The sequence below is a fragment of the Pinus tabuliformis genome, chromosome 3_1 (genome assembly GCF_031772625.1).
Source record: "Pinus tabuliformis cultivar Carrire ecotype Pingquan chromosome 3_1, CPIR1, whole genome shotgun sequence".
Taxonomy (NCBI): Eukaryota; Viridiplantae; Streptophyta; class Pinopsida; order Pinales; family Pinaceae; genus Pinus; species Pinus tabuliformis.
Genome location: NC_142301.1, coordinates 58650910 through 58795088, shown reverse-complemented (window position 1 = coordinate 58795088; position 144179 = coordinate 58650910). Strand labels below are relative to the sequence as shown.

Below are 144179 nucleotides of genomic sequence, written 5' to 3'. Positions count from 1 at the left end.
TTGGAACTCCCTATCAGACTCTAAAACTTCTTAACGTACCTTGGTATTCCCTAGTATGCCTTACCCCTACCTAACATACCTTTTCACTCTCTCCTTTTCATTCCTAAGACTTATTGACAATCCTTGGTACACCCTCATATTAATTTATTTCCATGCATTTTGACCTAGTGCTCCCTTATGTTGCCCTTGTTGAGTACACTATCATTGATGTCAAAGTAGGTGCAAGATATCATGATTAATGTATTCAATATGTTTTCGTACATGGTTTAGATGATGCATTGATGAAGCCATAGCTCTAGGGTGTTAGAAAATTATATATTACAGAGCAATGGAACACATAGAATAATGCATAAATATAAATATAGAGAGACACATATATACGTGGTTCACCCAGTTTGGGCTACGTCCACCCCGAATAGCTAGTCCTTCCTTTCTATTATCCAGCAAAATGAAGAGACACAACCTACAACAAATCCACTGTAATATCCTTTGTTTTCTCTCATAGTCTCACCTTTCTGTTTTTCGCTCAGAGAATAAACGTTTATTACACAACCTCAATACAATGCTCTCATACAAAGAGAGGGGTTGCCTTCTAGGGAAAAAACCCTAAACTAAACATAAGTTCTACCGTCAAATCATTCGCCTAGTGAACGGCCTAGATTGACTAGAAATTACTATAGTTTTACAAGGAAATTTTACATCTGTTTTTAGCTTCGGGGGAACTGCCCCCGAAACCCCTGCCGGGGGACCACTAGCCCTCGGACCCCCCAGCCGGGGGTGATCAGCCCCCCCGAACCCCCAGGGGGGGTGGGAGGGGACAAGTCCCCCCCCACACCCCCCTGCGTGGAGAGGTGTACAAACTTCCTGGGTATACATCTAGCTGAAACAAAGACCTCTAAATAATCATGCTCCACACTCAACATAGGGTTTGGATCTCTTGGAATATGTGCATACCCCACACTTGGCTTGCACTTATTGATCATGTTCATCATTATTCTTGGCATGGTACCCCTCTAGGTTGATAACCTTCATCATGTCGATTATGTTGATATGTGGAGAACATTGACAACCCTCACCATTAGACAAATATGCTAGATTAAACTTGAAGCCACCTACTTCTGGTCAAAATCTCCAAAAGGGTGATAATGTGGCATTGCATAATTGCATTGGTTTTGGATCACACCTAGAATGAAAATGAACTTCATTCAAGGGTTAAATAAAATAATTTGAAGGGATGAATGGTTATTCTTACTATGGAGGTAAAAGGAAATTTTATTTAAGTCATCACAGTAAAACATCTTAAAAATGAATTTGTTTCAAATGGTCCAAAATTTGAGGGAGCACTTTGGCTCCAAAACATTCGGAAATTTAAAATTAATATTGTGGCTTCCCCCAAAAACATTATAGTCAGCCTCCCTCTTAGAGTCTTCTTGATCACTATAAAAGAAGATCAATTTCTCCTCAATTGGTAAGCAATTGTGACATGCCTAATATTTTGATATTGTTTTTGTGGCCCTCTGGAGTATTGATGATTTTTAGGAGGTCAAAATTCTTGTGAACTTTCTTCTATGACTATGGTTTCTTTTGGACTAGTTATTTGATGTTTGTCACAAATTTGGGAATGGATGCTAAAGAATATGGCTCCTTTCTAGTCCATTCCTGAGATATACTTTTGCTAATAGAGTTTGGACCTATTTAGTACCTGCATAACACCTATCGCCTAGAAAGGAGTTGTATTGCATGCCTCTAAGGTAGGATACATCTGTGAGCTAGCATTAGAAGGATTTGGAGACTATTTAGGGTTTGTGGTCTTTTTTTTTATTGGTTATGGAATTCATTGGGCTTTTTTTACAAAGAATGAATGATCAAGTCTAGCAACTATCCTAAAGAAGTCAACACCTTCTCTTCCTATAACTTTTGGCCCTCCTTAAGGGAAGATATCTAAGAAACTTGCGGAAACACTTGAGATGCAAATATTTTAAGTATTTTACTATCTTTGTTTATTTTAAAAGGGATTTCATTTGGATCCGAACCACTATGGCCATTCGATCATATTTTTTTGTAAGGTAATAGCAAAGAACACTTATTATTAGAACATTAAGGAGCAAGTTTGTCCTTACACAAAGATTGAAATGAACCATTTTTTGAGAATTAATCTAAGGCATAAATCAAGATTAATATGAGCCATATTCTCTCTATTGAAAAAGAAAATTTTCTGTAGGAACTTCAATGCTAATTGTGGAGTTTCGAAGCATAATTTTTTCATTCATGTAGACTAGCTTAAAATAGGCCTCATGTTCTATTTGCATAGGTTTTGAAGATCACCTAAGATGTTGGTTTACAATCACAAATATTCTCCATTCTCTTGTGACTTGATTGCAAAGAAAATTTCGCATAGTGAGCATTTGTGGACTAGTGGAGGGTTCTATCTAAACAAAATTTTGGAAATATTCTAGCCCTAGGGAAGGAAGACCTATGCATCTTCAATATGATATTTTGTGAAGTGTTTAAGGCATCCAAATATTAACCGAGCTCCTCAAGTAAATTTCTTATGGAATATGGTAAGGGAACTCAAGTTGTAGTACATTTCTGTGACCAATTCAGTCTTGACACTTGCAATCAAATTTACATACTATGCTAAAGGATTTTAAATGTGACACTCAAATAAACACTATGTATGATTTTTTGAAATAGGGTATTTTGTTTGGAGCTAAAGTGCTTGAAACCTTTTACTACCTAAGGAATTAATCCCAACTTAAGGCACAACAAGTATTTCTATAAAGGGTATTATGATAAATATATCCTTCTTTTGAAACCACAGGTTGTTGGAAACTTGTAGAATGAGGCGCATAACTTGGCTCTAACCAGCGGGCACATTTATTTTGATATTGCATCAATACATGGCAAGGTCTCTGAGCACAAATATTAGGTTGTTTATCCTAAGTTGAAAGCACAAATTTTGGTCGTATACCTTGATATGAATTTGAGGCCAATTCAATGGTGTCAAAAAATTGCAAAACCTATACATGTCTAGGGAACTCATTACTATTTTAGAATTGATATTTGAGACGCAATTTTCTTCCATGTTGGTAGAAATTATTTGACATCACTTCACATGATTCTTGTTCTGAGATACTTATTATGATGAGGAGCTCCTGCAGTTGAGGATCCACTGCAATTTTATGACCTAGACAATGATTTCGTTCAAGAAGTAAAGTTTGGTTGCAATCTCTTGAAGTATATTGTTGAAATCTTAAACAATGGTAAAGGTTACATATTAAATGTATTTCTATTTGAAGGATGTTTTTTCCTATTTGTCTATTCTGTTATCACCTAAAAATTTCAAAACATCATTGTGTCAACTATGCTTTTGGTCATGATTTCAAGAAGGTCTAAAGGTCATTTTAGTCTTGATAATGGGTAGGTGATAGGGTAAGAGTCTCATTTTCATATCCAAATAAAGTTAAATAAGCCTTGTTCCATGTCCTAGAAGTCTCACATGCTGTTTATAACCCATATATTTAACCATTTTGAAATCTGTGCTACGAAACTACTGAAGGTGAAATTTTAGCTATTTTTTTTGTTTTTAGAAGTCAACTTCCAAGGGGGTTCCTAAGCCATCTAAAACTCATTTTTGAAAACTGAAAGAGGTTTTTCTTCCTAACATAATTAACTAGAACAAACTCTATCAATGTCTTTAAATTCATTATGAGGTGGGAGATATTGATGACCCAACTTGCAGTACAAAATTGTTGAAAGGCATTGAGAGAAAAACTTTGTTTTCTGGTTTTAGTAGTTTACTTCATGATCAGTTTCTGCCCAAATGAAAAATTATTTTGGAATTTTGAAAGACAATTCTCTTCATAAAATATCGAACTATAATACGCTCTCTCACTATCCTCAGAAGGGTTACCAGTTGAGAGAAACAAGGCTTTCTTTGAAGCCATATTTTCAGAAATCAGAATTTTCTAGTTTTACACATGTTATTCAAAGACAATTTTTGGACAGTTAGGTCACGGATCAGCAGGGTTGGTAACAATGTTGGAGGCATCATAAAGGTCTAAGACATGGATTAGCAGCTGTCAAAAAATGTATTTAAGTCTTATATAAGGTTGTTGAAACATGTGTTAGGAGTTTCACTCCTATTTGTATTAAGACTCCTAAAAGACAATTAGTTGTCAACTTATAATTAAGAGTTTGTTTTATGAATAGATAGGTGTCAATGTTAGGAATTCGAATTCTCCTAAGGAGCGATCATATAATCCAAGGTTTTAAAGACTCTATATGAAGCATGAGGTCGAATTCCTCATGGTTGGTAATTTCATTATCAAAAGAATTTTGTGTTATTGTAAGAAACTGTGGTTTTTCAATCTTAATAAAGAGATCAGTTTGACTACTCAAGATTCACAAGGGGTTTATGTGTTTGATGTTCTTATGGCCTTTTTCAATTACTTATTTGCAGTGGTATGAGCTTTTGATACTTAGAATTCACTGGAAAATTCTCTAACTTCCTTCAGATGCTTGTAAACTGTGTTGATTCACTGTGAAGACACCCTGTGTGGACAGACAGGGTGTCTTCAAGTACTCCTCTTACATCTACCATCTTTTCATGTATTATCAGTCCCAGGTTTTTCCATGCTACATCAAAAAGCTGGATTATAGAGGGGAAAGAAGATCTGTCATCTTCTGGACATCTGTTTATCACCTGGTCCAAAATTCACCCTATTCCTATTGTGAGTTTATTGACCAGTTTGTATACCCTGTCTCCTGCTTGTTGATGAGGGCTCCTCCTCCCAGAATATCAACTGAAATACAAAAAGCTTTGCAGCTTTCCAAGAAGTCCAAAATAGGTGATTGGTACCTATATGAGGATCATACAGTCATCAGAGTGTATGGCTGTGAGCTTTGTCCATTCAGGCTCCCAAAATATGTGCCTATGAGGATATTTGCCCTTGAGTATTATAGGCAGCTGATTCAGTCTGACCTTACCCACTTCCACAGCTCCAAAAAGAAAGCCCACCTCAAGTTCAAACATCAGCTGGGCCCTTTCATCATGAATAAAAAGGAAGGTTGGGAAGAGGCTGACCAGATCCTCAAAGACAAATACCAGCTGTCATATAGTTTTCGGTGGGTCCCTTATGACCCTGAAGGCTTCATTTCTACTAGGAGAGTCAAGTACAGGCTAGTAGGCATTAAGCATTGCAGTTATCCCCACATTGAAAAATATGCCAACCAGCAGGAATGGCTACAGGATTCTATATTTGACAAATTAACTGAAGAAGAAATGATGATAAAGAATGTCAAGGAATTAGAAAAGACTCTTGATCTAGACTCTGTGCAGCAGGTACCCTTCAAACGGCCTCATTCAACAGGAGAAGGGACCTCGACCTCAAGGACTGCACCAGCCACACAAGCATCTTCTACAGCAGCACCAGACTTAGACAAAAGAAAAGGAATAATGGGTGCTGAAGAGGAAGCAGTGAAAGAGAAGGCTGCCCCTTCAACTGAGCAGCAAACTGAACAGCAAAATGAGCTGCAGAGGGAGGAGCAAACAGAACAGCAGCAAGAGCAAACTCCTCCTCCACAAACTGAGCCACTAATAGCACCAATTTTGCAGACCCCAGCACATGAGGAGAGGGGTACTAAAAGAGACAGAGAAGAGTCCACTCCTATTAGTGGATCCTCCCATCAGCCAGAGGCCAAAAGGCAAAGGGCTGACTCCCCAAAAGTTGAAGACATCACTGAGGAATTCCTTGACAGTTCAAGGAAAGACAGGGAAGCAAGCTAGCACACAGGTACCAGCTCATTCCAACAGGTGCAAGGCTTGCAACTTGGTTTGGAGGTGTCATCCTCTTCTCAGCAAAGCAAGAAGCCTAAAAGCACTAAGGCTTCTTTTAAGAAAATCAAGGCAGAGAATGATGTGCTAAGAGCGGAGGTGTACAAACAATTTATGAATGCTACACCAGCCCAGCAAGAAAGATTAATGTCTGTATATGACATTAAAGAAGAAAAAATGATATTAAGTCATTTCAGGCCTACAATACCGTAGCCGAGTTCAGCTGCAGATTTTGTGAAGACAAGGGTGGAGGTAAGGGCAAAGGACATCTACCCCATGGACCAAATTGAATTCCACAAACAGACTGGAGAAATGGTCTATGCCACCTTGGTGGAGAAGGCAACCATGGCCCATGAACTGAAGGAGTCACTCAAAAATACCAACACTCAGTTGGATTTTGAGAGGATGTCCTCCCTGGCCAAAGATAACAGAATAAAATCTTTGGAGGACATTATCATAGACCTAGGACATGATCCTAAGGATACCAAGGGTGTAAGGGCCCTTATGAAGAAAAAGGAGGATGACCTCAATGCACTAAAGAAGAGGTTGAAGCTGTAGCCCACAGAACACCCTCAGATAGCAGAGCTGCAAAAGGAAAAGAAGGTTGATGAACAACTGGACCTCATCATGCAGCTGAATCAGAAGGTCCTCGATCTGGAGAAAGAGCTAGAAGGAGCACTACAAGACAAACAGGGAGAATCCACATCCCAAGCTCCTCCAACAACTTCAACAACAGCAACAACTACAGGGGCAGCAGTGGCCCCCACATCAAAAGTAGCAGGAACAACAACGGCCCCAGATGCCAGTGCAAGCATAGAAGAATTAACTAATGCCATCAAGGAAATGGAGCTCCAGGCAAATGAGATAAAGAAGGCCAAGGAAAAATTGGCAGAACTGGATGCCAAGTATGACAAATCAAAGGTAACTGTAGCAGAACAGGGCAGAGAAATAAAAGCCCTAAAGGACAAAATAAAGGCCCTGGAGAAGGAGCTAAACCTGGAAAGTGCAATGGCTGACATAAAAAGAATTTTATGGGGTAAGATTGGCCATACTATCACCAAACAATGGAAATCCATCAAAACAATCCATGAGCAAATGGATTTGATTGGCCAAGCACAGACAGAAATCCAGAGGGCCAAAATAGTGCTGGGAAACAGACCTGAGCAAGCAAACAGACTGATAGATTTTTTGAACGGGCAAGACAGAGAGGAGCTGGCAGCCATTGGCATCAACAACAGAACAGAGGCCATCCTCACAGCTAAAAAGGTGCTAACTCTCAGAAATTATGTGCAAACTGTGGAGAGAAAATGCTATGAAATACAGGCTGAGGTGGAGGAGTATAAACTTAAAATAGGAATGCTGCAAGCAAGGGGACTGCCCAGCCTACTAAGCAGCATAGGGAGATTGATCACCAGAGATCAATTTACCAACAGGATGGCTACTTATATTGAAAATCAGATCACTGCATCTGGCAGTACTTCTGAGCAAACAGGGCCACCAACAGGACAGAGCTTGTACACTAAACTTGAAGGCCTATTCTTCATTGAAAATGAGGCAAACCATCTGTTTGAAACTCCTCCTAACTTTTGGCGGTATACAGAGGCCGATGAGACCTTAATAAAAATACGGAGACATCAAATGCCTAAGGAGGATTGGTGGCAGGCAATGCTCCAGATTTTGCCACGATAGCTTCAGTCATTCGGCCACTGCCAGCTCCAGGTCACTAGAAGACAAACAGCAGAAAAGGGTTAGCATTTAAAAAGCAGCTAAAAAGTGACTCATCACATAGACGATGACAGCTAGCCAAGTTTTGAACAGCGCATCTCCAACCGACTCTAACAGCCATAAAGTCCAAAATATCTTCTGACTATTTTGACAGCGGAAGCATTAAGGAATTACTGCAGCATTCACTCCTTCAGCTACTGCATTCCAGAGATTAGCATATCATAAATGAGATATTAACTCATTCGTTGATATTTTTGATGTAAAATTTTGTATATAAACTCCCCTGAGTAACTCATAAGGGGTTGGTAATTTTCTCTATGAGACAAATGTATTTGACACTTTCAGAATTATCTAATACAAAGGGCTGGAGGAGCTCAGTGATTTCTTGAAACATCTGATGTCATATTGATGCCATGCGTACTGGTGCAGAATTCCTTTGCAGTCTGATGGAATAATAAGTCTTTCTTAAGCTCTGTTTTGTCTTCTTATGTTTATCAATACACACTCATGTTTTACTGAACTAGCAGTATAGTAAAAGAATAGTGCTGGACATGTTTTGGTGACACCTAGTGCTCAATCTCTGCTGTTGTATATGTTTTCTTCAGAATTAGCCATTAACATGAATTCTTAATTGCTCATGTTTCGCTGATTCCATAAATATGAATGTTATTTAGAAATTCTTTACTGCTTCTAGATTTACATTCTCACTGTTTTCTCCATGATCATTTAAGTGAAAGATTCTTAATTGCCTTTCCTTACCTGAAACACATCACATCTAATTACAGTATCACACCATTATTTCTCAGACACTAAATTGGCTCTGCAGCATTACCACTGTATCAAAGCAGCATATCAAAGAACTAAAGGACCACTGACTCCATTGCCCAATGGACTAGAACACTCTGGACAATGCATAAGTATCTTGACTAAAATTATCATCCAACAAAGACCTTCAACAAACCTGAACTCATAGCTAGCCTAAAATCATTTCAAAACAGAGACAAATTATAAAGAGAGAGCCCTCTCTGATTACAGTGTGGCTAGGCACTGTAATCCAAAGATTGGTTAGTGGTTACCCCGGTCGTATTCCCTTGGGAGTCAAAGGGAACAACCTAGGTGTTAACATAATTGGCAACTCCACTGGGGACTTCTTAGGATTTTCCAATTTCTATACATCCCTCAAAGCCTGAAATCAAGCCTGAAACATGTCAGGAGGCCTTCAAAACTGTTTCTGTGTCACATTGACAGTTTTAGAGAAGAGCTCTTTCAGTGAATCTTAATCTCAGCTTTGAAATATATATAGCCATTCCAAAATCTTTATCCAGCCCTTGCAAATATAAAAACTTCCTATAAAATCCAAAAACGATTAGAAGCTGGCTCCCAAGAAAAATCCACGGCACACTAGGGCAAATCCTGACCCTAATCCACCCATCATTGCTGATAATCCAAATACCATCCCTAGAAACATTAGGAGGCAGCAAAGGCAGGAGCAGCCTGCTGATCTAACCTCAGATTCAGATCATCCCAGCCTTATCTCTACCCCATGCAAGGTCCTTTTCCGGTCTACCCCTAATTCCCCTAGTTCACCATCCACATCTCAAAGTCCTCCCCTCACATCTTCATCCACTGCACATATCCCCTTGACCAACACTCTAGGTTCACCCCTACATATTACCCCAGTGATACCCACTGTTCCTATTATCCCAGCTACCCCTGTTAATCCTCTAAACCCTGTGAATATGGCTAACAGATATGCACCTTTGCAGATACCAGCTAATGCTGCAGCTCTACCTCAAGATTACCAAACCAAAATCTCATATTTTGACTCCAATGACCCTCTGACGGCTGTCCAGCATGCTAAGAGGATGCAAGACCATTTTGAGACCTATGAAATAGATGATGACAGTGTCAGAATGAGGATGTTTGTTCAAAGCCTGACTCGGGATGTAAGAACTTGGTTTAGATCCCTGAATGCAAATTCCATCACAACTCCTGATGAACTGTATCAAGCCTTTACCAGCAGATGGGAGAAGAAGAAGGATCCTCTGCACATACTGGGGGAATATGACACCATCAAAAGAGGTCCCCAAGAGACTGTTTTGGAGTATTGTGCAAGATTCAACAATGTATATAACGCGATTCCACAAAATTTAAGACCTCCTCCTGATTTAGCCTTGTACAAGTTCCCTGATGGTTTTGACCCTGACATGGCCTATCAGTTGAAGGAAAGAGACCCTCAATCCCTTGCAGAGGCCCAAAGGGTTGCTGTTACAGTGGAAGCCAACCTAATTGCCAAAAGAAACAGGGCAAGGTTGGAAAAGAGGACTGCTTACAAGGAGGAACCCTTTGCCTTTGATCAAAAGCTAGATGCAATTCTCACTGGAATGAAAAGATTGGGCGATAGAGTGGAATCGGTTGAGAGAAAATCATCATGGGAAGAACCACAAAACAATCCTCCTAGGAATCCAAATTTTACGAGAACTCAAAACCCAGGCATTGGCAAACCCAGTGCTGATCAAGACATAAGACCCCCTTTCCAAGAAAATTATGCAGAAACTTCCACATCAACAGAGCCCAATGAAGATCCTGAGATTAATTTAATGGGTCGAGATGGTGAAAGTCAAGTTTTCTTAACACAAGAAGATCATGAGGATGATGAAACCAAACTGTTCCAAACTAAATCAGGTGAATCCTTTGACTTTAAGCAAGGCTATGACACTGCTGTTTATGAGGTCCATAAACAATACAAACTAAGGAGCAGAACTGTGAATATAAACCAGCCTGAAAAGACGAAGGATAATCAGCAGCCCAAAAAAGCCATAATCACAGAAACTAATGATAAAACAAATTTACCTATAGAAGAAGTGATTATTGAAGAGATCACTGAACCACTGTCCTCAAAACAGCAGCCTGCGGCCACTTCACCTTCTCAGCCTAATTTGAATGATACTCCCCAAGAGATGAGTAAAAGAGGCAAGTCCCAAAGTCAAGATAAAAATCAGGAAGAAGATTTAATGAACAAGGAAAGGACTGTTATCCATAACCCCAAGACCCAATCTGAAAAACCTTTTGATCTAGAAACAGAAATTGGCAAACTAAAGATAGCTATTCCTCTCTCAGAACTAGCCAAGCATGACATCTATAAACTACAGATCAAGAAGTCCCTTCAACTCACTAGCAACAAAGATGATGTCAATGTGCTGGATGACACCCCAGAACTATTGTTTGGCCCTGAAGTGGATGGAAAAACGGTAGTCACAGGGGTATTACCTTTCTATGTCAGTTTACATATTCATGATAAAATATTACATAATGTAATGTTTGACTCAGGTGCCTCTCACAATCTTATGCCAAAAGCAGTCATGGAGAGATTGAATCTAGACATAACAAGACCATACAAGGACCTGTTTTCCTTTGACTCCAGCCAAGTCAAGTGTCTAGGTCTCATAAAAGATTTATGTGTGTCTCTGGTTCAATACCCAAACAAGACAATCCTAATGGATGTGGTAGTTGCTGATATTCCACCTAAGTATGGGATGCTGTTATCAAGATCTTGGGGAGCTAAACTCCAAGGTTCCCTACAATTAGACATGTCATATGCCACCATCTCTGTTTTTGGGCAACCAAAAAGACTGTACAGAGAAACACTCATGAAATATATGGTCAGCAGTGAAGAAAAGCCTCAAAACTTTCCCATATATGTTGTCCATTCAGACATAGACTCATACATCCTCTTCAATGACAGCACAACTCCCTCAAAAGGTGAGGTGGAAACCAAGACACTCATACAGGAGGAAGACTCAAATGAAAGAATTACCACCCATGAAACAACAGTCAATCAAACACTAGATACTGCTGCCGTTCTAAATATCAAGCATACCCAATCAAATGATGAAACTGTCCTAGAAGACAAGCTAGATGAAAAACCACAACTTCTACTCACATTGCCAGCCCATGAACAGATCATTAAATCTCCTTCCCAACAGGATATTCTATGGTTCCTTGAATTTGATGGCTCAGTCAACAAGTTAGGGGCAGGAGCTGGAGTTTGGGTACACAACAAAGAAAATAGTCATGCGGAAGGCAGAGCCTATAGATTGAACTTCAGATGTACTAATAACATGGCAGAGTATGAAGCTCTTTTACTAGGCCTCAAGTTAGTAAAGTTCTTACAATCTGCCAGGGTTTCAATCATGGGTGATTCAGATTTAGTTATTCAACAAGTGAAGGGAAACTTTGTCACCAATGACAAAAGACTAAGGACTTAGAGGTCTGCTGTTGCAGAGGTACTAAACTTTTTCTCTGAATTCCAAATCACTAAAATTCCTAGAACCCACAATTTACATGCTCATAGTTTATCCACCTTTGCAAGTACCTACAAGCTGCCTTTTGAGCCCCATCATTGTTTTACAGCTGAGGTAAAACACAGACCCTCCATTCCAAACAATGTTAATGATTGGCAAATCTTTGAGGATGCCAAGCAAATAAACCAGTTTTTAACTCTGCAACAAGAATTTGCAGGATTAAATATTGACACTGAGACAACAAGTCAATCACAAATACTTGATACAACAAGTCCATCACAAATACAGTTTCAACAGATTACTCACCCAATATCACCTAGAACAGCAAAACAAATGCTAAATCCAACTATTTTCAATAAGGACAACATTCAGCAAATTCAATCAACCAATTGTGAGGAAGTGGCCAATGCTGAAACTAAAATCATAGAGTTGAAAGACAATTTTCTACCAACAGGCCTAACCCCACTAGAAGACATCTTTGACTCAAATGATATTCCCAGAAAACCAAAAATGCAGCCCTTAAATGCAGCCATTGAAGAATGCAACATAGGTACAATTGACAAACCCAAAATAATTAAATTGTCTGCTTCTTTACCTCCTGACCAAAAGCCTAAATACATTGACCTCTTTAAAGAGTTCCAGGATGTCTTTGCATGGAGTTATGAGGACCTAAAGTCCTATGACACCTCTGTTATCCAGCATACAATCCCTCTCAAACCTGATCAAAAGCCCTTTAAACAAAAATTGAGGAGAATCAATCCTATGCTTCTCCCAGCAATGGAACAAGAAGTACAGAAAATGTTTAAGGCATGCATCATAGCACCAATCAGATTCTCTGAATGGATCTCCAACTTAGTCCCTACAAGGAAGAAGACTGGTGAAATTAGGTTGTGTGTGGACTTAAGAAATCTGAACCAAGTATCCCTCAAAGACAACTATCCATTACCCAAGATGGATCACATTCTCCAAAGAGTGGTAGGGGCCTCAAGGATCTCATTACTGGATGGGTTTTCAGGCTTCAATCAAATCCTGGTACACCCTGATGACCAAGACAAAACTGCATTTACAACCCCATGGGGAACTTTCAAATATGTAAAGATGCCTTTTGGATTGAAAAATGCAGGGGCAAAATTTCAAAGAGCAATGGATATTGCTTTTTCCAAGGAGATTCATGACTTTTTAGTCATTTACCTAGATGACCTTACACCTTTCTCAAAATCAGACCAGGAACATATAAAACATTTGAGACAGATCTTCCTAAAATGTAGAAAATATGGAATTTCCTTGAATCCCAAGAAATCCCTGTTTGGTTTAGAGGAAGGTAAGCTATTGGGCCACATCATTTCTAAAGATGGCATTAGAATTGACCCAGATAGGATACAGGCTATCCTACAAATGCCCCACCCAAGAAATGTCAAAGAGTTGCAAGGATTCTTGGGAAAAATCAATTTCTTGAGAAGGTTTATCCCAAACTTAGCAGAACTAATCAGATTATTAAATAATATGCTAAAGAAGGATTCAAAAGTCAAGTGGACTGTTGAAGCCAATCAAGCCTTTGAAAGTATAAAACTGGCCCTTACCCAAACACCAGTGCTGACCAATCCTCAATTTGACAGAGAATTTATCATTTTCTCTTTTTCCTCCCAGCATACTATTGTTGCTGTTTTATTGCAAAAAGATGACCAAGGAAATGAGAAGCCAATTGCTTTCTTTAGCAAAGCTCTTAGAGATGCACCTTTAAAGTATCAAATCATGGAAAAGCAAGCTTATGCTTTGGTCAAAGCCATTAAAGACTTTAGGATTTACATCCTATACTCCCATGTTATAGCTTATGTACCAAGTCCTATTGTCAAAGACATTCTCACCCAAGAAAATTTAGAGGGCAGAAGAGGAAAGTGGATTGCCAACATCTTGGAATTTGACATTGAGATAAAACCTACAAAACTAATAAAAGGGCAAGGTTTGGCCAAACTAATGACAGAAGCAAATTTCCAAGCCTTAGACATCAACTAGCTGGACAGTGAACCGGAGCTAGCGACTCCAACGATCAATGTAGCCTTTGAACAATCCCCTTGGTACTCTGATATATGTTATGTATTGCAAAACCTGTGTGCTCCCCCAGGATTGTCCAGAACTAAATGTAGGTTCCTAAAAATGAAAGCTTCTAAATTTTGTGTTATGGATGGAAATTTATTGTGGAAAAACCATGAAGGAATATTGCTAAACTGCCTAATTGAGAATGAAACTGACAATGTCATAAAGGAATTTCATGCAGGTGACTGTGGTGGACACTTGTACTAGAAGTCCACTGTGGATAAAATACTAAGGGCTGGGTACTATTGGCCCACCATGTTCTCTGATGTCAAGAAATTCACCACCTCATGTCATAAATGTCAAGTGTTTGAGGGAAAGAGACAATTGCTGCCACTCCCCTTAAGGCCTATTGCAACAGAGAGACCTTTTCAACAATGGGGCTTGGATTTCATTGGGGAAATTCATCCCTCATCTTCAGGCCAACATAGATGGATCTTAACAGCCACTGACTACTTCACTAAGTGGATTGAAGCTGTTCCATGCAGACAAGCAAATGATTCCACCATCATTCAGTTTTTGGAGAACAACATATTGGCTAGATTTGGCTGTCCTGACAAAATAATAACAGACAATGCTGCTGCTTTCAGATCCAAGAAAATGGTGAACTTCTGCCATAAATTTCACATCACCTTGGGGCATTCTACTGCATACTATCCCCAAGGAAATGGCCTTGCTGAGTCATCAAATAAAAGTCTGGTAAACATCATAAAGAAAGTGCTAGAAGAGAACAAAAAGAACTGGCATAAGAAGCTTGTGAATGCCCTATGGGCAGATAGACTAACAACCAAAAGGTCAATTGGGACCAGCCCATATGAGTTGGTTTATGGATTAGAGGCCAAATTTCCTTCATCACTAGGAGTGCCTGTTATGAAACTTCTTCAAGAAAGCCAAGCTGAACCAAATGATATGCAAAGAAGAATCAATCAAATCATCTATTTACAGCAAACTAGAGACCAAGTTTTCAGCAGAGTTCAAGTTCTACAAGAAAAATTAAAGAAGGCTTTTGATAGAAGAACTAAGGCAGAAGATTTCAGCATGGGAGACAAAGCCCTCGAGTGGGATGCAAGAAGAGAGGATAAAGGAAAACATGGAAAATTTGATTCTCTTTGGAGAGGACCATATGCTATCCAAGCAGTGCAAGGAAACAATACTTATTTCCTTAAAAGTCTAAATGAAACTGACTTGGATGAAGGTCCTGTGAATGGCAGGATGCTGAAGCACTATTTTGACTACCATCCATAAGTACAGCCTGAGTTTCCATTGTACATATCCAAATGTATATATTATTTTCTGTCGACATGTAAAAATGCAATTTCTCAAATTTTTCTTAAACTGCCAGCAAAAGGTGAATAGAATCAGAGGTCTACCAAGAAGAGAAGCACACAATTTTGGCATTTCAAAGCAGCAAACTTCAAGATTGGCAAGAGCAGTCAAGGAGCAAGGCAATCTGACCTGCTGTTCTTAGTCTTTCAAATGAAACACCATCCCCATGTGGAGCCACTGTTAGCTACCTATACCAATAGGTTTCATATTTCATGATTGGCACTGAAAAGGTCCAAATATGCTCTGCTTTGATGATGCAAAGATCACATATTTCCATAAGAATACAATCTGTGCTTATAGCTTGGTATGGACTCAAATTTTGATGGATGGTACAACAGTCTAAACTGGATCATGTCATGTTTTAAATTTTCAGTTGTAGAATAGAGAAAGGAGTCTGTCCAAACTGTTTAATCTTGGCAGACAAGTAGTTCAGGTAGAGAAGAAAAGGCTCCCAACAGCTTAATCTGGGACCTTGGAAGAAATAAGGGTAGAAGTAGATAGAAAAACAAAAGAAAAAGCCAAAGAAAAGAAAAGGCAAGTAAGGGTCTGCAAGCCTAAGTGCACCCTCCAAGAAGAAACAAAAAATGCTAGGCAAAGTAGTGGGGTAAGTAGATGGGGTAGCAGAAGTGGTATTCATTTCAGATTTAACCTTGATGGTCAAAACGAGAAAAGAGAAACAAAGAAGCATGTCTAACTTCCCAATTACCCCTTTTTCCCACTCATTACTAACATCCCCTCATCAGTTGAGATACATGGAAAAATTTATGGTTTCATGGTGGTTCTTGTTCACTTAAAAGCCACATTTCTTGTCTAAAAATTCTTTTCATTTTGATCTACTCCCTGAACTAAGTAAGTTTCAAGTAAACTTAGTGATTTCTCCCCTTCATTCACATATTCCCCCATATTAACTCTGACTCTATTATCTAAATCCCCTATAGTCCCCTTTCCCTACTATAATAACACTATGGTGTATAAATCCCAGCATTATCTAAATATCCTCCCTAGGCACTATAGCCAAATTAGTGGTTTAGGGAGACTGTGGTCCAACTGGGACTATGGTTAACCCTGTGATGGGATTGCTTTAACCTTTGATTGGAGTAATAACCTTTCCCCTAGAACCCCCTCTCCTCTGGTTAAACCCACTCTCTGACCCCTTTTTCCTTGTAAAACCCTTGAAAAACCCAAAAAACCCCAAAAACTCACGAAAACCCACAATCCTAAAGTTTTCCACCCAAAATATTTAAATTGAATATTTTAATGGGCCGGCGGGACCCCCCCAACCTGCGCGATCTGTCGGAAGGCCCGCCAGCCGTCGATCCTCTGCCACCCACGATCCAACGGTGGGCGGGCATTTACAGATCTCGATCTGCCGCCCTTTAGCGTCCGGGGAACAGCGGTATTAGGGCCCGTACCCAAGACGCGTGTCAAGCGCTGGGGTTGTTCGGAGCCCCCCTCCCCGATACCGCTTATCACCAAAGGCGGTGCGGGGAGACCGCTTACCGCCTCCCCGTTACCACCCATCCGGCGCACGTCACCCTCACGCCATCCTGACGTCATATCCCTTCCGCCCGCCCCCGCGCCCCGTGGCCCTCCACGCTGCCCTGCCGCCACATCCGCCTGCCACCTCGTCCAGGCACGCTGGCCTCCAGCTCAGCGTCCACGTCACCCGTTCCCGGGCTCGCCATGACATCATGCTGACGTCATCGGCGGAAAGGCGCCAATGACTTATTTTTGCCAAATTGGTCGTTATAAACGCCCAAAATAGCCGTTTCGTGTCATTTTCAAAGCAAATTGCAAAGAACTCTTGTCGCTGCCTCACCACCAACTCACTTCCGGACCTCCAAATTCGAAATTTCGACCGTGCCAACTCATCAAATCAGCTACCACAAAGCCTTCACGGTCCGGCCCGCAGGCTTGTCGAGCGTTTATCCAGGTATTCACCGCAAATCTCATATTTTTCCCCATGCATGCCATTTCTCTGCTAATTCACCATTGAACACTTGTCAAAATCCTACATTCAACTCTGTCTGCTTCCTGAGAGTCAACTAAAGTAACCTACATCGCCTCTGCATTATATTTCGGCATTGAAACAGTCGACCCACGCACCTAGAACCATAAAATTGTCCTCAAGGTGCTCGGCATTGTTCCCTTTTGCCGAGTACAGGCCAGCTGCAAATTAACCAAGATAAATTCTGCACACCCTCTGCAAAGCATTCCTAACAATTCACAACCCTTGTGAATTTACTAAAACCTGCAGAAACAAGCCGGCCTCTTTCACTGTGAAGAAGAGTTCAATCATTGACAACATTGAGGCTATCACTGAACTCTGAGGAGCATTGCAAACCACTGCAATTACATTATTCACAATCAGATTATACAATGGCTGCCCCTGCACCCACAACTCTCAATGTTACTCCTTTAAATGCCCCAAACAAAGATCTAGAGGCCTTGCCTCTTGTTGACAGGGACTCCCTTATTGAAGACTTTGTGGGTAACAGGGACTTCATGCAAACCTTCAGGCAGTTGAGAGAAGACTATTTGAATGGCAGGGACACCTATGGGATATGGGAGTCAAACCTACCATACTACTGCCTCCCCTCTGTCAATGTTTTCCCTCAGATTGTGCGCCTATGTGCTGAAAACTATGATGTACAGCAGAGAGCCATTAAGTCTCCATCTGGGAGCATCCTCTTTCACATCAATCCTGAATCCATTAATAAAATGCTCCACTTTGACCAGACTGAGCTGCTATTTCCCTTTTCCATGAATTATCTGCTGGATGCTGCTGCCAAAATGACTAGTGAGGAGATTCAGAATGTCACCAGGACATTCATGAAACCTGAGTGCCAGCCTGCAGGGCCACCTCCCTATCTGGATGTCTCCTTTATAGAAACAGGCAGACTACTACTAGATATGATCTCTTATGTGCTGGGGTATAGAACCAGTGAGCATGTGGATGGAACAATGCTGGTTTTGTTATCTGTTTATAGTCCAGGCTAGCCCCCTGCCCGCAAGTTTAACTTTGCTAAGTTCATAGCTAACAAAATTCATGATCAGTTGAGCAAAGTGGACAGACAGGGTGTCTTCAAGTACTCCTCTTACATCTACCATCTTTTCATGTATTATCAGTCCCAGGTTTTTCCATGCTACATCAAAAAGCTGGATTATAGAGGGGAAAGAAGATCTGTCATCTTCTGGACATCTGTTTATCACCTGGTCCAAAATTCACCCTATTCCTATTGTGAGTTTATTGACCAGTTTGTATACCCTGTCTCCTGCTTGTTGATGAGGGCTCCTCCTCCCAGAATATCAACTGAAATACAGAAAGCTTTGCAGCTTTCCAAGAAGTCCAAAATAGGTGATTGGTACCTATATGAGGATCATACAGTCATCAGAGTGTATGGCTGTGAGCTTTGTCCATTCAGGCTCCCAAAATATGTGCCTATGAGGATATTTGCCCTTGAGTATTATAGGCAGTTAATTCAGTCTGACCTTACCCACTTCCACAGCTCCAAAAAGAAAGCCCACCTCAAGTTCAAATATCAGCTGGGCCCTTTCATCATGAATAAAAAGGAAGGTTGGGAAGAGGCTGACCAGATCCTCAAAGACAAATACCAGCTGTCATATAGTTTTCGGTGGGTCCCTTATGACCCTGAAGGCTTCATTTCTACTAGGAGAGTCAAGTACAGGCTAGTAGGCATTAAGCATTGCAGTTATCCCCACATTGAAAAATATGCCAACCAGCAGGAATGGCTACAGGATTCTATAGTTGACAAATTAACTGAAGAAGAAATGATGATAAAGAATGTCAAGGAATTAGAAAAGACTCTTGACCTAGACTCTGTGCAGCAGGTACCCTTCAAACGGCCTCATTCAGCAGGAGAAGGGACCTCGACCTCAAGGACTGCACCAGCCACACAAGCATCTTCTACAGCAGCACCAGGCTTAGACAAAGGAAAAGGAATAATGGGTGCTGAAGAGGAAGCAGTGAAAGAGAAGGCTGCCCCTTCAACTGAGCAGCAAACTGAACAGCAAAATGAGCTGCAGAGGGAGGAGCAAACAGAACAGCACCAAGAGCAAACTCCTCCTCCACAAACTGAGCCACTAATAGCACCAATTTTGCAGACCCCAGCACATGAGGAGAGGGGTACTAAAAGAGACAGAGAAGAGTCCACTCCTATTAGTGGATCCTCCCATCAGCCAGAGGCCAAAAGGCAAAGGGCTGACTCCCCAGAAGTTGAAGACATCACTGAGGAATTCCTTGACAGTTCAAGGAAAGACAGGGAAGCAAGCCAGCACACAGGTACCAGCTCATTCCAACAGGAGCAAGGCTTGCAACTTGGTTTGGAGGTGTCATCCTCTTCTCAGCAAAGCAAGAAGCCTAAAAGCACTAAGGCTTCTTTTAAGAAAATCAAGGCAGAGAATGATGTGCTAAGAGCGGAGGTGTACAAACAATTTATGAATGCTACACCAGCCCAGCAAGAAAGATTAATGTCTGTATATGACATTAAAGAAGAAAAAATGATATTAATTCATTTCAGGCCTACAGTACCGCAGCCGAGTTCAGCTGCAGATTTTGTGAAGACAAGGGTGGAGGTAAGGGCAAAGGACATCCACCCCATGGACCAAATTGAACTCCACAAACAGACTGGAGAAATGGTCTATGCCACCTTGGTGGAGAAGGCAACCATGGCCCATGAACTGAAGGAGTCACTCAAAAATACCAACACTCAGTTGGATTTTGAGAGGATGTCCTCCCTGGCCAAAGATAACAGAATAAAATCTTTGGAGGACATTATCATAGACCTAGGACATGATCCTAAGGATCCCAAGGGTGTAAGGGCCCTTATGAAGAAAAAGGAGGATGACCTCAATGCACTAAAGAAGAGGTTGAAGCTGCAGCCCACAAAACACCCTCAGACAGCAGAGCTGCAAAAGGAAAAGCAGGTTGATGAACAACTGGACCTCATCATGCAGCTGAATCCGAAGGTCCTCGATCTAGAGAAAGAGATAGAAGGAGCACTACAAGACAAACAGGGAGAATCCACATCCCAAGCTCCTCCAACAACTTCAACAACAACAACAACTACAGGGGCAGCAGTGGCCCCCACATCAAAAGCAGCAGGAAAAACAACGGCCCCAGATGCCAGTGCAAGCATAGAAGAATTAATTAATGCCATCAAGGAAATGGAGCTCCAGGCAAATGAGATAAAGAAGGCCAAGGAAAAATTGGCAGAACTGGATGCCAAGTATGACAAATCAAAGGTAACTGTAGCAGAACAGGGCAGAGAAATAAAAGCCCTAAAGGACAAAATAAAGGCCCTGGAGAAGGAGCTAAACCTGGAAAGTGCAATGGTCGACATAAAAAGAATTTTATGGGGTAAGATTGGCCATACTATCACCAAACAATGGAAATCCATCAAAACAATCCATGAGCAAATGGATTTGATTGGCCAAGCACAGACAAAAATCCAGAGGGCCAAAACAGTGCTGGGAAACAGACCTGAGCAAGCAAACAGACTGATAGATTTTTTGAACGGGCAAGACAGAGAGGAGCTGGCAGCCATTGGCATCAACAACAGAACAGAGGCCATCCTCACAGCTAAAAAGGTGCTAACTCTCAGAAATTATGTGCAAACTGTGGAGAGAAAATGCTATGAAATACAGGCTGAGGTGGAGGAGTATAAACTTAAAATAGGAATGCTGCAAGCAAGGGGACTGCCCAGCCTACTAAGCAGCACAGGGAGATTGATCACCAGAGATCAATTTACCAACAGGATGGCTACTTATATTGAAAATCAGATCACTGCATCTGGCAGTACTTCTGAGCAAACAGGGCCACCAACAGGACAGAGCTTGTACACTAAACTTGAAGGCCTATTCTTCATTGAAAATGAGGCAAACCATCTGTTTGAAACTCCTCCTAACTTTTGGCGGTATACAGAGGCTGATGAGACCTTAATAAAAATACAGAGACATCAAATGCCTAAGGAGGATTGGTGGCATGGAATGCTCCAGATTTTGCCACGATAGCTTCAGTCATTCAACCACTGCCAGCTCCAGGTCACTAGAAGACAAACATCAAAAAAGGGTTAGCATTTAAAAGCAGCTAAAAAGTGACTCATCACATAGACGATGACAGCTAGCCAAGTTTTGAACAGCGCATCTCCAACCAACTCTAACAGCCATAAAGTCCAAAATATCTTCTGACTATTTTGACAGCTGAAGCATTAAGGAATTACTGCAGCATTCACTCCTTCAGCTATTGCATTCCGGAGATTAGCATATCATAAATGAGATATTAACTCATTCGTTGATATTTTTGATGTAAAATTTTGTATATAAACTCCCCTGAGTAACTCATAAGTGGTTGGTAATTTTCTCTATGAGACAAATGTATTTGACACTTTCAGACATATCTAATACAAAGGGCTGGAGGAGCTCAGTGATTTCCTGAAACATCTAATGTCATATTGATGCCATGCGTACTGGTGCAGAATTCCTTTGCGGTCTGATGGAATAATAAGTCTTTCTTAAGCTCTGTTTTGTCTTCTTATGTTTATCAATACACACTCATGTTTTACTGAACTAGCAGTATAGTAAAAGAATAGTATTGGACATGTTTTGGTGACACCTAGTGCTCAATCTCTACTGTTGTATATGTTTTCTTCAGAATTAGCCATTAACATGAATTCTTAATTGCTCGTGTTTCGCTGATTCCATAAATATGAATGTTATTTAGAAATTCTTTACTGCTTCTAGATTTACGTTCTCACTGTTTTCTCCATGATCATTTAAGTGAAAGATTCTTAATTGCCTTTCCTTACCTGAAACACATCACATCTAATTACAGTATCACACCATTATTTCTCAGACACTAGATTGGCTCTGCAGCATTACCACTGTATCAAAGCAGCATATCAAAGAACTAAAGGACCACTGACTCCATTGCCCAATGGACTAGAACACTCTGGACAATGCATAAGTATCTTGACTAAAATTATCATCCAACAAAGACCTTCAACAAACCTGAACTCATAGCTAGCCTAAAATCATTTCAAAACAGAGACAAATTATAAAGAGAGAGCCGTCTCTGATTACAGTGTGGCTAGGCACTGTAATCCAAAGATTGGTTAGTGGTTACCCCGGCCGTATTCCCTTGGGAGTCAAAGGGAACAACCTGGGTGTTAACAGGAACTTTGGATTTTTCTTTTCTGCTTCCTTTTCAAACTCTCTTAACATGAAAAGGATGTCGAATTTCCCCTCCGTCAGACTCTTAAAACTTAAATAATGCAAGACATGCCACCATGACGAGACTGAGTTTCTCCTTCTTAGGGCTTGTAAAAATTACTAGGATGGATTCATCCAAAGGATGAACTTATATGGAAATAATTTCTATCCCATTTAATCTTGTGATTAAAAATAATGGGGTACTCACTAGGAATTATGGGGGGCAAGTGAAAGTGTTCATCTCTTGTATTTTGTAAATGCAACATGTCGCTCTTGAAGATGACACTCATCCGTTGCTCATGTTAGGTTTGGGACATCCTCATTTAGTCACTTGCCTTTTGGGGTTTGGGAAATCCATTTTGCCTCTCATGTGATTATACCAGTTTGTCATCAAGACCTTTGATCCTATGTTGTTTCAAATGTTTCCAAACTCAAGAGTCGTGTCACCGATATGCTCAAGAGAAGTCCTATCTGTAGTTCATTACCACATATACACTATCTTACTTTTTGTTATAGTCCTGGATAACACTTATCTACTCTTCCAAATCTTTTCTTTCATGTCGATGATGTGGGATTCATTATGACCCTCCTTCAATGGATCACTTCCTATCAACTCCAGCGCATTATCTAGAAAGATGATCTAGAAACTCCCTTCCAATACCTTAGAGCTTGCATGCATCAATGGAAAATTCTTCACATTTGATGACATGTGTTATCACAAAACCAGTACTAGGGACTGCAACCAAGCAAGGTCTCATGTAACTGTTTCAGACCATACTTTAGATTAGGAATGGTCTAAATCTTAGCATGTCTGAAAACATATAGGGCGCAACATCAGGTGTTATAAGAATGCTTCAGGGGTCCTTTAATAGACTACTCAACAATGTCACCAAGCTCAGCTATGCTCAAAACAATGTCTTCAACACCTCTTTGAATGTTCAAGAACTGCTTCTCAGTGGTGACTTCAAATCTGCTATTAATCTGTGATCTGTACTTCTACAAGAGGAAATCTGGTTTATAAATTCAAGGCTCCGGCTGAGTTACTTAAAGAATGCTTTTGTCTTATGTCGTGTTTTCAAGAAGAGTGGACGTATGGATGCATATTTTGAAGAAGAAAGAATGCTGGGGGAAATGTTGTCTGTGGCCTCACAGGACTATATTAATTCTAAACATATCATACTTCCCTTGGAGATAGCCGTGCTGATATTTTGAATGGAGGTTATATAAAGGTCAAGAATCTAATACCTTCCATAGGGGAGCTGGAGAATCATGATTCTTGTTTATGGGAGGTCCCTAATCCATCGTTTGATCTTGAGGGAACTGGAATCCAGATATGCTCTCGTAGTTCAGTTTTGGAGAATCATAAGCAAGGATTTTCATTTGAGGGTACAGCTGCAAGAGGAGTTTGTATGCAACTACACAAAACCAAGATCCTCGAAAAGGAATATGATGAGAAAGGCGATGTAAGGAATGCAGTTGAAGCCGCTTCGATGTTTGCTGGTTTTAAGATTGTCCCGAAATTAACTTTGACATGCGAAATCTGGGTAAAACAGAGACTGCATTTATTTCAAGTAATGGACCTGTTGATGTCATTAATGTAATGGTGGTTTTGTTTCTTTCTGGAATAAGTGTGAGCAGATTCATGAATCTTGTTTTGACATGCATTTTAGTAATGTAAATGACGGGGGTTTATCAGCAATGTTTGAACGCCAGAGCAGAGAAGTAGTTAATCATGTTCAAGTTATTGTGGCGCCGTTATAGCTGCCAGATGTTCAAAGGTTGCCACGCGCCAAATTGCGCATGCATACATTGAATTATCCCTATCTATTGCATAACTAATCTATTAATTACATAATGGCTAAACTGAAATCACAAATGGTTTTCATTTAATCAAAATCCTAAATCTTTGCTCCTTGTCGCATGATGCTTTTCTGGCTTTTGACACATGTCCTTTGGCTGTTTAGGTTGAAGTATCCTTGAAGGAAAGTACATAGAACGAACTAGCTTTGCATTCTAGTTACGTGTATGCTTATTAATTGATCAAGAGGAATGCTCTGTTTTCACGGTCTTTGTCTCCCACATTTTCCCAAAGTATAGCAGCATGTTCTCAAATCTTTTAATCACCCCATGCATGGAATGCTGCCATGTTTTAGATGTGCTGTAAGTAATATTAATAGACAGGTGCTTCTCTTCCTTAACTCCCGCTCACAGTATCACACTAGCTGCGCTGCACTTTAAACTCATCACCTACAGCAGTTTCGTATCGCGCTACGAAACTGCTGTGTGATTTAAAAAATACACTCTTCCTCTCTGGTTTTCTAAATAATCATCAGTGTTCATGACTTAAGCACTTGATTGTTTTGAAAAGGTTTGCTTGCAACCAATATTTTTCCTGAGGAAAAACTTGTCTCCTCTGTTAAAAGACTCTTGGAATCTCCCACATCATCCATGTAAGGTAATTTACTGCGTACTGGACCATCCACAAAAGGTGAATAATAATGTCTTGATCCTTCTGTTGGTATAGAACAAAGCCTTCGCATATGAGTTCAATTCCCCATAAGAACTGTTAGAACATTCTTAAAAGGTGCGCGTTAACCTCTTGAAGCATCAATCTATTATAGAGGGCTGTGTCCTTTCTCAAAAATTCCATTCTCTAATGTCAAATATAGATGGAAAGAGACTGTTGGAAAATTTCAACATTGAATGCTTAGACTACCAATGAATGTGACATTGGGAGCTCAAACCTTCCTTGAATGGGCCTTTTGGTCATCTAAAATCAACTGTGGCCACACAATAGAAACCTCTGGGATCACCATGAAATCTGCTCATCAACTTATTTCAAAAAGTTCATGCTTCCTTTTTTCCTTCCTCTACAACCTTAACTCCATCTCTATTGATGGCTTCCTTTAGATATGCTTATTGATGTGTTGCTTTCAGCAGATGAGTTTATAACAAGTCTCGGTTTGTGCTTTGACTTTGTCAAGTGAAGCTTTCTTACAGGATATAGTAACTGAAAGTTGGGAGGTTTCATTTTGAGAAACTTCTCCAGTTTCCAAATCTTGAAAAGAGGCAAGCTTCCATGATCACTCTTTCTTCATCATCTATAGAAATTGAAACTCGAGCAAATCTAGCCAAAGTACAATCAGGAACTCGGTTGCCTGTGAGAAATGCTGCTACAGTATTACTACAATTTCTGTCAAGGATGGTAGCACGCTACGAAACCACTCAAACAGGTAGCGCTGCGAAACTGCTAAAAAGAATTCTGGCGCTGCGAAACTGCTAAAAAGAATTCTGGCGCTGCGAAAATACCCTGACTTTAAGCCAAGCTAAAAAAATTTTTTACTACAGCATTTTCAGTGATAACAGTGGCTCCACTTGGGATAGTGTGCCCCTGTGGTGCACTAAGAACATGCAGCTCCAGTGCCTTATCCATTTGTGACAAACAAAAATTTGCTTGACAAGCATGACTGTAGGAGAAAGAAACTACTGCTACTGAAAAATAAATGCTCAGCCAACCTTGAGCTTATTTGCAATCTACCTACCTACCTACCCTAACAATTCAAACTCTTCAGCTCAATCAATATGAAACTTCCAATGCAGCCAATTATTTGCTTTATCTGACATTTGACTTCTTTGCCTGTCCCGGAGTTCAGCGCCAATGTGATAGTGAGATGACAGCTGCCACTGAAACTGTCTCTGATCTTCATAGGTAAACTGAAACACCGGAGAGTAAAACTCCTCCATGTAATCAGCTACAGGATCCCAGAACACATGATCAGCTTGTCCTTCCACGACACTTTCCAGCTGTGCAAACTGATCTTCAACCAAAGTGTTCAGTTCCTCAAACGTAAAAGAGAGGGGAACCAGCATAGTCTCCTTGCGCTCAGCCATAAAATATTTCTGAGAATAATGATCATGATCATGAAAATTATATTCCTGAATTTGTCCTTCTAAACCTTCAATTTCTTTCTCAATGTCTTTGGAAAATTCATCAAAAAATTTCATCTTATCCTCTGACTTGCAGTCAAAAGATTCCAGATATGAGGACAGGGACAAAGAAAAAGATTCATTTGTTTCTTCTTTATTATGATCATCATTCCACTGTTTAAAACCTTCAACTGAAGGAGATTTTACTTCCACCTCTGGCCTATCTATCCATTAAATGAGCCATCAGCGCTCTTAAGCATCCTAAATCAGCATCCATTGCACCTGTAGCTCAGCCATATCAGATTAATTGAAGGAGGACAGCTGTCAAAGCTTTCAAGAAAGCATCAAGTCTACGAGGAGAAAAGAATTATTGTTTTAGTTTGATTAGGACTTTATGTAATTATAGTTTAGCATGTTTGTAATTAATGCAGTTAGTTAAAGGCATGTAGGAGTAGTTAATAGGAGATTCAAACTCATTCTAGAGAGAGAAATGTATTCCTATATATGGTGAAAATTAGAATGTAATGGGGGTTGGACTGTATATACAAAAACAGAGTTTTTTAGAGCTTATGAAAAGACTGTTACAGTAATGGCAAACAGGGTTTTTTCTTCCCAAGATTCTCAATGCATCTTTTTGTTCAAATGTGATGGTGGTTTTGTTTCTTAATGTTCTTTTTACAGCCTTGTTATGGCACAATCCCTCAGAATTCATATTATATGCTCTGACTTCCTGTGTGCTTGACAAGCTGTGGGTTTTGGTGAAGCATGTTAGAACATCACTCAGAATTCATTTTTTAATGCTCTGACTTCCTGTATGTTCAGCAGGCTTTGATTTAGGTAAATTATGTTTGAACATCTGATGATGCAAAGAGCCTTGGCTTCCATGAGATGACTGTGATTTGGTTTATTAACTGTGAGAGACTCCATAGCCCAATGAAGACCAATTTGATGTATGTCCAGCCAGCTATATTTTTATAAATGTGTGAAGAGTTAGCCCTCTAGTGTTTGAAGGATTTTGTCAAGAGTCATGAGAGAGCCCTCTCTGATTAGGAAGGCTAATTCCTAATCTAAAGTATGGTCTGAAACAGTTACATGAGACCTTGCTTGGTTGCAGTCCCTAGTACTGGTTTTGTGACAAATTGTGACAACATCATTTTCAGTGATAACAGTGGCTCCACTAGGGATAGTGTGCCCTTGTGGTGCGCTAAGAACACGCAGCTCCAGTGCCTTACCCATTTGTAACAAACAGAAATTTGCTTGACAAGCCTGACTGTAGGAGAAAGAAACTAATGCTACTGAAAAATAAATGCTCAGCCAACCTTGAGCTTATTTGCAATTTACCTACCTACCTACGCTAACCATTTAAACTTTCCTCAACTCAATCAATATGAAACTTCCAATGCAGCCAGTCATTTGCTTTATCTGACATTTGACTTCTTTGCCTGTCCCGAAGTTCAGCGCCAATGTGATAGTGAGATGACAGCTGCCACTGAAAATGTCTTTGACTGCATCGGATTTCAGAGCCAATGTGATAATGTAATGACCGCTGCCACTGAAACTGTCTCTGATCTTCATAGGTAAGCTGAAACACTGGAGAATAAAACTCTTCCATGTAATCAGCTATAGGATCCCAAAACACATGATCAGCTTGTCCTTCCACGACACTTTCCAGCTGTGCAAACTGATCTTCAACCACAGTGTTCAGTTCCTCAAACGTAAAAGAGAGGGGAACCAGCATAGTCTCCTTGCGCTCAGCCATAAAATATTTCTGAGAATAATGATCATGATCATGAAAATTATATTCCTGAATTTGTCCTTCTAAACCTTCAATTTCTTTCTCAATGTCTTTGGAAAATTCATCAAAAAATTTCATCTTATCCTCAGACTTGCAGTCAAAAGATTCCAGATATGAGGACAGGGACAAAGAAAAAGACTCATTTGTTTCTTCTTTATTATGATCATCATTCCACTGTTTAAAACCTTCAACTGAAGGAGATTTTACTTCCACCTCTGGCCTATCTATCCATTCCTCCAAGAACAAAAGCCAAAAGTCTGGCAATGACTTAATGGACTTGGTAGGCAAGCATTCAACCCACTGTTTGCATTTCCCTTGGAAAGAATCATAAAATAACCTTATGCAAATATCTTCATGTTTAATTCTAAGAACCTCAGCAAAATGACAAAAATCTGAGATATGATCCAAGGTTAAACTCAAATCTTCTCCGTTAAATTTTGGACCATTCTTTAGAAAATAAACATCCTTGGGAAAATGGTTTGGGAAACCATGTAGTCCTGAGAAATCTATGCATGCATACCTTGAACAAATAATGGCAGCTTCTGGGTCTTTCATAGCTCCAGTGGAATCACCATGAATGTATAAACCTTGAATTCTTCAACAATGGAGTCGCCAAGGTAGTTTTGCAGCCTTGAAAATCATTTGAACTCCTGCTACCTTCAGAAGTTCAATCTTAAGCTCCCGGCAGACGCACCAAAATGTTATCACAAAACCAGTACTAGGGACTGCAACCAAGCAAGGTCTCATGTAACTGTTTCAGACCATACTTTAGATTAGGAATTAGCCTTCCTAATCAGAGAGGGCTCTCTCACGACTCTTGACAAAATCCTTCAAACACTAGAGGGCTAACTCTTCACACATTTATAAAAATATAGCTGGCTGGACATACATCAAATTGGTCTTCATTGGGCTATGGAGTCTCTCACAGTTAATAAACCAAATCACAGTCATCTCATGGAAGCCAAGGCTCTTTGCATCATCAGATGTTCAAACATAATTTACCTAAATCAAAGCCTGCTGAACATACAGGAAGTCAGAGCATTAAAAAATGAATTCTGAGTGATGTTCTAACATGCTTCACCAAAACCCACAGCTTGTCAAGCACACAGGAAGTCAGAGCATATAATATGAATTCTGAGGGATTGTGCCATAACAAGGCTGTAAAAAGAACATTAAGAAACTAAACCACCATCACATTTGAACAAAAAGATGCATTGAGAATCTTGGGAAGAAAAAACCCTGTTTGCCATTACTGTAACAGTCTTTTCATAAGCTCTAAAAAACTCTGTTTTTGTATATACAGTCCAACCCCCATTACATTCTAATTTTCACCATATATAGGAATACATTTCTCTCTCTAGAATGAGTTCGAATCTCCTATTAACTACTCCTACATGCCTTTAACTAACTGCATTAATTACAAACATGCTAAACTATAATTACATAAAGTCCTAATCAAACTAAAACAATAATTCTTTTCTCCTCGTAGACTTGATGCTTTCTTGAAAGCTTTGACAGCTGTCCTCCTTCAATTAATCTGATATGGCTGAGCTACAGGTGCAATGGATGCTGATTTAGGATGCTTAAGAGCGCTGATGGCTCATTTAATGACCAGAAGGTGTGCTCCTATTTATCGGTTTCTGTCTCCCAACATTCTCCTAAAATATAGCAGTCTGCTCCCAAATCCTTTAATAACCCCAAGTATGGAGTGATGCCAGGTTTCTAATGTGCTGTAGGTGGTCTTTGATAGACATCTGTTTCTTTTCCTCAAACCCCCGCTCACCGTGTCACACTAGCTGCCCTGCGCTTTAAATCATCACCTACAGCAGTTTCGTAGCGTGCTACGAAACTGCTGTAGATAACCTCTATTTGTTCCGTAGCAAATAAATCTTGAGTTGGTAAATGATCTGCTTGAGAATCTGTGTTTTCTCTGGTTACTTTGACTATGATTTGAGTCACTATGAGCTCCTTTATTGTTTTGATGCTGTGGTGCAACTTCAAATCGGATCTCTGCAACCTGAGAAGTTGACTGAACCAATAACACTGTATTAACATTATTGCAACCAGGGGCCATCTTCAAAATGTCAAATACTCCAGCTAATGCTGTTGGAATGATCACAAATAAATTAAGCATTCACAAGAAAATTATGAAGCATTCTGTTCTAAGCTATCAACCCTGGTGATCTTATAAGAACCATCCAATATCTAGTCAAATTATTTTAGCATAAATCTTTGGAGTCCGAGTGCACAAAATGATATTGAATGCTGCTCACAACCGTGCATCAAACATCCAAGTTGCATCTAGTTAGAAACTAGAGTGTTAAAACTGGAAGGGTGGTTCTGAAAAATCTCAGTTTCGTTTCACAGATATGAAACATGTATGAAGTTCAGCTACCCAATTTTACACTTTTTATCTAGCAGACTATCCCCTCTCTGGCTGGCAATTGGGATTCTGTTGAAACTAAAACCCATTGAGCTTCGATCCCTCCTATCCTTCAAAATGTTGTATCGTTCAGCAAATTTTCATCTTCCTCACAAACAATTCTTCTATCTCTGCCATAGTATAACGATACAGAAGACACTGCTGACCTGGGTTGCATTTCACAAAGTCATTCTTGTATGTTGTAGACAGACAAAAGCACCTGGTGTTAACTGCACACAACAATAGAAAGATGTAAAAATATCAACATATAATACATTCTGGATCCTCCTCAGTACCGCCAACATGTTCAGGATACTTTTAAATTCACATCTTCTGCGCAATTCAATCTACAATTGAAACCCTTGCTGTTGTAATTTGAACTCTGAGATATACTCTGAACCTTCTCCTTCCGGGCACTATTATGCAAATCTGACATTGATGCTCTCTGCGTGCCTCAGGCAACGCAAAAACACAATAACAGAAACCGAAACATGATAATGGAAACAGAAATCTTCATATCCCCCGTTGTTTTCGAATCACGCATAAATACTAGCCCTTGAATGTCTTCTTTCACTCCATCAGCTATTAAAATCTACTTTATAATCTCCCTTTCCAGTTGTCGTTGTGATTCTGGTGATTTTGCTAATGTATATGGCCATCTGAAGCGCCACATCTCAATCCGGGTGTCAATAATAGTGGCGACCTTGTGGCAATCAAACCCTCATAAAAGCCACTTGACATTTGGCGGTTAATCACTACATTTCGATAAAGAAAATTCTAAGACTGAAATTGTCAAACAGTTAATGCGCATTCCCCATGGCAATATAGAGCATCCAACAGCACCTCATGATCAAATGCGCCGCCTTCTAAGAGACCACAAATTCTGTATTTTTGAATATCGACAATAATGCCAAACTGGATTTGATTCGGGCTCCAACCTTAATAACCGTCTTATGGTGCTCTCGACCTCCCTCATTCACCGGTACCATGATATGCTCCATTCCATCACCAGTGAAAAATAATCCACCAGGTCCAATCTGAAGTGCTCGCACTTCATTTCTTGAGAATACTCTACCTCGTTCATGAAACGATGGCAAGTCATAAAGGCGCACACTCTTATCATTGCATGAACAAAGCAAAATAGGTTTGGCTTGTTCATCATTCATCATGCACAGCGCAAGAACACCATGTTCTTCAATACGAGTGTAAATCTCTTCAAGAGCTATAGTTGATGTAGCAGCCCAAACCTTCACTGTGCCATCCAAAGAACACGACAAGAGAAATTGGTCCCAACAAAGAAGAGACATTACAACTGATGTGTGATTTCTCAAGGTTTGGATACATTGAAAAGTTTCCAGGTCCCAAACTTTTATTGTGCGGTCCATAGAGGCAGAGTAAAGTTTGTCTTTCTGTGAGACTAATGAGACAACAGGCAACATATGCCCTGTGAGGGAAGTTGCAGGGTCAAATGTATTGGTTGTAGGATTAAACTTCCATGCTAAAATGGTGCCATCATGTGTTCCAGCCAAAATCATTTGATCAGCGATCGCCAGAGCATGCACTTGTCCATTAGGGCTGTCTAATAATAGCTCTGTCAAGTTGACGGTATTCAAAGCCTTGACAGCATTACGAAGGCCGACAAAAAGCCACGGACCTTCACTTAGAAGGCATCCAACTCCACTGTCGTCGCCTAAGGGGATATTTGTTCCCTGTCCTGTATGGCAGTCCCAGGCTATAAGCTTATTATGTCGGCCAACAGAATAGAGTTTGGCAGAGCCTAAATGCGAAAGAAAAGCAATTCCTCGAATAGGCTTGTTATCGTGGCCAACCAGCTTAGTCATGAAAGTGACATCGGAACCTCCAATAAAATGGGAGTGCAGATATCTGCAGTCGTCTTTTGCATACTTGCAATTGCCTGCAAGCCAATAACGGCATGCTTTATCCTTTTTGTTACAGGTGCACAAAGAAATCAATAGTCCACTTCAAATATCAGTTCGAGCCACATAAAGACAAGACTATCATATAAAGAAAAACAGATTCACATTGCATCCTTGGAGTGTCTGGCATAGCATCAACCTGTGTGTGAATTGTGTCCTCCTCAGCTAACACACTTTAAAAGTTTGAACTAGTGTCATCCAGAAATATGTCTAACCATTCCTTAAATGGCGCACTATCTCCAGTTGTATCAATTAAAATCTTAGATGAAATTTTGATAATAAATGTAAATTTGCATCAATCCCCTCCACTGGCTTTGACTGATCTTCTGATTGCACTTCAATGTCACCAGAGTAACCAGGGGAGGGATTCTTCTTTGTAGGAGATAAATCACCCATGAGCCAGAATTCAGAGATAACTCCATTAATGTACTTGATGCCAATCCCACAATAGCTGCATCATCATAGGGTGCCTCCTTGGACACACTGTCACTGCTCTCATCAACATTCCTGGAGGGAAACAAAACTCTATACAATAGGCATGCTAGGATTTGGACCTTCACTTAGAACTCGAACCAATTCCCAATTTCGTAGCACGCTACGAAACCACGCAAACAGGCAGCGCTGCGAAACTGCTAAAATAATTCAGGCGCTGCGAAAACACCCAATCTTTAAGCTAATCTAGAAAAATTGTGACAACATCATTTTCAGTGATAACAACATGTTTACATCATCAAACTTCGATTAGTTGATTCCACACAGGTTCAACTTCAGCTTCATTATTCACATTCATGGATTGTGGTTATTTTACCTTGAGAGCCATTGTCATTATTGGTGCTTTCTCTCATGCATGTTAGCGGTTTACATAAATGACAGGTAATCAGGTGGTTTTCTATCATGTTCAACTTCGACACATCTATTCACATGTTAGAATTCGTACATTGACTGGGCCGAGATGCAATGTAACACCCTAGATTCTGTTTGGTAAAATCCAGGTTGCATGGAGTTATGAGTTATTCATGATTGTAGACATGTTTCCTCTGGACGGATGGTTGTGACCATACCGTGGCTCCATATTCATGATTCTTTCTATTTGGATGGTTGTGACCATATTGTGGATCCATAAAATTATCCCTTCTATTCATATGGTTTCATCAATACCGTGGATTCATGTATTATTAGATTCCTATTCATGTATCATTAGGCATGATCATCAAAGATGTCAGAGATGTATTTGTATATGTATAAGCTTGATTTTCAGGTCTCTTGACATTGTTGTTATAGTCCTTGCACTCAATTCTAAAGCATCGCATCCATCACTCCCTGGTATGCCTTCATGCTTTAGGGGGTATTTGTTACACAATATTTTGGAACACCTACTTGTCACTTCATGTTCCATATCCTGAAGTGCCAAAACATTGACAATTGTGTAGCATATCCATCATGATATACATACCAAACCCTCCCTAAAGAATCAAAGGAAAACTACCCTGAGTCAATTCTGAAGAAGGTTAACTAAGAACCTAATTTGTAGGGCCAACACGTTCTGCTACAATACCTACCCATGCTTATGGTAGGTTGCACTATTCTACCATAACATTGGCAACATGGGTTTTGATATGAAAACCCGTGCTGAACCTCTTCTGGCAGGTTTTCCCATACTAGAGGAGAAAATTCATGCACTATGTTGGACACCAAATATGCCTATCTTTTCCTTACATTTTCACCTATCCTTTTATCCTTTTCACACCAATGATATGCATTAATTGTGATAAAATTACAAGGTAAACAACCCCTCTAACGTCTCTTGGAATATTTAATTAATGAAGTAAGGTCACAGGGTTTTGCCTATGCAAACTACTAAACTTTGCTATTTCCGCAAATTTTGGTGAACAATTATCATATTCATAACTCGTAGCAGTAGTCCCACATTTACAATAGCTGTCTGACATTGCTGCAATAGCATAACCAACTCCCAGCTGCTCACAAGCTTATTTCAGATCTTTATTGTTCTCTCTCTCAGAAATTAGTTGTTGTTCTAACAGTTGTATATTTTTGGACATTAGTTTCCAGACTTGGGGGAATATGTCTTTCCCATGCATTTGTATAAAAGGGGTTTCATTCATGTGCAAAGGGTTAGCCATGAAGAGACAAACAATGTAACAGTTCTTCATATATTAATTGAATGCGAGCAAGTTTGTTGTTATTCTCTTAGTTGTGAGTTAACGCAGCCCTGATCAGAGTGTTGGGACTGCTCTCTTGCTCAAGTGCTACGTATTTTATTTATGTGTGTTGTTTCTTTTGTTGTGTGCTAATTTCTTATTGTTGTTACAACCCTTTAATAAATTGTTTTGAATTCCTTTTTAAGTTCTGCGATTTATTTCTAATTATTGTTACAGTGATGCTTTAATTCTTTAGTTGTGAATCATTGGTTTATGATAGATTGTAACCTTGCCCCTGCATATACCTTGCGCATTACCTTGAAAAATGTACGCACCCGAATTAATAAATTAATGTGGAAATGGGTGGAATAGCTTATTCACACTCGAACACCAACATTTTGGCATTGTTTTCTTGTTTAATTCTCTATAATCTACACATATCTACCATTTACTATTTTTCTTGGGAACAATCACCAACGGGGAAACCCATTGGCTGTCTGAGATGGGGTAAATAAATCCTACATCCAACAACTTTTGAAGTTCTTCCTTGACAATTATTTTCAAAGTGGGATTCGTTCTCCTCTAGGGTTGTCTCATAGGATGACAATCCTCTTCGATATATATATGATGGGTACATAGATTGGCAAGAATCCCCTTCATGTCTGTATAGTCCTAGGTGAAGGCTTCTTTGTGATTTTAGAGAACATCTAGAAGTTGTTTTGATTGGGATTCTGACAGATTTGGGTTAATATTCAGGGTATTTCCTGGCTCTATCTCTAAAGAAATGCTATCGTGGGAGACAATTGTAGTTAGTTCTTCAAATTCATCTGATGTTTCAATACTTTCCTATGTTTCACAGCTCAAGACAGATTCTAGAATTCGCTGGTTTGAATCTAAAATGGAATAGGGGTCGTTAATGAATATAGTAATTATATCATCCTTAGTTTCTATTTTCAGCTGAAGGACCTACCCAATAGTAAGAACTAGTCTTAATTCTTCATCTTCAGACTTAGACTCTTCCTTTGGTATAGGTTTCTTATGACAAGATGGTTTCACCGACGGGCTAGGTTCTAAAATAGGGTATAACACAAGGTTTTTAGTGAACAGCCCATTTGAGATAACCATATTTCCAAAACGACACCCAATGTAAGTGTCTGTGGTTTCCAACCACGGTCTTCCTAGAATCAAGGGGTGGCCACCAACTGGGGACTGTGTTTGTAGCACTAGGAAATCCACAAGATAATGCCATGAATCAACTAAGATTGTAATGTCTTCTAACTTTCCTACTGGTTTGACTATAGATCTATCTACTAATTCCAACATAGTAGGTGTTTGTTTTATGTTTCGAAGAGCCAATGTATGCATGGCCTCAGAAGTGATGGCATTTATAGCAACACACAAATATACCACTACATTCGAAATTTCCACTACATTAATTTGTACAGTTAGAATTGGGTTCCTTGGATCCCCATATTTCACAGGCATAGCCTTTCCCAGCATAAAATCAGATAACTTTCCTGTCACGTGAATGGTGAGTGGGTCTCTTGATTTCTTTCTAGGTTTTTTAGCATAATATTGCCTAAGACTTTTTGCATATATAGGTACATCCCTCATAGCTTGTAACAGGGGAATATTGACAAATATATTTTGTAACTCCCCTTGAGGGATTTGTTTACTCAAGGCCAACCTTTCAGGATAGGGTGGGTCAGCCCGGTGTTTGGTTGTTAATATCTTGGTTTGATTTCTCTTCAATTTTTTCTGGTTTTTTAACCTCACTGCCAACTTGTTCAATAATAATAGGTGAGGGATGAGCATCTACTACCCACTCGGATCTCAAGTATGTCTCATAAAGTTTTGCGGTAGAGATACTGTAGGAAGGTAGGTTGAGGGTGTCAACTTACTGAGCCCATTTATTATCAGGATTCAGATTGGGTTGGATAGGAAGTTGAGGGCGAATAGGCAGATTACCAGGAAGTATGTTAGAGGGCAACTAAAGTTGTTGTTGTGGTATCGATCGGGGAAAGTGTCTTGGAGGAGAGGGTCCACATGAGTTCAGGGCCCATGAAGAATTTAAACTAGTTTGAGAAGCCCACTATTGCCAGGGTGGGAGCTAATATTGAGGCCACATAGGTGAATAAGGCATGGACTAAGGACCCATATTAAAATTGTTAAAATACTGGGATGGACCCTAAAACATACCTTTATTTATGATTGGTGATTGAGGTTGCCATGGATATTTGGATCCCATGAAGTATAGTTGATCCACCTCTTCGCTTGTCCTTTGAAAGACCGCCTTCAATCCTGGCAAGGAGGGGCATGAACTTGTTGCATGACTTAGTGTGCAAATTGCACATTCTTCCATGAAGTTCAATGGACATTCTCTAGGTGGATGTTTCTTTCTACACTTTGGGCAAAGTATAGCCATAGTATTTTCCAATTCCATCTGTTTATGTTTTACTTGTAGTGTGTTCATCTGTACAGACATGGTACTCAAGATATTAGTCCTTAAGTTATCCAACAAGTTTCCAATTTCTGCTTTCTTGTCACCTCCACCAGATACTTTTGCTGATTGAATTCCTTGTTTATTCCTTGCAGCTCCCCTTGAGCATTGGATTCAGAGTGAATAGGTGGTATTGATGTCCTATATTGATATATCTCCCTTTCCTACCATGTTTAACAGTTCCAGAGAGTCTTCTCGAAAAGCCCGGAGAAGGATAATTTTTAAAATGTCCTTATCCAGGTTAGAATGACTTGACCTTTGTAATGTGTACTTAAAACATTCCACATAATCCTCCATATTCTCGTCTTCCTTCTGCATGAACTTAAAAAGTTATTCCTTAATATCCCGAGAATTGAAGTAATCTTGATACTTCCCCAGAAAAGCGATTTTCATTGCATCCCATGTGGAGATAGACTTTCCTCCTAGACCCATAAAGCATCACAGGGTTGTCCCTTTTAATGTAGCAGGGAAGATTTTCAGTTTCTGTTCATCGATTATGTAGTCATATCTACGAAACACAATATCAAATTCAAAAAGGAATGTGTTGGGGTCTTCAGAAGTCAGCTCATCAAATCTAGGTAAAGTTGTCGAAGGAATGGGCTTCGTTGATGCACCTGTCCTAAGATCCCCAATTGGGAAGTCAATAGTAGAGGTTGGGGGTGCCAAAAATATCCTCCAATAATCATTAGGAATTTTAGCAGGTTCTGCTAGGAATGATGGATGAGGTCTTGTTACAGACATTTTGTGCCTTACAGCATTGAGCATGAAATGTCCATAATCTAAGGGATCCAAAGTCCCTAAACATGTTGTTCCTACCCCTAGAGGAACAAGGCTAACAAACCACAGCAATTCACAGAAGTTCTCCACCAGAAACTGCTAAAAAACAAGTCAATTCAGGATCATTTCAGTGGCTCCACTAGCTGTTTGCGCTGAATGTCAAAGCCAACACTGGCTACCTGCGCTGAATGTCAAAGGCAACATTGGCTACCTGCACTAAGCGAGATTGGACATGCGGCAAGTTCATTTCTCAAGGTGTCAAAACCCAGGAAGCTTCCGAAATGACACTTGCCTCAGGGAATTCGACTGGTGATGAGTAAGAGGTTCCAAATCTCCAAGTGGAATCAAGAACTGACAGAGGGAGAGGACACTAGTCAGATCTCAAGCTGACTCATCCTCTCTCCAAACATCTATATATGGATCTCTCCTCCATGAGATCTGGGGGCTGGAATTTTGTTATTGCAAAGAATTGTTGTTGGTTTGAGATTGGAATCATTGGGTGCTTAATGCTTTGAAGGGGGTGAAGATAGGAATTCCATTTGCTGGGAAGGAGATGCTAGATTGGAGCCCTCTGGGTTGTATCTCTTCCTGAACCTTGTTATTCATCAATAAAGCTATCTTGGTTTCTCCTATATACTGATGTATCTTTGATGTATGATTGCATTAGTATGTTTAGTTTATTTCTAATCCTGAACTAGTTATGAATATGAATCCATGTCTTGTGTAGTGTTCTCTTCTTGTGATCTCACAGAAACCTCTTGAAGCTGGGTGAGCGAGAAGACAAGTAGCTGGGAACTCACAAAGAGAAGAGAAACCGGATCGAGGGACAAACGAAAGACACCGGTTAGTCCATCCATCTCTCTTCATTCTTAATTCATAAAGGAAGAATACTAGAATAGCTGTCTCTGTTTGTTGCTAAGGCACTGTCACACCTTAGGTGGATAGGATCGTCCTGCATAGGCATTTTTCCCCACAACGAATTGGCGACTCCACTGGGGAGATCTGTTTATTCATTTTATTTGTGTTTCTATCATTGTTTGTTTCATAGACTCGACAACAACAATCGAACTGCATCTGTTATTCTCAGATGCAAAGTAGACAGTTGCTGCTTTGATCCAATCATTGGACTTGTCTATGATCTGAACAATGGACTCACAAATGATTTGATGATCCTTTGCGATAGATCTTAGTACTCCCTCAAAGCATCCCTTTGATTGTACCTTGCTTGTTGCTTTTATTTGGCCTAAAACTGTAGATTAAATAGCAATCTGTGACCCAGAACCAGTGAGAAACTCTCGTTTCTCCTTCAGCGCGACCCCTGTGAAGAGGTTCTGCATTTCAACGCAGGTCCCGTGAAGGCTACCTGCGTTGAATGTCAAAACCCCTGTGTTGAGGTTGCGCTGAACCAGTTAGGCCTTGTGCAGCTGGGGTTCTCTGCTCTGTTTTGCCTTGTTTTGATCTCTGATTTTTGCAGCCTGTAACCAGCATAGGTACCAATCTGATAACTCCTTTTTTCTGCTTAAATTCCGCCTCCTTTTGTACAAAAAGACTGTGAGTGTTTTTATGTGTTTGTGGCATCATTCGCAGTTTTCCTTTGCATGAGTGAAATAATCATCCTGTAGCCCTCGATTCAGATCTGTTGATTGTGATCTTAGGAGAGAGTTCATTGGCTGTTTACAGTTGATTATACATTTGCTTTTGCTTATTGGTTTGAGTTTTGTCTCTTTTAAGTGTCGAAACAAGTGTTCATTTCGGAAATCGTTAAGTGTTGTAATCTCTTCTACCCTCTCTGATTTCGAAAAAGTAAACTTGTTTGTATTTGTCATTTAAAAGCAAATTCAAAGTTGTACAAAAAGCTTTCTTTGTAGGCATCAATACTAAGAAAGCGGAAAACAAACACCTGCATTGTGCATTTGCATCTTGATAGTTTGCATGTTTGATTTAGGAAAAGTGCATTAGAGTGTGCTGATTGCTCTTTGAGAAAAGATGGTGTCTTTCTTTTCCCTTTGTAGCTAGGATTTTCATAAGTTGAAAAGATATAAAGCTTGCTTATCATCTTTAGACTGCATTTAGGAATTGTATCATACATCTCGTGGTGAACCTGAAAAGGCAAACTTCTAAAAAGATCAACCTAAAATAAATTGAATGAACTTAACAACGCTTTGCAACATAATGCACAACATAGAGGTCTAGGCTAGAGACGTGTTCTGGCGTCATAAAGCCTGGTGACTGTCGATCTCGTTGATGGTGGGTGATTCCTCCTGAGGGACGATAGCGCCAGTATGGATTGTGCTCCCATGTACCATCGCGTATATATTGGGAGACCCCTATAGGCATAAAACCTTTATCCTTAGGAAACCGTGTCGGCCGCCCTACTGATTGCAATGCACTGAACACAGCATTCAGGAAGATCGACCGCCTGTACCCTAAAAAGTATTCTACGGTTTTGCAAAAAGTTTGGCACACCCTTTGCCTAGAACTCCAGAGCAGTTCCTTTTGACCTTTTTCAGACTCTATAACGGAAAAAGTCCATCCGAGCATTTGTCACTTCGGGCTCGTTAAAACATCGAAGGGGACTAGAGTCATCTTTAGCTTTTTCTCGACTCTTTAAAACTGAAAAAGCAAGTTGTGTCTAAAGCGTCATTAAAATTTATTTTAAACGGAATAATCATCACCATTCCCTCGTTGATCTTTGAAGTTAGTCTCTTTTCATCGTAAGTTCTTGTAGAATTGCTAGAAATTTTTTTGGATAGACTAAATATGTCTGAACAACCGTCGACATCCAGGACTGTGTCATCCGACGCAGCAGCGGCAGAGCCTCCTGCTGCTACTCCAACGATGTTCGCTGGTATACCATCTATCCCGGCAAATTGTCAACAACAAGCTGGAGTCCAACCAGAGACTGTTTCTACGACATGGTTAGTTCCTATTTCTTCATCTGGATTATCATCTGGTATTTCTTATGTTGAAACTCAACAAATTGGTCCAATATGTCTTCAAAGGCCAATCTACCCTTTAAGTACTGGATTGCCACCATATGGAGGGCAGTATGCCTTTTCATTGTTCCCTCCCGGAGAACAACCATATGGGAGTTTACAACAAAGTTCAGGTCAAACTGGAATTACATCCAGCGGTTGGGTACCAATACTGCCTCAGCAACCAAGGGTTGTATATTCAATGCAACCAGTCCATCCTGTGTCGGATATTCCCACTATACCTGCTATGGTGACTGCGTCACAAGTACAAGCGCTACCTGTTGTATGTCAACCCCAACAGCCTCAGGTTGCAATACAACAGCCTCTTGTCTCAACGACTCAATCACGACCTCAGGTTGGTGCCTCCTTATCTGGAGCGACTCAGGCTCAAACAAGTACTATGACTCCTCATCTTGGTCAATCATCCAGTATTGGACAACAGCAAATGGTCCAACAACCAGGGCTGGTTCAATCTCAACAACCACCATTCCAGCAATCATATCAAGGACCTGAGCAACAAGTCTTTGTAAGTAATGGGCAACCATATTATAGTGGTTATGCCCATCAACCTTGTCAAAGCTGCCAGCATTATGCTGGTATGCAAAGACCCACCGCTCAGGCAATTCCATCTTATCCTAGGTATGCTGCGCCTAACCTGAATCAACAGTTGCCCTTTGTAGCAACTCTAGAATTACCAGATCTAAACCGGCTGACGAATGATCCAATTGCTTATGCCCCTTGGTGGCCAGTGATTCCGCATAAACTTTCGTCAGATATTCCTAAATTTAATGGAAATCCAGGTGAAGATCCATCGAATCACGTGATGACATTTCATCTATGGTGTTCATCAAACACCCTAAACGATGATTCGATAATACTTCGCCTCTTTCAGAGGACGTTAACGGGTCCAGCGGCAAAATGGTATATTAAATTACCTAGAGCTTCGTTCGACAACTTCAGTACCTTAGCCACAACCTTCTTAACCCATTTTCAATTACCAATACGGTATGAAACGGGAACGGAAATCCTTACCAACTTCAAACAGACAACGGCCACTCACATATCTGATCATATACATGAGTGGCAACGTCGTCGCAGGATGGTAAAAACGTATGTTCCCGATCAGCTATTAGCTGAATGGTTTATCAAGTCATTACTTCCTACCATCATGGAAGATGTGGCAAAAGGGGGAGTCGTAACGGAAGAGCAAGTTATCGCTCGTGCGCAATATCTGGACTTGGTCTATACCCAGTCTGGCACGCTCTACGATAAAATACCTGACGCCCCTAGACCGGAATTCTCAATTCCTCCTCCTCCTAAATCAAACAATGACTCTCACGCCGGCGATGGCGTGATTGGCACGACAAACGCGAAATCGACAAAGGCTACTTCCAAGAAAGCCCGTAAGATTTCAAATCAAAATGAAAAAGACGAACTTCTTGCCTCGGAAGTAAATGCCGCGTCGATTGACAAGGGAAAACAACTGAAACAACCAGGGGGCAAGAAGAAAAAGAAAGGGAGAAAAAGGAAACCCCCTGCGGGGTGTCATATATGCGATGAGGATCATTGGACGAGAGATTGTCCACATATACCTGAAGTTAAGAAACTCTTTAAGAGTTCAAAAACCTCAGCAGTATTGACTGATCCGTTTCCAAACCCGGGAACCAAACTAGTTGCTAATCAAAATGCTTCCCGATCCCAAGTGCTTATGTTGTCTGTCTCAAAGCAGCAAAATGATGCTTTGACAAGGAATAAAGATTACGGGAATCCACAACTGTCGAATAACAAGGCTAATGAACAACCTAGTAGTTCGACGATAACTTTGACCGAAGTTGTGCCACCCATCATTCCTGAACCAATGATAAAGTCGCCAAAGGGAGTAGTACACAAATCGACATTTAATCCTCATGCCAAAGTAGCACAGAATTATAATATAGTAGAGGACCTGGCCCAATCGCTGTCCGCTATGTCGACACTTGAGGTACCGCAAAATTGCCCCTCCCAAGAGCAAGCTTTATTATCAGCAATAGGTGGGATTGGCCCAATGGATTCCAATCTTGTGGCCTTTGATCATAAAGGATATGACCCTCAGTTACCAGCTCAACTAGCTTTCCTTATTCAAGTGAAAGCCCTCAACAAAACTGTTCATCGAACAATTATTGATGAGGGGGCATCTACATGTATTATGTCGATGAGTTGCTGGAAGAATTTAGGCTCACCACCCTTGTCGAGATCATCAACGATGTTAAAAGCATTTGATGGACGATCATACACTCCATACGGGATTTTAAGTAACTTGCAAGTTGAACTAGGGGGCAAAACAGTAGGAATTGATGTTGAAGTAATTGATGGAAACCTCGATTACAACATCCTACTGGGAAGGCCCTGGATATATGCCATGGCCGCAGTTGTGTTGACCTACTTCAGGAAGATTGCATTTCCCTTTCAAGGAGGAATTACAGTCGTCGACCAACAAACTTTCCTCCCCGAGAGTTCACAAGTTACGGGAAGCATTCCAATGATCCATGGAAGCAATCATTCGCTTCAAAATATTGGAGTAAGTCTCCTAAAATACCCTGCCTTAATGGGTACTTTTGCCCTACCGCCTGCAAGTAATCTGGCGGAAGTGGCCACAGTGGAAACCTACAATATGAAATCTTCTATATCTAATGGATTCAAAAGATTCCTAAACATTTTTTCAGCGTGGATCATCGCCCTAATAGAAATACTGTAAATACAATGGGCTCCGAGGACGGTTCTAATCTCGTGTCAACCTCGTTAAAAAATGAAACAAGGAGTCATGAGGATAGTTCTTTTACTGTGTCAACCTCATTAAAAAATGAAACAATCCCCTTTCCAAATCTCAAAGGTAAACCTTTGCTCCAACCACCAAGTTGAATGAAATGAAGCTTGGGGGGCATGCAACTCGATTTGCATTGTTATGCTGGGGGCATGCAAACATAAGATCGAGCAGTTTTAGCACACAGTTCATGCTCGTTAAAAAATAAACGCAAGATCCAAGCAGTTTTAGCGCATAGTTCATGCTCGTTAAAAAATAAACGTAAGATCGAGCAAATGTTTCCACCCGCGTTTAAGCTCGTTAAAAAATGAACTATCCCGGTAAATAACCACAGTGAATGTAATATCATCAGCCATTAAAGCCTTGGTCGTGTTTGCACCGTCACCTCCACTTTTCCATTGGCCGATCGTTCACCTCCATATGTTTGTTTACCCATTTTGAGGAACTGCTGCGAAGAGTGATTTCACCTAGCCATCCTTGTGACACTGCAGTGATTGGAAAATTCCAACCTGTACCTGGAATCAGCTGCTAACCCCGTTTATCACTCATTCCTCAAAAGACGAGTCTTCTTTAAGCTCTTTTCATCTGACTCGTAAAATATGAAAAGATTGCCGAGTCCTTGGCCTTCCAGCTCGTTAAAGGGACAGGAAATGCTATCCCTCCTCTAGATTTTAATCTTTTTGGACCTGAGGGATTATTGCACAAAAAGATCGAGCGCTTGTTTTATTCGGCTCGTTAAAACTATCGAAAACTCATCCCTTCTGTATTCTTTTATACTTTTTCAGACTTAAGGGATTAGATGACGAAAAAGGACTTTTGGAGTTAACTTTATGTACCTTTTCAGACTCTCTAAAAATGAAAAGGACCGAGTTATCCTTGTCATTAGACTCGTTAAAATCATTAAATAGCGACAAACTTGTCTTTAGACGAGAACGAGTTTCACTATCGCTAGGCTCGTTAAAACATAGCGATGGGCTTGCCCGAAGGGCAGGTTATAGAACAAGCATATGTTATCCTCCTCAAGCTTGACAAAAATAAAGAGGTACTGGTCAGCAATGATTGGGGAAAAATTGGGAGAAACTAAAGAAAACTTTGATGGTAGCAAGTCGCTCTTGAACATGACACTTTTCCTCTGTACCACAATCGGGTTAGGTTGTTTCATTCACCGGTCACATCCATGGTCTCGCCATACCATCCATATTTGGGGTAATGCTACCGATCCATCGCATCAGTGTCACCATATGTTCAAGAGAAGTCGTTCAGAAAAGTCAACCGTGTCCCATCCACTGCCATACATTATCCTTCATCCTTTCATGACCGCCACCCTAAATCATATGTCACAGATCGTTTTCACCTCCATCAAAATCATTGGATCCATTCCGTGTCATTGATGTGGGATTCATTAAGGCCCTCCTTTGATGGATCGCTTCTTTTCGACATCAGCTCATTATCCAAGAAGTTGATCTAGGAACAACCCCTTCAGTACTTTGAAGCTTGCATGCCTCAATGGCAAGTTTCTCACTTCTGGCGACAGGTATACATCAATGACCTTCGACCGAAAGATTTTGCGTGGTGTTCGACGCCAAGTCCTTTATTCACACCACGTGAATTGTACTGCAGTACCTTGAGGGTCATTATCATTATCGGTGATTCCGATCGCGCTTGTTAACGGTTTACCTCATTGACCGGTAATCAAGCGATGTCTTTCCATGTTCGACTTCAGAACATTTCTCACATGGATCGACTTGTACTTAGAGTGAAGATCGAACGAGTTTGAAGACCCCGGATCTAGTTTCATCCATCCGGGCTGCGATATATATTTAGGAAAGATAAAGACATTGACATGTACATCATTGCAGCAGATAATCATCCTACCCAAAGGATGATAATTTCATCAAAATTATCAGTCTACCATCAGACGATTGTCTGTTATATGTACAGAAAAATGAATTTATAAAGCTGAGCATGGGAATGCCCGCCTCAGCTAGATCATGAAAGCAGTATGAAAAATAATGTATTGTATTGTAACTTATTACAGGTCTCCTCCCAGCATTGGATGAACTTCGGATCCCCCTGATAAAGCATTTCACCCGATAAACGGCCTCATACTTTAGGGGGCAACTGTTACAGACATTTTTGTGCCTTACAGCATTGAGCATGAAATGTCCATAATCTAAGGGATCTAAAGTCCCTAAACATGTTGTTCCTACCCCTAGAGGAACAAGGCTAACAAACCACAGCAATTCACAGAAGTTCTCCACCAGAAACTGCTAAAAGACAAGTCAATTCAGGATCATTTCAGTGGCTCCACTAGCTGTTTGCGTTGAATGTCAAAGCCAACACTGGCTACCTGCGCTGAATGTCAAAGGCAACACTGGCTACCTGCGCTGAGCGAGATTGGACATGTGGAAAGTTCATTTCTCAAGGTGTCAAAACCCAGGAAGCTTCCAAAATGACACTTGCCTCAGGGAATTCGACTGGTGATGAGTAAGAGGTTCCAAATCTCCAAGTGGAAGCAAGAACCTCCAAGTGGAATCAAGAACTGACAGAGGGAGAGGACACTAGTCAGATCTCAAGCTGACTCATCCTCTCTCCAAACATCTATATATGGATCTCTCCTCCATGAGATCTGGGGGCTGGAATTTTGTTATTGCAAAGAATTGCTGTTGGTTTGAGATTGGAATCATTGGGTGCTTAATGCTTTGAAGGGGGTGAAGATAGGAATTCCATTTGCTGGGAAGGAGATGCTGGATTGGAGCCCTCTGGGTTGTATCTCTTCCTGAACCTTGTTATTCATCAATAAAGCTATCTTGGTTTGTCCTATATACTGATGTATCTTTGATGTATGATTGCATTAGTATGTTTAGTTTATTTCTAATCCTGAACTAGTTATGAATATGAATCCATGTCTTGTGTAGTGTTCTCTTCTTGTGATCTCATAGAAACCTCTTGAAGCTGGGCGAGCGAGAAGACAAGTAGCTGGGAACTCACAAAGAGAAGAGAAACCGGATCGAGGGACAAACGGAAGACACCGGTTAGTCCATCCATCTCTCTTCATTCTTAATTCATAAAGGAAGAATACTAGAATAACTGTCTCTGTTTGTTGCTAAGGCACTGTCACACCTTAGGTGGATAGGATCGTCCTGCATAGGCATTTTTCCCCACAACAGGTCTTATCACGGAAGTTTGAGTTGCCTTAACAACACTTCCCCTATCCCGTAGTGATATGAATACCCTTACAACTCCTTCCTCCTTGCCACAATGGCTTAATTCCCAAGATATTTTTCTTACAACTTCTTCTTCCCTACTGGAATGGGTTGGTTCCTTAGATCTTCTGCTTACAACTTCTTCTTCCTCTATTACCAGCAGTGGTACTCCATCACGTACACTGTTGCATACTTCTTCTGCTACTAGAAGGGTTTGCTATGTTAAATCCATAGGAGATATTGTAGATAAAACTGCCGCTTCAATAGATTGTCCCTCTGATTTATTTGAGACCTTGCCCTCTGTTGTGCCCTACAACAACCCCCCATTTCATATCATTCTTATTTTTCAAAAATTAACATATGGAATGGGTCCCTTTTAAAATTTTGGCATCAATGCTTGCATGTTCAAAAAAGGCCGCATAATCAAATGAGCTTTCATGTATTTAAGCCTTTTTGGGACATTAATGTTTCAAATAATAAACAATCTTTTATTATTGCGATAAAGCGATCGCAAGATCGCATATCGCAACAACATGAGAGATGCATTCAAATGGCATTTTGGTTTCCGCCGATGCGATATCGCTATCGGCGATCGGCAATGTTACATACACACCAAGTAAAGGCACATAACTCATGCCCTGACGTGACGCTATATCGACGATAAGCTATCGGCGATACCCCATGTGAAACCGCTTTGTGATTTAAATCACGACCCGATGCGATATCACTATCGGCCGTCGCGCATTTCGGTAAGGCACTCGGTTCCTACCCCCAATGCGATGCGATATCGCAATCGGTAACCCCAAACCATTGTATATGCACCTACTTCTGTTTCCATGCACTAGCCCGATGCGATATCGCTTATCGGCTATCAGCACGGTCTTTTGGTAATAATTGTGCAGCACCTATTCCCCGAAGCGATGCGATATCGCTCATCGGTGGTCGGCAGTCTTAAAAGCCATCACTTAAAAGCTTTAATTTTATATTCATATCCGGTTGACAAAGCATGAATCCCAAAATGCCGTTAATACAAGGGATAAGGTAATGCGTGTGTATTTAAAAGATTTTGCCCCTTCGATTAATGAACACCTGCGTTTAACCGCCAGAATATCTGTTGCACGCTTAAGTGAGTCATTCACCTGGATAACGGTGTAATCATCACATTTAATGGGTAGTAGGCCTCAAATCACCATTAATGCATCTGCAATATACTCTTAGCGATTGGATCCGCAGCCACTTTTGAAAATTAATCTTGGCACGCTTCAAATGATATATCTATCCCACCGTGAAGCGTCATTGTTATTGTGTTATTACGATTTCTCTTGCAGTTGTGTATAATTTGTCTTTCGAAAGAAGCTTAACCATGATGGGGAAAAGATCCAAGAGGGCTACGGGCTCTACTGTTACACCTGTAGCAGGTCAAGCTGCTGCAAATAGCAAGAAAGGCCTCGTTTCAGACACTACATGCACTAGTCTTAACAAGACTACATGGCAGGGCATATAATCTATTAGAGGCCGAACAACCACAAGTTTCAGTAACAGTAGCTACTGCGGACCCACTCAAAAAGTCCGACGCAACTCTCAAAGAGTTGGCCGATTCCTTTCTTCATAGAATAGCTGCCAGAGAGCAAGTCCTTCCCTACACTGATGTAGTGTGATGGGCAATTGAGGAAATTCCAATCATTGACAGAACGTTCCACACAAGAGATGGACGGATTTTCGGGTCGTTCAAGCCAGAGCACCTAAGGGAAATGTATCATTTGCCTGAGCCAGAGAAAATCTACAACAAAGACTTCGTGGAGAAGTTTGCAGCTGAAAATGATGTACCATCTGAGCCCATTCAGGATTGGAGGCAGAACCCGTCCAAACACAAGCACGAAAGCTCGGGTAAGTACTCTGTCGATTCCTTGGCTTCTCCCTATTGCTATGCGGGAATTATGATGTGTAGGCTATGGGGATTACATGATTCTGCCAATTTCGATATAGAAATGGTTCCCCTAATGGAAGCAACTGTTAATAGTTTTATCATGGATTGGGCCACCATTCTTTCTGATAAATTGACTGTAGCTGTTCGGGATTTTAGAGCTAAATCTGTAGTCACCGAAAGGAAAATCCCCCCATTTTATTATAGCGCCTACATTATGGACACATTGTGTTTTAACTCTGAGTTTCCCATCCTCGGTTGGAGATGGACCACCCAAGACCCTTTGCCCATTCATTTGTATCATCGGAAATTATGGAAGTCCTCTTACAAGGACCATTTGTATCAAATTTGCAATGGTTTTATGGTTCCCATTCATTATTCCATTTTTGATTGGCCTATTCCCAAAATATCCTATCTCGCTTCCTTCGACTTACCAGCTATAGCAGGATGGTTTGGAGAAGAGCACTTTACCTATATTAGGGTTTATGGAAGCCAAGGCAAACCGCATGTTCTCCCTCTATATGTTCCAGACAAACTGTTAGCCCGAGAGATATCCTACCAAATTATGGCTGAGAGTGTAACCCAAACACTCAAGAAAGAGAAGAAGAGGGGCTGGCCCTCTTTTCCCTTGAGGATGGGTGTTTTTACTCTGCATAATCTTCAGCATGCAGAAAAGGAGGCTATAAAGATGCAAGCTTTATCCCTGCCCACTTTGCCAGCCAGACTCTATGATCCACATAAAACTGCTTACAATGCCCTAGAACAGGCCAAACTGACTAAGATTGACCATCAAGAGGATGAGTTTGATGACCTGTTCAGAGCTGCCGATTCAATAAGCCAAACCAAGCAGCTTGCCAAGATGAGATACAATGATGAGAATTTAACTAAATTCAATAAACTTAGAGAGCAGAGGTTGCAAACTCTGCCTCTGTATTTATTGACGTTAACCTCAGCATCCTCCTCAAGCGAGCCCGGTCAGAAACAGATAAGCCAACCTCCTGTTATAAATAAAGAACAAAATAAACAACAGGAGGAAAGGCAAGAGAAGCAGTAGGCAGAGAAGCAGAGAAAGGAGCAAATGGATAAGCAGCAGAAAGAGCAGAAGGAACAAGAACAGAGAAAGCAGAAGCAGATGGAGGAACAGCGGAAGAAGGAAGAAGAAGAAAAACAAAGGAAAGAACTGACAAATAGGCAGAAAAAGGAATTAATGGATAAGCAGCAGAAAGAGCAGAAGGAACAAGAACAGAGAAAGCAGAAGCAGATGGAGGAACAGCGGAAGAAGGAAGAAGAAGAAAAACAAAGGAAAGAACTGGCAGATAGGCAGAAAAAGGAATTAATGGATAAGCAGCAGAAAGAGCAGAAGGAACAAGAACAGAGAAAGCAGAAGCAGATGGAGGAACAGCGGAAGAAGGAAGAAGAAGAAAAACAAAGGAAAGAACTGGCAGATAGGCAGAAAAAGGAATTAGCGGATAAGCAAAGAAGAGAGCAAGAAGAGAAACAGAGAAAGGAGTTAGAAGAACAGCAGTAGAAAGAGTTGGAGGAGCAAAAGAGGTTGGAACAAGAAAAGGAGAAGAGTAAATCCCAGACCTCCATAGATCCTGAATTGCTGAAACAATGGAATCAATTCGATTCCATTATCAGTGGAAAGGAAGGCTCCAAAGACGCACCAGACACCACTTCTTCTCAGGATCTAAGCGGAACCAGCGGCCCACCCATTTCAAAGGATCTCGAGGTAATCACCAAAGACCCTTCCAATCAGATTGTACTCCAGGTGGAAGATATTCCTCCCATGGACGTTTTCTATAGCCCGAGGCTCAAAGCAATTGTTAAGCGCTCAAGGAAGAGACGAAGGCTTGATCAACCTTCCATCTTTCCTGAGCAGACAGTCACAGGGAATGTAGTCTGGAAGGAAGAATTGGACCCCTCTGATGATCTAACCAAGCTATCGCAGTATGCAGGAGCTTATTCTGCAACAACTATTGATAAAGCATCGGAGGTAAGTCTTTTGTTAAAAACTAAGGACCAATTAATTTGTACATTGCAAGAAGAAGTAGCCGAAGCACGAAATAAGACAGCACAGGTAGAAGAGCAGTTGCTGGCGCAACAGCAAGCAAACAATGCATTAACCCAGCAACTGCAGACTGAAAAACAGAGGATTGATCAGAGTGCAATCCAGAAGCAGAAAGAATTAACGGAGGCATTGGCACAATTGAAAGCAGCAAACGAGCTAATGACGAAGTCAAAGGATGAGCAAATTTCTCAACTATTAGCACAGCTTGAAGATATCAAGGGCACTAGGAAAGTCGAGGATTTCAGAGCAGAGGCAGCTCAAATAAATAATGCATTAATCTCTCAGGTTAGACTCTTGTGCCAACAATTAACTGAGGCTGAGCCATTATGTGAAGTATCTACAACAGTATGTCAGCAAATTGAAAAAGCCAGAAATGAGCTAGATCAGACCGAAGAAACCATAACTTCATATCTTGATTGGCAAGATACTGATATGGGGAAAGAAGCAAAATTTCCTAGGATCTATGAGCCATTCAAAGACATACTCTTCACGGAATGGAACACTCAGATGATGAAAGCGGAAAGGGCAGCTTCAAGGTGTAAAATGATTGCCAACAATATGATTGATTTGGTCAACAATACACTCTATTGGGCCAACATGATCTCTCAGTGTACACCTGGAAGCATAACCACGGCGAACATAATTGAACAAACAAGTTATCATGGACTGGAGGAAAAGAGAAAGTTAATCGCTGGAGTAAATACTTTAACCTCCGACGCATATTGGCACTTTCTAATCAAGCCGCACACTCAAAGGTCGGCTCTTAAGTGTTTAACAGATGCTCTCAAGTGCCTAATCCCCGACATTCAGGATGCCACATATGATGCCCAGCTCACGTCGCGTCTCAACACTCCACCGGAAGTAAAGCCAATGCTTGCGATATGTCAGTTGAGGTTTAAAGGCAAAGAGCCCACCGAATGAAGCATTGCTGCCGACTGCCAGATCACTAAGAAAGATGGAGAAACATTTATTGATGCCAATTTCATAGTTGTTCAGTTTTTCTTAGATATTTAGATTAGATTAGTATTTATAGACCCTTTCATTGTTTTGGAAAGGGTCGTAAAATTTTGTAATAGACTTAAAGGCTGAAGTTTGCACTATTGTGCTTCAGTCTATATTCTTTTGTGAAACTCGACCAATAGTCCTTAATTTAACGAGAAGGTTGTTTTATGCATTTGTGCACTATTGTCTCTTGTTTGGAATGCTTTCTGGTTTGAAGGAAGGACTGCGACATAGCGATTTATATAATGGATTGTTGAGCAGCTTACATGGTACTTTTATCTGCATCTGTCATCTTTCCTTTCATATGAATTGTTGTGTTATTATCTTTTGCTATTATTGAATACATGTATGCGCTGTAACAGCAAATCTTCATTTCATTCCACTATTGGATGTTTTGTGATATGCCTTTCTTTTAATCATGCATGTAGTAATGATATGAATGACAATGTGTAGTAATTCGCTATTATCGCTTTGCATAACTAATTATGCAGAGCAATCTTAAATGGTTTAAACGTCTATGCTTTAGTGTTAGAGTCATCTATATGCCTGCCTTAAAGCACAGATTATCAAATGCTACGCTTTGAAAGATCGATAAGTCCCGGGATTAGATTATAGTTAATATATATATTTCGCTGATAGTTTTAGCTGTTCACTTATCACTATCATACCTCATAAGCTACTCGTCCATCCCACTTTTATCTATTATTGGGAAACTGGTCCCATTATCCCCAGTCGGAGCCACTATTCCAAATGGAAAAGGAGCTGCTTTCAAGGTCCGGACCGGGTGGTTTCCCCTTTGTTGTGGCAGCGATTTTCGAGGCCTCAACACCCTCATAGAAGCATGAGAAGATGCCTCTGATTTAGCTCTTGTGATGATTTTTTGGATGTAAGTGTTCCTTCCCAAATCATGTCCTCCTTTCTTCAAGGCTTTTCCTCTACCCATTTTATTCGAATCTTTGTTCATGAAAATTGGTAAGAGAGAAACATCTAAATTAAATCACTATGCTCAAGACCTCGAGCAGGGTGTCAAAAGACTATTCCCTCCCTAAGATGAGAGGTTGGGTTTTAACAGACAAGAAAAGAAAATCACTGAAAGGAAATCTAAGGCTCAGGACCTAAAGCAGGGTTTCAAAAGATCATTCCCTCCCCAGGACGAGAGATTGGGTTTTAACAACTCAGGAAAACTCAGAACAAACAATCAAAACAAAGCAAATCTGCCCAAAAATGATAAAAGGCAACAATAATCAAAATACTAACGTTAGGACTTAGAGTAGGGTAGCACTTCCCTCCCTAAGATGAGAGATTGATCCTTTGGTCAATGCATATCATGTCTTGCACCTTGTGAGCCTTCCCTGACAATGGCATCAAAATGTTGGTGTCCGAGTGTGAATAAACTATTCCACCCCTTTCCACATTAATTTATCAATCCGGGTGCATACATTTTCCAAGGTAACATGCAGGGTATATGCAGGGGCAAGGCTGCAATCTATCATAAACCAAGGATTCATAGCTAAAGAATTAAAGCATCATTGTAACAGTAATTAGAAATAAATCATAGAACTTAAAACAACATTCACAACAATTAATGAAAGGGTTGTAACAATAATAAGAAATTAGCACACAATAAAAGAAACAACACACAAAAAAATATGTAGCACTTGATCAGGAGAGCAGGCCCAACTCTCTCATCAGGGCTGCATTAACTCACATCTAAGAAAAGTACAACAAACTTCATCACATTCAATTAATATATGAAGAACTGTTACAGTGTTTGTCTCTGCATGGCTAACCCTTTGCACAGGAATGAAACCCCTTTTATACAAATACATGGGAAAGACATATTCCCCCAAATCTGGCAACTAATGCCCAAAAATATACAATTGTTATAACAACAACTAATTGCCGAGAGAGAGAGAGAACAATAGAGATCCGAAATAAGCCTGTAAGCAGCTTGGAGTTGGTTATGTTGTTGCAGAATTTCCGAACAGTTGCTGTAAATGTGGGACTATTGTTGCGAGCTATGAATGTGATACATGTTCATAGAAATCTGTGGAAATAAAAAAGTTTAGTAGTTCACATAGGCAAAACCCCGTGACCTTCATTAATTAAATATTCCAAGAGACGTTATAGGGGAGGTTTACCTTGTATGTTTATCACAATTAATGCATATCATTGGTGCAGAAAGGATGAAAGGATAGGTGAAAATGTAAGGAAAAGATAGGAATATTTGGTGCCCAACACACTAGAACCTTAGATAACAATGATTTGGATATTGGTTGTTGTTGATATGGTTGGGCACTCCCATTTGGAGCTATTGATCTTATGATATTGGTCCTTTCCCCTTGATATGTGGACATTCCTCCCTATTTTCTGAATCCCTAACTCCCTCTCACTTCCTATAAATCAACTACCTTCCATCCCCAAATGGTTGGATATTGATTGTTGCATTCTTATATTGAGATTATGCTTACATGTTTCCCATCCTAACTTGGAGAAGGAGTGTTTGAAGAGTCTTTTCTTGGAATTGGACATCCACCAAAAGGAGGTCTCCAACATCAAGGTATAGGTTGTATGCTTCCCCTTTTTAGCTTATTAATATATACATCTAATGTTCACTTCCCATAATTGTGTAGATGTTTATGCTTTTAGCTTAATACTCCTTGATCTATTAAGTGGTTTATGTTTGATGTATGCCATATATGCTCTTGTATATTGCATAGCTCTTTGATCTTCACTGAAGGTACTTAGATGTGAAGAAGAAGTAAGCAGTGAGACATGGATAAAAAGAATAAAAGTTGTGTTCAAAATGATTGAGTGATTAGCATTAGAGCGAGGTAGATTTCTCCTTCTCTCTACATTTGTTAAATGTAAACTAGGAAAGTGTATTTTGTTTTGTTTAGCTTGTTGCTAGACCCACTCATTGGGCTAAAGGGATCACCTCTTTCTATAGAGGGTATTTACCTTCACAATAGTGGGATGGGTCGTTTTATGCCCTTGACGCTTCTGAAAATGATATCCTCTCTCCATATGTGACAAACGCAAACAAGATGTTGAGAACTCAAAATGGGAGCTCAAAGAAAAAAGATGATAATGGTGATGATGATTATGATCATGGTCAAGAATAGGTAAAAAATTGTCATATTTATAAGAAAGTATGGAGTTAATCTCGAAAATGGAGAATAATAAAATAATATTAACCAAATCAATATCTAACCACTTCGAATACTTTATTATATTTATTGGATAGGGAAAATATATTTAAAATGGTTAAATATCTTTATTTATGAATAATTAACAAATAAAATAATTTATTAATTATTTTGCAAGAATTAGGAAATGTGTGAAATCAAAATAATTATTAAATAATGATTTGACAATTATTCTAATAACAAAAATAAGGAAAATTAAATAAATAATGATTTATTTAATTATTGCTAAGGGGTTTAGTCAAATGTGACAAGCAATAATTATTTATATAGTGATTTCATAATTATTCCGAGAGAAAATTAAATAAATAATGGTTTATCTAATTATTCTCATGGGTTTTTTTAATTTAAATCATAAAATAATTTCATAAAGGTGGTTTACTAAATTATTTTCCACACTGAAAGTGATTTTACAAACTCTGCATGGTGTATTTCGATCCATCTCGTTAGAAATGGCTAGGTCACCATTTTTTGGTGATTGTTTCGGGTAGAATGAACCTAGGGTCTTGGGTTGAGAACCCTAACAAAGAGAACGGTATACATAACAAAGAGACAAAAAACAAGAATTCCTAATACTTAAACTACTGAAGTAGGAAGAATAGGTATTACCCAGAGGTCATATGTTTGAGTTCATTCTCGTATGGTCCAAACCCTCTGCCTCTTCCAATGCCTTAGTACCTAGAACTCATTCAAGCAAAGCATATATAACAACAGTAATAGAAAGAATGTTCATGATATAGGTGTTAGATCATATAAGCATGTAAGTAAATCAACAGTAACGTAAGATTTTATAAGAAAATCATAACATAAATTAATGCATAAAGACCATAATCATCAAGAACAAGACAAAATCTCTTTATTAATGTAAGCTAAATAAAATATGAAAGAACTACAACCCGAGTCATCCATCGACTCCAAGTGAAACCTACTCAAGATCTGTCCTACCCAGGCCTCAACAATCCTCCTCCATAAGTATGCACAAGGATGTCATAAAAAGATGATGGACATATCAAAAAGGAAATAGAGGTTTCCTACAACTTGAGAGTGAAGAAGGCACACGTATTTTTGTAGACTTGATCATGGATGTAATCAACTATAATATTAATATCTAATCCTTCCTCCCTTAGGCCTTCCCATGGAGGTTTATTTATACCTCTCTAAATTAATTTTTTTAGTTGGGAAACAGTTGGGCCACGACCTATAATAGGTGGATAACAGGTCATACCTATAAACCCCACCTGAATTAGGGGATATTATATATTTTTTAATGTTTTAACACATATACATGGTTTAGGTATATACTAACCCACGTGTACATGTGATTTTTATAGGGTAAAATAGCGTATGGGATTTAAAACATTGTTTTTTAGAATTTGGACCGAGTTTGGTAGGGAAGCATTTCCCTAGGCCATATCACAGACCATCAAATATACCAAGTGTGGTAAATGGTGCTATAATAGATGCCCCCTAATATATGAGGTCAAAAGGGGTATATGATGGCTAAAATTTATTAAGTGTATAGAAGGAATCATGCTAGGAGCTCAAAGAAGTTCACCAGATTTCAATCTGCCAAGGCAGTGGAAGAGATCAGAAAGAAAGATGTTGTTTGAAGCAGGCATACCCTTGCTCAGAGATAACGAATTATGTCCGCATATCAAATACAAAATCTGATCCAATATGTATACAATTATAGAAGAACTGAAAATACATAGAGGATCATCTAATTGTATCCATAGAAGTATATGTCACAATATCACATATAAAGAACTAATCAATGATGCTGAAGTAGAAATTTGATCACTGAAGTAATAAAGATGATCCAAAAAGTACCAACTCAAATGGTGGAGCAACTGGTACTACATGCAACTCGAGTGCCAACATATAGGATGTTGTTGTGATGAACTGCAACATATAAGGTAGCTGGTGTAAACTAGCAGAAACAGGAGGAACTGGCAAGTGAAACAACAAATGTTGATCCAAACCTGAGGCCTTCACTAACCACCGTGGTAAAATTATACACAATTGGAATAAATGATCTAAATTCAACCATGTGAGAAATCGTTTGATTATTGGTCATTGATGTTTATTATTAACAAACATGAGACTACTTACCAATAATGATGATAGCAACCAAGGTACCGAGCACAATCTAACAAGTGAGAATAAATGATTTGAAGTTGAACACTTGGAAGTGAAGGAGTCTGCCACTGAGGGCTGCAAACCCTAAGGTACTACCAATGGACTCTAAACCTTGCTCCCAGAAAAATGAGTTGAAGTTGATGAGAAAATATCTACTGGAAGGAAGGCATTAAAGCATCCTTCATCAATCTAGCATGAGTGTAATGTAGGCAATAATGTGGAAGGAATTAGATGAAGTAAAATGTAGTAACCAAACTAAATTAACACATTTCTAGCATACACAAGGTGTGGCTAGTGCACGAGAGAAACACTCTGAACGAACCAATAATGAAAGTTGACAAAGAGGTGAGGAATCCACCAATAGGGTCAAATGGAAAACAAGTTATTGCATGAATCCTAATGTGTGATAATGAAAGATGACATCGAACACAATGGAAACCACCTAGTCAAAGAACCATGATAGTAATCGATGTTGAGCAAAAGGTAACCTATCAATGATAGAAATAGGGTCAGGGTGCCACTCTAGGTCTTTTCTTAGAGCAATTTGTCATAATCGATAAGAGCAAGACCAGCCAATAAGAAGTCAATGGAGACTTTCTCAAACTAGCACGAGTAAAGGACCAAATAGTTGATGTGATAATGAACATGACTCTGACAACAAGGGATGGCCGACTGAAATTAAGTCAAGAGACACCACAAAAAGGCTGACTCAGGTTTACTTCCCTTGAACAAAAGTACAACTCAAATGTGACAATATGGTAGCATATTATGACTTTGTATAAGTTTGTCATGCAAGAGGTACAAACAAACTCTCCATATGATTCGAAGAGATAAAAAAACTGGAGGCATACTGACTCAATAACAAGGTTAAGGATCTCCTAAGTTAAACTAAATACCATCCCAATGGAGGAAAGACTTAATTTTTAGTGCTTAGTTCAAGGGCAACACAACTGACTCTAGTTTCCATCAATCATGGAAGTAATGTCCCGTTCCTGCTCTTTTTGGAATATTTTTTTTTGTCTTTCTCATATTTAGAAATCATGAAGAAGAATAAAAGAATGCCTATGGTACAATGGAAAGAATGAATGCCCAAATACAAATGCACTAGTTCTTGGGAGCGGAACATGCCTATTCTCATTGCAAGGTGATGAAACTGGTCAATGACACTCAAAGGAATGGTATTTCCATGGGCAAAAGGTGTCAAGTTGCAAAAGCTAAGTGATTTCAAGGTTGATTTTGTAGAAAGACATGGTCAAAAGGTGGCTTATACATGAGTCCAAGTGAAGCTAGATTAAGGCAAAAACATACAAATAGTCAACATGCAATGCAATAGTACAACTCAACATGTGGACACCTCTAGGGTATAAATCCAAAAAAATAGTGAAGAAGTAAGAGAATGAAGCTTCAACACATAAGTTATAGTGAGACTGAAAGAGGACTCCCGAGCTTATGCAATATAGCAACATGGGAAACATAACCTAGCAAGAATCTAACTAGGATGCCCATGTAAAGCTTGGCTCTATCATCGCGTAATGATTTTATAAGTCAGTGAGTGCAAATGGTTTAAGAACCAAGACATGATGGGGTCAACCCTATGGCCAAGATATCACAGTATGGAGGCTAGTATGCAAAATGCAAGAAAAATGATATTCCCTAACCTATATTCTAGTGAAAAAACGATACCTACCATGATGGGTCTATGGTCATGGAATCGAAGCAATCTCTCAAAATCTCCAAAGTATCCTGAAAAATGACCCATCCTAACACTCTAAGCCAGAAAGGTCATAAATCTCATGAAGTTTTGAAAAGAAAAAATGAACTTTAGAAGAAGTGATTTTCACATGTCAACCTATATAAATACCTTTTGACATAAAAATTTTCATTTATATTGTGAACAAGTGAGAGAAGGATCTCCAAAGAAAAAACTAAAGCAATCTCAATCCATCAAATTCGTTTGTTAATTCACCCTTTTAACCATCCACATAACCCTCTAAATGATTTTTTGATCACTTTTACTCCTTTCAAAATGTTTTCCTTGAAAATTTCACCGTAGAAAGTTGGTTTAAAAATTATTATTTGCATGCACATGGGTTGGACACGTCCGACTCGCATATAGAAAGGCCCTACATGCAACTGTGTATATACCAAACTTGCGTGTGTGAAATTTTAAAATTTAAAACACAATTGTTAATGATCCAAAACACTTGTTTTTCAGAATGTTGAATACATGGAGAGAGAGGGAACATAGTGTAATTGATATTGAAGTAATGAATGAGAAATTGGCATTAGATTCCTTGAAATGATGTGGTTTACTGAAATTTTTGAAAATCCCGAATATGAAGGAAAACTCCAGATTGCTTGAGATGTTGATCCATTACTAGGAACTAGAAGAAGATTCTTTTATTATTGACCAAATGCCTCTAAGGATAGAAATGGAGGATATCTATTTCATCACTGGTCTTTCTTGAAGAAGAGAGAAGGTAAAATCAATAGGAAGAACAAGAGGGAGCCTTAGTGTAGACAACTATGTACACATCTACTGCTGAGGAAACAAAGAGAAGATTGGAACCCAGATTCCAATCAAACATGTCGAGAACTTAGCTTTGAAAATTATTCTCTTCACCATTACCAGAGTGAATGGTTCAGCCTCTCTACACCAGGCTTCTCAAGTTTCAATGATTTTAGTTGTAGAGTGCCTCACTATAAATTTTGATTCATCCACACCCCTCTTGGCCAACATGAAGAAACAACTTAGATCGATCCGAAAAGGTCAGATAAAGAACTTTGGATATGGAACCATCTTGTGATCCTTTTTCTTTGAGAGAGTACCAGGGCTTCGACCCAAAGTATTTCTCACCATCAACAACCCAAGAGATCCTTGAATGGGAAGATGGGCTAATTTGATGAAAATATTAGGGGGCAGTGAGGTCCCCAGAAACACTTTTGATGACGATTTCTTCTCCTGGTGGGAACAACAACTCATAGAAGTGGATGACTACCCCTATGACAACATGGATTTTAGAGGAGATCCAGATCTATTGTTGCCTTCGGATGCAACATTGGGAGCCATAGGTACAAATGTTTTTTAATTTTTTAGATTTTTAGATTCTTTTTTAGATTTTAAGTATAAATAAACTGAAAATATTTTTTTTGAGCCAAATACTTACAAAATTATTTTGATCATGACACAGATGTGGGACCGATAAGACTGGAGGGTCTACTAAGACACATGTGTTGTGGAAGAGACGGAGAGCGAGTTGCAACAGAGACTAAGAGGACCCTCCATGCTGTCCATAGAAACTTGGTGAGAATGACTCACGAGGTACCTATGATAGCTATAGAATACCTTCCAGATGAGATGTAGAGGTGTGGGGTAGGAGTGCCACACAATTGGGTGTCATTATTCCAATGGGTGGTGTTAGTGTCAGTATTTCCAGCCTTCCTCCAGTGATCAAATATTCTCTTACAAAGTGGTCTCAGAGTGTCAAGGTCAAATTTTGTCATTTCAGTGAGTCTTCAAGAAAAATTTGGTCATTAGGCATTAGGTCTAGGGTTTGTTTTCACTCTTTTCAAAGTTGTCCAAATGGCAGTCCATGTCATCATTCAGCTGAGTGTATCATCATTCAGAGGTTTTTCATCATCAAGTCAAGTTCAATAGGGTCATTTTACAGCTTATCCATGCTTCAGTTGTGCCTTGGTAAGGTCCATTCCCCTCTCCTAGGGTTTTGGAGACAATTTCTCCTGGACGATCAAATCATCGGAAAAATTTGTATCCAGATGTTCATACACCTTCCCCTATCCTTCATGTACCTTATTAAACACTTCCCATCCCTTAGATCCGCCAAATTCCTCATTTTCGCACAAACCCTAGTTTCTTGCTACAACTTGGCAATTTTCTATGTTGGGCCTGTGTTTTGCCCTTTTGGACCCCTTCCCCTCACTCAATATCTGAGATTCCACTTTCCCTTGCTTCCTAACATCCCTCCCTACTCCCCAAAATTTCCCCAATAATTTACAAGCCCCTCATCCCCTTCATTTCGCTTCATTTCCATAAAATTCCTAGTTTCACACATCGGGATAAGTTTCATTCAAAAGATGTTTTAGAGCAATCAAAGATGAATTTTGGAAAACTGAGAGAGGTTTTTGTCCACACCATTCCAAATAAGAAAAACCTCCCTCAATTTTTACACGGGTGTCATGGTTTTATAGAAATGTCAAAAATACAATCGCCTCAGGAGAATTGATGCACCTCTGAAGTGACCTTGGGAAAATCTAGTTTTCTCCTAGCTTGGTTGACCAAATGACTTTCTTGATGAGTCAAATGATAACTAGACACAAAGATCTTTCCAATGAGCTATCATGAGCTCAATTCGAAGTTGATGAAGGCATTCAAAAGTTGACTGCAACAGCACTCTGCCTTGAGGCAGCCTCATTTGGCACATTTTGACCAGTCTTGGGAGATTTGCGTTTTGATAAGGAAACTGAACTCCAAATTGAAAAATTCCAGTTGTGTTAAAAATTAGACTCAAAGAACTTTCCAACGAGCTATCCTGCACCCAATTTCGACACCAGTAAGGCCTCCAAACGCCTCCTGTTAAATGCACTATGTAGCTGGGTGCACGCTACGCATCAGGGAGGGCGTGCTACGCGTCAGGGGCGTGCTACGCATCAGCGTGATTTTCTCAGTGTAATTTTGTTCAGGCGCTACGCATCAGAGGGGTGCTACACATTGGGCAAGGCGCGCTATGAGTTGGGTTTTTCGCCCAGAAACTTGCCAGCAAGCATTCAAAATCCTTTCTTAACTCAAGCAAACTACAGCACAGGTACAGGCACAGGTGCAGGATAGAGGTAAGCAATCCATGTTGGATGAGGGACCTTCAGGAGATCTGGACACGGATATTATTGATATTGATATCAGTTCTCCTACCTCGGAGCTAAAGGAGGTCATTCAACAACAAAAGGCTGAGAATCACTTGTTGCAACAGAAATTAGAAAAGGCCAATTGGACAATCAACTACTTGGAGCAGCACAACAAACATCTAGAAGATGAACACACTCTTTATGAGTTGCGGCGAATCCGAGAAGACCGAAACTTGGCCCACAAGAGACGCGGTGATTTGAAACCTATTGAGCGAGAGTCTATGCTTAGCCAAGGCAAACAGGGACAAAGATATGCTCCGCCACATGAAGAATCATTATTGGGCCCGCATGCATGTGTGCAAAGCGAAAATGAAGGTACTCAAAGGACGATTGGCCAAGGCACTAAAACGGAGGAAAAGGCCCGATCCACTTCAAATTTTGGATGAAGCCTCCTTGAAGGAGCATGGCACTCAATGATACACCCCCAGCTCAAAATTCATAAAATTTGGAGCAATTTTGGTTAATTTTGAATTTTTTTTTGCTAAAAACAGGTTTTTGCTCTCAATGCGTAGCGCGCCGCGTGCTACCCTGAAGATGGGGAGGTCCATTTCACAAAAATGATGCATTTTTGGATGTGTCATGACAAATTACACTTTCTCAGCCACTGCCAAGACATTTAATTTAGGTTTGGGCCCCCAAAAGGTCAAAAAACAAGCAAAAAATGACCTTCTGCCACTTTTTGGACACACAGGAAGCAGTCTTGGGAGATTACATTTTTGGAGGGGCAAATGGGCACCAAATTGAGAAATTCCACTTGGGATAGAGAGTAGACATCCAGAATTTCCAACAAGTCCACTTGAGCCTCATTTGGATGCTGGGAAGTGCCCCAAAAGTGGGCTCAAAGGTGCACTACGCGTTGAGAAATGGCGCGCTACGCATCAGGGAAATTTGCCAGTTTTTCATCTACAGCTCAGGACAACGCAGCTTTTGACTAGTTTTGACTTTTCATGGGATTTTTCACCCTCTTTGATGTAACTAATGTATTTTCATGATGACATGACACTTTTTTACCTATTCTAGAAGATTCATTCATAAAATAGCAAGAATTTAATGAATGAATTGGTTTCCTAGCTTATAGAGGCAAGTTGTTTTGACTGCCTAGATTGTAGTGCTTTGTTTAGAATTGGTTGAAACAACTCCTAGGATGATGAGCTCGACCCCTAGAGGCTAGGGAATGGGTTGGCATGGTCTATATTATGTATTTTCTAAATCATTTTCATGGTTGGAGAGGTTGGACTCTTGGGGGATAAGCTTAGACTGTATTACACATTGTATCTCAACAATTTTGGCAAAGGAAAGACCAGGGTTTTGCAGCACTATTTGGGATTCCTGTGGTGATTTGTGTTGATGGTGTGTTTCTCTCATGTACTTGTAAGTTTGTAATGTGTACAATTTTCCTACTCTTCTCTTCTGCAAATTAAGTAAATGAAGTGTTAAGGTAGAATTCATGGTTTCTATGCTCTGCCTTTAAGTTTGCTTAATATCTATGTTTTCATCTGTTTAAGGAGAACTCTCGATGGTTTCTTGCACTCCTTAACTCCTCACTGGTCATATCTATCCATTCACTTATTTCAAAGGCATCAAGACAATCTCCTACCTTGCCCCAAAAAGACCTCTGCAAAAACTGTGTCTCATCCCCACACCCAAAATTGTCGTGCTCAGTTTTCCAACAAAACCCTAAAAATTTAAAATCAAACTTTCCCTATCAGTTTACTAGCCTAAAATCAGTGTTCTTTATTGGTCATCTCAGCCCTTTGAAGACCTTTTGCCAAGATAGACCCGGAGAGAGCCCTCTCCTGTCCCCGTAGGGCTAGCTACGAAGCTAAGTGGTTTGATGTTGCCTTGAATTTTGTCTTTTTCAGCCTGAGGCGAAATTCAAGCGCTAACATATTGGCGACCATACTGGGGAGAACAAATGGTTTGCTTGTTGATGTCATTTGTTTTATAAGCTACCGACGGAGCCTGAAGTTATGCCAGGTAGCCTTCGAAATGCTTTTGCTTTGCATTAGCGGAAGTAGATAAACGCTGCTTCAGTCAATCTCTGGTCTAGCTTGTAATCGTGACATCTAACTTGTTAATTGCCCCAGTACATGTATCAAGTTCAAATCTGATTGTTGATGGTGGACAACGGTCAGACACTAGCAAGGCTGAAATCGTTCACCTGGTGACTCTAAATCATTTTTGAGATCAGATCCAAAGACTCCACTGGAGGATGATCCTGACCAGCAAAAACATGAAAGGACAACCTGGACAGATCAGGTATTCAAGTGGGAATTTCATCCAAGACAGTTTGTTCTTTGTTCTAAATTATTTCTTCTCTTTTCCCAAGAATGTCAAGAAGGCTTTGCAAAGTATACTATGCTTGCAAAAAGATCCTCAACCTGCAGTTGATTCTTTCCCTTTGAAGATTGTGAATACCAAAGATTTGCATACCTTTGAGCTTGATCAAGACCTTCCTTCTAAATTTTGTGATGACCATCTTCAAATTGATGAACCTCAAAAGACCAAGACCGATTCTATACCTACTATACATACCCATACACCTTGTAAAATTCCAGATCGGTATAAACTTCTTGTTTTACCTTCTGTTCTCCATCCTTTCCCCAAAAACTATGATCTATACTTGCCGAGGTTTGATGGTGAATGTAAGAATGTCAACGCTGAGCAACATGTGCAGAATTTTGAGTCTTTTCTTGACCTTTTTGAAGTTGATGAAGAGGATGTTAGTATTAGGCTTTTTGCTCTTTCTTTGCAAGCTAAAGTGAAAAATTGGTTCAAAGCCCTGCCTGATGCGAGCATCTCAGATTTCCAGCAGTTCGTCAAAGTTTTTCTCGACAGGTGGATTTCGGGCAGAACCTTTGCTTGATTGTGGAAGAGTATAACCAGCTGAAAAGATTGCCAGGGGAGACAGTACAACAGTTTTCTGCCAGATTTAACCAAGTTTATTATTCGATGCCAGTTGATATAAGGCCTACTCCTAGATCGGCTCTCTTGCACTATCCGGATGCCTTTGATCTAGATATGGAGTTTCAGCTGAGAGAAAGGGATATTGCAACACTTCACGAGATGCAAAACAGTGCAGTAAATGTAGAGGCTCATCTGCTGATCCGAAGGGCAAGGATGAAGGAAGAAGAGATGAAAAAAATAGATCCGAAAGAATCGACATCTCTAGAGGTAAAGCTTGACATTTTGGTAAGTGCAGTGGAAAAGATGATGGAGAAGGTCACCGCAAGAAATGCTTATGATGTTCAAGCTCATGGCTCGCTGATTGAAGAAGAAAAAGTTGTTGATCCAAAACATTTTGTTTCTTATCCTAGTTGTCATAGATCTGATAATGATTGTTTTCTAGATCACCTTGGAGAAGAGAGATCTGTTGATATGACCTGCATGCTTGATGATATGTTTTATACTGATGATTTGCCTCAGTTTGATCAGTATGATGATGATTATGTTCTCCAAACAAAAGCTAATCTTGCAGACAAATCAGCAACTAGTTTGTGGGAGGAAGAGGTTCACTTACAGCAGCTCGAGTACAATGATCAAATGATGCATAGCAGCTATGACAATGATGAGGAAAGTGCATCAAAGTTTGAAGTAAGTGAAGGATCTTTGCCTTTTTGTTTTGATTCGTTTCAGTTCATCAAAGATAACTACCATGCAATCAGAAATCAAATGTCAACAAGTCTTGATTTGAATCATCTTGAGAGCAATGAAAATTTTGTTCAAGATTTGCAACCCCCGAAAGCCATTGATTGTCAACTTGCAGCTGAAGACTTGGAAGTGGACACACATGATTTAATGATTCAAGGTGACTCCGTGTTGGAAATAATACTGAGAGGGGGGGTGAATCAGTATTATCAGAGTAATCAAACTTTTTCTATGCCCAGAAACATATACGCTACTTCAGTTAAGTGAACCAGCGTGTACACGCTACTGTGACGAAGTAAAACAGCGTATAAGCAGAAAACTCACAATTTAGTTAGCTTATTCTTCAATTAAGTGCATCAGGACATTATTCATCATATTAACAGTAAACATGTGCAGTATAACAGAACAGATAAAAAGCCACACACATGAACACCAAGATATAAGGTGGAAACCCAATGTGGGTGAAAACCACCTGCTGCAAGTTGTCTCTATCTTTCTTTAATATGAAACTTCAGTTTACAATCTTTTGTACTGGTGCAGCCTTATACCAGTACGCAGGCTACAACCTGCAGAAGGCTTCAACCTTCTCTCGTTCTCCAAACTTCCTTGGAAGGGAGCTCCAACCCCCTTTGCTCTTGTACTAGCCAAGATACTAGTACGTAGGTGCTGACCTACAATCTTCCTTCTTCCAGGTATCACTTTTCATACATTTTCAGACTTGGATATTCCTGAAGCACAACATTACAATCTGAAGACCACAATTCATTCAATTTCCACAACAGATCATTGAAGCATAAGACAACCAAACTTTGAATCACTGAACCACTGAACCCTGTCAATCACCAGTTACCAGAACACAGAGCAGACTACAGAACTCTGCAATAACAGTCAGACCCCACTGTAAACCCAAAATCAAGCTTCAAAAGATATACGCTACTTTAATGAGCAGAACCCGCGTGTACACGCTCTTTTACCGAAGCCAACCTGCGTACAGATCTAAAAATAAACTTTCTCAATTTGCAGCTGTACCAGATATTAGTTAGACCCAGAACGTAACATTGCGACAATATGCAGATCTAGAAATGCGCATAATCAACCATATCATGATAGTGCATTTCAAACCATTAGATCCCGATCTATCCTTAGATCTAGTCTTCCATCAACCGATGTGATCTCTCCTTGACTTAGATCAAGCAACTCAGAACCTGCATATCAGATCTCTTTCTCTCTTAGATATTCAAGCCTTGTCGAAAGATGATATTTGCCTAATGATCTTCTTCTCCTTATATAGCCTTAGGCCTTTCTCAATACCAAGAGCCAAAACCATAGTAACACAATACCATCAACTTTAAAACTAGGGATCGACACGCCCGTCGAGACATAATGGTCCGAAATCATAGGCACAACTTCCAAGGACTAACCACCATGAACCAAAGGAACCTTTCCACATACACGCGCTTTTTCTGAATCGAACTAGCGTGTACACGCGACTTGGGCTTAACGAAACGGCGTGTATGAGCTTCCTTGGCATGCTGTACTGAGATCTGTCTTCTGATTTAGTTGCCATCACCTGTACCAACCTCTGAGCACCTGTACCATCCACTGAGTGAGTTGCCATCAAGGACAACACTTGAATCATAATGCCAACAATCTCCCCCTTTGGACTTGATGGCAACCACCACACCAAGTCACTCTCCCCCTTTGACATCAAGGGCAAAGGGCTATGCTCCCCCTGAGGACATGCTGATACCTCTGCTTGGTTGTGCTGACTCGTGCTCCCCCTGACAGTAGGCCAGATCTGCAAAAGATGTTCTTCAACAAGAACCAAGACTTATATACCATAAGGGACCTTTCTATCATCAAGGACTCAATACATACAACCATAACATATCAGAAACAACCACTTTATATTACAGCATTCATCCCAGGCATAGTGGGGAAACCAACAAAGGCCGTTACATGACCTTGACACCATAAAAGAGACAAGAGAGATACATGACATAGAGACAACAGATCTAGACCAAGACTTAGGAAAGACACCAGCAGCATCTGATAAACATCTTGTTAGATCAGCAACTAGAATTTCTTTCTGAGCTCCTTCTCCTGAAACCAACAACCAAAACATCTGAATGCCAACAATGCTTTATGATACTTTTGAGCTGCTCCCCCTGAACCTGTGCCTGTTGCACTTCCTGAAACTGTGCCTGAATAATTCTGACATTCCCATTGCTGTTCAGAACTTCAGAGTTTTCCCTTGCTGTTCAGAACTTCATATACGCGTTTTATCCTGTATAAAACAGCGTATGTACGCGGATATTCTTTCTGCAACAAGCGTCCAGAATACACGCGACTTACCCCGCATGAATCTGCGTGTATACGCGCATACCCCTTCCGTAACCTGCGTATACCAACTTTTCTGTAGAACAAACAAATTTCAACAACAGGATGAAGCATCAACTACTCCCAGCTTTTGTCTGAGATATTCAAAAGTTTCCCTGGGCAGTGGTTTTGTGAGAATATCAGCAACTTGCTCCTTAGAAGGAACATACTCCAACTTGACCTTCTGCTCAAGCACTTGTTCCCGAAGAAAATGGTACTTGATTGGTATGTGCTTGGTCTTTGAGTGCATGACTGGATTCTTTGAAATGCTAATTGCACTTGTATTATCACATAAGATAGAGACAGGTGGAGTGCAAGTGATTTGAAAGTCCTGCAAGGTCTGCATCATCCAAAGAAGTTGTGTGCAACAAGATGCTGCAGCCACATATTCTGCTTCAGCTGTAGATAAGGCAATCGAACTTTGTTTCTTGCTGAACCAAGATACTAATCTGGAACCCATGAAGAAAGCACCTCCACTTGTGCTTTTCCTATCATCCACACTTCCAGCCCAATCTGCATCTGTGTAAGCATGAAGAGTGAGATCTGTATTTCTAGGATACCATAAGCCATAGTTTTGGGTCCCTTGAAGATATTTGAAGATTCTTTTGACTGCCTGAAGATGAGTTTCCTTTGGGTTGGCTTGAAATCTTCCAACCATTCCTACTGCATGTGTAATATCTGGTCGAGTACCTGCCAAATAAAGCAAACTCCCAATCATGGATCTATAAGTGGGTTGGTGAACTGCTGCTGATTCATCATTTGCACTGAGGCTGCATCCTGTAACCATGGGTGTACATACTGGTTTTGACTCTTCCATGCCATACTTCTTCAAGATCTGCTTGAGGTATTTGGTTTGAGACAAGAAGATACCTCCTTCATTTTGTTGGATTTGCAATCCAAGAAAATATGTCAATTCTCCAAGAAGTGACATTTCGAATTCTTTCTGCATAACCAAGGCAAAGTTTTGACTCATAGTCTCTTCATTGCTGCCAAAAATAATATCATCTACATAAACAACAAGAATTAGCAATTTGTTATTTTCAACTTTTATATAGAGATTGCTATCTGCTGATCCTTTTGAAAAGCCTTGTTGGTGAAGATATTTGTCCAACCGATAGTACCAAGCCCTTGGAGCTTGTTTGAGCCCATAGAGAGCCTTTTTCAATCTGCATACAAGGTTTGGATCATTCCCAAGAATGAACCCATCTGGCTGCTCAATATATACTTCTTCTTCTAAGTCTCCATTCAGGAAGGCTGATTTCACGTCCATTTGAAATACCTTGAAGTTTTGAAAGCTTGAGAGAGCAAGGAACATTCGGATGGCCTCTAGTCTTGCCACAGGAGCAAAGGTCTCTTCAAAATCTATTCCTTCTTGCTGTGCATACCCTTTACAAACAAGTCTGGCCTTGTTTCTAATTACTTCTCCATTTTCATTTAACTTATTCTTGAAGACCCATTTTGTTCCTATTACATTCTTATCTTTTGGTCTAGGAACTAATTCCCAAGTGTTGTTCCTTTCGATTTGCTCAAGTTCTTCATCCATTGCTTTGACCCAACATTCATCTTTGCATGCTTCTTTCACATTTTGTGGTTCAATGGAGGAGAGTAGAGCCAAGTAGCTTGAAGCTTCTGCAAGTGTCCTTCTTGTTTGTACTCCTGCTTCTTTCTGCCCCACAATCTGAGTTTCTGGATGATTCTTTTGGACATATCTGGATGGAGTCTTCTCTTCTATTCTTGTCTGCTCCTCTGGTTCTTCTTGAGATTCTTCTTCTTCTTGAGGTTCTTCTTCTTCATCATTTCGCCTTTGAGAGTAACCTTCATCTTCTTCATGATGAACTTGCCTAGGAATATATCCCTTCTCATCAACCACTATATCAATACTGTCAACAATTCTGCCAAGTCTTTTATTGTAGCACTTGTATGCTTTGCTATGTGGAGAATAACCAAGAAGAATGCCCTCATCTGCTCTAGGTTCAAGTTTGCCAAGTTGCTCATCAGTATTCTTAATATAACATTTGCTCCCAAAGATTTTGAAATGCTTCACGGAAGGAGTTTTACCACTCCAAAGCTCATGAGGTGTTTGAGTGCTGTTTACTCGGACATTTGTTTTGTTAAGAATGATAACAGCAGCATGTGCAGCTTCACCCCAGAAGGTTGCAGGAGTACCTGATTCATCGAGCATAGCACGAGCCATTTGTTGGATAGTTCTGTTCATTCTTTCCACAACCCCATTTTGCTGAGGAGTTCTAGCTGTAGAGAATTCTCTTCTTATCCCATGTTCATCGCAGAAATCGAAAAATTCATTTGATGTGAACTCCCCACCTCTGTCAGATCTGAGGCACTTGATTTTGTGTCCTGATTCATTTTCAGCCAATGCTTTGAAGGATTTGAATTTTTCGAATGCTTCATCTTTGTGCTTCATAAGCCCTAACCAAACAAACCTTGAGAAATCATCAATGAATAATATCAGATATTCTTCTCCTCGAGGTGTCCTTTTCCTAAATGGACCACATACATCTGTATGGACTAGCTCAAGAGGCAAGCTAGCTGATCCTTCCTTCTCTGGAAAGTTAGTTCTGGTTTGCTTTCCAAACTGACAAGATTTGCATATGGTGTTGTCTGGAATTTTGATATCTGGAAGATCGCGAACTGCCTGATATTTGCATGCTTTCCTTATTTGTGAGAAGCTTAGATGTCCCAACCTTCGATGCCATAACCAGTGCTCTTCATCCTTGCTAAGATAGCATTGTTGTTGTCCTTCTTCAAATATGTACAGATTATTTGGAGTTCTTTTGCCTTTGAGAACTGTTTTACCTGTATCAAGATCACGAACAAGACATCCATTCGATCTGAAAATAACCTCTGTTTTTTGATCACACATCTGGCTGACACTTAGAAGATTATGCTTCAATCCATCAACATACAAAACATTTCCAGCCTTGACCTTTTCTTTCAAAGGAGCAATACCTTTTCCTTTTATAGTTGCAGGAGTATCATTTCCAAAAGAAACTTTCTTTCCCTTTTCTAAAGTAGAATAAGATTCAAGTTTTTCTTTATCACCTGTCATATGTTTCGAACATCCACTGTCAATGTACCATAGATTTTCCTGTCCTTCTGCATAAAATGCTATCCCACATCTTTCTGTTTGAGGTTCCTTTATTCTCCATGTTTTGGTGCTTGTGGCTTGTTCCTTTTTCTCCTGAAACCTGCTCCTGCATTCAGAGTCTTTATGACCAAAATTATTGCAAATAGAACATTCAACTTCATTTTCAAGCACCGAAAAGTTGTTATAGGTCCTTTTTGTAATCCCTGTCATACTTCTTTGTTTTTGAGCTTCCCTAGTCATGATTGTTTTATATGCAACACATTGAGCTGCTCTGTGACCAAAGTTGTGGCAAGAAAAGCATTGTCCATTGAAGAAGCTTTTGCGGTTATTGAATCTACCAGCCAACTGATTGTAATTTCTATTTTCATCTATTCTTGAGCCAAACTGAGAAGATTTTACCTGTGGTTGGTTGTAGCTTTTGTTCATCCTTAAGGAGGATTGTCCCTGATAGTTTCTGTTTGTAACTCGTCCCTGCTTTACCTGATTATCTTCATTGTTCTTCCGCTCATTTCCTCTTGCTGCATCAAGATAACTTTTTGAGGTGGATGCTTGAGAGGTTTCTCCATTATAGCCCAAACCTGTCTTGTTTAGAGGAGACCGCTGCACACTGATAATCTCATCCAAAGTTTCAGATCCTTTGACAAATTTAAGATTAATAGCTTTTGTTTTCTCAATTTCTTTTCTGAGACCAACAATTTCACCTTCTAGTTTTTCAAGATGTTTTTCCTTTTCATCAATCTGAAATTGCAAAGTATCAATGATCACATTCTTTTCTTCTATGCCTCTCTTGAGTCTAGTGATTTCATTATAGAGATTATCCACATCTATAGCATCCTCATAATCATCATCTTCAAATGCCATTAACAGCTTATATTTATTACCTTGTTCATCTTCATCACTGTTTGATAAGCCATCACTATCTTCATGGGTGTAGTAGCTTTTCTTATTTGCACTTTGTTTCTTGTTCCATCTAGCAGGTTCTTTTCCTTTATCCTTATAAGGACATTTTGCAGCATAATGACCTACTTTCCCACAAGCAAAGCATTTGAAAGGTAGCTTACCTCTGAACCTTCCAGAACCCCTTTGAAGATTTCTGACAAAATTTGATTCTTCTTCCTCTTCTTCTGGAACATGGCTTGCTTCATAGTAATCTTCTTTTCCTGATGCCTTAAAAGCAGCTTCCCTTCTGTCAGATGGACCTCCCTTTCTCATTTCATAAGCGGTTAGAATTCCATGTAGCTGAGACATAGTGAGAACACGGAGATTTTCTTTTTCTTCTATTGCAGATACTTTAGATTCAAACTTGGGGGATAAAGATCTTAGAATCTTTTGAACTACTATAGTTTCTCTTATTTCTTCACCCAAATTTTTCATACAATTAACAATCTCATCTACCCGAAGAAAATAATTAGCCACACTTTCATCATTATACATCTTGAGAGTCTCATATTGAATCCTGAGTGTTTGAAGTTTAGCTTGCTTTACCTGTTCATCTCCTTCATAGCTAGTGATCATTTTGTCCCATATTTCTTTTGCTGATTTGAAGTGCATGACCTTCATGAATTCTGTTTGAGATATACTTCCTAATAGAGTACTGACTGCTTTTGCATTTGTTTCATATGCCTTTTTCTCAGCTGGATCTGTAGGAGTAGCTGAAGGAAAAGCATAGCCTGTTTCTACAATGTCCCAAACTTCTGTACCAAGAGATTGAAGATATGCAGTAACTCTTACCTTCCAATAATTGAAATTTGTTCCATCAAAAACCGGTGGCCTGATTGATGCTTCTTTCTCGTAGTTGCTCATGATGAATGATCTTCCTTCAAGCGATCAAGCTTCTCTGAAGGACCTGCTCCGATACCAATTGTTGGAAATAATACTGAGAGGGGGGGTGAATCAGTATTATCAGAGTAATCAAACTTTTTCTATGCCCAGAAACATATACGCTACTTCAGTTAAGTGAACCAGCGTGTACACGCTACTGTGACGAAGTAAAACAGCGTATAAGCAGAAAACTCACAATTTAGTTAGCTTATTCTTCAATTAAGTGCATCAGGACATTATTCATCATATTAACAGTAAACATGTGCAGTATAACAGAACAGATAAAAAGCCACACACATGAACACCAAGATATAAGGTGGAAACCCAATGTGGGTGAAAACCACCTGCTGCAAGTTGTCTCTATCTTTCTTTAATATGAAACTTCAGTTTACAATCTTTTGTAATGGTGCAGCCTTATACCAGTACGCAGGCTACAACCTGCAGAAGGCTTCAACCTTCTCTCGTTCTCCAAACTTCCTTGGAAGGGAGCTCCAACCCCCTTTGCTCTTGTACTAGCCAAGATACTAGTACGTAGGTGCTGACCTACAATCTTCCTTCTTCCAGGTATCACTTTTCATACATTTTCAGACTTGGATATTCCTGAAGCACAACATTACAATCTGAAGACCACAATTCATTCAATTTCCACAACAGATCATTGAAGCATAAGACAACCAAACTTTGAATCACTGAACCACTGAACCCTGTCAATCACCAGTTACCAGAACACAGAGCAGACTACAGAACTCTGCAATAACAGTCAGACCCCACTGTAAACCCAAAATCAAGCTTCAAAAGATATACGCTACTTTAATGAGCAGAACCCGCGTGTACACGCTCTTTTACCGAAGCCAACCTACGTATAGATCTAAAAATAAACTTTCTCAATTTGCAGCTGTACCAGATATTAGTTAGACCCAGAACGTAACATTGCGACAATATGCAGATCTAGAAATACGCATAATCAACCATATCATGATAGTGCATTTCAAACCATTAGATCCCGATCTATCCTTAGATCTAGTCTTCCATCAACCGATGTGATCTCTCCTTGACTTAGATCAAGCAACTCAGAACCTGCATATCAGATCTCTTTCTCTCTTAGATATTCAAGCCTTGTCGAAAGATGATATTTGCCTAATGATCTTCTTCTCCTTATATAGCCTTAGGCCTTTCTCAATACCAAGAGCCAAAACCATAGTAACACAATACCATCAACTTTAAAACTAGGGATCGACACGCCCGTCGAGACATAATGGTCCGAAATCATAGGCACGACTTCCAAGGACTAACCACCATGAACCAAAGGAACCTTTCCACATACACGCGCTTTTTCTGAATCGAACTAGCGTGTACACGCGACTTGGGCTTAACGAAACGGCGTGTATGAGCTTCCTTGGCATGCTGTACTGAGATCTGTCTTCTGATTTAGTTGCCATCACCTGTACCAACCTCTGAGCACCTGTACCATCCACTGAGTGAGTTGCCATCAAGGACAACACTTGAATCATAATGCCAACACTCCGTACCATTCTGTTTTGAATCATTTCAGTTTTTGAAGGGTAGATTGCATAGTACATCTTCAAATGAATAGCCTATAACAAATCAGCAATCTCTCAGTGTTAATGTTGAGGATGAGACAGATAACAAAATTCTTGAGTAGCCTGTAGCATCAGATTTGCAACCACCAAATGAAATTGAAGGGAAGATTACAGATGAAGCTGTGGAAGATGAAATACATGATTTGATGATGCAGGAAGATTCTATACCCTTTTGTTTCGAAGCATTTCAGTTTATAAGGCAGAATCTTCGTAAAATCTCTCAAGGAAAAGATGAACAGTTAGAAGGATGTCATACATTTTATTTGGATACATTACAGCAGCCTTTTCAAGATTTTCATGATCCAATAGCTGATGTTTTGGATGAGGTTTGCAGTCAAAGTCTTTCTCCATTGACTACATGTGAGCTTGAAACATGTGCTGATATGAATTTGATCCGGCAACCGGTTTCTTTCTCATTTTCAGCAGAGGTCTCGTCACAAGGCTTAGATCAAAGTTTGCATTCATGGTATGAGGAAACGAGAAGTAATCCATTGGATGAGCTAAGTTCCAGTGTGCTTGAATTTCAAGATCCTTATGCAGTGTTTTTGGAGGCGGATAGAGAATTCATATCATTCAACGGATCTGTTTCCAAGTTGTCATGGGAGTTGCCTTTTAGTAGTTCTCTCTTGTTGGTCATAAGTGAGCACTTGCGGAGAATTCGAACAGCAAATGGGATACTTACTTGGTTGCACTGGTTGTTTCATTTCACTTGATCAGGTGATGAATGAAACTGTTAGAGTAGGTTGTGATGAATAAGCTCCACTTTGAGCATCATTTTCAGTTGGTCGATTGTCTTTAAGTATCGAGTCAGTTTTTAGTTGAGTCATGAGTCCTTTGTGAGTCAATTTTCAGTCTTGTTGTTAAGTTAGTTTGTGTCGGTTTTCAGTCATGCATTTTAGTTTGAGTTTTTGACTCCATTGCCCAATGGATAAGGCGCTGGTCTGCTATCCCAAAGATCTGTCGTTCTTGGCACCTCCAAGGTGCTACCATCCCCATTGGAGCCAATGTTAGTGTCAGTCTTTCTAGCCTTCCTCTAGTGATCATATATGCTCTTACAAAGTGGTCTTAGAGTGTCAAGGTCAAATTTTGTCATTTCAGTGAGTTTTCAAGCAAAATTTGGTCACTAGGCATTAGGCCTAGGGTTTGTTTTCACTCTTTTCAAAGTTGTCCAAATGGCAGTCCATGTCATCATTCAGCTGAGTGTATCATCATTCAGAGGGTTGTCATCATCAAGTCAAGTTCCATAGGGTCATTTTACAGCTTATCCATGTTTCAGTTGTGCCTTGGTAAGGTCCATTCCCGTCTCCTAGGGTTTTGGAGACAATTTCTCTTGGACGGTCAAATCATCGGCAAAATTTGTATCCAGATGTTCATACACCTTCCCCTATCCTTCATGTACCTTATTAAACGCTTCCCATCCCTTAGATCCACCAAATTCCTCATTTTCGTACAAACCCTAGTTTCTTGCTACAACTTGGCAATTTTCTAGGTTGGGCATGTGTTTTTCCCTTTTGGACCCCTTCCCCTCACTCAATATCTGAGATTTCACTTTCCCCTACTTCCTAACATCCCTCCCTACTCCCGAAAATTTCCCCAAGAATTTACAAGCCCCTCATCCCCTTCATTTCGCTTCATTTCCATAAAATTCATAGTTTCACACATCGGGATAAGTTTCATTCAAAAGATGTTTCAGAGCAATCAAAGATGAATTTTGGAAAACTGAGAGAGGTTGTTGTCCACAACATGCCAAATGAGAAAAACCTTCCTCACTTTTTACACAGGTGTCATGGTTTTAGAGAAATGTCAAAAATACAATCCCCTCGGGAGAATTGATGCACCTCTAAAGTGACCTTGGGAAAATCTGGTTTTCTCCTAGCTTGGTTAGCTAAATGACTTTCTTGATGAGTTAAATGATAACTAGACACAAATATCTTTCCAATGAGCTATCATGAGCTCAATTTTCAGTTTAGGAAGGCATTCAAAAGTTGACTACAACAGCACTCTGCCTTGAGGCAGCCTCATTTGGCACATTTTTATCAGTCTTGGAAGATTTGATTTTTGATAGGGCAAATAAACTCCAAATTGAAAAATTCTAGTTGTGTTGAAAATTATACTCAAAGACCTTTCCAACGAGCTATTCTGAACCTGATTTTGATACCGGGAAGGCCTCCAAAAGCCTCCTGCAAAATGCCCTATGTAGCTGGGTGCGCGCTACGCATCAGGGAGGGCGCGCTACGTGTCAGGGGTGCGCTACGCATCAGTGCGATTTTCTCAGTGTAATTTTGTTCAGGCACTACGCGTCAGAGGGGCGCTACGTGTTGGGCAAGGCGTGCTACGCGTTGGGTTTTTCGCCCAGAAACTTGCCAGCAAGCATTCAAAATTCTTTCTTAACTCAAGCAAACTACAGCACAGGTACAGGCACAGGTACAGGATAGAGGTAAGCAATCCATGTTGGATGAGGGACCTTCAGGAGATCCGGACACGGATATTATTGATCTTGATATCAGTTCTCCTACCTCGGAGCTAAAGGAGGTCATTCAACAACAAAAGGCTAAGAATCACTTGTTGCAACAGAAATTGGAAATGGCCAATTGGACAATCAACTACTTGGAGCAGCGCAACAAACAGCTAGAAGATGAAGACACTCTTTATGAGTTGCGGCGAATCCGAGAAGACCGAAACTTGGCCCGCAAGAGACCCAGTGATTTGACACCTATTGAACGAGAGTCTATGCTTAGCCAAGGCAAACAGGGACAAAGATATGCTCCACCACATGAAGAATCATTATTGGGCCCGCATGCATGTGTGCAAAGCGAAAATGAAGGTACTCAAAGGACGATTGGCCAAGGCACTAAAACGGAGGAAAAGGCCCGATCCACTTTAGATTTTGGCTGAAGCCTCCTTGAAGGAGCATGGCGCTCAATGATACACCCCCAGCTCAAAATTCAGAAAATTTGGAGCAATTTTGGTTAATTTTGAATTTTTTTTGCTAAAAACAGGTTTTTGCTCTCAACGCGTAGAACGCAGCGCGCTACCCTGAAGATGGGGAGGTCCATTTCACAAAAACTCTGCATTTTTGGATTTTTCATGACAAATTACACTTTCTTAGCCACTGCCAAGACATTTCATTGAGGTTTGGCCCCCCAAAAGGTCAAAAAACAAGAAAAAAATGACCTTCTGCCACTTTTTGGACACACAGGAAGCAGTCTTGGGAGATTGCATTTTTGGAGGGTAAAATGGAACCAAATTGAGAGATTCCACTTGGGCTGGAGAGTAGACATCCAGACCTTTCCAACAAGCCCACTTGAGCCTCATTTGGATGCCGGGAAGTGCCCCAAAAGTGGGTTCAAAGGCGCGCTACGTGTTGAGAAATGGCGCGCTACGCATCAGGGAAATTTGCTAGTTTTTCATCTACAGCTCAGGACAACGCAACTTTTGACTAGTTTTGACTTTTCATGGGATTTTTAACCCTCTTTGATGTAACTAATGTATTTTCATGATTACATGACACTTTTTTACCTATTCTAGAAGATTCATTCATAAAATAGCAAAAAATTAATGAATGAATTGGTTTCCTAGCTTATAGAGGCAAGTTGTTTTGACTGCCTAGATTGTAGTGCTTTGTTTAGAATTGGTTGAAACAGATCCTAGGATGATGAGCTCGACCCCTAGAGGCTAGGGAATTGGTTGGCATGGTCTATATTATGTATTTTCTAAATCATTTTCATGGTTGGAGAGGTTGGACTCTTGGGGGATAAGCTTAGACTGTATTACACATTGTATCTCAGCAATTTTGGCAAAGGAAAGACCAGGGTTTTGCAGCACTATTTGGGATTCCTGTGGTGATTTGTGTTGATGGTGTGTTTCTCTCATGTACTTGTAAGTTTGTAATGTGTACCTTTTTCCTACTCTTCTCTTCTGCAAATTAAGTAGATGAAGTGTTAAGGTAGAATTCATGGTTTCTATGCTCTGCCTTTAAGTTTGCTTAATACCTATGTTTTCATCTGTTTAAGGAGAACTCTCGATGGTTTCTTGCTCTCCTTAACTCCTCACCGGTCATATCTATCCATTCACTTATTTCGAAGGCATCAAGAAAATCTCCTACCCTGCCCCAAAAAGACCTCTGCAAAAACTGTGTCTCATTCCCGCACCCAAAATTGTCGTGCTCAGTTTTCTAACAAAACCCTAAAAATTTAAAATTAAACTTTCCCTATCAGTTTACTAGCCTAAAATCAGTGTTCTTTATTGGTCATCTCAGCCCTTTGAAGAATTTTTTCCGAGATAGACCCGGAGAGAGCCCTCTCCTGTCCCCGTAGGGCTAGCTACGAGGCTAAGTGGTTTGATGTTGCCTTGAATTTTGTCGTTTTCAGCGTGAGGCCAAATTCAAGCGCTAACATATTGGCGACAATACTGGGGAGAACAAATGGTTTTCTTGTTGATGTCACTTGTTTTATAAGCTACAGACTGAGCCTGAAGTTATGCCAGGTAGCTGTTATATACCTAGGGGGGATAATATGGGATACCAAGGGAGGTACCCAAGGTAATAATGTAATAATGGGATGGGCCATAGTAATAAATAAGGTGGTTAACCCATGTCATGTAAGGGACCACAAGTAGTTAATAATAATGTAAAGGGCCCATGGTATTAGTTGATGGTATGAGGAAACCATGGTAATGATGCATGGTATTGTATGTATGAGGCCTATATAGAGGCTAGAGACTCCACATGGAGAGATATGAAGAGAAGAATTATTGTATGAACGAGCATATGGCTTGTGGAGTGTTCTCCTTCCTTAAGAAGTGAATGTATGGTGTTGCCCTACCTTAAGGGTCTTGATATCAATAAAGAATCATTTCATATTATTTCTGGGTTTATTTGCATTGTCTTATATTTTCATATCTGATCTATAATATTTTGGGTTATATCTACAACAATTGGTATTAGATCTATAACAAGTGGTATCAGAGCTACAACAATTGGTATCAGAGCACTTTCTTGGGCACTAAAGTGGAGATTTTTTTTTATTTTTTGCAGGGTTTCGGGGGGGCGACTTTGCAGGTCAGATCTGTACATTTTGGTGCAAGATATATAAAATATAATTACATATCTGGATTCTTTGTGCAAAAATAGTCGAATTCAAAAAAAAAATCAGTTGAATCGGAGTCCGGATGAAGGAGATATCACTGATCTAAAAAATCAGTGGGGTTGCAGACAATTTTCAGGGTAGCGATTTTGCGGCGCAGATCTAGACATCCTGGCACTAGATCTGCAAAATCTAATTGTAGATATGGAATCTTTGTGAAAAAAAACATGATTTCAAAAAAAAAGTCAGTCGAATCGGAATCCGGATGAGGGAGATATCGCTGAATTAAAATCAGCTCTTTTTGCAGAAATTTTGGGTGACGGCGGGAAAGTAGCAGCGCAGATCTGTAATTCCAGTGTTTGAATCAGGATTTCTATCACATGGGCAGATGCAGACTGGTTTTTCCATTTCCAAAAACAGGTTATAATAGAGATTCTGAGCAATATTGACGGATTTGTGGCCATTTCAAATTTTCGCAAAGTTTTTTCAAAACCCTCTTCATGGCTTCTAGCAAGTTTCTATATTTTACAGGAACAGATGATGGTTCTACTATTGAAGAATTTATACAAAGATACAAGTCCTCAGATGGGAAATATTGGAGGCTTCCAATAATATGTAGTATGAGAGATGAGGCTAAAAATTGGTGGTTATCACTTGACCACCAGCAATTGACCAAACTTTCAGATGCAGAATATGAAAAAGTCTTTCTGGACAAATGGTCTCGGCCTAGAAAAAAGGAGAATAAGACACATAAGGGGTTAATTGCTACGGGTGTCTCCTTATTGCAGGTTCATGGATTCATTCAAAAGGAGAAGATCGTTGTGTCTATAAATCCTAGTTGTAAACATAATTTTATCAGTGTTAATTTGGCAAAAAAATTGCAAGCCCCAGCAAAACAAATTGAACATACATAGGTTGATAATGAGGATGTTCAAGTGTACAAGGATTTGAAGATTTCTATGGATAAATATGTGTTGCATGGTGAATTTTATGCTTCAGAGATGGATAATATGGATGTTGTTTTGGGATATCCTTGGATGGAATCCGTGGGTACTATCAATATTAATGTGCAGAAGAAATTCCTGAAGCTATGGTATAAAAAGAAGAAAATTACATTACAGGATATTTCCATCCATAAACAGGTAGAGCACATGGAGGCTGAAGTAGAAGATGTTCAAGGGACTGACATATCAGATGATGAGCCTTTGATGATCGACAATCAAACACAAACAGAGGCTGCAGAAGAAAAGGTTACAGGTGATGATACATCAGAGGAGGGCTCAGTGGTTGAAGTCATATTGAAAAAGAAGACACCACAACAGGCACCACAGCAGGGTGAAGTCAAGCAAAAGCCATCGTGGGTTAAAACTTCAACATATCATCACCCACATCACCCCGCAAGACAACCATCAAGATGGAAACCAAGTAGTCACATGACGGATAGAAAGGAGAGACGATCCACCTACTACACATCAACATAGAAGAGCTGCCACGGTCAACTTCCATATCAAGCGAGCGGGGCACCAGCGAGATCGAGGGTTCACCTTTCTCTTGGATGGCTAGATGCACGTGCATGGTATCAGTGGACTACTCTTTTGAGTAGATCTTATTATTTGTGTTCTTCCCATGTTTCGGGGACGAAACATGCTTAGGGGGGTGGAATGTTATATACCTAGGGGGGATAATATGGGGTACCAAGGGAGGTACCCAAGGTAATAATGTAATAATGGGATGGGCCATAGTAATAAATAAGGTGGTTAACCCATGTCATGTAAGGGACCACAAGTAGTTAATAATAATGTAAAGGGTCCATGGTATTAGTTGATGGTATGAGGAAACCATGGTAATGATGCATGGTATTGTATGTATGAGGCCTATATAGAGGCTAGAGACTCCACATGGAGAGATATGAAGAGAAGAATTATTGTATGAACGAGCATATGGCTTGTGGAGTGCTCTCATTCCTTAAGGAGTGAATGTATGGTGTTGCACTACCTTAAGGGTCTTGATATCAATAAAGAATCATTTCATATTATTTCTGGGTTTATTTGCATTGTCTTATATTTTCATATCTGATCTATAATATTTTGGGTTATATCTACAAAAATTGGTATTAGATCTATAACAAGTGGTATCTGAGCTACAACATAGCCTTCGAAACGCTTTTGCTTTGCATTAGCGGAAGTAGATAAACGCTGCTTCAGTCAATCTCCAGTATAGCTTGTAATCGTGACATCTAACTTGTTAATTGCCCCAGTACATGTATCAAGTTCAAATCTGATTGTTGATGGTGGACAACGATCAGAAACTGGCAAGGCTGAAATTGTTCACCTGGTGACTCTAAATCATTTTCGAGATCAGATCCAAAGACTCTACTGGAGGATGATCTGTTGTGGGGAAAAATGCCTATGCAGGACGATCCTATCCACCTAAGGTGTGACAGTGCCTTAGCAACAAACAGATACAGCTACTTTGGTTTCTTCCTTTATGAAATGTGAAAGAGGGGAGATCGATAGACTTACAGTTGTCTTCCGTTTGTCCCTCGATCTAGATCCTCTTCTCTTTGGGTGTTCACAGCTACTTGCCTCCTCGCTTGCTCAAGAGAACAGCTACTTGATTCCCACGAGATCACAAGAGAACAGCTACCTGTGACAAGAGAACAACTACTTGCGACAAGAGAAGAACACAACACAAAGGCAGATATTCATATTCACAAATGATTCAGGATTAGAAGTAAATCAAATACACTAATGCAATCATACAAATACACCAGTATATAGGAGAAAACCAAGATAGCTTTATTGATTGATAACAAGGTTCAGGAAGAGATACAACCCAGAGGGCTCCAATCCAGCATCTCCTTCCCAGCAGAATGGAATTCCTTCTTCAGCTCCCTTCAAAGCATTAAGCACCCAATGTTTCCAGTCTCAAACCAACAACAATTCTTTGTAATAACAAAATTCCAGCCCCTAGATCTCATGGAGGAGAGATCTATATATAGTTATTTTGGAGAGAGGATGAGTCAGCTTGAGATCTGACTAGTGTCCTCTCCCTCTTTCAGTTCTTGAGTCCACTTGGAGGTTCTTTCTTCCACTTGGAGATTTGGAACCTCTTACTCATCACCAGTCGAATTCCCTGAGGCAAGTGTCATTTTGGAAGCTTCCTGAGCATTGACACATTGAGGAATGAGCCTGCCACTTGTCCAAACTCACTCAGCACAGGTAGCTAGTGTTGGAGTTGACATTCAACACAGGTAGCCAGTGTAGCAGTTGACATTCAGCGCAGATGCTCAGTGGAGCAGTTGACATGATCCTGAATTGACTTGTTTTTGAGTGGTTTCAGGTGGAGAACTTCTGTGAATTGCTGTGGTTAGTTAGCCTTGTTCCTCTAGGGGTAGGAACAACATGTTTAGGGACTTTGGATCCCTTAGATTATGGACATTTCATGCTCAATGCTGTAAGGCACAAAAATGTCTATAACAGTTGCCCCCTAAAGTATGAGGCCGTTTATCGGGTGAAATGCTTTATCCAGGAGGGTCCGAAGTTCATCCATTTGCTGGGAGGAGACCTGTAATAAGATACAATACAATACATTATGATTCATACTGCTTTCATGATCTAGCTGAGGCGGGCATTCCCATGCTCAGCTTTATAAATTCATTTTTGTACATAGAACAGACGATCGTCTGATGGTAGACCGATAATTTTGGTGAAATTATCATCCTTTGAGTAGGATGATCATCTGCTACAATGATGTACATGTCAAATGTCTTTATCTTTCCTGAATATATATCGTAGCCCGGATGGATGAAACTAGATCCGGGGTCTTCAAACTCGTTCGATCTTCACTCTAAGTACAAGTCGATCCATGTGAGAATTGCGCTGAAGTCGAACATGGAAAGACATCGCTTGATTACCGGTCAATGATGTAAACCGTTAACAAGCGCGAGAGGAATCACCGATAATGATAATGACCCTCAAGGTACTGCAGTACAATTCACGTGGTGTGAATAAAGGACTTGGCGTCGAACACCACGCAAAATCTTCTGGTCGAAGGTCATTGATGTATACCTGTCGCCGGAAGTGAGAAACTTGCCATTGAGGCATGCAAGCTTCAAAGTACTGAAGGGGTTGTCCCTATATCAACTTCTTGGATAATGAGCTGATGTCGACAAGAAGCGATCCGTCACAAGAGGGCCTTAATGAATCCCACATCAGTGACACAGAACGGAGCTAATGATTTTAATGGAGGTGAAAACGATCTGTGACATATGATTCAGGGTGGCGGTCATGAATGGATGAAGGATAATGTATGGTAGTGGATGGGACACGGTTGACTCTTTCAGAACGACTTCTCTTGAACATATGGCGACACTGATGCGATGGATCAGTAGCATTACCCCAAGTATGGATGGTATGGCGAGACCATGGTGATGTGACCGGTGAATGAAACAACCCAACCCGATTGTGGTACGGAGGAAAAGTGTCATGTTCAAGAGCGACTTGCTACCATCAAAGTTTTATCGATTTTCTCCCAATTTTTCCCCAGTCATTGCTGACCAGTACCTCTTTATTTTTGTCAAGCTTGAGGAGGATAACATATGCTCGTTCTATAACCTACCCTTCGGGCAAGCCCATTGCTATGTTTTAACGAGTCTAGCGATAGTGAAACTCGTTCTCGTCTAAAGACAAGTTTGCCGCTATTTAGTGGTTTAACGAGTCTAACGACAATGATAACTCGGTCCTTTTCATTTTTAGAGAGTCTGAAAAGGTACGTAAAGTTAACTCCAAAAGTCCTTTTTCGTCATCTAATCCCTTAAGTCCGAAAAAGTATAAAACAATACAGAAGGGATGAGTTTTCGATAGTTTTAACGAGCCGAACAAAACAAGCGCTCGATCTTTTTGTGCAATAATCCCTCAGGTCCAAAAAGATTAAAATCTAGAGGAGGGATAGCACTTCCGGTCGCTTTAACGAGCTGGAAGGCCAAAACTCGGCAATATTTTCATATTTTACGAGTCAGTTGAAAAGAGCTTAAAGAAGACTCGTCTTCTGAGGAACGAGTGATGAACAGGGTTAGCAGCTGATTCCAGGTACAGGTTGGAATTTTCCAATCACGGCAGTGTCACAAGGATGGCTAGGTGAAATCACTCTTCGCAGCTGTTCCTCAAAATGGGTAAACAATCATATGGAGGTAAACGATCGGCCAAATGAAAAGTGGAGGTGACGGTGCAAACACGACCAAGGCTTTTATGGCTGATAAGGTTACGTACACAATGGTTATTTTACCGGTAATGGGTTCATTTTTTAAAGAGCTTGAATGCGCCAAAACACTGCTCAAGCTTATGTTTATTTTTTAACGAGCATGAATTCCGCGTTAAAACTGCTCGGATCTTGCGTTTATTTTTTAACGAGCATGAACTTTATGCTAAAACTGCTCATTATACCAGTCATATGATAAGAGTGTCTCATTGGAGATGCTATTTTTTATGGAGCTTCATTTCACGTAAGCTTTGCCCCGGATCCTTTCGTTATGCAAGTTCGGAAGCGACTAATCCTACGAGTTTAAAGGGTTAGGGGTCCTAAAAATTTAAAAAATAAATAGCCGACCCTTGCTTACACTCCAAAAGGTTTGCATGCCCCCAGGCATAAAGTACGATTTCAAGGTTACCTCTACTTCTTCCGCCAAAACATTTGCCTTGCCGAGAGAGGCCTACCTCTTTCAGGTTACCCAAAGATTGTTTTGTTCGCGGCTACGAATAAAACACTTCTTCGGCGATGTCTACCATCGGTGAGCGACGACGACCGCCGACTCACATAACTTTGACAAAAGAATCTTATTCTAGAACAACCCCTCTTCCTCTACGGACGGGGTACGGACTAGTCATATTCTCCCGCGGAAACCTACTTTATACCCAAAGTTTCCTTGCCGAAGCAGGCCAGGATGCATGCCCCCTGGGTTCCAGTCATATCCTCCCGGATTACTCGCGCTCATCAGGAGGATGGACCGTGGGTTGAGACACTTCTTGCGTGAATAGACCATTTAGGGATGGTATATGACTATTTGCGATGCGTGATCTGGGGAATGAAAGTTGGTCCACGAGCTTGACCATTCTTCCTTCATGCGGAAAACACATTACTCTAAAGAGTGATGAGACGATGGCTCCCATGCAATATATATAGTCTCGTCCAAGGAGTAGGTTGTAATCCAAGGGTCCTTGAACGACCATCACGTTCATTTGAACGGTCTTCCCTTTCAATGTTATGGGTACATTGGGGAGGATCCCTAAAGGTCGACTGGTTCCCTTATCAAAGCCTGATAGATTTCTCATTTCAGGCAAAAGCGCAGGCGAACCAAGCGCTTTCCAAGCAATAGAGGAAAGGATACTCACAGATGCCCCTTCATCAATAACTGTGCCAGCCATTACCATTCTGTATATTTGGACAATGATTCTGAATGGTATGCTAGCTCGCAAGCGGGGTCTGCCTAGTTGGTTCCAGTCGAAGGACACAACCAGGTTGCTTGGTGGTGGGATCGAGTATACGGCCGGATATCGCTCTGTCGAACTTCCTTCCTGCGATAAAGGAATGGTGGCATTGCCCCCTTGATCATCAGAGTCAGTGTTGATGAAGAGAATTTGGACGGTGTCATCTTTATTCTCCTCTGTGATGGTGTCATTTGAAGATAGAGCCTCTGAAGGCAAAACCGGGTCAACTGCCGTTTCAACCTTTAGACTTTCGTCAGGTATGGATTCAGACGGTTCATCTTCAATGACAGGTGCTTCGGCTGACCACTTGGGCGGGTCAGCCGGGTTCTCAACTAGCGAGGGACTTGGCAAGAGTTTTTGATATCCAGGAGGAAGTTGCGCTCGTAAAATCGGGCGATCTTCCAGAACTCTTTTTGCCTCGTCTAAGAAGGGACAACGGTGGATGGCGTGATCGCCTTCACACAGTCTGCAGGGAAATTTAGCTTTCCCGCTCTGTCCTGGGGCTTCACTCCCACTAGTTGACGGTGAGCAGTCGACATGGTTATCAGAGGTCGATGCTACCGAATTGTGCAAATGGGGGGACCAGTCTCTTAGTATCCGGGGGATACAGGGACAATCTCTATGGAAGTGGTCTCCCTTGCATATGACGCATGGCGATTTAGGCCTTACGAGTGCTGTGTGTGGATTTTTGTCAGATGACATTTGTTTGCCCCCAGTCGCCTTAGGCTCCTTCTTCTTCTTTTCTTTCTTCTTCTTCTCCTTCTTCTCCTTAGGAACTCGGTTTTTTGTTCGACCAGTTCCGTCAAGCGAAGAGGAAGGAGGGGAGGAAGATGAAGTGGAAGGCTGGGAGGCAACTCTTGTCTGATCTAACTGTTGACTCGACTGTTCAGGAATGGTGGTATTCTGAATGAAATTGGTTGAAAAGAGCCAGACTTGTAGGCCAATTGTCAGTCCTGGAAGCGACAATGTGGCCATGTGGGGCGCACCAACATCTCCCCAAGGGGAGAAGGGACTAGGATTTCCACCAAGAGGACTTCCTTGGTTGGTATGCTCCATCTTTTCAACCTAAAGATCAACGCGAGAATAAAGGGTGATTTTTACGTTTAAAATAAATTGTTAACGATGCTTTAGACACAACTTGCTTTTTCACTTTTAAAGAGTCGAGAAAAAGCTAAAGATGACTCTAGTCTCCTTCGATGTTTTAACGAGCCCGAAGTGACAAATGATCGGATGGACTTTTTCTGTTATAGAGTCTGAAAAAGGCCAAAAGAAACTGCTCTGGAGATCTAGGCAGAGGGTGTGCCAAACTTTTCGCAAAACCGCAGAATACTTTTTAAGGTACGGGCGGTCGATCTTCGTGAATGCTGTGTTCACTGCATTGCGATCAGTAGGGCGGCTGACATGGCTTCCTAAGGATAAAGGATATATGCCTATAGGGGTCTCCCAATATATACGCGACGGTACGTGGGAGCACAATCCGTACTAGCGCTATCGTCCCTCAGGAGGAATCGCCCACCTTCTACGAGATCGACAGTCACTAGGCTTAACGACGCCGGAACACGTCTCTAGCCTAGACCTCTATGTTGTGCGTTATGTTGCAAAGCGTTGTTAGGTTCATTCAGTTTATTTTAAGTTGATCTTTTTAGAAGTTTTCCTTTCAGGATCACCACGAGATGTATGGTACAATTCCTAAATGCAGTCTAAGATGATAAGCAAGCTTTATTATCTTTTCAACTTTGAAAATCCTAGCTACTAAGGGAAAAGAAAGACACTATCTTTTCTCAAAGAGCAATCAGCACACTCTAATGCACTCTTTCCTAAATCAATCATGCAAACTTATCAAAATGCAAATGCACAATGCAGGTGTTTGTTTTCCGCTTTCTTAGTATAGATGCCTACAAAGAAAGCTTTTTGTACAACTTTGAATTTGCTTTTAAATGACAGATACAAACAAGTTTACTTTTTCGAAAACAACAAGGGTAGAAGAGATTACAATCACTTTGAGACTTTCGAAATGAATACTTGTTTCGACATTTAAAAGAGACAAACTCAAACCAATAAGCAAAAGCAAATGATAATCAACTATAAACAGCCAATGAACTCTCTCCTAAGATCACAATCAATCAGATCTGAATTAAAGGCTATAGGATGACTACTTTACTCATGCAAAGGAGAACTGTAAATGACGTAAAAACACATAAAAACACTCACAGTCTTTTTGTACAAAATGAGGCAGAATCTAAGCAAAGAAAAGGAGTTATCAGACTGGTACCTATGCTGGTTAAAGGCTGCAAAAATAGAGATCAAAACAGGGCAACAGACAGCAGAGAACCCCAGCTGCACAAGGCTAAACTGGTTCAGCGCAAGGCCAACACTGTGGGTTTGACATTCAGCGCAGGTAGCCTTCACGGGACCTGTGTTGAAATGCAAACTGCCTTCACAGTGTCTGCGCTGAAGGAGAAACTCTCGTTTCCCCTGGGTTCTGGGTCACAAAATGCTCAAAAATCAACTGTTTCAGGCCAAATCAGAACCACAAGCAAGGCATAATCAGAGGGATGCTTTGAGAGGGTACTAAAGACTATCACAAAGGATCATCAAATCATTTGTGAGTCCATTGTTCAGATCATAGACAAAATCCAGTGAAGGATCAAGGCAACAACAGTCTACTTTGCAGAAGCAGTTCGATTGTTGCTGTTGAGTCTATGAAGCAAACAATGATGTAAACACAAATAAAATGACTAAAGCAATGTCCCCAGCGGAGTCGCCAATTTGTTGTGGGGAAAAATGCCTATGCAGGACGATCCTATCCACGTAAGGTGTGACAGTGCCTTAGCAACAAACAGATACAGCTATTCTGGTTTCTTCCTTTATGAAATGTGAAAGAGGGGAGATCGATAGACTTACCGTTGTCTTCCGTTTGTCCCTCGATCTAGATCCTCTTCTCTTTGGGTGTTCACAGCTACTTGCCTCCTCGCTTGCTCAAGAGAACAACTACTTGATTCCCACGAGATCACAAGAGAACAGCTACCTGTGACAAGAGAACAGCTACTTGCGACAAGAGAAGAACACAACACAAAGGCAGATATTCATATTCACAAATGATTCAGGATTAGAAGTAAATCAAATACACTAATGCAATCATACAAATACACCAGTATATAGGAGAAAACCAAGATAACTTTATTGATTGATAACAAGGTTCAAGAAGAGATACAACCCAGAGGGCTCCAATCCAGCATCTCCTTCCCAGCAGAATGGAATTCCTTCTTCAGCTCCCTTCAAAGCATTAAGCACCCAATGTTTCCAGTCTCAAACCAACAGCAATTCTTTGCAATAACAAAATTCCAGCCCCTAGATCTCATGGAGGAGAGATCTATATATAGTTATTTTGGAGAGAGGATGAGTCAGCTTGAGATCTGACTAGTGTCCTCTCCCTCTCAGTTCAGTTCTTGAGCTTCCACTTGGAGATTTGGAACCTCTTACTCATCACCAGTCGAATTCCCTGAGGCAAGTGTCATTTTGGAAGCTTCCTGAGCATTGACACATTGAGGAATGAGCCTGCCACTTGTCCAAACTCGCTCAGCGCAGGTAGCTAGTGTTGGAGTTGACATTCAACGTAGGTAGCCAGTGTAGCAGTTGACATTCAACGCAGATGCTCAGTGGAGCAGTTGACATGATCCTGAATTGACTTGTTTTTGAGTGGTTTCAGGTGGAGAACTTCTGTGAATTGCTGTGGTTAGTTAGCCTTGTTCCTCTAGGGGTAGGAACAACATGTTTAGCGACTTTGGATCCCTTAGATTATGGACATTTCATGCTCAATGCTATAAGGCACAAAAATGTCTATAACATGATCCCGACCAGCAAAAACATGAAAGGACAACATGGACAGATCGGGTATTCAAGTGGGAATTGCATCCAAGACATTTTGTTCTTTGTTCTAAATTATTTCTTCTCTTTTCCCAAGAATGTCAAGAAGGCTTTGCAAAGTATACTATGCTTGCAAAAAGATCCTCAACCTGCAGTTGATTCTTTCCCTTTGAAGATTGTGAATACCAAAGATTTGCATACCTTTGAGCTTGATCAAGACCTTTCTTCTAAATTTTGTGATGACCATCTTCAAATTGATGAACCTCAAAAGACCAAGACCGATTCTATACCTGCTATACATACCCATACACCTTGTAAAATTCCATATCAGTATAAACCTCTTGTTTTACCTTCTGTTCTCCATCCTTTCGCCAAAAACTATGATCTATACTTGTCGAGGTTTGATGGTGAACGTAAGAATGTCAACGCTGAGCAACATGTGCAGAATTTTGAGTCTTTTCTTGACCTTTTTGAAGTTGATGAAGAGGATGTTAGTATTAGGCTTTTTGCTCTTTCTTTGCAACCTAAAGTGAAAAGTTGGTTCAAAGCCCTGCCTGATGCGAGCATCTCAGATTTCCAGCAGTTCGTCAAAGTTTTTCTCGACAGGTGGATGATCGGGCAGAACCTTTGCTTGATTGTGGAAGAGTATAACCAGCTGAAAAGATTGCCAGGGGAGACAGTACAACAGTTTTCAGCCAGATTTAACCATGTTTATTATTCGATGCCAGTTGATATAAGGCCTACTCCTAGATCGGCTCTGTTGCACTATCCGGGTGCCTTTGATCCAGAGATGGAGTTTCAGCTGAGAGAAAGGGATATTGCAACACTTCACGAGATGCAAAACAGTGCAGTAAATGTAGAGGCTCATCTGCTGATCCGAAGGGCAAGGATAAAGGAAGAAGAGATGAAAAACATAGATCCGAAAAAATCGACATCTCTAGAGGTAAAGCTTGACATTTTGGTAAGTGTAGTGGAAAAGATGATGGAGAAGGTCACCGCAAGAAATGCTTATGATGTTCAAGCGCATGGCTCGCTGATTGAAGAAGAACAAGTTGCTGATCCAAAACATTTTGTTTCTTATCCTAGTTGTCATAGATCTGATAATGATTGTTTTCTAGATCACCTTGGAGAAGAGAGATCTGTTGATATGACCTGCATGCTTGATGATATGTTTTATACTGATGATTTGCCTCAGTTTGATCAGTATGATGATGATTATGTTCTCCAAACAAAAGCTAATCTTACAGACAAATCAACAGCTAGTTTGTGGAAGGAAGAGGTTCACTTACAGCAGCTCGAGTACAATGATCAAATGATGCATAGTAGCTATGACAATGATGAGGAAAGTGCATCAAAGTTTGAAGTAAGTGAAGGATCTTTGCCTTTTTGTTTTGATTCGTTTCAGTTCATCAGAGATAACTACCATGCAATCAGAAATCAAATGTCAACAAGTCTTGATTTGAATCATCTTGAGAGCAATGAAAATTTTGTTCAAGATTTGCAACCCCCGAAATCCATTGATTGTCAAGTTGCAGCTGAAGACTTGGAAGTGGACACACATGATTTAATGATTCAAGGTGACTCCGTACCATTCCGTTTTGAATCATTTCAGTTTTTGAAGGGTAGATTGCATAGTACATCTTCAAATGAACAGCCTATAACAAATCAGCAATCTCTTAGTGTTAATGTTGAGGATGAGACAGATAACAAAATTCTTGAGCAGCCTGTAGCATCAGATTTGCAACCACCAAATGAAATTGAAGGGCAGATTACAGATGAAGCTGTGGAAGATGAAATACATGATTTGATGATGCAGGAAGATTCTATACCCTTTTGTTTCGAAGCATTTTAGTTTATAAGGCAGAATCTTCGTAAAATCTCTCAAGGAAAAGATGAACAGTTAGAAGGATGTCATACATTTTCAATGGATACATTACAGCAGTCTTTTCAAGTTTTTCATGATCCAATAGCTGATGTTTTGGATGAGGTTTGCATTCAAAGTCTTTCTCCATTGACTACATGTGAGCTTGAAACATGTGCTGATATGAATTTGATCTGGCAGCCAGTTTCTTTCTCATTTTCAGCAGAGGTCTCGTCACAAGGCTTAGATCAAAGTTTGCATTCATGGTATGAGGAAACGAGAAGTAATCCATTGGATGAGCTAAGTTCCAGTGTGCTTGAATTTCAAGATCCTTATGCAGTGTTTTTGGAGGCGGATAGAGAATTCATATCATTCAACGGATCTATTTCCAAGTTGTCATGGGAGTTGCCTTTCAGTAGTTCTCTCTTGTTGGTCATAAGTGAGCACTTGTGGAGAATTCGAACAATAGATGGGATACTTACTTGGTTGCACTGGTTGTTTCATTTCACTTGATCAGGTGATGAATGAAACTGTTAGAGTAGGTTGTGATGAATAAGCTCCACTTTGAGCATCATTTTCAGTTGGTCGATTGTGTTTAAGTATCGAGTCAGTTTTTAGTTGAGTCATGAGTCCTTTGTGAGTCAATTTTCAGTCTTGTTGTTAAGTTAGTTTGTGTCGGTTTTCAGTCATGCATTTTAGTTTGAGTTTTTGACTCCATTGCCAATGGATAAGGCACTGGTCTGCTATCCCAAAGATCTACCGTTCTTGGCACCTCCAAGGAGCTACCATCCCCATTGGAGCCAATGTTAGTGTCAGTCTTTCCAGCCTTCCTCCAGTGATCAAATATGCTCTTACAAAGTGGTCTCAGAGTGTCAAGGTCAAATTTTGTCATTTCTGTGAGTCTTCAAGCAAAATTTGGTCACTAGGCATTAGGTCTAGGGTTTGTTTTCACTCTTTTCAAAGTTGTCCAAATGGCAGTCCATGTCATCATTCAGTTGAGTGTATCATCATTCAGAGGGTTTTAATCATCAAGTCAAGTTCCATAGGGTCATTTTACAGCTTATCCATGCTTCAGTTGTGCCTTGGTAAGGTCCATTCCCCTCTCCTAGGGTTTTGGAGACAATTTCTCTTGGACGGTCAAATCATCAGAAAAATTTGTATCCAGATGTTCACACACCTTCCCCTATCCTTCATGTACCTTATTAAACACTTCCCATCCCTTAGATCTGCCAAATTCCTCATTTTCGCACAAACCCTAGTTTCTTGCTACAACTTGGCAATTTTCTAGGTTGGGCCTGTGTTTTTCCCTTTTGGACCCCTTCCCCTCACTCAATATATGAGATTCCACTTTCCCTTGCTTCCTAACATCCCTCCCTACTCCCCAAAATTTCCCCAATAATTTACAAGCCCCTCATCCCCTTCATTTCGCTTCATTTCCATAAAATTCCTAGTTTCACACATCGGGATAAGTTTCATTGAAAAGATGTTTTAGAGCAATCAAAGATGAATTTTGGAAAACTGAGAGAGGTTTTTGTCCACACCATTCCAAAGAAGAAAACCCTCCCTCAATTTTTACACGGGTGTCATGGTTTTAGAGAAATGTCAAAAATACAATCGCCTCGGGAGAATTGATGCACATCTGAAGTGACCTTTGGAAAATATGGTTTTCTCCTAGCTTGGTTGGCCAAATGACTTTCCTGATGAGTCCAATGATAACGAGACACAAATCTCGTTCCAATGAGCTATCATGAGCTCAATTTGGAGTTGAGAAAGGCATTCAAAAGTTGACTGCAACAGCACTCTGCCTTGAGGCAGCCTCATTTGGCACATTTTGACTAGTCTTGGGAGATTTGGTTTTTGGCAGGGCAAATGAACTCCAAATTAAAAAATTCCAGGTGTGTTGAAAATTAGACTCAAAGAGCTTTTGAACGAGCTATCCTACACCCAATTTTGACACCAAGAAGGCCTCGAAAAGCCTCCTGCAAAATGCACTATGTAGCTGGGTGCGCGCTACGCATCAGGGAGGGCGCGCTACGCGTCAGGGGCGCGCTACGCATCAGCGCGATTTTCTCAGTGTAATTTTGTTCAGGCGTTATGCATCAGAGGGGCGCTACGCATTGGGTAAGGCGCACTACGAGTTGGGTTTTTTTCCCAGAAACTTGCCAGCAAGCATTCAAAATCCTTTCTTAACTCAAGCAAACTACAGCACAGGTACAGGCACAGGTACAGGATAGAGGTAAGCAATCCATGTTGGATGAAGGACCTTCAGGAGATCCGGACACGGATATTATTGATATTGATATCAGTTCTCCTACCTCGGAGCTAAAGGAGGTCATTCAACAACAAAAGGCTGAGAATCACTTGTTGCAACAGAAATTGGAAATGGCCAATTGGACAATCAACTACTTGGAGCAGCGCAACAAACAGCTAGAAGATGAACACACTCTTTATGAGTTGCGGCGAATCCGAGAAGACCCAAACTTGGCCCGCAATAGACCCGGTGATTTGACACCTATTGAGTGAGAGTCTATGCTTAGCCAAGGCAAACAGGGACAAAGATATGCTCCGCCACATGAAGAATCATTATTGGGCCCGCATGCATGTGTGCAAAGCGAAAATGAAGGTACTCAAAGGACGATTGGCCAAGGCACTAAAATGGAGGAAAAGGCCCGATCCACTTTAGATTTTGGCTGAAGCCTCCTTGAAGGAGCATGGCGCTCAATGATACACCCCCAGCTCAAAATTCAGAAAATTTGGAGCAATTTTGGTTAATTTTGAATTTTTTTTTGCTAAAAACAGGTTTTTGCTCTCAACGCGTAGCGCGCCGCGTGCTACCCTGAAGATGGGGAGGTCCATTTCACAAAAACTCTGCATTTTTGGATTTTTCATGACAAATTACACTTGCTCAGCCACTGCCAAGACATTTCATTGAGGTTTGGGTCCCCAAAAGGTCAAAAAACAAGCAAAAAATGACCTTCTGCCACTTTTTGGACACACAGGAAGAAGTCTTGGGAGATTGCATTTTTGGAGGGGAAAATGGGCACCAAATTTAGAAATTCCACCTGGGCTGGAGAGTAGACATCCAGACCTTTCCAACAAGCCCACTTGAGACTCATTTGGATGCCGGGAAGTACCCCAAAAGTGGGCTCAAAGGCGCGCTACACATCAGGGAAATTTGCCAACTTTTCATCTACAGCTCAGGACAACGCAACTTTTGACTAGTTTTGACTTTTCATGGGATTTTTCACCCTCTTTGATGTAGCTAATGTATTTTCATGATGAAATGACACTTTTTTACCTATTCTAGAAGATTCATTCATAAAATAGCAAAAATTAAATGAATGAATTGGTTTCCTAGCTTATAGAGGCAAGTTGTTTTGACTGCCTAGATTGTAGTGCTTTGTTTAGAATTGGTTGAAACAACTCCTAGGATGATGAGCTCGACCCCTAGAGGCTAGGGAATGGGTTGGCATGGTCTATATTATGTATTTTCTAAATCATTTTCATGGTTGGAGAGGTTGGACTCTTGGGGGATAAGCTTAGACTGTATTACACATTGTATCTCAGCAATTTTGGCAAAGGAAAGACCAGGGTTTTGCAGCACTATTTGGGATTCCTGTGGTGATTTGTGTTGATGGTGTGTTTCTCTCATGTACTTGTAAGTTTGTAATGTGTACCATTTTCCTACTCTTCTCTTCTGCAAATTAAGTAAATGAAGTGTTAAGGTAGAATTCATGGTTTCTATGCTCTGCCTTTAAGTTTGCTTAATATCTATTTTTTCATCTGTTTAAGGAGAACTCTCGATGGTTTCTTGCTCTCATTAACTCCTCACCGGTCATATCTATCCATTCACTTATTTCAAAGGCATCAAGACAATCTCCTACCTCGCCCCAAAAAGACCTCTGCAAAAACTGTGTCTCATCCCCGCACCCAAAATTGTCCTGCTCAGTTTTCCAACAAAACCCTAAAAATTTAAAATCAAACTTTCCCTATCAGTTTACTAGCCTAAAATCAGTGTTCTTTATTGGTCATCTCAGGCCTTTGAAGACCTTTTTCCAAGATAGACTCGGAGAGAGCCCTCTCCTGTCCCTGTAGGGCTAGCTACGAGGCTAAGTGGTTTGATGTTGCCTTGAATTTTGTCTTTTTCAGCCTGAGACCAAATTCAAGTGCTAACAGGTGGAAAATGCCATTTTCTTCTTCAGTGCCGCTCATCCTGAGTAGGACCCATATATAGATGATGATTTTGTCCCAGTTTTGTATATTATTGTGAACACAAAACTTATATCTATGTACGGATGGTTTCACCATGATGATCATATATATACTGATGACTCTTCGATTATTTTTTATATTTAATGTGATGAATGATTTATGTGCCAATCTAATGCTTGATTAGCGATAGAATCTGCAAATGAATTTTTTGATCATGGAATATGAATAAAGGTGATATAAATAAATGATCTTTATAATAAATGCACTATTAGAAATTGGCGATATAAATAAGGATATCTCACACGATAGATGTTATTTAATTAAGATACCACCAGTTGCAAATCCAAGTATACTACTAATGAATCAATACTAAGAGATATTGCCTTAGCTAGTAAATTAATGACAATAGTATATTCGGTAACATTGTTTGAAGCAGGACTGATACATACGCCTCTTGAAACCAACAAATGTCTGAATAGATAATAAATCACCCAAGTCATGGAATCAAGGTTCCAGTTCTGTCTACTAGCACCATTGGTGAACTTTAGATATATCAAATCGTCGATCAATACCTACCAAATTAGATAAAAAATAACAACATCACTATGAAACCAATAGATAGATATGCAGAAATATAAAATATTTACAGTCAAGCAAGTGCTAGGCCGAAGCCTAAGAAAAATATGTTTTAATATAGAGACCATTTATGTGCTTTTCCAACTCATTTCCCTCAAAATAAACCAACTCATAAGCTCCCTTCTTCAAGACCTTTTTGACATTGAAGGGACCGTGCCACATAGATTTGAACTTGCCTTCCCGCAAGGCAACTTTGTCTTGGTCATAGACTAAGAGAAGGTCACCTTTAGAGAAAATCCAAGGATGGACAACCTTATAATATTGAGCTTTTACTCTCTTTTCATGAACTTCTTTGATTATGGCTTCATCTCGATGCTCCTCATCGAGATGTTCCAAATGAACGAGGCATTCTTTGATACTAGATGTATCTAGAAGAAGGTCAACAGCTAGTCTAAGGGAAGGAATTTCACATTCCATAGGGAAAAATGATTCCAGCCCATAAACTAGTTGAAAGGGAGTAAAATCTATAGCAGTCTTGACTGAAATTTGTTATGCCCAAAGCATTGGATATAACATAATGTGCCAATTGGATCGATCTTTGTTAATCATCCTTTGCAAGATGATTTCTAGGGATTTATTCATGGCTTCAACTTGCCCATTGTCCCGAGCATAATAGGGAGATGAATTCTCCTACCGGAAACCCAACTTAAGAGCCAATTCATACATCATTTGATTCTAGAAATGACTACCATGGTTAGTGAAAAGCTATTTAGGAATACTGAACTGGGAGATAACTTGATTGAAGAGAAACGGGGTTGTTGTTTCACCATCATCCTTGAAAGTAGGCATATCCTCGACCCGCTTAGTAAAGTAGTCGAAAACTACGATGATATACTTATGATTTCCTGCTGAAGGCCAACTGCGGGTAGTGAAATGAATACCCCAATTTGTGAATGAACTAATGGTGATCATAGGAAAGAGCGAAGCTTGATGTGTGTGCATTTTCTGAGTATAAACTTTACAAGGGTGGCATATATTGACCGCTTCAATATAATCCTTGAAGATTGAAGGCCAAAAGTAACCTGCACATAAAAAAATTGGGTCGTTGCAAGCCCAGATAGATGGCCACCAAAAGCTCCACTGTGGCAATCATTCAGCACAAACTAAGCTTCTTCTAAGGTTAAACAATGTCTAAGGATTGAATCAACCCTGAGATGATAAAATGTTTCACCTGTAATAATATATATTTTTTCCAAGTGTCATAAATTTGTACACTCATCCTTTGGAAAAGTGAGTGAAAGCTTCGAAGTAAAGAGATATCTAATGATATCTCCATACCAACAATTTTATGAGGAAATAAGGAAAAGATGTTCATCAGGAAAAGATTCCTCATGAATCATTTCTTCCTCACAAGGAAACTCTAAGATTAACTCTGCAAATACTAATGATTTATTATACTTGGATGACATGAATTCGATATCGAACTCTTGTAAAATGACATCCATCTATTGCATTTACCCCCAATCACTTGCTCACTGAGAATAAACATAAACAGATTGACAGCTACTAAGATGGAAGTTTTTCTAAGCATAATATAATGTCTAAGTCACTGAACAACATGGATAGCTACCAAAGCTAATTTCTCAATGGTGGGAGAATAATGCAGTTCAGGACCTATAAGGCTCGACTCAAATAATAGATTACGTGCTTAGTATAAGCATCATCTTCCTAAGCCAGAACCATAACAATATTTGATTATGCTACAATGAGATATAAAATGAAGTCTCTGCTATAATCAGGTGGACTCAATAAAGGAGCAAAGTTTAATTCTTTTTTTCAAAGCATCAAATTCATGTTGGGAAAAACCATCCCATAGAAATGGGACACCTTTCTTGAGTAGTCTCATAAATCATTTATTAATATCAACATGATTAACAATAAATATCCTTAAGGAATTGGCTTTCCCTTGAAGGCTCTAAAGTTGACGAATAGTAGATGGGGGAGGTAACTGAAGTATTGACTCAACCTTGAAGGGATCTACATGAATCCCTTCAATAGAAATGATGAATCCCAACAACCAACAGGACGTGAGGGTGAAAACATACTTATTCGGATTCAACAAGATTTTATAGTAATGACATCATTCAAACATTAATCAAAGATGTCTGGGATGATCAATTCTCTTTCGAGAATGAGTAGCTAAATTATCCAATTAGGCTTCGATATTATATTTATATCGTGGTAATCATATGACACATCCTGTTCAAATGTAGCTCCAGCATTCATAAGGTGAAAAGGCATATTTTTATGTAAATGTACCCTAGGGAAAAATAAAGTTGTCTTATGTTGATATTCTAGATGAATAGTGATTTGATTATAACTAGAAAATCCATCCATAAAAGAGAAAATTTCATTACTTACACACTCGTCGATAATCTAGTCAATAGATGATGTGGGGTAATTATCTTTAAGATAAGCGTTATTCAAGTCCCTAAAGTAAATGCACACATGGATCATACCTTGTTTCTTTCTCCCCTTCTTCCTCTTTGCCTGGTGAAAGTATTGGTACTAGTAACCAGGTGGCTAAAAAGAAGAAGGAAGGGAAGAAGAAGAAGAAGAAGCAAATTTAGTAGAGGGGCAATCAAGCAACCATTGCTTACAATGCAACATCTGATGAGAAACTTTCCATTAAGCCTCACAAAGTTCGATATCCATGCAAACTTTGTGCGGGAGACCATATTCTTCGAAATTGTCCTGATATTCCTCAGATCTTAGAAGAATGATCTTCTCGTTCACATCATCCTATATCATTAACTTCTGGAGATCATGTTGGTGACACACCATCAACTAGTGGTAGTAAAGTTCATGGAAAGGAGAGTAAAGTTAAGTTTCCATGTAGGTTATGTGAAGGGAATCGCTGCATTCACCTTTGTCCCTATCTGGATGAAGCCAAAAAAGTGTTGGATAACCGTCTTGCTTCACCACAGCGACTTCCATCTAGTTACAGGAAACTCTCCCTAAATCCTTCACTAGTTGATGAGTTGACTAACTCAAATCAACCATTGGTCAAATCCACTCTCTCTAAAAGTGAATCCCATGAGTCTATACCCAACCCAAATCAATAGGTCGAGGTAAGAGTTGACCCGATTTCACCTTCAGCTAATCGTACCATTCCTATAGAGAGTGAGTATGATACCACTAAGGTTCTTTTTGTTTCTTCAGATTCTAATGAGCTTGGGGGAAGTCCTCTTGTTCCATTCAGACATGACGAAAATCCTCTAGTTCTTGTAACTCAAGGGGTTAATTTTCCCATTTCTATGGTACCCCGTCCAAGTATTCTAGTCACTTCCTTTGATTGGAATCAACTGGCAGGATTCTATCTTCCTTCTCATGTGCCTTTCCAGACCATAGTACAATTTTGTAATATGATTGTATCTGGAACTATTATAGATGAAGGTGCATCAGTGAGTATCCTTTCCTCAACTACTTGGCAAGCGCTCAGTTCGCCGCTGCTTGTGCCTGTTACCCAGAATCTGTTGGCTTTTAACAAGGGAACCAGTCAACCATTAGGGATCCTCCCTTAGTTACCTATTACTTTGGGAGGAAAAACTGTTTATCTGAATGTGATGGTAGTCCCAGGCCCTTTAGATTATAATTTACTCTTGGGTCGCGACTATGTTTGTGACATGGGAGCTATTGTTTCAACACTCTTTCAAGTGGTGTGTTTCCCGCATGAAGGCAAAATTGTCACCGTCAACCAGCTTTCATTTCCCGATCCAAATGTGGCTTCCAGTCAACCATCTTCCCTAAATGGTCCTTTTGTACCAATGGTATCATCCCCACCACGGGTTAATTATGTGGCAACCCGTTCCATACCTACATCAACTGACGATCAATTCAGTGATGTTGTACATTATGTACTGGGGGCATTGGAACCAGATCTCGGTTTCCTTGATACGGATCCCTTCCAGAGCATTGTTCTCTCATCAGATGAGAACCTATTGGAAGTCATGACCTCCTATCATGGGTTGTAAAAAAGCAAAGGATTTGAGGATAGTTCTTTTACTATGTCAACCACATTAAAAAAAGAAACAGCTCCTATGAGGATAGTTTGTTGTCTGATGTCAACCATGTTAAAAAATGAAACCAAGGAGTATGAGGATAGTTATTTTACTATGTCAACCTCATTAAAAAAATGAAACACCTCCCATGAGGATAGTTCCTGATCTTGTATCAACCTCGTTAACAAATGAAACAAGGAGAATGAGCATAGTTCCTTGTCTTATGTCAAGCTCGTTAAAAAATGAAAGAAGGAATCAGAGCAAAGTTCCTTGTCTTGTGTCAAGCTCATTAAAAGATGAAGAAGGTCCCCCAGAGCAAAGTTCCAATTCGAGTCTTTGAATAGATCTCATAAAATCCTAGTCAAGTCTTTCATTTTCTTTGGTAAGAGAACCTTCATTCCATCCACCTGATAGCCATGAGTAGTCTACGTAGGTGAATGTAATGAATCTTGGGGGGCATGCACCTAATGGTAAAGTTAAGTTTCCCTATATGTTATGTGGAAGGAATCATCCCATTCACCTTTGTCCCTATCTGGACGAAGCCCAAAAATTGTTGGATAACCGTCCTGCTTCACTGCAGTGACTTCCATCTGGTTACAGGAGACTCTCCCTTTCATCATGCCGGGGGCATGTAAACCAATTTCAAGCATAGTTTTTTCTTTGTTTCAAGCTTGTGTAAAAATGGAACCAGTTTCAAGAAAAGTTTTTCCTCGTTTCAAGCTTGTGTAAAAATGAAACCAGTTTCAAGAAATTTTTTTCCTCATTTGAAGCTTGTGTAAAAATGAAACTAGTTCCAAGCATAGTTTTTCACTTCAAGCTTGTGTAAACATGAAATTGAATCCAAGCATAGTTCCCTATGGTTCAAGCTTGTGTAAAAATGAACCCATTTCCTTTTTTAACCCTCGTGATTTCCATTCTATCAACCTCTTTCATCAAATGAACCTTGGTTGATTTCATCCCATCACCACCATCCCTTTGGCTGACCATATGCTTTCACTTGGTTGTTTTACGTTTTTTTGAGGAACAATTTCAATGAGTGGTCTTATTAGCTAGGCTCTTCACATAAATGAACATGTTTTGAGAAGTTCCAATATCACTGGAACCAATTGCTACCCTAGACACCACTCGTTCCTCAAAATAGAGCACACTTTTATCTCTTTTTTGAGCTCTGTTAAAAACGAAAAAGGAACCCCCTTGAAGTCCTCTTTAAGCTCTTTTTAGACTCTCTAAATATTAAAAGGTTGTTGAGCACTTATCCTTTCCAGCTCGTTAATAGATTGGAAAAGATATCTCTCTTGTATTATTTTATGCTTTTTCAGACTTGAGAAATTAATTTACGAAAAAGAACTTGTGCAGTTTTCTTTTAGTACCTTTTCAAACTCTCTAAACATGAAAATGACCAAGTTATCTTTGTTGTTAAACTCGTTAAAACATCAAATAGTGACAAACTTGTCCATCTAGACAAGACCGAGTTTTACCTTCACTAGACTCATTAAAACATCAAATAGCGATGGATTCACCCAAAGGGTGAAATTATACAACAAGTATATGTTATCCTCCTCAAGCTTGATAAAAATAAAGAGGTACTGGTCAGCAATGACTAGGGAAAATGGAAAAAGGGAAACCATTTTATGGTAGCAAGCCGCTCTTGAACATGACACTTTCACTCCATCACCATGACTATTTGGGTTGGGTTATTAGCTTGATGGTTATCAAACCATAGGTCTATCATACCATCCATCGCTTTGTTTTGGGTCAATGCTGCCAATTCACTTTAGTGTCGCCGACATGTTCAAGAGAAGTCATCTAGTCAAAATCCATCTTTTGCAATACCATAAACCTTCATTTTCATGACCGCCATTCCTGAACTTTGTGTTGTTGGTCAAATTCCATCTCTAAAATCACTACACTCATTTTGTGTCGCTGATGTGGGATATATCAAGGCCCTCCTGCAATGAGCCGCTTCTTGTAGACATCAACTCATTATCCAAGAAGTTGAATTAGAAACACCCATTCAGTACCTTGAGGCTTGCATGCATCAATGACAAGTTTCTCACTTCTGGCGATAGGCATACATCAATGGCTCTCGATTGAAAGACTTTGTATGGTGTTCAATTTCAAATCATCCATTCACACCATGTAGAATGTACTGTAGTACCTTGAGGATCATTATCATTATCAATGATTTCTCTCGCATTTGTTAACATCTTACATCATCAGCTGGTAATCAGATGGTGTCTTCCCATGTTCAACTTCAAATCACATATTCACATGGTTAGACTTGTACTTAAGTGAAAAATTGAACGATATTGAAGACCCCGGATCTAGTTTCATCCATCCAGGTTGTGATATCAGGAGTACTAAATCATATGTACAATGGATTTACATTGATAGTCATTCCGATCATGGGTCTATTTCTGTAGATGACTATTTGTGTACATGTAATGAAAGTTTATAAGTTGAGAATGGGTATGCCTTCCCTCAACAATTCAAGTAAAATAAAATATCATTATGTATGTATTGTAATTTATGCAGGTCACCTTCCACTTTGATACCTCCTCATCACATCATAAAGCATTTCATTCGACATTGGCATTTTTCTGACTTCATGCTTCAGGGGGTAGCTGTTACAAATCCATTTGGGCACATCTAATCTCAACATCCAGATTAGTGTTTTAGGGCTCATCAAACCCTAATTTCAGTTGCTTCATGCCCTAAACAAGTCACCCCTTTGAATGCATCCTTCCTAGACAGTTTCATGACTTGAAGACATCTAGAAATTGCCTCTAGAGGGACCAGAATAGGTAATCCCTTATGAAGGTACACTGTAGAGCAGTTAAGTCTGCTACCAGGGTGCTCTGTAGAGCACTCAGGCTTCCTTTCACCTACACTGGGTGAGAATGAACAAAATTCACATAGGGTTTCCAGAATATTCTTATCTTTGGAGTCATCTAGAAGTTTCCCTGTCTTGTCAACTCCTATGAGCTCGAAAATGGATGAGGAATGAGTTAAGGAGCATACAATCCTCTCATCCCTTCCTCCACGGAACTAATTCTAATTATGGAAGGCCATTCAATGTCACCATTAATGACAAAACTTCCTTCATCTTCCTATAAATTGACCACTCATCTAAGAGATTAGGGGCTGGATTATGTTGAAATGTAAGGATATAATGTTGCTATGAGACTTGACTTTGGAGCAAATGATGTGATGCCACAAGCTTGTATTGCTTTTGATGTGATGTGGATGGGATCCAAGCTGGAGGAATGACTTTGAATCAGACACTGATGGTTGTAATTCCTTCTTCTAACTAATATAGCATTTGAACCTTTTTCCATATGTTGTGTTATTTCATAATGCTTATATGTATGAATTTCTTCTGATTCCTTTCATTTATATTCAATGGATCGTATGCTTTGATTGGTTTTTGTCTTCTGTTGTGTTTACAGGATACTTCTCTAGTGGATTAAGTATGGGAAGGAGCACCAGAATTGGTACAAGGGAGACGAGAGGAAAGAATAACTACAGGTAGGCCTTCTATCCCCTCTTCTTATCTATTGTTTATAAGAAAAGCTTAAAATACTTTAAATTGTTGTTCTAGGCACAACTACTTGTCTATTGAATTAGTGTTTATCCATAGATGCTAAATTCTCCAAAACACTGATTATGACCTCTCTTACCAAGGGGGTGTAAAGGGGTGTTTCATCTACTTGGGCCTCTACGTCCTAGGTCTCTGTAGAGTCAGTCTGAACAATAGCTTCAGCTGCTTCTTGAATTACACAGTCAACTCGAACATCTTCTTCAACATCTATTTGGAAAATAGTGTCCACAGTGGGGTGGTGTGTTTGAGTTCCCTGCGAAAAGATACAGGGGTCCTCAGTTTGCATGGCAATGCCTTCTATCATAGCTAGATTAGTCTATGTTTCTTTTGGATAGACCACAAGAAACTCTGTCTGAGCCTCAACATCCTTTGTAGAACATTGTTCTATTTGCATTCCTACAATTTCCATTAACAATTTCAATTACCTGGTTCTAGTTGCCTCTTTTAACCAATATTTCAGCTGCATAATTACTTGATTTTGTTTTCTATAATTTCTGAGCATCTTTATAAGCCTATCTTTGTAGGGCTTCTCTACTCTAGGGCCTTTATCTGAAGTTGTGTTATCCTCTACTTCATGTACAGGCTGTATGATGTCATCATCAAGGACGTTCCCCTTTGGAACTATGTAATCTGGTGTATTTTCTCCTTCCAACTTGTTATTATTATGTATTTTGTTTTTAGGAGATCCCAATGCAATGGTATCTCCTAAATAATTATCATTCTCGTGGTCTTCTCCTTGGTAGGCCTCATTCGCAGGGGACTTCAAAAAGGGAGTATCACTTGGTTGTTTGGCATCTCTCAAGTTTTCATCTTCAGGGTTTCCTTCTGCTGGGAGGTCCACTGAACTGGTGCCTACTGTTTGAGTTTCTTTTCTTCTAGCTTCTCCTTCATGTACCTCGGCTTCGAGGGGTGTTTCCATAGCATGAATTGACTCCCTCTATTCCTCCATGGCATCAGTGCATGGCTGGGTTTCCTCATGACCGGGGTTGTCAATAGGGGCCGAACGGTCAGGGGTACAATTCTATTTTTCAATGTTCCCTGGTTGTTCCCTACTTTCAGTAGACACTCCCATGCTTCCCAAAATCCTAGCCACTTCCTCCTCATAGTCTTGTAAAGGAGGGTCTTGCGGACTAAGAGGAGGTGTGTGGGATGGTCCAGCTTCCTTTGCTTGGATTGGGATGCGCCACTGGGCTTTCACTCGCACAAAGCGCCTATGCTTAGTTGATTCTAAGGGTGCAGAGGGACTCTTTCTCTTTAGTATTCTCTTTGGGCCTAGGGTTCTTGGCCATTGCTGCTCTATTTCCGCATTTTCTGGAGGTGGAGCCAAGGTAGGATTTACGATACTATCCCATGTTAATTTTTGTTATGCCAGTCTATTTGTGATAATTAATTTAATTAGCCCATGATGGTTGACTACACGATGTGGGTCCTTGGCTGTCCTTACCCATTGGGCAACATCATGTAACAGGGAATTCAGATAAAATGGTAAATTAACTGAAATTTTTTGTTTTAAAATGACTAGAATTTTTAGTTGTCGGGGCTTTACCACATCATGCCAATTGTTGTAGGTGATGTATCTTTGAATGATGACTGCCATTTCTTGCCACGGTTGTTGCAACACCAAAGGATGAATTCATTTCCCTATTCATACAAGTGGCTTGCTCAGGACTTGGAATGCTTCAATTGCATTGTATAAAAGGACGCGTTTATCTGCCCATTTTGTTCCTTCTACCGAAATTATGGTGACTTTGGCTAGGACTTCTTTAGAAACCATCATGCTTATACCTTTGACCATTGTATTATCGTTCTGCAGATTTTGCAGAAATTCTAGCATTAGCTCTTCAGGAAATTCCTGTAATTTGTTTAAATACTGGAGCCAGCCAGTGTGTTCAAGGATTTGACGAGCTTGATCTGACATCATCAATACTAGAGGTTCACTCTGTATTTCTCTTCCTCCCATGGCTATTGCACTTGAGGTTGGTTCTCTTGTATACAATTGTGTTTTACCCCTATAATGCAAAATAGCATCAATGTATATTACAACAATTAACAGGGAAATGATGTTGCTTGGATAATTATTATCATTTTTAGTTAATTCATTCATCTTGTCAGCCATACTTAATGCAGAATCGTAATTTCGCATGCCCACCATAATGGTTTCCATTCGTCATCCAATCAAAATTTCCTACTAATTATTACACATTCTTGCTCATCATGTAATTCGTACAATGGAGGTAATTTGGATGATTGTCACACAGTTATCCATAACTATCATATGTGTAGTGCATATGCAAGCCATCCCCCTCTAATGAGAAAAGGGCGTCGACCTCCTTTCAACATGTGAAAAGCAAGAAAATAGACTAATGCAAAATAAATGTTGGTAACCAATCTAAAAACACAACACACAAATTAGTAAAGCATTTAAGCAATATTCGTCATCATACATGAATTGGCCAAATCAAATAAAAATAGAAATTTTAAGTCATTATGTCAAATATCTTTACCGTGAGTGGAATTAGTCACATCAACATAATCGACGGTATGTGTTTAATGATTGTCATTTAATGCTTGGACGTATGGAATATAATGAATATATATTAAAGTCACCATGCTATTTGGCTTCTGAAAGTGATACCAAATGGAAATTCTCATTAGAAATAAAGTCATAGGTGATAAGAGCTAGATGACATATGGAAATATAAGATGATACTCCAATACCATAAGCAGAGCCACTGCTACCAGCAGGCATTCATAGCCTCGGCAAGGTTGCTTTTTAACCCCCCCCCCAAATGAGCCAAAGTTCTTCTTACAGTTAATTCTTCTTTTGTCACAAAGAGACCACTATGCTTGCATGGTGACCAGATAACCATATTACCAGGCTGGCTCGTGATTAGACCCCCTGTTCTTCTGACGTGTTAATTATCAAGAAGGTCATTGCCTTGGTTTGGTAGCCAAATTGGAATGTCACTTGTTACATCCTTATGATCATGGTAGGCTAGCTCATGATGAGACCCCCTATCCTCTTTAGACAATGTTTTAAGCATTTTGATATTTTACTTTTCTTTTGGAATTCTTATTGTAGAAAAATGGAGTCTCATTTGCTCCTTAAGGGTCAAGGATGGTGTAATAAGTAAAAAAATGCCAATGGAAGTGTTATACTCTTATCCCCTTATCATTATATCAATGAGTTTTATCCATTTGGGAGTATAAACATAAGTCAACATGGATTAAGGACAAGGAATCATTTCATGATCTGTCCAAAAGAAAAGATGTTTGGGCAGTCATTGTAAAGATACACCATATTAGCTTATAGATAAAGATAACCATCAAAAGGCTTTTAGAAGTCATAATGATATTGTTATTAATTTTTTTATTTAGAAGAGGCAAAAATCGATTCAAATGGTGCTTATTTGAAATATAAAAGAAGAAGATAAAATGGCATAATGATTACGAAAAAAATGAGAAAAATTCACAATTTAGCTTCTTAGAAGGTGTTGTTCAATCAATTGAATAAAAATTGTTCAATCATTTGAACGGCAAAATCAAGATAAAAAATGAAAAGTGTTGTTCAATCAATTGAATGGCAATCATTCAATCGTTTGCACAGTGAAATCAATAATAAAAAAAGTGTTGTTCAATCAATTGAACGACAGTTGTTCAATTGTTCGAATGGTGAAATCAAAATAAATAAGAAAATGTGTTGTTCAATCAATTGAATGGCAGTCCTTCAATTATTTGAATAGTGAAAACAAATGAAAATAAATTGTGTTTTTCAATCAATTGAATGGTAAACATTCAATTGTTTGAACAACGAAAACAAATGAAACAAATTGTGTTGTTCAATCAATTGAATGGCAAATGTTCAATTGTTTGAATGGAGAAAAACGAAAAGAAAAATATGTTGTTCAATCAATTGAATGACAATCGTTCAATTGTTTGGGCAGCGAAAACAAAGAACAAAGAAAATGTGTTTTTCAATCAATTGAACGACAGTCATTCAATAGTTTGAACAATGAGAACAAATGAAAAGAAAATGGGTTGTTTAATCAATTGAATGGAAAATGTTCAATTGTTTGAACATCGAAAAACAAAAAGAACAAAATGTGTTGTTCAATCAATTGAACGACAAACGTTCAATTATTTTAACAATGAAAACAAAGAAGAAATTGTGTTGTTCAATCAATTGAATGACAAACATTCAATTGTTTGAATAGCGAAATGCAAAAGGAAAATGTGTTGTTCAATCAATTGAATGGAAAATGTTCAATTGTTTGAACAATGAAAACAAAGAAGAAAATGTGATGTTCAGTCAATTGAACGGCAACCGCTCAATTATTTGGAGAACAAAATACAAAAAAAAGGAGAGTGTGTTGTTCAATCAATTGAATGGCAAATGTTCAATTGTTTGAACAACAAAATATAGAAGAAAGAAAGAAAGTGTGTTTTTCAATCAATTGAATGACAAACATTCATTTGTTTGAACAATGAAATACATCACAAGGAAAATGAGTTGTTCAATCAATTAAACAACAAACGTTCAATTGTTTAAACAACAAAAAAAATAAAGAGGAAAATGAAACTTCTTAAAAAAAATTCATATTTACATGGTGATGCCTACAAAGGTATGTACATTATTTACAATTTCTCAAGCAATTTCAAATTTTTAAAGGAAAAGCTACCGGGTTATCATTCCCTATAGCTAGAATTTGCATGGAGGGGTCCTTGCATACCTACCCACAGAAGGACTCCTTGTTAAGTGGTTGATGATAGAAGCGCACTCAATGCATGTTTACTTTAAATGAATGGCTGAATCTATCTATGGTATTCAAGGGAAGAGTACCATTATTATGTACTTCTTGAATCTCATAAGGGCTGAGCCATCTTGTTTGCAACTTGCATGGGAAGTCCTGGAATCTGGAATCGTACAGAAGTGCCCAATCCCATTTTTGAAACGTTTTCTTCTTGATAAGGATGTCATTCCATTTTTCCCTTTGCTGCTGGATTATTGCAGTTCATTGCAAAGAAAACAATAGAGCCTCATCTAGTTCGTTAATCTATTGAAGACACTTGGTTTGGGCTTCTATTAAATCCAGACCCACTTTCTAGGCCATCCTTAGAGTCTTTATTTCAAATTTGATTGGAAAAATTGGTTCTTTACCAAACAAAATTTGGTATGGAGAGTATCTAGTAGTATTCCTCCAAGTTGTACGATAGGCCCACAAGCCCTCTAGTAGTCTAGTAGCCTAATCTCACTGGTGTGTTGAGACTGTCTTGGTCAGAATCAATTTTATAACCATATTGGTGCTTTCGACCTGCCCATTCTCTTGCGTCTAATATGGAGAAGTGATCCTATGCGTAATATGATGGTTTCTGAGAGTGCCAGTAATATTGTGCCCTATGAATTTCTTCCCACATCTATGATCACTTCTCAGGGTAATCCATACTATACAAATATCCCAAAAAGTAATTTAATCACTGCTTCCTCTGTGGCTCTTGGTAAATCTATTGTTTCCACCCATTTTGTCACATAATCCATGGCTACCAGTATGCAGGCCTTCTGATTGGATAGCAGATGCAATAGACCTACAAAGTCCAATGCCCAATGCTCAAAGGGTTCTATGACTAATTATGGCTACAGAGGCATTTCATCAGATTGGCCAAGTCGGCCCATCCTTTGGCAACTGTTGCAGGTCTGGGCATATTTTTTAGCATCCTTAAAAATAGTGGGCCAATAATAACCCATTTGTAATACCTTATGTCCTGTCCTTTGGTCTAGGAAATGTCCCCCATAGGGTTCATCATGGAAAGCCTTCAGAATGTCATGGATCTCATCCTCATGGATACATTTTTGTATACACATGTCAGCCCCTGTATGAAAAAGATATCCACCTATCCAAGAGAACCAGACGCTACGCTAAACAATTAGTTTTCTTTCTCTTGTCATTAAATGTTTAGGTAGCTTCCCTATTGCTAGATAATTTTCCACATCTACGTACCACGGTGTCTTAAATACCACAACAAATAGGTTTTCATCTGGAAATTGGTCATTTACTGCTAGTGGATCATTAACCTTCGGGATTCAAGATAGAAAATCAGTAATTGGATTTTCCTTCCCCTAATGATCTTTAATGGTAATGTCGAACTCCTACAAAATAAATAGCCACCGTGTTACTCGACCATTTGTGATTCGTTTATTAGCTAGATACTGAATGGCAAAGTGATCAGTGTACACAAAGATTTGGTAGCCTGTTATATATTGTCTAAATTTGTTTATTGCATAAATAACAGCTAAGAATTCTTTTTCTGTCACTGTATAATTAAGTTCTGCAGAAGTGATATTTTTGCTAATATAGTATATAGCATAAGGTTTCTTGTCCTCCTCCTGGCCAAGGACAATGCCTATAGCTACATCTGATGTGTCCATGGAGATGTTGAAAGGTAGCTCCCCATTTCGTCGACGTAAACCGGTGTTGTTGAGACTAGTTTCTTTAATCCTACAAAAGCTATATCACACTTATCAGACCAACTGAAATCAACATTTCTAGTTAGAGCATATAAAGGTGATGCAATTTGTGAAAAAATATTTATAAACTGCGATAATAACCTACATATCCTAGGAAACTACACACCTCTGTTTGAGTGCAGAGGGTAGGCAGTAAAAGAATTACTTGTATTTTTGTTGGATCTACCTGTATTCCTGTTGCACAGATGTAATTTCCCAGGATCACACCCTCGGTCATCATCATGTGACACTTGACATTGCTTAAAAATAACCTGGCAGTGATGCATCATTCTAAGACCTCTTCTAGCATTTGCAATGCTTGATCAAAATCATCCCCATATGGAGTAAAGTCATCCATATATACCTCCAGTCCTTCATTTATTAGATCAGAAAAGATGCTTAGTATAGCTCTCTAAAACATGGCTGGGGTGTTGCACAAGCCAAATGGCAATACCCTGTATGTGAATGTTCACTAGGGACAGGTGAAGGTTGTTTTATCTTGGTCTTCAAGGGCAATCTGAATTTGATTATAACCACTTAAGCCATCTAAGAAGGAGAAGAACGGCTTCCCTACCAACGTATCGAGGACCTGATCAATGAATGGGAGGGGGAAGTGATATTTTTGTGTTGCCTTGTTCATCTCTTGATAGTCTACACAAATATGCCACTTCCGATTTTTCTTAGGGACGACCACCAATGGAGAGACCCATTTACTATCCAAGATAGGATAAATAAACTTTACATCAAGTAACTTCTGCAATTCCCCTTTCACGATATACTTGAGGTGTGGGTTCAGTTGAGGCTGCCAGATGGGTTGAGCATCCTTCTCTGTATAAATGTGGTGTGTACATAGTTGTGGGTATATCCCTTTCATATGAAGATAATCCCAGGAAAAATCCCCTTTATTTCTCTATAATACCTGTATAACATTTTGTTGTTGTTCACTATCTAGATCAGCATTGATATTTAGAACTTTGCCTAGCTCGATCTAAACTGGTTTGTTGTTATGAACAAAAATTGTTTGAATATGCTGGTTATCTGTATCCTTCAAGGGATCCTCCATGGCTTCGTTATCAAGGATTTCTTTCAACATCTGACACTGTACATTATTCGCATTAGCTAGCTGATTTATAAAACTTTTGATAACATCATTTTCAGTCTTCTCTTTAAATTCCAATGCCTCCACTACTGTGAGTGGCAAATGGATGCTCTCTTCCAGGTATGCTGGTGGCTACTTACATATTTTTACAATGGGAAAACTTGGCCTGGCAGGAGGATATAACACCAAATATTTTACAGCATCCCCCTTTTTAATATTCATGCTTCCTTCTCAGTAGCCAATATATGCATTAGTTGTTGCCAGCCAAGGTCGACCCAGAATCAAAGGATGCCCATCCAACCTACTTCTTGGGTTTATAACCAGGAAATCTACTAGATATTCCCATGAGTTGACAGAAATTGTGATATCTTGTAAAGTCCCTTCTAGTCTTAGCACTAATCAGTCAACAAGTTCTAATAAAGTGGTAGTTGGTTCCAAGGCTGTAATACTGTTATGCTCTTAACCTACAAAAAGATACCCAAATACAGAATATGCGAAGAAAGATACCTAGAACAAAAATATTTTATTATTCAGAAAGCAATGTTCACTAGCCTCTTCGAGGGGGAAACCCCCAATAGAGCAGAGCTCGATTCAAAAATAATACATGATGCTCCTCGCAGGGAGTCTCTATCCTTTATATATGACTCATACATGTGATACCATGGATCAATACCATGGGTTTTATTAATACCATCTATCTAATACTACAGCCCATTTGCAACTAACTATGGTCCCGTCATTAATTGCGGGTTAACCACTTACAATTATTAATATGGGCTTTATTGACTCTTGAATATGACTCGATCCCATTACATAAATAAGGGGGTTAGGGTGGGACCCTAACATGCCCTGCCCCTTAAAACTAGCCTTGTCCTCAAGGCTGAAGCTGCAGAAACTGCTGAAGAATAGTGGCTGGTTCCCAAGTTGCATCTTCCGGAGAGGTGTCTTTCCACTTGATGAGGACTTCCCTAATCATGCGGCCCCGCAGGTGCCTATCTCGTGTGTCTAGGACCTATTCAGGTTGGAGCTAGATTGACCCTTCTACTTCCAATTTAGGTAGACTGGTTTGAATTCTGCAATTGTTCCCAATCACTTTCTTGAGGCATGAGACATGGAAAACTGGATGGATTTTTGTAGTAGGTGGCAAAGCCAACTTGTAAGCCACTTCTCTAATGCGCTGAAGTACTTGATATGGTCCATATAATTTTGGAGATATTTTCTGACAACCCTTGTCTTTGAGTGATGTTTGCTTATATGGTTGCAGCCTCAAAAAGACCTGATCCCCTTCTTGAAATTGGTGCTCTGAGCGATGCTGGTCTACCTGTTGCTTCATGCGGTTTTGAGCTTGATGAAGATTCTCTCTAAGATGGGTGAGCATGGTTGTGCAGTGTTGTAGGAGTTGATCCACTGCTTGTACCTTTGAGCACCCCTTGAGATAAGAAATAGGGGAAGGAGGGAGTTGACCATATACTGCTTCATAGGGAGTCATTTTGGTGGTGGCATGATAGTTGGTGTTATACCACCATTCAGCCAGAGGTAACCACTGTACCCAAAGATGTTGTTTTTCTGAAGTGAAACACCTAAGGTAGGTTTCCAAACATTTGTTGACAGCTTCAGTTTGACCATCCGTTTGTGGATGATAGGAAGTACTGAGTTTTAGTTGAGTGCCTTGTAGCCTGAAGAGTTCCTGCCAAAAATTACTGGTGAAGATCCGGCCGCGATCGGACACAATAGAAGTGGGCATGCCATGCAATTTGAAGATCTGATCCATGAAAGATTGAGCGACCAAAGTTAGTGTAAATGGGTGGGGTAGGGCGTAGAAATGAGCATACTTCGAAAGTCTATCCGCAACCACCATGATGATTGACTTGTTTCCTGACTTTCGAAGACCTGTAATGAAATCCATAGAAACCTCCGTCCATATTGATGATGGGATGGGAAACGGTTGTAATGTGCCTGGTGCGTTGATGGTCTCCCCTTTGTGGCATTAACAGAGATCACATTCTGCTATGAAAGTAAGGATGTCCTTTTTCATGCCTGTCCAAAAAAATGATCTTCTAGTGCGAGCATACGTCTTCTGAAAGCCTGAATGTCATGCAATGGGGAATGAGTGCAATTCCGCCAAAATGCGACTTTTGAGGGTGGATGTTGGTGATATTACGACTTTGTCCCTGTAGAGAAGAATCTCATCTTGCCACGAGTAGCCCTTGGTGGAATTTGGATCTGCCTGTAATTGAGAAATGAGTTGGGAGAGCCCGGGATGTGAAAACCATTCCCTGCGAGCCTCTTCAATCCATTCTGGAATGGGAAGGGAAATTGCTAGCAGGGTACTTTCCTCCTCAAATTGGCGAGATAATGCATCTGCTACACTATTGTCTTGCCCTTTCTTGTAAATGATCTCATAATCATATCCTAGCATTTTGGCGAGCCATTTATTTTGTTGTGGGGAGGATAGGCGTTGCTCCAAAAAATATTTAAGATTGTGATGGTCTATGTGGATTTGGAAACGTCACCCTAATAAGTAAGGTCACCAGGTCCCTACTACATGTAAGATGGCCATCATTTACTTCTCGTAGGTAGATTGGCCCAGATTCTTCCCACTCAGTTGTTGGCTTGTGAAGGCCAAAGGTCATCCTTCCTGCATTAAGACTGCCCCAATACCCGTACCCAAAGCATCACATTCAATGACAAAAGATTTGGTGAAATCAGGTAGTGCTAAGACTGGAGTGGAACACATGGCATTTTTGAGAGCTGTAAAGGCCTGTTGTGCGTCCTCATTCCAGAAGAATGAATTTTTCTTTAGGAGTTGAGTGAGGGGCTTCTCTATGCGACCATAATTGCAGACAAATTTGCGATAATAGCCTGTGAGACCCAAAAATCCTCTTAGGCTCTTCAAGGTCCTAGGTTAAGGCCAATCCTGCATTGCCTGGACCTTTTTGGGGTCCATCTTGACACCTTCACGCCCCACAATGTGGCCCAAATACTCAACTTCTTCCATGCCAAATGAACACTTGGACATCTTAACAAATAATTTATGCTTGCGGAGTAGTTGCAAGAGTAGATCTACATGTTGAAGATGTGCGGCTCAAGTGAAACTATAGATGAGGATGTCATCAAAGAAGACAAGGAAAAATTTCCTGAGATATGGTTTGAGAAGGTGGTTCATAAGGCTCTGAAAAGTAGATGGGGCATTACAAAGACCGAATGGCATGACCAGGAACTCATAATGGCCTTCATGAGTTCGGAAAGAAGTCTTTGGAATGTCAACTTCCTTCATGCGAATTTGGTGGTAGCCTGAGCGAAGATCCAACTTAGTGAAGAATTGAGCCCCATTGAGCTCATCCAGCAAATCATCAACCACTGAGATGGGAAATTTATCTTTGACTGTCAACTTATTGAGGGCCCCGAAGTCTAGACACATCCACCACTCCCCATCTTTCTTGAGCACCATGACCACCGGTGATGAATAAGGACTAATGCTGGGATGAATGACACCTGCTTCCAAAAGTTCCTTGATTATTTTTTCTATTTCATTCTTTTGGGTGAATGGATATCTGTATGGGTGCACATTTGGGGGTTGGGCCCCTGGAACCAAGGTGATGCTATGATCATTTTCCCCTCTCGAGGGTGGAAGCTCATGAGTCTTGTCAAAGATCGGCAGATGGTTATTTAAAATCTATTGTATCTCAGGATGAATTGGCAGAGACTTGGTTGTGACTGCCTGGATGGAATTAAATTGTGCTATAACTCCATGATGGCCCTTTTTTAGCAATTTTTCCATCCTATGCAAGCTGATGATAGAGGGAGCTCCCGCCTGGAGTCCATGGAGGGTATGTGTGGAGTTGTTCTACTTAAAACTCATATATAACTCCTGGAAATCCATTGTGATTGGCCCAAGAGTACGAAGCCATTCAGCGCCGAGGACAATGTCGCACCCTCCCATGTGTATGGAAAACATGTGGGTCTTCAACTGATAATCCCCCATTTGAAGTTTGACACTTTCACAGCGGCCTTCACATTTCATTGTGCCCCCATCCGCAATTTGGACTTGGAAGTTAGAAACTACTCATACAAAACAATGCACTTCTCTCGCAACTTTTTGATGGATGAAATTATGTGTACTTCCACTATCAATCAAGACTACTATTGGGCGATGTTTAATAAAACCTCTGATTTTGAGAGTTTGAGGTGAAGAAATCCCTGCCAAAGCATGCGTCGAAATAACTGGTTCGTCAGGGACATTGTCCTTTAGGTTGTCCTCCTCTACCGCCTCATGTTCCTCAAGTGGTGGATCTTCCTCCGATGACCTATAGTTAGTGGCATCAATTTGAAAAAATTTGGGCTCCTTGCATTTATGACCTGGGGAACATTTTTCATCATAGTAGTAACATAATCCTTTCTTTCTTCTTTCAGCCATTTTTGCAGGTGACACCTTTTGGACCTTGAATGTTTGAGTCGTGTTGTGAGCCTGTGGGGGGAGACCCTTAGTGGAGAAATTTGGGCAACTGTACTGGGCTACTAATGCACATTCCACGTTACGAGCTACCTTACAAGCCTCCGTCCATGTGGGAGGGTGGTGCAGTAGGACTTGGGCTTTTATGGCTTCTTTAAGACCGCTGATAAAACATTCCGTGTAGAACACATCTGAGAGACCCCTAGTGCGAAAGGCTAAGGCTTCAAAGTGTTGGCATTATGAATCATGTTTGGCGCTATGACATAGGTGTTGTCCTTGATGGCAACTCAAGTGGCAAATCACTGTTCAAGCTCTCAAAAGATAGAATATGAGATACCCACAGGTGAGCTTAACAAAAGCTACAGACCTGCAAGTGCCCCGAGCAAGAAGTGTAGGAATACCCGTAGGTATACCGTGCAAAAGGTGCAGACCCCTAGTACACACACTTTCATGCAGTGAAAAGCACTCGCACGTGGGAAATTCTATGGTGGTCCATAGTATTTAGCCTGACATGTTTGATCCTATGGTTTTGGTTCGTGGTATTGATCCTAAGATATTGAACCCCGTTTTTTGGATCCCTTGTATAGGCTTTCTATAGTTTTGATTCATGGTTCAAGTAAGGGGTTGCCTATAAAAAGGAAAGGAGAACATTTGGCTAGTCACTTGTGAAAATTGAACATCTTAAGATTTGAAATTTTGGGTGATCGGTTTGAAAAGCTAGATCTAAATCAAGGTGAAAACTATAAATTGTAAGGCGGATCTATCGTGATCTCCTTGGCGCATGATTAGATCTGTGGATCTGACAGTCTGTGTCACATTGGAGGATTGGTAATTTGGCTCTATTCAGAGGTCCACAGGCGATCCACAGAGCAGGTGCGAAGGAATGCAGCGCAGCTAAGGGCGCAGGTGCGGAGGTACGCAGTGCAGCAGAAGGCTCAAGTGCGGAGGTATGCTGTGCAGCAGACGGCGCAAGTGTGGAGGTACACAGAGAGTCAGAAGGATCAGGTGCGGAGGTGTGCTGTCAGGCAGATAGTGCAAGTGCGGATCTACACAGAGGTATGCAGTGCAGTAGAAGGGGTAGGTGCGGAGGTACGCAGAGCCAAAGAAGGATCAGGTGCGGACCTGCGCAGTCTAGACACAGAAGAACTACGGATATTCGCAGGTTTCCATTGGTGAAGTTGCGGACCTTTCTTGAAATCATTGTTGGCTGCCTTTTATCTATTGCTGAAGAGTTCTGGGTTTAGATTACTGGTATTGTTGTTCTGATTACTGCATTCTTAGACATTATTGGTTGATTGTAAAAGGAGATTGGTTGATTCACATGTACTTGATGATTTTTTGATGTTCATGGATCCAGTCTGAAAATTTATGAAACGTGGTCCTTGGAAGAAAAGGGGTAGGTCAGCACCTACGTACTAGTAGCTCAGCTAGTACAAGAGCTAAGGGGGTTGTAGCTCCCTTCCAGGAGAGCTTGGAAAATGAGAGAGGGTTGTAGCTCTCTGCAGGTTTCAGCCTGCGTATTGGTAAAGGAGTGCACCAATACAAAATCATTGTAAAAAGAAGTTTCTAATTGAAATAAGATAGAGACATATTGCAGTAGGTGGTTTTCACCCACATTGGGTTTCCACCTTATATCTGGTGTTCTTTGTTGTGACTATCTGTTTTCCTTGTTCTTGTTCATTATTATACAAGTTAATGATTAATATCTGAAGAATAAATTAAAAGCATAAATCTGGAAGGTATATTAAAAAGAATTTGATAATACTGATTCACCTCCCCTCTCCGTATTATTTCCAACAATTGGTTTCAGAGCAGGTCCTTCTAAAGAAGCTTGATCGATTGAAGGAAGATCCATCATCATGAGCAACTACGAGAGAGAAGCATCTATCAGGCCACCGATTTTTGATGGGAAAAACTTCGTATATTGGAAGGTAAGAGTTACTGCCTATCTTCAATCTCTTGGTATAGAAGTCTGGGATATCATAGATACAGGGTACACTTTTCCATCAGCAACTCCTACAGATCCGGCTGAGAAGAAGAAAATTGAAACTAATGCAAAGGCTGTCAAGACTCTATTAGGATGTCTTTCTCAATCAGAATTCATCAAGGTTATGCAGTATAAGTCCGCAAAAGAAATATGGGACAAGATTGTTCTGAGCTATGAAGGAGATGAACAGGTAAAACGAGCAAAACTTCAAGCCCTCAGAATTCAGTATGAAAATCTCAGAATGCACAATGATGAAAGTGTGGCTAACTATTTTCTTCGTGTAGATGAGATTGTTAATTGTATGAAAAACTTAGGTGAAGAAGTAAAAGAGGTTGTTGTGGTTGAAAAGGTTCTAAGATCCTTGTCCCCTAAATTTGAATCTAAAGTTTCTGCTATAGAAGAAAAGGAGAATCTACGAAATCTCATTATGTCATAGTTGCACGGAATTCTGACCGCTTACGAAATGAGGAAAGGAGGACCATCAGACGGAAGAGAAGCTGCATTCAAGGCTTCAGGTAAAGATTATTATGAGTCAGGACATATATCAGAAGAAGATGAAGAATCAACTTTTGTCAAGAATCTTCAACGAGGTGCTGGAAGATTCAAAGGTAAGTTACCTTTCAAATGCTTTTCTTGTGGAAGAGTCGGTCACTATGCTGCAAAGTGTCCACATAAAGACAAGCTTGATAAAGGTAAGGAACCTGTCAGATGGAGCAAGAAACAGAATGCAACCAAGAAAAGTTACTACACTCATGAAGACAGTGATGGACTTTCAAATAGTGACGAAGATGAACAAGGTAACAATTATAGACTCTTAATGGCTTTTGAGGATGATGATTTTGTGGATGCTATAGATGAAGAAGGTCTTTATGAAGAGATTTCTAGACTCAAAATATCTTTAGAAGAGAAGAATTTGATCATTGACACTCTTCAATTCTAACTTGCTGAAAAGGAAAAACTTCATGAAAAGTTAGAATGTGAAATTGTTGGTCTTAGAAAAAAAATTGAGAAAACAAAAGCTCTAAATCTTAGATTTGTTAAAGGCTCAGAAACTCTAGATGAGATTATCAATGTACAGCGTTCTCCACTAATCAAGACAGGTCTGGGATATAATGGAGAAGCATCTCAAGTGTGGCAACCATCCACCTCCAAAAGTTATCTTGATGCAGCAAGGAGGAGTGAGCAAAGGTCAAATGGAAATTACCAGGTAAATCAGGGACAATCCACCTTAAGGATGAACAGAAGCTACAACCAACCATAGGTAAAATCTTCACAATTTTCCTCAAGAATGGATGTCAGTAGAAACTACAATTGGTTGGTCAATAGATCTGATAATTGCAGGATTTCATTCAATGGCCAATGCTTTTTTTGTCATAACTTTGGTCACAAAGCAGCTCAATGTGTTGCCTATAAGACAATCATGACTAGAGAAGCTCAAAAACAAAGGGGCATGACTGGGATCATGAAAAGAACCTACAATAACTTTTCTACTCTTGAAAATGAAACAGAATGCTCTATTTGTAATAACTTTAGTCATGAAGATTCTAAATGCAGGAGCAGGTTTCGGCAGACAACTCAGAAGGAGCAGGCCTTAAGTGTCAAAACATGGAGAATGAAGGAACCACAACCAGAGAGATGTGGTATAGCTTTATATGCAGAAGGGCAATAAAATGAATGGTACATTGATAGTGGCTATTCGAAACACATGACGAGTGGTAAGGAAAAACTCCAGTCATATAGTGCCTTAGAAAAGGAGAAGAAGGTCTCTTTTGGAAATGACACCCCTGCGCTCATAAAAGGTAAAGGTTCTATTTAGTTGAAAGAAAAAGTCAAAGCTGGAAATGTTATGTATGTTGATGGGTTAAAGCATAATTTTTTGAGTGTCATTCAGATGTGTGATCGAGGAACGGAGGTAATATTTCAATCAAATGGATGTAGTGTTCGTGATCTTGATACAGGAAAAACAGTCATCAAAGGCTTAAGGACTCCAAATAATTTATACATATTCCAAGAAGGACAACATCAACGCTATCTAAGCAAGAATGATGAACATTGGTTATGGCACAGAAGAGTGGGGCATCTTAGCTTCTCATAGATAAGGAAAGCATGTAAATACTAGTCAGTTCGTGGTCTTCCAGACATCAGAATTCTAGACAATACAATTTGCAAATCATGTCAGTTTGGTAAACAAACCAGAACTAACTTACCTGAGAAGGAAGGATCAGCAAGCAAGCCACTTGAACTTGTCCATACTAATGTATGTGGCCCATCTAGGAAAAGGTGACCTCGAGGAGAAGAATACTTTATATTATTCATTGACGACTTTTCCAGGATGTGTTGGATAAAGATGAAGCCTTTGAAAAGTTCAAATCATTCAAAGCCTTGGTGGAAAATGAATCAGATCAAAAAATCAAATGCCTTAGGTCTGATAGAGGAGGAGAGTTTACCTCGAATGAATTTTTTGACTTTTGTGAAGAACATGGAATAAGAAGGGAATTCTCTACAACTAGGACTCCTCAGTAAAATGGAGTGGTAGAAAAGATGAACAGAACGGTTCAACAAGTGGCTCGTGTTATGCTTGATGAGTCTGGAACTCTTGTAACCTTCTGGGGTGAAGCCGCATTTGCTGCAGTTTTTATTCTCAACAAGACAAATATTTGGGTGAACAGCACTCAAACTCCTCATGAACTTTGGTATGGTGAGACTCCTTCGGTAAAAAATCTCAAAATTTTTGGAAGCAAGTGCTATATTAAAAATAATGATGAAAATCTTGGCAAGTTTGAACCTAGAGAAAATTTTGGAATTCTCCTTGGTTATTCTCCTCACAGCAAAGCATACAGATGTTACAATAAAAGGCTTGGAAGAATTATCGATAGCATTGATGTAGTGGTGGATGAAAAAGAAAACACTCCCAGGCAGGTAAGATCTGAAGACTTCGAAGATGATGAGGACTATCCATCAACATCAAATCATATTCATGATGAAGAAGAAACACGTGAAGCACCAGAGGAACAAATAAGGATAGAAGAAAAGACTCCATCTAGGTATGTTCAAAAGAATCATCTAGAATCTCAAATTTTGGGGCAAAAGGAGGTAGGCATACAAACAAGAAGAACAATTGCAGAAGCTTCAAGCTATTTGGCATTACTTTCCTCCACTAAACCACAAAATGTAAGAGAGGCATGCAAAGATGAATGCTGGGTCAAGGCATTGGATGAAGAACTTGAGTAAATCGAAAAGAACAACACTTGGGAGTTGGTTCCTAGACCAAAAGATAAGAATGTCATAGGGACAAAATGGATCTTCAAAAACAAGTTGAATGAAAATGGGGAAGTAATTAGAAACAAGGCCAAACTTGTTTTTAAAGGGTATGCTCAACAAGAAGGAATAGACTTTGAAGAAACTTTTGCTCCCATTGCAAGACTTGAGGCCATTAGAATGTTCCTTGCCCTCTCTAGCTTTCAGAAGTTCAAATATTTCAGATGGATGTAAAATCTGCCTTTCTGAATGGAGACTTGAATGAAGAAGTGTACATTGAACAACCAAATGGGTTTATCCTTGGAAAAGATCCAAACCTTGTATACAGGCTCAAAAAGGCTCTCTATGGTCTCAAACAGGCTCCTAGGGCATGGTATTATCGGTTGGATAAATATCTTCATCAACAAGGTTTTATAAAAGGATCAACTGACAACAATCTGTATATAAAGGCTGATAATGAAAAGTTGCTACTACTTGTTGTGTATGTAGATGATATCATCTTTGGTAGCAATGAAGAAGACATGAGTCAAAAGTTTTCCTTGATGATGCAAAAGGAGTTTGAAATGTCCATGCTTGGTGAGCTCACATATTTCCTTGGTTTGCAAGTTCAACAAAACAAAGACGGTATTTTTCTATCACAAACCAAGTATCTCAAGCAGATCTTGAAGAAATATGGGATGGAGGATTTGAAACCAGTATGTACCCCTATGGTGACGGGATGCAGCCTCAGTGCAAATGATGAGTCGGCAGCAGTACATCAACCAACCTATAGATCCATGATTGGAAGTCTACATTATTTGACAAGTACCCGACCAGACATCATGCATACAGTAGGAATAGTTGGAAAATTTCAGGAAAATCCAAAGGAAACTCATCTTCAGGCAGTTAAGAGAATCTTCAAGTACCTTCAAGGAACTCAAAACTATGGCTTATGGTATCCTAGAGATACAGATCTCACACTCCATGCTTATATAGATGCAGATTGGGCCAGAAGCGTGGATGACAGAAAAAGCACTAGTGGAGGCACATTCTTCATGGGTTCCAGATTAGTATCTTGGTTCAGCAAGAAATAGAGTTCAATCGCCTTATCTATAGCTGAAGCAGAGTATGTGGTTGCCGCATCTTGTTGCACACAACTTCTTTGGATGATGCAAACATTGCAAGATATGAAAATCACTTGTACTCCACCTATCTCTATCTTCTATGATAATACAAGTGCAATCAGTATTTGAAAGAATCCTGTCATGCATTCAAAGACCAAGCACATACCAATCAAATATCATTTTCTTTGGGAATAAGTGCTTGAAAAAAATATCAAGTTGGAGTATGTCCCTTCTAAGGAACAAGTTGTTGATATACTCACAAAACCACTACCCAGGGAGACCTTTGAATACCTCAAGCAAAAGCTGGGGGTAGTTGATGTATCATCTTATTGTTGAATCTCATATGTTGTTGGTTGTATGCGAGTTTCATACGGGGTATACGCGTACATTCGTTGGCTTATGGTTTGGTCAAAGACCAACTGGCATAGGTTCAGGGGGAGCATATATTCTTCTAATAATGCATTGTTGGCATTATTGTAGAAGATCTTGGAGGAGAAAGTACAGAAGGAGAACATGGATGCTGATCTGAATATTGCTGCTAATGTTTTGTCTCTATGTCTTTTATCCCTTTTGTCAAGGTCATTTATGGTGTATGGTGGATTATGGTTCTTCTTGAAGAAAATTTTCTTTTGCAGATCTGGCCTACAGTCAAGGGGAGCATGATCAGCTTAGCAGAGTAGAGTTTCCAGCATATTCTTAGGGGGAGCATAACCCTTTGCCCTTGATGACAAAGGGGGAGAATGACTTTGAGGATCTTAGGGGTTGCCATCAAGTCCAAACGGGGAGATTGTTGCATTATGAATCAGGTTTGGCGCTATGACACAGGTGTTGTCCTTCATGGCAAATCAAGTGGCAAATCATTGTTTAGGCTCTCAAAAGATAGAATATGAGATACCTGCGGGTGAGCTTAACAAAAGCTGCGGACCCGCAGGTGCCCCGAGCAAGAAGTGCGGGAATACCCGCAGGTATACCGTGCAAAAGGTGTGGACCCCTAGTACACGCACTTTCATGAAGTGAAAAGTGCTCAAACGTGGGAAATCCTATGGTGGTCCATAGTATTTAGCCCAACATGTTTGATCCTATGGTTTTGGTCCGTGGTATTGATCCTAAAATATTGAACCCCAGTTTTTGGATCCCTTGTATTGGCTTTCTATAGTTTTGATTCATGGTTCGAGTAAGGGGTTGCCTATAAAAAGGAAAGGATAACATTTTGCTAGTCACTTGTGAAAATTGAACATCTTAAGATTTGAAATTTTGGGTGATCGGTTTGAAAATCTAGATCTAAATCAAGGTGAAAACTATAAATTGTAAGGCGGATCTATGGTGATCTCCTTGGCACATGATCAGATCTGTGCATCTGACAGTCTGTGTCACATTGGAGTACTAGTAATTTGGCTCTATTGAAAGGTCCGCAGGCAATCCACAGCGCTGGTGCGAAGGTACGCAGCGCAGCTGAAGGCGCAGGTGCGGAGGTACACAACGTAGTAGAAGGCGCAGGTGCGGAGGTACGCTACACAGCAAACGGCGCAGGTGCGGAGGTATAAAGAGAATCAGAAGGATCAGGTGTGGAGGTGCACTATCGGGCAGATAGTGCAGGTGCGGATCTACACAGAGGTACGCAGTGCAGCAAAAGGGATAGGTGCGGAGGTACGCAGAGCCAAAGAAGGATCAGGTGCGGACCTGCGTAGTCTAGACACAGAAGAACTACGGATATTCGCAGGTTTCCATTGGTGAAGTTGCAGACCTTTCTTGAAATCATTGTTGGCTGCCTTTTATCTATTGCTGAAGAGTTCTGGGTTTAGATTACTGGTATTGTTGTTCTAATTACTGCATTCTGAGACGTTATTGGTTGATTCATTGGTTGATTGTAAAAGGAGATTGGTTGATTCACATGTACTTGATGATTATTTGATGTTCATGGATCCAGTCTGAAAATTTATGAAACATGGTCCTTGGAAGAAAAGGAGTAGGTCAGCACCTACGTACTAGTAGCTCAGCTAGTACAAGAGCTAAGGGGGTTGTAGCTCCCTTCCAGGAGAGCCTGGAAAATGAGAGAGGGTTGTAGCTCTCTGTAGGTTGCAGCCTGCGTACTGGTAAAGGACTGCACCAGTACAAAATCATTTTAAAAAGAAGTTTCTAATTGAAAGAAGATAGAGACATATTGCAGCAGGTGGTTTTCACCCACATTGGGTTTCCACCTTATATTTGGTGTTCTTTGGTGTGACTATCTGTTTTCCTTGTTCTTGTTCATTACTATACAAGTTAATGATTAATATATGAAGAATAAATTAAAAGCGTTAATCTGGGAGGTATATTGAAAAGAATTTGATAATACTGATTCACCCCCCCCTTAGTATTATTTCCATCACAAAGGCTATAATATATTCATCCACTGTGCCAGTCTGTCGGAGCTTAGTAAGACAACCCAGAAAAGAAGATTCCTGGTCAAAGCGGTCTGTAAGAGCTTTTCTGAAGTTGGTCCAAGCCCGAAAAGGTCCATTGCAACGTTGATGCCATTCCCACCATTGCCACCTTTCATTGTCCAAGTACATGCTCCCCACCATAAGGTGAGTCTCATTATCTGAGATGTTATTCAGATTGAAATACTACTCCATTTGTGCTATCCATGATGCCGGGTGAGAACCGTCAAATTTCTGCATATCCAACTTGGGAGGTCGCTGACGGGATTGTTGGTGGGTGCCCCAGACATGAGGAGAGTGGCTAGACTCACCCTCATTGTGTCCATTTCCATTATACACCTCCTCATGGGCTTCCTCCTTGTCCTTTGAGATTAGGATAGATAGTCTGTCAAGTTGACTTTCGATGGATTGCAAGGTTAGTTCAAGTTTGTCAATCCTCTCATTGGCCATAGCTTGAGTTGCAGATGGTGAGCTTGCTTCTTGAGGGATAATAGTAGAAATTTTTCCAGGTAGACCCTAGAATCCTAATGATGCTTGAGATTCTACTCTTCTTATGATTTCATCTATAAAGGTCATTCTCCCAAGGTTCACCGATCCTTTGGGCTTTGTGGGTTTTGGTGGAGGATTCTTCTCTTTTTCTATCTTTCTATTTCTAGTCATTCATAAAAATAAATTCCTATTTAACCTCTAAGGTTTTGCAGTCAAGTGGGTAGGTAAGAAAACACTTTACTTTCTAAGTAAAAAGGTTCTTACCTTCCATTATTAAAACCCAATTCTTCTACAAAAAAAAGTAAAAACAATCACTTGAAACACTCTCCCCGACAACAACACCAAAATGTTGGCTCACTAAGATGTCTTTTTATAGGAAATCTTAATCCCTACATTAGTTGTCAACCCAAGGTAAGTCTTTTTATCTCAAGAGTGCTAGCACAATACGTACAGTGAATCTAGAGGTTATCTAATGATGAATTGTTGCAATCACTAATGGCTAATTCTTCAATTCAATTCACACAATTCTGAAAAGAACTATCTAAGGAAGAAATACTCTCAACACACTACAATTCTATGCAACTTGCTCTGAAATCAATTAAAACTGAATGTGAATAAGAATCACACTTGGAATTGTTCAAATAAACTTAAGACTGATCAAGCAACGGAACTATAACTATTGAACAACACTGCTAATCTGTAACAACCCAAATAGACTTGCATTTCCCAATTAAACAACAACAACAAGTGAACATTAGTAATTGAACAAAAAATAGCAATAAAGAATTCCTAAATAGCAAACGATCTATATTGCAATCTGTAGAAGTTAATCAGTCTCATCTCCAAGATCTATGATAACATCTATTCAAATGAACATCAATCTGCTATCAACACTAATTCACTTATTCCAATCAATACACTACTTAAGTATGTCACATAGCTTCACTCTGAGTCTAACTGAAGAACAATATAAATCAATATCACAAATATTTGTGATAAAGGAAATAACTAAACATCAAATCAATAGCAAAGACTAAATATAAAACTATAACACAAAGGAGCAGTAGAACTTCTTGTGACAGGGCCTAAAGTCACCAGAAGCCTCTGCTTAATAAGAACTTAGAATACAAAGATGTATCAAATGCAACCTTCTTTCATTAATTGCAAGTAACAATTGACAGAGTCACTGACATAACAATTTATATGTTTTCTGAAAAGAATAATTACAAATGATCAAAGTTTGAACTATATCTAATTGCCTTTCAGCCCTATATATAACATAAAAGAGTACTAGATAAAAGTGAATCCTTAGGATCAGGGGATCCTGAGGATTTCGCAATATAAAATATGATCATGTGATAAAATAGCATTGTTCGAGCTGATCTCCCACTTCCTTGTCTACCTAGGACGCTGTAGATTTTCCCTTTTATGGCCTCGTGCTATTTTGTCAACTAAACAACTTTTGCCCAATTCGCATCTCTGCATACAAAGATAGCAAAGAATTTGTTTTTCGTACTAGATTTGTCTATTCTATCACCAAATAGTTTCATCCAACTTTAGCTAATATTTTCCTCACTTTAATCTATAAACGGAGATAATCGTATCAGAATGAATGATAAATGAAGCATTTTATGAAGAGAAATCATACCTTTTTCCTATCCCAACACTAAGTTTTATTACCCTACCATATACTCCACTGTGCATTAAATTATTTTCTCCTGACCCCACTGAGCAGCCCGTCACCTCGCATTAACACTCTGCCACCTCTCCCCTCATCTGTGCCCACATCCCATGATCTGACAGCCCACAATGTATTTTGGGCCCCCTTCACCATCCGAACTTTACCATCTGGGGGGGTCCGAAATGGGTGGTATTCAAAACCGCTCCCATCGCTATATGTCAACACTACAGCATTTCAGACCCCCCTCAGGTAGAACCATTAACTGCCTCCCCCCCAAAAATTAGTTTCTTCGCCTCTCGATACCACTCTTTTATCCATTGCACTCCCACCACTCACATTTTGCCATGTCATTTGCCCATTGACTCCACCAATCACATCTGATCCCTCTAAAATTAAGTTGTTAAGCAATTAATTCATTTAACTATTAATTCAACGGACCCATGCCACCATCAATGGGAAAACTAGAGAGCTATATAATCCCACCTTTCAATCGTTCACCGATTACTGAGTTTTTACATTTCCTCTAATATCGCTCTATTACGGGTGCACCTCTGTGGACTACAAACGCTTCACCAGGATAGGAACATTGCCCACTCACTCAATTTCAGGTCATTACCTTTGTTCTTGTTTGCAAATCCTAAGTCCTCTTTTTGTATTGAAGCCTGTAATACAGTTTTCACTACTGTCCTTATCCTTATCCGAATATGCCTCCAAAATAAAAGGGACTAGAAGAACCTATCAATTCTCTGATCTATCCTCCCATTGATTTTCACCACATCCCTTTGGTTGACAGAGACCATAAAATCCATGAAACACTCCACGAATTCGACCTGTTTGAGATGTATTATTGGCTTGAGGACAAATATATAGATAAATCCAATAACATTCAACTGTGGGAATCCAATTTACCCCACTATGATTTTCCCCATACCCACAGCACCCCAGAATTTGTTAGGAAGTGTCATGCATGTTATTTTCCAAGCCAAAGGTCCATCATTGCCCCAACTGGAGAAATTATGTTCACTGTCACTCCTCAAGCCATAGACCAGATGATGAAACCCCTATAATAGATAATACCACCCCCTTTTCCTATGAAGCACTTGTTTAATTGTACCAGAAATTAGACTTTTCCAAGAGGGCCAAAACCATTGAGATTTTCTTGATAGAAGATGCCCCATTGCCAAAGAAAAATTTTCCCTATCCCTCCTCTATTTTCCTTGAGAGAGCCAAACAAATCATCACAGTTATCTCCTACCTCCTTAGCTATTACTCATATCAGTGGGTAGATGGGGCCATCATAAGATTTGTGTCCATTTTCTATGTTGATTCTATGCCCTCCGTCATGTTTAACTTTAGCCAATTTCTTGTCGATTCTATTCATTAGTAGTTTATCAAATTCTAGACTGAGGAGGTGTTCAAGTATGTTTCTGTGTTAGTTTACATGTTCTTATATTTTCAGGGAGACAACATCAAGCTTTCTTTACAAAAGCTGAATGAATAAGGAAATCATCAGTGAATCATGTTTTGGACCACTTTGGTGATGGAGGAAGAAAAGGAATACACATACAAATAGTTAATAGAGATGTTTCTACATCCAAAAATTAGTCTCTTATGTAGTAGAACATTACCGAATATCAAAGAAGAAATTATAAAGGTTTTGCAACTATCTGGCCACGTTTAGACAGGGGATTAGTGCCTTTATCAGAATTATACATAATTGAGAATATTTGGGTGTGAGATTGCCACTTACAAGTTGCCTAAATTCCTCCCAATGAGGATTTTTTCTCTAGAGTACATAAGATAGATGCTTAATATGGATGAGATCCACTTTGTAGCTTCCAAGAAGAAGCCCCAATTCAAAATTAAAACACAGATAGGGCCTTTCATTTGTAACAACAGGGAAGCAGGGGAGAAGAAGATAAGCTACTAAATGAAATTCAGTTTATCCTTAGTTTCACCTAGTCATATGACCCATTAGGGGTAATTTATAAATTAAGAGTGGAAAACAAATAAGCTGCCTATTTCCACACAACCAGACTAGGGATAGAGAAGTATAAAAGCCAGCTAGAATGGGTTGATAACACCCTACAAGAGGTAGAAGATCAGCTTATGTCATCATCCACGATACAGACTCCTACCATGCAAGAGAAAACAACTAAGATAAGCAGAGAAGAAGAGTCCCCTTCAGGGACTGAAATTTTCAGTGAAGTATTCAAAAATTATGTATAGGAAGAAGGCCAAGCTTAGTTCCAAACTAAGCCTTAGCAAGGATTTAGAGCATGAGCACATTATCACCACTAATGAGTCAATTGTTTCCTCATTAATGGGTGATCAGACCACACTGTCTCCCACTACCTCCATGGCTTCACAATATCAACAAAAAATTATGCAGACCAACACATTTTTGGGTGTGGAGCCTGATTATCTTCTTTATTCAAAGGTTTCAGTCGGATGTATACCCCAGTGTTGGAAATAATACTGAGAGGGGGGGGGTGAATCAGTATTATCACATTAATAAAACTTTTTTCATTTCCATAATCAGATTCATATATGCTACTTCCACAACTTCTTATGATTAAGTTAATTGATCTTCAATGAGTGCATTAGAACATTATCAACCATATTATCAGTTAACAGATGCAGTAACATGGAATAGATCATCACACGTAAGGCACACACATGAACACCATGATATAAGGTGGAAACCCAATGCGGGAGAAAACCACCTGCTGCAAGTCATCTCAATCTTCCTCTTAATAAGAAAATCCTTTTACAATGTTTGTACTGGTGCAGTCTTATACCAGTATGGGAGCTACAACCCCCTTTGCTCTTGTACTAGCCGATCCATTTACTAGTACATAGGCTGCTACCTGCTACAATGCTCCAAAGATTTCCTTTAGCTCTTGTACTAGCTTAGATACTAGTACGTAGGTGCTGGTCTACAATCTTTTCTCGTCCAGGTACCTCGTTTCATCAATTTTCAGACTGGATACACTGAAGCACAACACATAATCTGAAAGGCCACTTTTCATCCAATTTTCATACTGGACCCAACAACATTGAAGCTCATAATCAAACAACCTTCTGAATTACCCAAGCACTAGATCAATACATACACAAGTGAGTCATCAATCAGATCTAGTCCATTAGATCACATAGAATGAGTCAATAAGAACCTGATCCATTCATCCATCAGTGTATAAACATTTAATCAATCACTACTATTATCAGAACTTAATACCAGAAACCAGACATCACTTCAAAACCCAAAACACAGCAATGATAAATATGGACAACTAAGTAGATTTCATGAGAAGTACGCAGCTTCACCCATATAACACCTGCGTAGAAGTACGCACTGTTTCCAACTGAGTTCCTGCGTACCCACGCACTCTGCCTTACAGACTTCCTGCGTACCTGCGCTCTGTGTCCAATGAACTGCCTGCGCCCCTCCGCATCTGCAGCGCTTCTGGGCCTGCGTATCTGCGCACCTGCAGTGCTTCTGCGCTTGCGTATCTCCCCACTTTTCTTTCACTGTACTTGCGTACCTGCAGGTATAGATAATTTCAAGACTTCAAGATTAAACCAAACTATCAGATCTACAGATCTGAACATGCGCCGAGGAGATATCAACCCATTAGTAGATCCGACTTGTAGTTCTCATGTTTCTCCTGATTTAGATCTAGCTTTCTCTCACAAACCCATCACTAGAATTTCAGATCTAGCTTCTCTTAAGATCTTCTTATTTCACAAGTGTCTAGCCAAATGATCTCCTTTGCTTTATATAGGCAAGATCTTCCTAAAATCATGGATCAATAGGGGCTCAATAATAATAATATAAAACCACGAGCCAAAACCATAGAATCAAGAACGACGGGCTAAATACCACAGGCCAAACATAAGAAACCCCACGTGAGTGCGCTTCTCTACCTTGAAGTGAGTGAACTGGGGGTACGCACCTCATGAACGGGATAACTGCGGGTATGTACACACTTTATGTAAGACAGGCCTGTGTGTACGCACCTTTTGTACGGTGTACCTGCGTACCCCTTATTTTCTTTAATATTTGAGAGCTGATCATCAATCTCTGTTACTGACCTGAAGTACTGTGATCTATCACCTGTATGGGTTGCCATCAAGGACAATACTTTACCCATAATGCCAACAATCTCCCCCTTTGGACTTGATGGAAAATCTTACTAAGAACTTGCCATTTGATTTCTTTGAGCTGTCCTACATCCATGTATTCTGTCATATCTGATATCTCTTCTGTGGATTCATCTAAATGTATATAAGTGAGATGATCTTCTATGAGAGGGTTGCCATCAACTACAACACATGCATCATAATGCCAACAATCTCCCCCTTTGGACTTGATGGCAACAACACCAAATCACTCCCCCCCTTTGACATCAAGGGCAAAGGGTTTTGCTCCCCCTAAGAACATGCTCCCCTTGACTATAAACCGGATCTGCTGAAGTCTCTGAATGAGCTCCCCCTTTGTATATGCCATGGTGCACCAATCTGATAATGCTCTTTCTGAGAACAAGCTGAAATATCTGCTCTGCTATATAGTGCTATTCATGCTCAAGCTCCCCCTGACTATAAGCAAGGTCTACAAAAAGATGTTCTATAAGAAGAACATGACTCCATATATCATTAAAGACCTTCTTATCACCAAAGAGTCATACATACATCTATCTCCCATCACAATGGTGATATACCAAAAGATAACATAAAAGAATAACATCATTCATCCCAGGCATAGTGGGGAAACCAACATAGGCCGTTACATGACCTGAAGAGATGACTACAATAGATACACTATTACAACATGAGACTTGATATGACTTTTGCATCGAATGATATACATGACAAGCAACAACATTAAATGATCTACTCCATAGCATTTGTCACCAGTAACTAGATCAGCAACTTGTATTAGGGCATGAATCATCAAGGTATGTTCGCATCAACAGAATTCTATGTGAGAAACACCATAGCCATCATGATCATCATCTGCATCAATCAACATATGTACAAAACAACCTATCATCATATAGGTAAGATCTCATCATCATCATGTCTTCAAAAAGCAACTTTTGAATAATCATCCCTGTATCCAGCCAACAGTCCTCATCCATTTGTGCCAAGAATGAAAGGAATCATGCATCATAACTATAATATATGATCTTTATGCATATGTCAACATCAGCATATGAGTGACTCATCATCAAGAAGATGTGAATTTAAGCTAAGTGCTTCTCCTTATCCTCATTAGAGAATCAACCACAAATCTGATCCAAGAACCATGTGAACAACTAATAGCAAGATGAATCATTTAAGCATCATCACCAAGGATTATTACCCATAATGCCAACAATGCATTAAAAACATATGCTCCCCCTAAACTGGTGCCATCTGTCAGATCTTATCAACAAGAAAAGTCAGCCATTAAATGCCTTAAGACAGGTACGCAGTTTTTCATTATATGACCTGCGTGACGCCGCACATCATCTTTCGCTCCTCTACATATCCATGCACCTGTCCTTCTGTGTTTCTGCGTACTCACGCAGACAGCCTTCTACTACAGTGCGTACCCATGCACCTGTGCCATCAGTTGCGCTACGTACCTCACGCATCCTTTGCTTCTATCACGCCGTGTACTTCTATGTACCTCCGTAGGTTATCCTTCTATCGCACCGCGTACCTCCGATCTTGCTATGCACCTCTTCTTCTGCCTCGCCGCGTCTGTCCGCATGTGCTCTTTTGTTACGATGCGTACATACGCACTGGGACTGTGCCTTTGCTGCGTATCCTCGCGCTTTCACGGTGTATCACCTGTGTATGCCCGCACTTTTACAGTGAATGGTCTGCGTACCTCTGATTAGAACCCAATTAACAGTCCTCCTTCATGCTACTGACATTCAAATTCCCAGCTCTGATCTTGTGCTCGAGAGATCATACTTCATAGATTTACTTCACTTTCCCTACTGCCTTTCTTCAAACAATCATATATGCGATTGTGTAGTATCCAAATCGCGTATATACGCGACTTCCCTTTATGGAGTTTGCATATGAGATTCAGGACACTAAAGTTTTGTACTTTCAGCTCCCTCTGATTCTGGTATGTTTGTACGTTGTGCTGTGTCACCTTTTTCTGACTGTACTTCCTTTTTCCTCCATATCTTCAAGCGTGATGATGACATTTTCTCCTTTTGATATGGTGCCCACACTTTGTTCCTGCATTCCTTAGCTATATGTCCAAGCTTGTTACATGCATAACATCTTACATGTTTCATATTCCTTCTGTAACAGTCAGCAGCTTTATGACCATACATATTGCAAGCAAAGCAATATCCATTAAAATACCTTGACTGTGATGATCTTTCTGCATAATGGTCTTGAACCCTTCTTTTTCTACATCTAGCTGCAACATGTCCAAGATTATGACATACATAACATTCAACATTATTCATAGGAGGAGTAAAGGATTTTCTTTGAGGAATCTCTTTCCTTGATGATGAAATTGACCTTTCATTTCTTCTTTGATCACTTTAGATTTCTCTTTAGAGTTCCTTGCCTCACCTTGTGAACTTGATTCACCTTCAACATTTTCATGGAAGCCAAGACCAGTTTTAATAGCAGGAGACCTTTGACTATTAAGAATATCATCCAAGACTTTAGAACTATCTTGAAATCGTAAAAGCTTATCCTTTTCTTCTAATTTACCTTTCAAGATATTTACCTCAACCTGAAGTTGTTCTTCCTTTTCAAGAGATTGCCTTTTCAAATCTTCTTCAGCTTTCCTTCCTTCTTCCATTTGTTCCCTTAGTTTGAGAATCTCCTTTTCTTGTTCTTCATTCAGATCCTGCTGCATTTGACGAACTCGGAAGACACATTCCAGCTGAGATTTTAAGCTGATGACTTCGTTGTCTTGTTTTTCAATTGCTTGATGTAGATCTTCATTCTGCTTCTTTGATTCTTCAAGATCTCCTTTTAGTGAGAGGATTGTAGCTTCAAGATTTTCATAGTAGCTGGATCTATCTTTGAGTTTCTTAATGGTTGTGCTTCTTTCGTTAACTTCTTTTCTTAATGATGTCACTTCATGCTGCAATTTTTGACATTGGTCCTCCTTGTCCTTGAGTAGTTTTCTTACCTTGTTTCCTTCTTCTAGTTGGGCCTTTAGTTTGGTAGCTTCTTCTTTGAAGTCACATTCCCTTTTGTTCAATAGATCTTGTTGATCTCTAATTTTGTCTGTCAGCCTTTTAAATTCTGCCTCTATTTGATATCTTTCTTGTTCACCCATAAGAGCAAATTCAGTAGTTTCGCTATCACTTTCATCTTTTCCAAAAGGAAAGATAGCTGGAACATCAGAGGATAATATATTCATACCTGATAATGATTCTGAATCTGAAGAGCTTCTTATACCTAATCCCCAATCGATTCTCCCATTGTCATAGTTCTTCTGAGATGACTTCTTCTTCTTAGGTGCTTTCTTCTTAAGCTTCTTTCCCATTGTTCCACGGATCTCCTTCAAGCGATCAAGCTTCTACCAAAGGACCTCCTCTGATACCAATTGTTGGAAATAATACTGAGGGGGGGGGGTGAATCAGTGTTATCACATTAATAAAACTTTTTTCATTTCCATAATCAGATTCATATATGCTACTTCCACAACTTCTTATGATTAAGTTAATTGATCTTCAATGAGTGCATTAGAACATTATCAACCATATTATCAGTTAACAGATGCAGTAACATGGAATAGATCATCACACGTAAGGCACACACATGAACACCATGATATAAGGTGGAAACCCAATGCGGGAGAAAACCACCTGCTGCAAGTCATCTCAATCTTCCTCTTAATAAGAAAATCCTTTTACAATGTTTGTACTGGTGCAGTCTTATACCAGTACCGGAGCTACAACCCCCTTTTCTCTTGTACTAGCTGATCCATTTACTAGTACGTAGGCTGCTACCTACTACAATGCTCCAAAGATTTCCTTTAGCTCTTGTACTAGCTTAGATACTAGTACGTAGGTGATGGTCTACAATCTTTTCTCCTCCAGGTACCTCGTTTCATCAATTTTCAGACTGTATACACTGAAGCACAACACATAATCTGAAAGGCCACTTTTCATCCAATTTTCATACTGGACCCAACAACATTGAAGCTCATAATCAAACAACCTTCGGAATTACCCAAGCACTAGATCAATACATATACAAGTGAGTCATCAATCAGATCTAGTCCATTAGATCACATAGAATGAGTCAATAAGAACCTGATCCATTCATCCATCAATGTATAAACATTTAATCAATCACTGTTGTTATCAGAACTTAATACCAGAAACCAGACATCACTTCAAAATCCAGAACACAGCAATGATAAATATGGACAGCTAAGTAGATTTCATGAGAAGTACGCAGCTTCACCCATATAACACCTATAGTCCTCAAAGCTAAGGGAATTGTATTGCGCCTATGTACATCTGTATTTTGAGTGAGGAAGAGAGAGGAGATTGAGAGTGAAGACGGTGTTACAGCAGATCTGTTGTAGGTTTTATCTCTTCAGTTTTCTAGATAATATAATAAAAGAAGGACTGGCTATTTCTCTGTGGATGTAGCCCAAACTGGATGAACCATGTATATCTGTGTCTCTCTTATTGTTGGCATTATGATACAAGTGTTGTCGTTGATGGCAACTCACTCAGAGGTTTGGTACAGGTGATGGCATCTTAATCAGAGGACAGATCTTAGTACAGTAGGTCAAGTGAAAATACATATACGTAGGTTCATTGTGACAAAGCTACGTATACAAGCGGGTTAGCTGTTGAAAAGGTGCGTATGCGTATACACGCATTCTCACACAAGGAAAAGCGCGTACATGTCGGAAAACTTATGCTTGGTCCATGGTAGTTAGTCCTTGGTATTTGAACCTATGGTTTTGGACCATGGTATCTCGTTAGAAGTGTTGATCCCTAGTATTAGGCCCATGGTATTGGTTTGTTATGATTCTGGACCATGGTATTGAGAGAAGCCTAACCTATATAAGGAGAAGATCATTAGGAAAAAGGTGGAGCAAGGAATGAATGTCTGACGAAGTGGGAAGATCTAGTATTTATGTTTATCGGTTTGTGATGCTTGGCTCTGGTTGGATATGACTATGAAGGTATAAGTAATTATCTTTAGATCTGTACACGGGTTGTCTCTTGTGAAAGCACGTATACACGCAGTATTGATATAGTCAAGTAGCGTATGCATTATGAGATTTGATGTTTCAGGTTGCTATTGATTCTAGTGGTTGTTATAGAGTTTTGGGCTCTGGTTTGCGTTCTGTGTTTTTGATGACAGGGTTTTAGTGATTCAGTATTGGGTGATTTAGAGATTTATGATGTAAGTATAAGTTGATGATTGTATTGCAGCAATCATTGTTTTGTTCTTATGGATCGAGTCTGAAAATTTATGAAACGTGGTCCCTGGAAGAAAAGAAGGTTGTAGCCTTCTGTAGGTCAGCACATACGTACTAGTATCTTGGCTAGTGCAAGAGCTAAGGGGGTTGTAGCTCCCTTCTAGTAGAAGCTGGAAAACGAGAGAGGGTTGTAGCTCTCTGCAGGTTGCAGCCTGCGTGCTGGTAAAGGACTGCACCAGTACATTGTAAAAGAAGTTTCTTATTAAAGGAAGAAAGAGACGAATTGGAGTAGGTGGTTTTCACCCACATTGGGTTTCCACCTTATATCATGGTGTTTATGTGTGATGATCTGTTCTGTTTTACTGCACCTGTTTACTGTTAATATGGTTAATAATGTTATGATGCAATTACTGAAGATAAGCTAACTGAATCATAAGATTACTGCATGTACGCTAGTTTCATTTAACACAGTCCCGTATATACGCGGATATACTAAACTGAAGCCACGTATATAAATCTGAGTATGAAAAATGAAAAGTATTTGATTTGATAATACTAATTCACCCCCCCCCCCCCCCCCCCGCCCCCTCAGTATTATTTCCAACAATTGCTATCAGAGTAGGTTGTTTGATAGAAGCTTGATCGCTTGAAGGAAAGATCCATCATAATGGAAAATCTAGAAAGAGAGGCACACATCAGGCCATCAATTTTTGACAGGAACAACCTTACCCACTGGAAGATAAGGACCACGGCGTATCTTCAATCGCTTGGAGCAGAAATTTGGGGAATAGTGGAAGGAGGATACAAATACCCATCAACAATTCCTACAGATACTACAGAGAGAAAGCAATATGAGCTCAATGCCAAAGCTGTCACTGTCTTATTGGGAAGTTTGACACAATCAGAATTCATGAAGGTCATGCATTTCAAATCAGCTAAGGAAATATGGGACAAAATCATTCTAAGCTACGAAGGAGATGAACAGGTAAAAAGAGCAAAGCTTCAAACTCTCAAAATCCGGTATGAAAATCTTAAGATGCATAATAATGAAATCATAACTAATTACTTTTTGCGTATGGATGAGATTGTAAATTGTATGAGGAATTTGGGTGAATAATTTAAGGAAGTTGTCTTAGTTGAAAAGGTTTTGAGATCCCTGTCTACTAAATTTGATTCCAAAGTGTCTGCCATAGAAGAAAAGGAGAATTTGCAGAAAATCACCATGTCACAGCTTCACGGAATCTTGACTACTTTTGAGATGAGAAAAGAGGGATCATCAGAAGCGACATTCGAAGCATCAGGATACATGTCAGAAGAAGAAGATGAGGTAAAGTTTGTCAAGAATCTTGAACGGGGAACTGGACGGTTCAAAGGTAAGCTACCTTTCAAATGCTTTTCATGTGGTAGAGTTGGTCACTATGCTGCTAAATGCCCTCATAACAAAGGAAATATGTCTGAAGAAGGTAATAGAAGCTATTATACCCATGTTAACAGTAATGACTCATTCAATGGTAGTGAAGACATTAGAAGTCTCATGGCATATGAAAAGAAGAATGCAACAACTGAAGAAGTTACCAAATTAAATGAACAATTGGAGTCAGTAACCAGGGTAAGGGAGAAATTGCAGGACATAGTAAAAGATCAGAGCATAACAATTCAAAGACTTGAATCAAAGATCCTCTCTCTAAAAGAAGATCTTGAAAAATCAAAGAAGCAGGATAGAGAAGCTCTTGAAGAATAAGAACATGAAGTGATCAAATTAAAGCAGCAAGTGGATGAAGGAAGAAAAGCTGAAGAAGACCTAAGGAAACAGTATCTGGAAAAGGAAGAACAACATCAGGTTGAGGTAAATATCTTAAAAGGTAAATTAGAAGAAAAGGATAAATTGTTGCGATTTCAAGATAGTAATAAGATTTTGGATGACATTCTTGGTAGTCAAAGATCCCCTATTATCAAAACTGGACTTGGCTTTTATGAATCTGTTGAAGGAGAATCTAGCTCACAAGGTGAGGCAAGAAATTCTAATGAGAAATTTGAAATGCTCAACAAGGAACAACCAAAGAAAGAAATGCTTCAAAGAAAATCCTTTGCTCCTAACTATGGAAGTGATAAACGATTATTGCCTCCACTGAATAATGTTGAATGTTATGTATGTCATAATTTTGGACATGTTGCTACCAGATGTAGAAGTAGAATGATTCAAGACCATTACAAAAGATCATCACATTCCAGGTATTTCAGAGGATATTGTTTTGCCTGCAATGCGTTTGGACATAAAGCAATTGATTGCAATAGAAGGAACATGAAATATGTAAGATGTTATGCATGCAACAAACTTGGACATAAAGCAAGGGAATGTAGGAGCAAAATTCAAAATTCAAATCAAGAGGACCATACATCATCACAGATCCAGGAATTGAAGAAGACAGAATTAGAGGCAGAAAGTTGTGACATAACTCAGTTAGCTGACATAACAGACACAGGGGAAACTGAAAGTGAAGAAATTCAGTATTCCATCTTGCATACGCTGATATAATGAAGATAAGTCGCATATATACACGAGCAACAGGCTGTAGAGTCACGTATATGGAGGTCAGAAGAAAAGGCAGCAGAACAGACTCAAGAAATGGTTCGGTTATGATATGTAATGGTTGGCACAGGCTCAGGGGGAGTATATACTTCAAATAATGCATTGTTGGCATTATGGTTAGAAGTTGTTGATGAAGTTTATAAAGCCAAATGATACATCTTGCTGTTTGATTAAAGGAATAGTGATGCAGGTTTGGATGCTGATGCTTATGGTGCAGATCATATATGATGTCTGATAGTCATGGTCTTGAATGGATTTTGGTCTTAGAACTTCCATCTGCTCAGGGGGAGCATGGATGGATTGATACAACTTGGCATATACAAAGGGGAGCCCAATCAGAGATTTCAACATGTACACAGGGGGAGTATGAACACCAGAAGGAAAGAACTTCTTTGTCTACCCTTTGTCCTTGATGTCAAAGCGGGGAGTGACTTGGTGTGGTGGTTGCCATCAAGTCCAAAGGGGGAGATTGTTGGCATTATGATACAAGTGTCATCCTTGATGGCAACTCATTCAGAGGTTTGGTACAGGTGATGGAATCTTAATCAGAGGATAGATCTTAGTACAGCAAGTCAAGAGAAAATACATATACGTAGGTTCATTTTGACAAAGCCGCATATACACACGGGTTAGCTATTGAAAAGGCACGTCTGCGTATACACGCACTCTCATGCAAGGAAAAGCGCGTACATGTCGGAAAACTTATGCTTGGTCCATGGTAGTTAGTCCTTGGTATTTGAACCTATGGTTTTGGACCATGGTATCTTGTCAGAAGTGTTGATCCCTAGTATTAGGCCCATGGTATTGGTTTGTTATGGTTTTGGACCATGGTATTGAGATAAACCTAACCTATATAAGGAGAATATTATTAGGCAAAAGGTGGAGCAAGGAATGAATGTCTGACGAAGTGGGAAGATCTAGTCTTTCTGGTTATCGGTTTTCGATGCTTGGCTTTGGTTGGATATGACTGCGAAGGTATAAGTAATTATCTTTAGATATGTACGTGGGTTGTCTCTTGTGAAACCATGTATACACGCGGTATTGATATAGTCAAGTAGCATATGCATTATGAGATTTGATGTTTCAGTTTGCTGTTGAGTCTAGTGGTTGTTATAGAGTTCTGGGCTCTGGTTTGCGTTCTGTGTTTTTGATGACAGGGTTTCAGTGATTCAGTATTGGGTGATTTAGAGATTTATGATGCAAGTATAAGTTGATGATTGTATTGCAGCAATGATTGTTTTGTTCTTATGGATCGAGTCTGAAAATTTATGAAATGTGGTCCCTGGAAGAAAAGAAGGTTGTAGCCTTCTGTAGGTCAGCACCTACGTACTAGTATCTTGGCTAGTGCAAGAGCTAAGGGGGTTGTAGCTCCCTTCCAGTAGAAGCTGGAAAATGATAGAGGGTTGTAGCTCTCTGCAGGTTGCAGCCTGCTTGCTGGTAAAGGACTGCACCAGTACATTGTAAAAGAAGTTTCTTATTAAAGGAAGAAAGAGACAAATTGCAGCAGGTGGTTTTCACCCACATTGGGTTTCCACCTTATATCATGGTGTTCATGTGTGCTTCTTATGTGTGATGATCTGTTATGTTTTACTGCACCTGTTTACTGTTAATATGGTTAATAATGTTTTGATGCAATTACTGAAGATAAGCTAACTGAATCATAAGATTACTGCATGTACGCTAGTTTCATTTAACACAGTTGTGTATATACAGGGATATACTGAACTGAAGCTGCATATATAAATCTGAGTATGAAAAATGAAAAGTATCTGATTTCATAATACTGATTCAACCCCCCCACCTCTCATTATTATTTCCAACTCTTATTTTATGCGTTTTCTGTGTTTTTATTTCTGCAATATTTTATGTGTTCCATTGCTCTGTAATATATAATTTTCTAACACACATCTCCTACAAGGGACACAAAGAAAAGTGTAATGGATATGTTTAAGGAGATACAAGTAAGGAATGAGGCCTTGAAGTTTAACACCTACAATTAGTTCTAGAAGCAAACTTCCAGTTCTAAAATCAAGCTACTCTCAGCTATTGATTCAGACAAAAGTAAAATGAAAATTGCATTCATCCAGGCACAAGTTCCCCAGCCCAAGGCAGCATTGGACTACAAGAAGACAACATTTGATTTTGATGTAAAAGACATACATCCCATTGAACAAATGGAGATGCACAAGCAGAATGGGGAAATGATTTTTTCCACTGTCACTAAGACTACCATGAATTTGTCTAAATTACAGGTTACATTAGCTAATGTTCAATCGAAACTAAATATGGAGAAGGTCTTTGCACTTGCCAAAGACACCAGGATCAAAACTATGGAGGACTTGGTGATAAAAGTGGGTTATGACCCTGTAAACTCAATGGCACAAAAGAGCTTGTAAGGAAAAATAATTTAGACATAGTAGCATTAAGGAAGCAGTTGAAGTTAATAGCCACATAAGATCCTTTAGCCAAGGATATTGAAGAAACAAAGACACAAAAGGCATACATGATGAATTTCATCATGGAGCAGAGTGCACAGTTCAAGAAAATGGAGACAGAGATGGAAACTATGATTAAAGAAAAGGAGAAAGCTTCCAAAATGGTTGTTGTCCCTTTGGAAGCACTCCCTATCACAACCATTCCTACAACCACATTTTCTACAACAAGCACAGGGGCCTTTGCAGATCAATTGGAAAATGTAGTGCAGAACATGTCTCTCCAGACTAAAGAGAGAAAAATATTGAAGGGTCAAGTCAATCTTCTAGAAGGTCATTAGAGAAAGACTAAGACTTTTCATGCTATAGATATACAAAGAGCTCAAAATCAGATAGAGATATGGAAGAAGTCAGTGGTTGAGTCCTCTATTGGCTACACATTGGCCCATGTTAAATAAATTATATGGAACAATATCATTGAAGAAATACATGAAATGTGGCCATGTATCTAGATTATATTCAAGCAGAAGGAATTGATGGAGAAAACCAAGAAAACCACTTCCACTATCAATGTTGAATTGGGAGAAATGTTAGCTACAACCAACAACATCATAAAGTTCCTCAATTCCAAAAATAGATATGAGATGGATGATCTGGGAGTAGACGACAGAACATAAACCATCCTGGAAGTAAAGAAAGTTCTAACAAAGAAGAACTTGGTAGTACAGCTGACAGAGAATCATCACACTCTGGAGGTAGTACTTAATAGGTTTTTTGCTAGAATAGATGCATTGAACAAGAAATTTTTTCCTTCTTTATTTGTGATCAACGACAAATTGATGACCAAGGAAGATTACAAGAAAAATATTCAAGACATTGCAGAGGATACTGCTAAGTCTTCCCACATCAAAGGTACTATGACAAGGAGAGCATTTTATGAAGCTACAACAACATGAGTTTTATCCAACATGAGATAAAACACATTTTTGCATTAAAACCCACTTTTGATCGATATATTGAGGTAGATTAGATATATCGTAAGGTAACAAAGATTATTATTCCAGATGAAAAGTGGTGGGATATGTTGTGTGCATTCCAGGATTAAAAGGACATGTTAGCTTCACCAGTGTAACACCCGAAGAGTGGCCACGCAGCAACTGTTCTCCTCCAAAGAAGTGCCATATATCCATATCACTTCACCAAATTCATTCCTTTTGATCGCATTATTTCATTTATGTTAGTTAAAAGTCAATAATATAATTCAGTGTCACTGAGGCATTAATTGTAATCTTTTTGTAGATTTTGTTCAAATACTTCATTCTGTCGAAGTATTGAGGGTTGGTCCCTGAACATTGTAACCCTTTCTATCAAGTACTATACCTTTTTCATGTGGAAGTAGCACCATTAATGAAAATACTTTTCATAGGATACTTGTCTTACGAAAGACTAGTGATTTTTTTCCTACTATAATTGTGTTTTCATTATTATTCTTCTCGTGTTATTCATCTAAAATATAATTGTAAAACAAGAGATGTGAAAAATAGGATATGTTTTTGAACACCCTACTTGTACTACGTTTACAATCTATACATTTTCTTTTGAAAATATGATTGAGAAATCCTTAAATTCTTCTCAATCCCTTTCGAATCACACCTTTTCTCCATTCCATAATTTAATTTAAAGGTCCAACAAATCTAGCTAGCTTGCCCTGTGATTACTCCTTTGAACTTTTGGTGCAACATTAAAGTTTTATTTGACTCCATAGCCTAATGGGAAGAATATGATTTTATCATATTGACCAACCAATCAACCAAATTTAAAAAAACAATCAAGCATAATCATAACTATCCTAAAATCAACCTAAAAACCAAGTTAAATCGAAAGTGGTTTGAGGTTGTCCAAGTATTTACTCCCATGACCTCAAAAATATAGAACAATAACAACTGGAAGGGAGCTCCAACCCCATTTCTCTTGTACTGGTCGATATGTTTACTAGTACATACGCACCGCCTATAGAAGGCTGTGACCTTCTCTCTTCCTCCATGGACCACGTTTCACAACTTTTCATACTGGATACTCCTAGTACACAACAACACAATATGAAGGCCATGTTTCATCCAATTTTCATATTGGACCCATAAGCAACATTGAAGCTCAAAATCAATCACCA

The 144179-nt window shown here is 39.8% G+C and overlaps 1 pseudogene; it reads right to left on the bottom strand.

The window, feature by feature from the left end:
* Positions 1-31522: 31522 nt before the first annotated feature.
* Positions 31523-105493, bottom strand: LOC149185766 (zinc finger CCCH domain-containing protein 17 pseudogene; annotated as a pseudogene).
* Positions 105494-144179: the final 38686 nt, after the last annotated feature.